Source organism: Chiloscyllium punctatum, chromosome 13, assembly GCF_047496795.1.
Source record: "Chiloscyllium punctatum isolate Juve2018m chromosome 13, sChiPun1.3, whole genome shotgun sequence".
Lineage (NCBI taxonomy): Eukaryota > Metazoa > Chordata > Chondrichthyes > Orectolobiformes > Hemiscylliidae > Chiloscyllium > Chiloscyllium punctatum.
In genome coordinates this window covers 86,727,591-86,851,352 of record NC_092751.1, presented here as the reverse complement: position 1 = coordinate 86,851,352, position 123,762 = coordinate 86,727,591, and the positions used below count along the sequence as shown (strand labels likewise).

General features: G+C 44.3%; 1 protein-coding gene across 1 annotated transcript; it reads right to left on the bottom strand.

Annotated features, from left to right (window-relative positions):
• Positions 1–49,707: 49,707 nt before the first annotated feature.
• On the bottom strand, positions 49,708–107,289 carry LOC140484607 (transmembrane protein 150A). Its single transcript, XM_072583114.1, has 7 exons — positions 106,307–107,289; positions 77,632–77,679; positions 75,372–75,443; positions 61,576–61,643; positions 57,684–57,814; positions 52,984–53,161; positions 49,708–51,771 (listed from the first exon to the last, which is right to left on the bottom strand). Exons 1-7 carry the CDS (start codon positions 106,369–106,371, stop codon positions 51,548–51,550), a joined length of 786 nt encoding a protein of 261 aa, XP_072439215.1. The 5' UTR covers positions 106,372–107,289; the 3' UTR covers positions 49,708–51,547.
• Positions 107,290–123,762: the final 16,473 nt, after the last annotated feature.

Here is a 123,762-nt window from a genome sequence, read left to right as displayed (position 1 = left end):
GAAATAACTCCACAGAGGCCAGTATCCTGCCACCAAGTCTCCCTTTATTACTCGTGGAGAATTGTAGTTGATCCAGCTCCCTCAGAGCCAGCTCTTAGACAGAACAGAATCTCTGACACTCCTGATTATTTTTTTTCCATAGCACCCAAATTGTGTGTGTGCAGGTGTGGGACAAAGTGAAAGACACAAGGTGCACGAATCTTTATTCAATTGCCACCACCAGGAAAATAGGAAAACACCCAAGTGGCCAGTGACAAGCACTGCCCTTCACATCAAAGGGCAATGTTGTGTGATTAAAACAGTGAAGAGGAGGGTAGGGACTAAATCAAAATAGAGTTGGAGGGGGAAATAATGCACTCCACTCCCTGCGGCGCCCACCTCTCCCTGAACAACTCCAGGGTGTTGGTGGACACCACGTGCTCCTTCTCCAAGGACACCCGGCCTCTAACGTAACCTTGGAAGAGGGGCAGGCAGTCGGCCCTAATGACCCCCGGACTCTTGTTTATTTTTTTTATTTTTTTCTTTCTTTTCTTTTTTTTCTTTTTTCTATTCTTTTTTCTTTTTTTTAACCCCCACACTACCGCCTAACTGCGGTAGTGCTTATTTTTTTGCCCCCCAGCACCCATGGTATGTGTGTGTAGGTGTGAGACACAGTGAAAGACACAAAGTGCACGAATCTTTATTCACACTCCCTTTTTTTTAGTGAAAGACACAAAGTGCACAAATTTTTATTCACACGCCCTTTTTTTTAGTGAAAGACACAAAGTGCATGAATCTTTATTCAATTGCCACCACCAGGAAAATAGGAAAACACCCAAGTGGCCAGTGATAAGCACTGCCCTTCACATCAAAGGGCAATGTTGTGTGATTAAAACAGTGAAGGGGAGGGTAGGGACTAAATCAAAATAGAGTTGGAGGGGGAAATAATGCACTCCACTCCCTGCGGTGCCCACCTCTCCCTGAACAACTCCAGGGTGTTGGTGGACACCACGTGCTCCTTCTCCAAGGACACCCGGGCTCTAACGTAACTGTGGAAGAGGGGCAGGCAGTCGGCCCTAACAACCCCCGGACTCTTGTTTATTTTTTTTTCGTAATCCCCTCTTTATTTTTCTTTTTTCTTTTTTTTTTCTTTACACCCCCACACTACCGCCTAAGTGTGGTAGTGCTTATTTTTTCTCCAGCACCCATGGTGTGTGTGTGCGCAGGTGTAAAACACAGTGAAGGACACAAAGTGCACGAATCTTTACTCAATTTCCACCACCAGGAAGATAGAAAAAAACACCCGAGTGGCTAGTGACAAGCACTGCCCTTCACATCAAGGGGCAATGCCGTGTGAGCAAAACAGTGGAGGGGAGGGTAGGGACTAAATCAAAATAGAATTGGAGGGAGAAATAATACACTCCACTCCCTGCGGCGCCCACCTCTCCCTGAACAACTCCAGGGTGTTGGTGGACACCACGTGCTCCTTCTCCAAGGACACCCGGGCTCTAACGTAACTGTGGAAGAGGGGCAGGCAGTCGGCCCTAACAACCCCCGGACTCTTGGTTTTTTTTATATAGAGTTGGACAGGGAGCCCAGTTTATTTTATTTAATTTTTTTTTCTTTTTATTTTCTTTTTCTTTACACCCCCACACTACCGCCTAAGTGCGGTAGTGCTTATTTTTTCCCCAGCACCCATGGTGTGTGTGTGTGCAAGTGTGAGACACAGTGAAAAGACACAAAGTGCACGAATCTTTATTCAATTGCCACCATCAGGAAGATATGAAAAATACCCGAGTGGCCAGTGACAAGCACTGCCCTTCACATCAAAGGGCAATGCCGTGTGAGCAAAACAGTGGAGGGGAGGGTAGGGACTAAATCAAAATAGAGTTGGAGGGAGAAATAATACACTCCACTCCCTGCGGCGCCCACCTCTCCCTGAACAACTCCAGGGTGTTGGTGGACACCACGTGCTCCTTCTCCAAGGACACCCGGGCTCTAACGTAACTGTGGAAGAGGGGCAGGCAGTCGGCCCTAACAACCCCCGGACTCTTGTTTTTTTTTTTTTCTTTTTTTTTTAGGGACTAAATCAAAATAGAATTGGAGGGAGAAATGATGCACTCCACTCCCTGCGGCGCCCACCTCTCCCTGAACAACTCCAGGATGTTGGTGGACACCACGTGCTCCTTCTCCAAGGACACCCGGGCTCTAACGTAACTGTGGAAGAGGGGCAGGCAGTCGGCCCTAACAACCCCCGGACTCTTGTTTATTTTTTTTTTTTCTTTTTTCTTTTTTTTTCTTTTTTTACACAGTGAAAAGACACAAAGTGCACGAATCTTTATTCAATTTTCACCACCAGGAAGATAGGAAAGACACCCGAGTGGCCAGTGACAAGCACTGCCCTTCAAACCACAGGGCAATGCTGTGTGAGCAAAACAGTGAAGGGGAGGGTAGGGATCAAATCAAAATAGAGTTGGAGGGAGAAATGATGCACTCCACTCCCTGCGGCGCCCACCTCTCCCTGAACAACTCCAGGATGTTGGTGGACACCACGTGCTCCTTCTCCAAGGACACCCGGGCTCTAACGTAACTGTGGAAGAGGGGCAGGCAGTCGGCCCTAACAACCCCCGGACTCTTGTTTATATCAGTCATTCACTGCTCACTGATTGGCCCAGGCTACCAGCCCAATCAAGGATCTCACTTGAGATCCAACTGACTCTCATTCCAATCACAACAGGGGTGCAGCCAGGAAAGTGAAGTCAAGCAACAATCAGATCAGAGCCATGATCTTATTGAATGGCAGAGTTCACTTGATGGGCCAAATGGATTACAGCTGTTCCTGTTTATTATGATCTTATGGCCGCATATGGGAAAACGTTTCGTGTTGTTTTTCAAATGATTTTAGTTCATCCTTCTACCTTGTTGGGCACATAATTCCATGCCCAACTTCAGCAGCTAACACAGTGAAGGTGGAGGAATTGGTGTGACAAGGATCTTGAATGCTGGTTTGGTAGTTGCCAAAGTGAAGGTGGTTCAACTCAATGCCTCTGTTTATCCCCATCTCCAGAATATACCGGATTTACAGCAGATTCCTTTGAGCCTGAAACATCGGTAGGGGAGGAGCCGCCTTTGAAGCGAGAAGAACAACTGCTTGGGTTCCTACCCCAGCCAAAGACCAATGATGGCATTGTGAATGTGGGTGAACTGCTTGCTAGGATGCGCCATCATGTTCTGGTTAACAGAGTCCGGGTGAGAACTGGCTCTTCTTCTTGCACTTCTAAACTCTTAAATGTTTCTCCCCATTGGATTTCCCCCTCCTCCACTCCCATGTTACCATTCCTCGAGTTGGAGGGTGAATCCCCATCCACATCATGTATTTTCCCATTGACCAGAAATTCAACTGGATTCGCCACACTGGCTCCAATAGCAGGTCAGAGGCTGAGAATCCTGCAGCAGTAACTCCCCTCCTGACTCCTCAAAGCCTGCCCACCATCTACAAAGCACAAGTCAGGAGTGTGATGGAATACTCCCCACTTTCCACAACTCCAGTAAAACTCAAGAAGGTCAACACCATCCAGCCCACTCCATTCTCCATCCTCAACATTCACTTGGTGGGGAGGGTAAGGAGGACAGTGGTGTATTCGTCCTCTCCCTGGACCTGTCATTATAAGGCGCAGGGTAATGATCTGGCCAAGTGGGTTCAGATGCCCATGCAGCAGCTGGTGAACGAGCTTAGTTTGGGAACATGGTTGGCATGCACTGGTTGGACTGAAGGGTCTGTTTCCATGCCCTATGACTCTACAGCTATGACTCTGTGAATTTAAATTTAATTCAAAAATCCTGAATTGAAATCTAGTCTCAGTAATGGTGACCAGTAAGCTGTCTTGGTTGTGATAAGTACCTATCTGGTTGACTAATGTCCTTCAGGGAAGAAAATCTGCTGTTCTTACCCGAGCGAGCAGTTGTATTCAAGGGCAATTAGAGATGGACAACAATTGCTGCCTAATCCAGTGAATCCTACATGCCATCATTAACATTCAGTAGCAGCAACATGTACCATCTGCACAATATACTGTAGACATTCACTAAGGTTCCTTTGGTAGCCCCTTCCAAATCCATGACCATTTCCACCCTGAAGGTTAGGGGGCAGCAGATACATGGGAATACCACCACCTGGAAGTTCCCCTCCAAGCCACTCACCATCCTGACTTGGAAATACATCACCATTCCATCACTATTGCTGGGTCAAAATCCTGGAACGCCCTTCCTCAGGGCATTGTGGGCCTACCTATACCAAATAGATGGGAGCAGTTGGAGAAGAGAGCCCCCCACCACCTTCTCAAGGGCAACAGAGATGGACAATTAATGCTGGCCTGGCTGTCAGCAATCCTCTCATCCAAAAACTTAGTCTAGAAAGACTCCACAGAGCAGTCCCCTTAAAACTAGTCTCTGGCGATCAGATTGTGTGTGTGTGTGTGTGTAAGGGTAAACGCACAAGGCAACATTCCCTACTTCATGCTGCATTAGCTAAAATATATTTCCCTTTCAGACGGTGGATTTCATTGAGGACTTTGACACTTTGCACAGTGGACGGATTCCCATCCCGATCTTCAGAAGGACTCTGAGTATGATCGGATTCAGCCCTGAACTAAACGATGCCCAATTCAGAGCTTTGGTGCAATGTTACGAAGATCCCAAGATGCCTGGCCATGTCATCTGGACTAACTTCACCAAGGACATTGATTCAGGTATGGAACCACTTGCTCAGTCACTAACCTGGAAAGCAGGAGTGAGAGACATAACTCGAAACACCTTATTCATGAAAGTCTCTGTTGTCTTGTCTTTGCAATATACTAGAATAGGCCTCGTCAGAAGCTTACATCTCTTGTAACCACTGACGCCGAACTGAAAAGTTGCCTCAGCCCTTTCTAAATAAATGCCACCTCTCTTTCCAGTGTTTACCATCCCTGAACTAGAGAAGAAGCCCAACATCAAGGTCCCACCATTGGAGACCTACCAGTTGCCCAAGGTTGGCACAGTGGATGCAGACATCTTGGACCCCCCAGAGAGGGCTCAATTCAAGTCATTAGTTTGTCGCTTGAACGAGCGAATCAACCACAGGCATCTCGAGACATACCCAGTTTTTCGGGATTTTGACAGGTATGTTGGTTCTCATTTTCCTTATTTGTTGAAAACGTATAAGTGTAAAGCCGTAAATTAATAAAGACCGAGGGAACATAGCAACAGGAGACCATATAGCCTTTGTCTTGTTCTTTCAATCATCGATATCATGGCTGACATAATCTGTCTTTTTGCGATATCTCTTAATCCCTTTGACTAACAAAAATCTGATGGAAAATTAACCACTGACCTCCGATCAAGTGCTGTTTACAAAGAGAATTCTACATGTCCACCATTATTTGCATCTTGAAGTGTTTCCTCGCAAAACAGGAATCAGAATACTCTTTGCTGGGTTGGAGTCATACCTGGCACATAAGAAGATGGTTGTTGTTGTTGGAAGTCAGTCATCTCAGTTCCAGGACATCTCTACAGGAGTTCCTCAGGCTCAACCGTCTTCAGCTGCTTCATCCATGACCTTCTGTCCATCATAAGGTCAGAAGTGGGGATGTTCACTGATAACTGCACAGTGGTCAGCATCATTCATAGGACATTACAGCGCAGTACAAGCCTTTAAGCCCTTGATGTTGCACCAACCTGTGGAACCAATCTGAAGCCCATCTAACTTACATTATTTCATTCTCATCCATATGTTTGTCCAATGACCTTAGAGTTGGCGAGTCTACTACTGTTGCAGGCAGGGCTTTCCACACCCCTACTACTCTCTGAGTAAAGAAACTACCTCTGACATCTGTCCTATATCTATCACCCCTCAATTTAAAGCTATGTCCCCTTGTGCTCGCCATCACCATTCTTGGAAAAAGGCTCTCCCTGTCCACCCTATCTAACCCTCTGATTATCTTATATGTCTCAATTAAGTCATCTCTCAACCCTCTTCTTTCTAACAGAAACAGCCTCAAGTCCTTCAGCCTTACCTTGTAAGACCTTCCCTCCGTGGCAGGCAACATCCTAATAAATCTCCTCTGCACCATTTCCAAAGCTTCCACATCCCTCCTATAATCCAGTGACCAGAACTCTACGCAATACTCCAAGTGCAGCCGCACCAGTGTTTTGTACAGCTGCAACATGACTTCATGGCTGCAAAACTCGACCTCTCTACCAATAAAAGCTAATACACCATATGTTTTCTTAACAACCCAATCAATCTGGGTGGCAAATTTCAGGGATCTATGCACATGGATACCGAGATCTCTCTGCTCATCTACACTGCCAAGAATGTTACCATTAGCCCATTATTACTCTTTATTCCTGTTACTCCTTCCAAAGTAATCAACTCAAACATTTCCACATTAAACTCCATTTGCCACCTCTCAGCCTAGCTCTGCAGCTTATCTAACTAACCTGCAATCCTTCGGCACTATCCACAACTCCACCGCCTTTAGTGTCATCTACAAATTTACTAACCCATCCTTCTTTGCCCTCATCCAGGTCATTTAAAAAATGACAAACAGCAGTAGCCCCAAAACAGATCCTTGCGGTACACCAGTAGTAACTGAATTCCAGGATGAACATTTACCATCTGTCCCTCTGTCTTCCTTCAGCTAGCCAATTTTTGATCCAAAAGGCTAAATCATCCTCAATTCCACATCTCCGTATTTTGTGCAATATTCTACTGTGGGGAACTTTATCAAATGCTTTATAGATATCCATATACACCACATAAACCGCTTTACCCTCACCCACCTGGTTGGTCACCTTCTCAAAGAACTCAATAAGGTTTGTGAGGCATGACTTATCCTACACAAAACCATGTTGACTATCCCTAATAAGCACATTCCTTTCTAGATGATTATAAATCCTATCTCTTATTACCCTTTCCAACACTTTACCCATAACCGAAGTAAGACTCACTGGTCTCTAATTACCAGAGTTGTCTCTACTCCCCTTCTTGAACAAGGGGACAACATTTGCTATCCTCCAGTCTTCTGGCATAATTCCTGTAGACAATGTTGACATAAAGATCAAAGCCAAAAGCTCTACAATCTCCTCCCTAGTTGCCCAGAAAATCCTAAAATAAATCCCATCCGGCCCAGGGGACTTATCTATTTTCACACTTTATGGAATCGCTAACACCTCCTCCTTGTGAACCTCAATCCCATTTGGTCTAGTTGCCTGTTCACTTCAACAACATTGTCTTTTCCCAGTGTGAATACTGACAACAAATATTCATTCAGCATTTCTCTTATCTCCTTGGACTGCACGGACATCTTCCCATTGCTATCCTTGATTGGCCCTAACCTTACTCTAGTCATTTTTTTATTTCTGATATACTGATAGAGAGCTTTAGGGTTTTCCTTGATTCCATCTGCCAACAACTTCTCATGCCCCTCCTGGCCCTCTCTTTCAGTCTTTCCTGGCTAACTTGTAACTCTCAAGCCCCCTAACTGAACCTTCACATCTCATCCTAACATAAGCCTTCTTTTTCCTCTTGACAAGATATTCAACGTCTTTGGTAAACCACAGCTTCTTCATTCGACCACTTCCTCCCTGCCTGACAGGTACATACTTATCAAGGACCCACAGAAGCTGTGCCATGAATAAGCTTCACAGTTCAGTTGTGTCCATCCCCTGCAGTTTCCTTCCCCATCCTCTGCATCCTACATCTTGCCTAATTGCATTATAATTGCCTTTCTCCCAGCTATAACTCTTGCCCTGCAGTATATACCAATCCCTTTCCATCACTAAAGTAAACCTAACTAAATTGTGGTCACGATCACCAAAGTGCTTACCTACCTCAAATCTAACACCTGGCCAGGTTCATTACCAAGTACCAAATCCAATTTGGCCTTGCCCCCTGTTGGCCTGTCTACATACTGTGTCAGGAAACCCTCCTGCACACATTGGACAAAAACTGACCCATCTAAAGTACTCGAACTGTAGTATTTCCAGTTAATATTTGGAAAGTTAAAGCCCCCATAACAACCCTGTTCCTCTTGCTTCTATCCAGAACCACATTTGCTATCTTTTCCTCTACATCTCTGGAACTATTCAGAGGCCTATAGAAAACTCCCAACAGGGTGACCTCTCCTTTCTTGTTTCTAACCTCAGCCCATACTATCTCAATAGACAAGTCCTCAAACATCCTTTCTGCCACCATACTATTGTCCTTGACAAACAATGCCACACCTCCCCCTCTTTTACCATCTTCTCTGTTCTTATTGAAACATCTATATCCCAGAACCTGCAACAACCATTCCTGTTCATACTCAATCCATGTCTCATGGCCACAACATCAAAGTCCCAGATGCTGAAACAGTCCATGTCCAAATAATTGACACCACATCCACAAGCATTCAATCCTTCCACCAGCAGCACTCAGTAGCAACATTTTTATCTACAAGATGCACTGCAGAAATCCACCAAAGATCCTTAGGCAGCACCTTCCAAACCCACAACCACTTCCATCTAGAAAGACAAGGGCAGCAGATGCATGGGAACACCACCCCCTGCAAGTTCCCCTCCAAGGCATTCATTGTCCTGCCTTGGAAATATATCGCTGTTCCTTCAGTGTCATTGGGTCAAAATCCCGGAACTCCCTCGATACCAGCACCTTGACTGCACCTGTAATAAATATTGTTCAAAGAAGCAGCTCACCATCACCTTCTCATTGGTAGTTAGAGATGGGAAATAAGAGATGTTTTTGCCAGAGATGCCAACATCCCTGAATGCTAGAACTTCTCACTGTACTCCAGTTCTGGGCTGACCAAAAGTTTATGGAGCTATAGAGTAACTTCTACCTCATTATATTATGCTCCCTAAGATAAAATGGTCAGCATTTCATTGGCATTTTTGAATACTTCCCATATTTTCTGATCATGCTGTTTGTTTACAGACTGCTAGGTCTCTTTGGACCTCCACTGCTTCCCACCTTTCTGCATTTAAATTGTTCCATACTTCCTCAGTCCAAAGTGAACTGAATTGAATTTATTGTCACGTGGTACTGTGAAAAGCTTTGTCTTACGAGCAATACAGGCAGATCACATAATTAAATTGCACAGATAGTGAATAATAGGTAAACAGCGGCAAAACAAAAACACAGGTACAAATGAATGCTAAGAGTTTGTGAGACCATTCTAACAACAGTAGGGTAGAAACTGGCTGGTGCGTATGTTCAGGCTTCTGTACCTTTTCTCCAATTGACAGCCTTTCCTTGACAGCGGGCCTAGTAGATGGGTTCTATAGATAGGAGGTTGGCTTTTGTGATTGTCCAGGCCGAGTTCACTCTCTGTAACCGTCTCCGATCTTGAATGGTACAGTTGTCATTCCAGGTAGTGATACATCCAGACAGAGGTGGATGGCTTTACATTTGCTCAGATCGAAATCTGTTTTGGACAGTTTTGCCTACTCACTTCATCTATTATTAACACTCTTGTAATTTTAAGCTTGCCCACAAAAGGTTATATTTGTGTCAGCAGCAACCTTTGCTATAAGTTTTTACCTTATAAGCTTTCCATCCCACCCTCCACATTGTTGATAAATGTGGTGAATAGTCAAATCTCTAACACAGATCCTTGTCAGATATCATTTATCCCTTATCCAGTAAATTAGAGTGCCTATTGTCTCTACATTCCCCCCCTCCTTCTTCTGTACCCCCACTCTACCGCCTAACTGCAGTAGTGCTTATATTTTCCCCAGCATCCATGTTGTGTGTGTGTGTGTGTGTGTGTGTGTGTGTGTGTGCAGGTGTGAGACACAGTGAAAGACAACACGTGTACCAATCTTTATTCAATTTCCACCACCAGGAAGAAAGGAAACACCTGAGTGGTCAGTGACAAGCATTTTCCTTCTCAGAGGGCAATGCTGCGTGATCAAACAGTGAAGGGATTAACTCAAAACTATTGTCTCAACTCTCTGTCTGTTGTCAGTCAGCCAATTACTGAAACAGATTGATAATTTGCCTTTAGTTTAATGAGCTTCTACTTTAGCTGGCAGTCACTTGGAGGGGTTCTATCCAAGGTCATCTGTTGGAATAGCATCGAGAGATATTCCACTACCTATTATTTCAGTCACTTCCTCAATCAAGCTCAGCAGCCAGGATCTTACCTTTTAGAGATCCATGCTGGCTTTCTCTGCTGAGCTGATGATCAATGATCATCTCTACCCTCACTGAAGTGAGTACTGACAACAATGTCCAAGTGGCACAAAATGGCATCGTTTGCAGATGGTAAGCTACACAATGGGAGGATTCTTGGCAAAGGGACCCCTCCACACAGATTGGGGAAATCAAATATTCCATAGACTCATGGAGAATAACAGCATGGAAAGAGACCATTCAGCCCATCGTGTGAATCAAGATCTGACAGCTCTGAGAGTCTCTATGCCTGTCATCCTTATCTCCTCTAATCCCATCACTCAGTTGTTGGTCCCTAATCTTATATGCTGTGGCATTTTCATGTAAATAAATATTAAATATTGTAATGGCTCTTGCCTTGTATCACCCTGATTCCAGATAATTTTGATGCTTCTTAGCTCATTCACTCAAGTACAAATGTTTAACAGGATGTAACTTCTGGGAGAATGCCCCTTCAGACCTTTATGCTCTCATTTCCCCTCCCACAGGACACACTGATAATGATTCTTTTTCAGTTTTCCCAGTACTTGCTGAGCACAGGTAAGTTGTACTCTCGATTCTCTTTCAGAGGCTTGCTTCCAAGGACTGGAGCCCAAAATCTTCACTGATACCTCAGTGCTGTCCTGAGGGTGTGCTGCATGGTAAGAGGCCCAGTTTGTGAAGTTAAATTGAGCCTCAATATGCTGTCTCAGGTGACATAAAGAAGCCGCAGCACACTTGAGTTCAAAGAAGTTTGGGAGTTATCCATCGCCTCTGGTCAAATATTTGGCCTCAAACCAATATCATTGAAAAAACCACTCAAATAAAAGCAAAATACTGAAAATCTGAGAATGCTGGAGAAACTCAGCAGGTCTAGCAGCATGTAGGGGAGAGAAACAGAGTTAATGTTTAGAGTCCAATATATCTCTGGACAAAAAACATTCATAGTATGAGGATGTCACTAGTTAGGCCAGCATTTATTGCTCATCCCTAATTGCCCCGAGGGTAGTTAACAGTCAACCACATTGGAGTCACATGTAAGCCAGACCAGGTCATAGAGTCAAAGAGATGTACAGCACGGAAGCAGACCCTTCAGTCCAACTTGTCCATGCCGACCAGATATTCCAACCCAATCTAGTCCCACCTGCCAGCACCTGGCCCATATCCTTCCAAACCCTTGCTATTCATATACCCATCCAAATGCCTTTTAGATGTTGCAATTGTAATAGCCTCTACCACCTCCTCTGGCAGCTCATTCCATACATGTACCACCTTCTGCATGAAAAAGTTGCCCCTTAGGTCCCTTTTATATCTTTCCCCTCGCACCCTAAACCTATGCCCTCTAGTTCTGGACTCCCCTACCCCAGGGAAAAGATTTTGTCTATTTATCCTATCCATGCCCCTCATGATTTTATAAACCTCTATAAGGTCACCTCTCAGTCTCCGATACTCCAGGGAAAATAGCCTATTCAGCCTCTCCCTGTAGCTCAAATCCTCCAACCCTGGCAACATCCTTGTAAATCTTTTCTGAACCCTTTCAAGTTTTACAACAGCTTTCCAATGCTTGCAATATGTTGCAATATTCCAACAGTGGCCTAACTAATGTCCTGTACAGCTTTTTTTAGATTAGATTAGATTACTTACAGTGTGGAAACAGGCCCTTCAGCCCAACAAGTCCACACCGACCCACCAAAGCGCAACCCATCTTACTTAACACTACGGGCAATTTAGCATGGCCAATTCACCTGACCTGCACATCTTTGGACTGTGGGAGGAAACCGGATCACCCGGAGGAAACCCACGCAGACACGGGGAGAGCATGCAAACTCCACACAGTCAGTCGCCTGAGACAGGAATTGAACCCAGGTCTCTGGTGCTGTGAGGCAGCAGTGCTAACCACTGTGCCACCATGCCGCCCATTAATATGATCTCCCAAATCCTGTACTCAATACTCTGACCAATAAAGGAAAGCATACCAAATGCCTTCATCATAAGTATAATATTCCTTCTCTAAAGGGCATTAACAAACCAGATGGGTTTTTCATGACAATTGACATACAATTATCATTAGACTCTTAATTCCAAACTTCTATTGCTTTCAAATTTCACCATTTGCCAAGGTAGGATTTGAACCATCACGCTCCCCTGTTGTTCTTCAGAACAGAACACATTTGAAACGTCAACTCTGTTTCTCTCTCTCTCTCCACAGATGCTACTCGACCTGCTGAATTTCTCCAGCATCGTGTGTTTGCTATTGCTAATACTCAGATGGCCAGGTCATTATTTCACTGCCATTTGTGGGAACTTGCTGTGAGCAAATTGGCTGCAACATTTCTTGCATTACAACAGTGATTCCACTCCAACAGCAGTGAAGGACCTTAAGAAATCCTGCGAACCTCCAAGATTGAACACCCTTTGACTGACTGCTGTCTGTGTGAATTCTATCCCCATCTCACAGGCCGAGTGTTGCCTGCTGTAAGTGGGCTCCTGATGGTGAGGCTTCTTTTCAAGCTACCCCTCTGTGGGAAATATATTTTTCCAAAGGAGACTTTGTTCTGATAGGGTTGTCTGAGACTGCAAGGGTATGGAAACTTTGCCTGAGATCTGGCCTCCTCATACAGTTATGCTCATGCCAATACCCAGCAGCAGTTGGCACTCCCACACTCTTTATATACAGAATAAAAGGCAGTCAATCCCATTTTATACACCTGCTGACAACTGGTTTCTAAACAGAAGTGTTGGACTCAAAACAATTGAAAGTTGCCCATCCTCCCAACCAAATCAAACTTGGGGTGGATTCCATATTAAGAAGCTGAGTGGGGCGGTTGTGAGATGGAAGAGTTTTTTTTTTAAACTGACATAGAAATAGGAATTGCCAGCTCAATATTTCTTTCTCTTTCCCTGAGATGTGGGTGTGATCAGTATTTATTGCCCATCCATCATTCCTATGGAGCTGAGGCAGTTAAGAGTCAAACACAATCATGTAAATCATAAGTAATGTAAATGGAAGGTGGCTTTTCCGTAGGGTGGGGGGATTTCAAGATTAGGAGAGGTATTTTTAAGGAAAGAGGAGAAAGATTTTTTTAAAAGATGCAAAGGGTATTTTCTTTTACGCAGAGGGTGGTCCATGTGTGGATGAACTTTGAGACAAACTGATGGATGTGGGTACAGTTACAACATTTAAAAAATACTGAGCTGAGTAGATGAGTAGGAAAGGTTTTAGGGACCAAATGCAGGCAGGTGGGGCTAGTTTAGTTTGGGATTATGGTCGGCGTGGACTGGTTGGACCGAAAGATCTGTTTACATGCTGTATGACTCTGACATTGCTGTGGGTCTGGAGTTACAGCTAAGCTAAACTGTGAAAGGGTGGCAGTTTCTTCCCCAAAAGAACATAAGTGAACCTGATGGATTTTTACATTAGATGGCATTTCTCATGGTCACGCAGACTAACTTTAAACTTGCCAAATTTATTAATCAAATTTAAATTCCACCAGCTGTAGAGATGGGCTATGAGCCCATGACCTTGGACCATTAGGCTGGGCCTTCTGAATTATTAGTCAATGATATTATTGTTACGCCATTATTATCCCATCATGCTCCAGCAGGGCTGGTGTAATGACTGTTTTTGGTTAATAAATCACATTCAATAAATTCACATTCTGAGCGATCCCATCTTTGGCGCACAGTGTAGACGGTTGAGTTCCACGCTGTAAGTCTCATGGTTATTAATTTTCTAGATATAACAATAACCACGTATTTCGGGCCCAGTTTCGACGATGCCTAGCGATTCTCAATCTTCCTGCAACTGAGGAGGAGATGGCCCTGCTAGAGAAAGTTTTCTCTGATGAGCTGGGCTTCGACTATGTCAGGTTCTTGGAAGCGGTAGATCCCCAGGAGAAGCCTGACAAGATGTGAGTATGGGTGTCTGTCACAGAATTGGGTAAATGTCCTCTCTCACAACTAGAGAGCTACTTTCATTCCTCCTTACCATCTTCTCAAGTTAGATTACTTTGGGTTCTACTGTGGTGGGCATCACTACAACTATGTGGATGTCCTCATTGTTTGCAAATTTTTCTCATTGTGCACTGGTGTGGGGAAGGGAATTAGAGGGGAGGGATGGTACTGTGGGTTGCATTGAGGCCATCTCCACCTCCCAATTATCTATGAGCCAACAGGAAAGCTTAGACCTCAGCAGCACCATCACAAATGGCCATTGCTTGGACTTCACCTGGAAGAAAAGATTGTTATTCCAGACAGGAAAGTGGGGTCTGGAGATGTGGGGTCTGGGGATGCAGGTTCATGGGAATGCCACAAAACGTGGGTGGGTTGATGAAAGAATGTGATAATGGCATTGCCAGTCTGGATCCCGGGTGGACTAAAGAGTACCCGAATAGGAGGTCTGCCCACTAAAGCTGCTAGGAGGCTGTCCACATTTACCTGGCGGTTTTACACATGATTGAGCACTCACATGCCTCTGGTAAAATGTCACCTGGTGAGACATCTATCCACCACTTTACCCACTGCTTAAAATGCCATGCTGGTGGATAGATGATTGGCACTCCAACCTCTCACCCCCACCCCTTCAAGCAACATCCCCTCACCACCTTAAGGGCCATCTCATCTCCTTGCATATCCCCAGAGGGATGATTAAAATTTACCCCATGTGCGGGACTCAGCAGTGCAGAGAGGCAGAGGGAAGCATTATTACTGAATCCAATGCTGGTCTTGCTTAGCAATCTCTTTGCAAAAGAGTAGTAATCAGAAGGTGGAACCCAGTTTATTTCCCATTGCCAATCTCATGGATGCTGAAGTCAAATGGGACTGAAATTGAGCCATTTCTGTATCAATCAGGAATGGTGTGGGGAACAAGGGACACAATTGCTGTTCATGTTCTGATAAGGCAACAGCATCCAATGGAGGCGTGGCATTGGAGAAGGATGGTATGGCTGAGTCTCCCTTACATTACAGTGAGATCAAGGAGGGCCTGGAAAACTCATGTGGCATGGACAGATTCTGGACAATCTCACAACAGATAATCGAAGGTGAAGATGAAGGTCCTTGATGACTCTGGTCCACACCTGGTTGATTCCCCTCCTCTACTCTTTGCAAAAAGCTATACAATCCTCTGTAGCCCATTCCCCTTCCCCATCTCCGTTACCCCAATTCTCACTGTTGAGTTGAGCTAAGTATTTTGGATGCTACGTTGTGACGTAGAGTCCGCACTGGTGGCTCCAGGAGTCGGAGGGTTGGATATTAGGCTATGTCACTCTATGACCTGATTGGACATTTTCTGCTGCCAGAGAATTGATTAGCTCAGTTGGCTGGACAGTTGTTTGCGTTGCAGAGTGATACCAACAGCCTGGGTCCAATTCCTGCGCCAGCTGAGGTTAACCCCTTCCTGTGCCCGATGTGAACCACCATCAATCGTTTCTCTTGCAGGACTTTACCCCCCACTATTGATACTTCTGCTTTTATTCTTACACAGGTATAACAAACTAATGAATGAGATTCATCGGCTGAATGAGTCAAAGAAAAATCTTGAACAGGGAGCCTTATCTGACATTCAGTCCATCTTAGGAAAGATTAAAACTAAGGTGATGTCATTTTGCATGGTCTGTCTGATGTGTTCACTTACAACACAAAATTCTGATACCTGTATCATACCACTGGCCCCATACTGGATACGTCACTCCTGACTAGCCTCTAACATTGGAGGTCATCCAAAATGTTGCTTCCTATATCCCAGTTTTCAACAAGACTCACTCAATTTGTTCTTGTTCATCTATTCTGACTCTAGTCTGGCAGTTTCTTGATTCTAAAATTCTCATTCTTGCTCTCAAATCCCTCCCCATAAGTGCTATCCTGATCAATGTGTGTCATCTCTTCCAGCCCCACAACACCACTGAGAGCTCTGGCCTGTTACACTCTCCTCTTATAGTCATCCCACATTAGTGACCTTGTTCTCAACTCTCTGGCCCAATGTTCTGTAATTCCTTCCTTTAAGGCCTTTATAACCCTCCAAACTAACAATGTTCCTTAAAATCTAGCTCCTACGCAACCTTTTGGTCCAAAATGTCACCATCAATGCTAAAGATGCCAAAGAAATGCAGTAATGTGCACCATCTGCAGCTGCTGCAACTCCCAAAGATTCCATCAATGGTACCTTTCAAACATCTGACTTCTACCATCTAGAGGACATCAGATGGCTGGGAACACTACATCCTGCAAACTCCCCATCAAGCATCACATCACCCCGACTTGGAACAATCCCTCCTTGTCTCTGGGTGGAAATCTGAACAGCTTCATGGGTGATCCTACCTGTACCACATAGACTAGAGCAGTTCAAGAAGGCTTCTCATTTTAAGGACAATTAGGGATGGGTGACATCTGGCCTAACCAGTATCCAACCCCATCCCATGAAAAAACTGAATTCTCTCCAAGAGAATTGTGCAAAGTTACGGAAACAACAGCGCAGGTGATGAAAGCAGCATCAAAGCCATTCCTACAACAATTCTGCTGAATTGGCACTCATACTTTTGCAGTAACAGCATAAAATGATGCACAATACCTCATGGAACAGGTTGTGCTTTTGGTCTGAGTACCAACCTGCTACCCACTGTCAGGCTTTGAGGATCAGTCAAGCATTAAAGTAAAAGCTGTACTGACCAATCAGCTCACTGACACTGTCCAGCCTGATCCATAAGGTATTGAGGTGTCCTTGAGCATCAAGGATATCTGCCCCAGGAAAGATGATTCCAGGAAAGCAGAACATGAATATTGACAGAATGAAGCAGTGGGCTCAAAGTCATGTCCATTTGATTTGTCCCATCTTGACCAACTATTTATTCCCACGCGAACAAGGAACAAGAGTAGGCCACTCGGCCCTTCAAACTGCTCCAACTTTCAATGAGATCATGGCTGATCTGATTTTGATCTGAACTCTATATTTCTGCAAAACCCTGATCATCCTTAATGTTTAATTGGAAGCACTAGCTTTCGGAGTGCTGCTCCTTCATCAGGTGGTTGTCACCTCAGTCCAACACCGGCATCTCCAAACCCTGATCATCTTTGGTAATCTATCTACCTCTGCCTTAAATACATTTAAAGATTGTGCATCTACTGCCTTTTGAGGAAGGGAATTCCAAAAACTCAAAGCCCTGAAAGATTTTTTTTCTCCCCATTTCTGTATTAAATTGATGCCTGATTTTTAAAATATAGCCCCTAGTTCTAGATTCTTCCATAAGAGGGAGCATCTTTTTGACATTCGATCAGTCAAGGCTCCTCAGGATCTGATATATTTCAATTATGTCACCTCTGACTCTTCTAAACTCGAGAATACAGCCCTACTTTGTGCAACACCTAAAAAAAACTCTATTCTAAAATCCAGAATAGTTAATCTCAAGACTTAATAGGCTTGGAACGTTGGTATTGAATTCAGTATGAAGAGGTGGCAGATATCATGTCGGCTTTATAATGACCTCCTCAAGTCCAAATGGACCCATCTCTATCAAAATCCACTTCAGAAGGTAAGTGGAATATGAAGAGGTTTCTAGTGAAACGATTGCATGGTTAAATGTTTGTAGTTGAGATGCGTGAGGTATAAAACAGACAGCTGTTGCTTGTTATAGGTTGCTTCTTACCCCTGTTGTATTGGTTCAGACATACAGAAAGCCGGTGAAGATTGGAGACCATATGAAGGACTTTGACAAACTGAATTGTGGGCGTATTTCGAAGAGTAACTTCAGGAGAGCCCTTGACGTGGATGGGTTTGAGCTACAACCTTCAGAGATGGAGATACTTGAGAAAGCGTGAGTTAACTCGGCAGATCTTGGTACATTTTTTGCTTAAAGTAACGAGGCTTCAACTTGACGTTGTTAAACACATCCCCCTTTGAATTCCCACCCTAAACATCCCCAGCTCTTTCTCATCTAAAGCATTCCATAAAGTCAAACTGTTGGACCGGGCTTTTAATTTAATGTCACCTTGCGTAGCAAATTTTGTGGAGTGTCTGGTGATATTTTACTCCTTTAAAGATTCGATAAATTCAACTTTATGTTCTTTATGATCCCAAATGCGATAGCTCCGGTCACGATTTTTATAACATTACATTTCTTCAGCCATTTTGAGACAGTCTCCTCTTGAGTAAAGTAAATTGAAGAGTTAATGCCTGTTTGCAAGTTCTCTATACTTTCTCCCAACTAGAACTACTGTAGACCTGAACTGGGCTGCAATCAAATATAGCACTGAAAAAGATGCCATGCTTTCAGTAGCTTTGGGAACTGTTTCCAAGGGAAACTTGAAATTGGAAGTAATTGCAGGTCGCTAAACACAAACTCATTGAAAGGGGACAGTAAGGACTGTAGATGCTGGAAATCAGAGTCCATAGATGTGAAGCTGGAAGAGCACAACAGGTCAGAGAGCATCCAACAGCAAGGAAGTCAATGTTTTGAGCCAAAACCCTTCGTCAGGACCGGGGAGGGGAAGGGAGCCCAGAAGTATATAGAGGGAGGAGGGATGGGGCTGGGGGAAGGGTAGGTGGGATGGTGATAGGTGGATGCAGGTAGGGGGTTATTGTGATTGATCAGTGGAAAGGGTGGAACGGATAGGTGAGTAGGAAGATGGACAGGTTAGGTCAGGCCAGGGAGGTGAGGAGGAGGGGTGGGGCTAGACAAGGGATAAGGCTGGGGGAGGAGGGATTTTGAAGCTAGTGAAGTCGATATTGAGGCCATTAGGCTGTAAGGGGGAGGCAACGGCCTAGTGGTATTATTGCTGGATTGTTAATCCAGAGACCCAGATAATGTTCAGGAGACCTGGGTTTGAATCCTTCCATAGCAGATGGTGAAATTTGAATTCATTAAATATCTGGAATTACGAGTCTAATGAAGATCTTCCTGCTCCTCAGATGCTCTCTGACTTGCTGTGCTGTTCCAGCTTCAAATCAATTGACACAAACCCATTGAAATGTCCATTGACTGTCTACACATTGCAACAGCAGCCCGACTGAGTTTAAAGCCAAGTCTGAACTTACAGAGTCAAAGTCAAATCTTCATTGCTACGTCTCACCCAGGGTTTGTTTGTGCAAGGTCCTGCACATCCCTGTCATAGTCACTCACTCTTTTTGGTCCACACTACATTCACAATAGTCTTCAATGCTCTCTCCATGCCAGTAGAATATGTAATTAAAGTTTGCATCAGCTATTCTGGTTTCTTGTAGAGTGACAACGTTGATACTGGACCTTGCAGCTCAGGCCTGTGGAATGTGGGCCATTGTTCATGCTTATACTAAAGGTCCTCCACTTTTAGGCTCCAAGCTGAAAGGTTACCTTCCTGTGTAGCCTTGGCTATGAGATAGAGACTTCCTTGAAACCTGTACAATTCTCTCAACCTCCTAGGCTGGCATACAGAGGTAAGTAAGTCCATCTGAGGCCCGGATGATTAGATTAGATTAGATTAGATTAGATTACTTACAGTGTGGAAACAGGCCCTTCGGCCCAACAAGTCCACACCGCCCCGCCGAAGCGCAACCCACCCATACCCCTACATCTACCCCTTACCTAACACTACGGGCAATTTGGCATGGCCAATTCACCTGACCTGCACATCTTTGGACTGTGGGAGGAAACCGGAGCAACCGGAGGAAACCCACGCAGACACGGGGAGAATGTGCAAACTCCACAGTCAGTCGCCTGAGGCGGGAATTGAACCCGGGTCTCTGGCGCTGTGAGGCAGCAGTGCTAACCACTGTGCCACCGTGCCGCCGGATGGTTTCGCAGTTTCAGGAAAATGCTAACTTGAGCGAAATTCCAACTGCCTAAAGGAAGTCTGCTCCGGATTCTGGGTTGGAATTTCTCACTCAGCTGTTAAATCATCTTGTTCATGTTAAAGGGTATTGAACAGTAGAGGGCCTTGATCACCATGGACACAGATTGGCTCTTGTTGTCTAGGTGTGTTATTCCCTGGTCCCTCTCACAGCAGCCAATCTTTAACCATCCCTCCTCTCCCTGACCCATGCCTGCCAATGAATGCCAGCCTCATCACAAATCCCCTCCTCAGCAATTCACCCACGAGCCCCACCCCCTCAGCAATATGGCAGCCTCAAAGCCATACTGCAAGGAGCACCTGAGTAAATCCCCTTGCAGAACCAAAACCCCTCTAACTTCCTCTTGTTAGCCACTTCACTGTCAATTATTGTCAGCATTGCCCTGTACTACCAAATATTAGAAACATTGCAACCTCGATGGTGATTGATTAAAATGAGGGAAACGGTTGCAGTGTTGTTTCAGCATTAATGAGATTTTTGTATCATCTTTCAATTTACACTCTGCACATTGTTTTGTTCTGCAGTTTCGAATCATGTGAGAGGCCAGGCTACATTGATTATAAGCTATTCATCGCTGAAATTGAATCTATTTTTACACTCGATCATCTTGAGAAGTTTCCTCAAGCAGAGGTATGCTCAGTGACCTTAATAAATATTGGTTTCTGTCTCTTAGAGGGGATAGAAATCTTGAAGATTGGAGCTGGAGTGGACTATTCAGCCCTTTGAGCCAGCTCCACCATTCAATGTGACCATGACTGATCATCCAACTCAGTCATTTGCTTCCACTTTTGTCCCAAACCCTTTTGTTCCTTTAGCCATAAGAACTATATCGTGAAAACATTCAATGGTTTGCCCTCAATCACTTTCTGCGGAGGAGAAATCCATAGATTAGATTACTTACAGTGTGGAAACAGGCCCTTCGGCCCAACAAGTCCACAGCGCCCCGCCGAAGCGCAACCCACCCATACCCCTACATCTACCCCTTACCTAACACTACAGGCAATTTAGCATGGCCAATTCACCTGACCTGCACATCTTTGCAGACACGGGGAGAATGTGCAAACTCCACACAGAGAGTCGCCTGAGGCGGGAATTGAACCCGGGTCTCTGGCGCTGTGAGGCAGCAGTGCTAACCACTGTGCCGCCCAGTCTCTGGGTGAAGACATTGCTTCTAATCTCAGTCCCAAACAGTCTATTCCATGTCCTTAAACTGTGACCCCTGCTTCTGGACTCCCTGGTTATCAGGAATATTTTTCCTGCATTTGCCCTGTCTAGGCCAGGACGCATTTTATGTATTTCAAAGAGCTCCCCCTTCATTCTTCTAAACTCCAGTAAAGAAAGTCCAAACCAATCTATTTTGTATTCAGAAATCAATCTGGTAAATCTTTGCTGCACTCCCTCCTTAGCCAGAACATCCCTTCTCAGGTAAGGCAATGAAAACTGTGCACAATATCCCAGATGTGGTCTCATCAAGGCCTTGTACAATTGCATCAAGACAGTCCTGCTCGTGTACTCAAATCCTTTCACCACAAAGGCCAAAATACTATTTGCTTTCTTCACCAACTGCTGCACTTACATGCTTACTTTCAGTAATTGGTGCACAAGTTGCTAGATCTCAAGAAAAATGTTAGATCTCAGACAAAACTCCACAATTTTCAAACCCACAGATTTACTCCATTCACAATTCCCATTCGAAATCTAAAACCATTTTTTATTCAATGTGTTAAGTTCTCAGAGGGTATCTTGCCACTAGATTCTTTTCTTGGAAGTTGATTGATCTGAGTTTAACTGTAGTCATGGATTCTCAGGGGCTGAGTTCATTTTGCTGAGTGCAGCATTTAACCCTTCTGTTACAGAAGGGACTATCAGCTGTGGTTCTCACTGGACTTGTGGCTGCATGTGCGTCTCTACATGTGATGATATATGTTTTGTGTGTGTGTGGTCTGTCCAATGTCCTCTTTTGGAAGGAGGTCTTAGGAGCAATCAGCTAAAACTGGTCTGAACTGTTAAGAGCTCAAACTGACTCCAGTTCAAAGGAGAATGTGACAAGCTCTTCCAGGGATCTCCCCAGCTCACTCTATTAGCTTAATGCAAGGCCGGAATCTCATTCCTATTCTGGGGTTCAGCTGCAGGTTCTGTTCGGAACACTCTCGGCTGTAAGTCAGACATTTGTGGGTACGAGCCACCTCCACCCCCTCTGGGATATGAGTGCAGTCCTGAGAGAACGCTGCCAACTTTCAGATGGGGATTTAAACCAAGCCTCTGTTGGGCTTCTTGAGTAAACGTAAAAGATCTCATGTTGCTGTTTGAAAGAAAGGCAGGGCAAATCTCTCCAGCTCCAGGCTAATAAACTAAAACAAATTATCCGGTCATTACACTGATCTTGTTTGAAGGAACGTTTTAAAACCATTTTATTCAATCACGGGATGTGGATGTTGCCGGCTAGGCCAACATTTATTGCTATCCCTGATCACCCCATAGTTGCTGTATTTCAGATTGGTTGTTGCATTTTAAGGAGCGTCTTTGATGAGAGTGAAGTGGAGAGACAGAGGTGTAACTGAAGGCATGGCCACCAAAGATAGACCAATGCTCTAGAGGCCTGAATTTGATGAGGACACATATCTCAGAGGGTTTTGGGGCTGGAGGATTTGAAAGTAACAGGGATTTTAGAGATGTCCCAGTGTAAGAGGTCAGCTGAGCAAACGTATTGGGCATATAAAAGACGCTATTGTTCATCAGGAGACAGAGGTCATGGCTAGAGCACAAAATCATGCAGAAAAGAAGTGTGAGTCAGTTGTGGGAAGAGATTTGAGAAAATACAAATGTTCTGCCTGGAAGGTTAAGGGGCAACCTGAGTCGGGAAAAGGTTTCATACAGTAAACAGTGAGAAAAAGGCCCATCTCCCTATCCCCACCATTGAGCAGATCAGTAATCAAAGGCCAAAGATTCAAGACCATTGGCAAATCTTCAGGTGAGTAAAGGAGAGATGGTAGACTGGTTAGCAAGATTAGATCACATGTAATATAGGGAGAACTAACCATTTGGATTCAGAACTGGTACGAAGGTAGAAGACAGAGGGTTGCTTTTCAGACTGGAGCATGTGACCAGTGGTGTGACACAAGGATCGATGCTAGTTCCATTGCTTCTTGTCATTTATATACGAAATTTGGATATGAACATAGGAGGTATGGTTAGTATGGCGCCAAAATTGGAGGTATAGCGGACAGGGAAGATGGTTACCTCAAATATAATGGGATCTAGATCAGATGGGTCAATGGGCGGCAGATGGAGTTTAGATAAATGTGAGGTGCTACATTTTGGAAAGGCAAATTAGGGCAGGACTTATACACTTAATGTTAAGGTCCCAGGGAGTGCTGCTGAACAAAGAGACCTTGGAGTGCAGGTTCATAGCTCCTTGAAAGTGGAGTTGCAGGTAGATAGGATAGTGAAGGTGGCGTTTGGTATGCTTGCCTTTATTGCTCAGTGCATTGAATATAGGAGTTGGGAGGTCATGTTGCAGCTGTACAGGGCATTGGTTAGGCCACTTTTGGAATGCTGCATTCAGTTCTGGTCTTCCTTCTATAGGAAAAATGTTGTGAAACTTGAAAGGGTTCAAAAATTATTTACAAGGATGTTGCCAAGATTGGAGGGTTTTAAGTATAGGGAGAAGCTGAAGAGGCTGTATTCTCTGGAGCATCAGAGGCTGAGGGGTGACCTTACAGATGTTTATAAAATCATGAGGGGCATGGATAGGGTGAATAGATAAGGTCTTTTCCCCACGATAGGGGAAACAGAGGACATAGGTTTAAGGTGAGAAAGAAAAGATTTAAAAGGGACCTAAGGGGCAATTTTTTCACACAGAGGGTGGTGCATGTATGGAATGAGCTGCCAGAGGAAGTGAAGGAGGCTGGTACAACTACAACATTTAAACGGCATCTGGATGGATATATGAATAGGAAGGATTTAGAGGGATATGGACCAAATGCTGGGAAATAGGATTAGATTAATTTGGATACCTGGTTGGCCTGGACAAGTTGGACTGAAGGGCCTAATTCCATGCTATACATCTCTATGACTCTATGTTGAAGTCTGGAATATGCCACAGTATAAGCTGAATCTATAAATGATTTTAAGAAGAAGTCATCACATATTTAAGGACGAGGAAGGTGCAGAGTTATGGACAAAAAGCAGGGGCATGTGGGACTAAGTAGAAAAGCTCTTTTAAAGATCTAGCACAAACCTGATGGAATAAATAGCCTCTCTTGTGCTGCAAGTTTTTAGTATTCTATATATTTTCTTAAAGATTCTTCTCATTAAAATCATTCAATGAAAGATAAATTATGTGCAAGAAGTTTGAGTCTGACAGTGGGAGGGCAGTTTTTTGATATATATGAATTATTAATCAACTTGTCCAAAAATGTTATTGGCACACGTCTGGGGAGCAGGTGAGACTTGAACAAAGATCTTCTAACTAGGGGATACCATTGCACCACAAGAGCCACCAATACTGTTTATATGTTTGTTATCTGACTGATTTTCCTATATTAGGGATCTATTGTCACTTGTTGGGATTTTCTTGCCATTGTCATTGTCTTGAAATGCAGGTGCTAAACTAACGTGCATTTCTGGCAAATATTTGCACTGTTTAATCACTGATGTTTCCGTCCTCTAGGTAACGCAGTACAAGCCACCACCAGATTGGACTCTGAACACTCTGACTACAGAGGAGATCACTGTTTACCAGCAAGCTCTGGCTAGACTGGCAGAAAGGGTAAACATATCATGAGAGTCTTCATAATTAAGTCATGATTCGGAGATGCCGGTGTTGGACTGGGTGAATAAAGTTAAAAATCACACAACACCAGATTATAGTCCAACAGGTTTAATTGGAAGCACACTAGCTTTCGGAGCGTTTCATCAGGTGGTAGTGGAGGGCTCAATCCTAACACACAGAATTTATAACAAAAAATTTACAGTGTGATGTAACTGAAATTATACATTGAAAAATTGATTGTCTGTTAAGCCTTTCATCTGTTAGAATACAGTGATAGTTTCACTTCTTTCATGTGTAAATCACAAGACCTTCTTTTAAAAAGTTGCATTCTCAGGTTAGCTGTTAAAAATGGTGATAGCCACACAATATGTTGAAGGTGTTGGCCCACTGTGTTCTCTGTCTATGCCATGATGTTTAGATTGATTCTAATCTAAAAAGTGAGATTACATGAATTCATGCAGCTTTTGAGCTCAGAGTTCAACATGAACGCTTGCAGTTTTTGAGCAAAGTACAATGTAACCCTGCAAGTACAAATTCACCCCACAAAATATATGTGCGCATGTGGGTCTTTATCTGTCTGTGTCTGTCTGTCTGGGTTGGGTGTTGTGAGTGTGAGCAAGCGTATATGTGTGTGTAGTGAGTGTAGAGTGTCTTAAGTCTGTGAGGGGGTGCATGTGTGAGTGTGTGTGTCTGTAAGGGTGTGTGTGTGTGTCTGTGTGCACGTCTGTGTACATGTGTGTCCATGTGTATGTGTGTATAGGAGTGCCTGTGTGTGTGAGTGAGAGTCTGTGTATAGTGCAATGGTGGTCATCTGTAGTGTGACATGAACCCAAGGTCCCAGTTGAGGCCCTCCCTATGGGTACTGAACTTAGCTATCAGCCTCTGCACGGCCACTTTTCGCTGCTGCCTGTCCCGAAGTCCACCTTGGAGGATGGTCACCCGAAGGTCCGAGGTCGAATGTCCTGGGCCACTGAAGTGTTCCCCAACTAGGAAGGAACCCTCCTGTCTGTTGATTGTTGAGCGGTGCCCATTCATCCGTTGTTGTAGCCTTTTCTCGGTTTCCCCAATGTACCATGCCTCCGGGCATCCTTGCCTGCAACGTATAAGATAGACAACGTTGGCTGAGTCACATGAGTACCTGCCATGCACAAGGTGGGAAGTATCCCCACACGTAATGGGGGTATCTATGTCCACACTCTGACAAGTCTTGCAGTGCCTACCGTGACAAAATTGTATGGAGTTGTCCTGAGAGCCGGGTAGCTTGCTACGAACAACGATCTGTTTGAGGTTGATGGACACCTGGAAGTACTTAGGGATGCCCTCTCAAGAATGGGGTACGATGCCCAACTCATTGACCGCCAGTTCCGACGTGCCACAGCAAGGAACTGTAATTACCTCCTCAAGAGACAGACACGTGCTGTAACCGACAGGGTACCCTTCATTGTTCAGTACTTCCCAGGAGCTGAAAAATTATGCCATGTTCTTCGTGACCTGCAACACATTATCAATGAGGATGAGCACCTCACCAAGACCTTCCCCACACCTCCACTACTTGCCTTTAAACAACCGCCAAACCTCAAACAGATCGTTGTTCGTAGCAAGCTACCCGGCTCTCAGGGCAACTCCATACAACCCTGTCACGGTAGGTGCTGCAAGACTTGTCAGAGTGTGGACGTAGATACCCCCATTATGCGTGGGGATACCTCCCACCTTGTACATGGCAGATACTCTTGTGACTCAGCCAACATTGTCTATCTTATACGTTGCAGGCAAGAATGCCCGGAGGCATGGTACATTGGGGAAACTGAGCAAAGGCTACGACAACGGATGAATGGGCACCGCACAACAATCAACAGAGATGAGGGTTCCTTCCCAGTTGGGGAACACTTCAGTGGCCCAGGACATTCTGCCTCAGACCTTTGGGTGACCATCCTCCAAGGTGGACTTCGGGACAGGCAGCAGCGAAAAGTGGCCAAGCAGAGGCTGATAGCCAAGTTCAGTACCCATAGGGAGGGCCTCAACCAGGACCTTGGGTTCATGTCACATTACAGGTGATCACCATTGCACTATACACATACTCTCACTCACACACACAGGCACTCCTATACACACATACAAGGGCACACATATACACAGACACGCACACACACACACACCCTTACAGACACACACACTCACACATGCACCCCTTCACAGACTTAAGACACTCTGCACTCACTACACACACACACATACGCTTTCTCACACTCACAACCTCCAACCCAGACAGACACACACAGACAGACAAAGACCCACATGCGCACATATATTTTGTGGGGTGAATCTGTACTTGCAGGGTTACATTGTACTTTGCTCAAAAACTGCAAGCATTCATGTAGAACTCTGAGCTCAATAACTGTATAAATTCATGTAAAACTCCGTTATCTCACTTTTTAGAATAGAATCAATCTAAACATCATGGCATAGACAGAGAACACAGGGGGCCAACACCTTCAACATATTGTCTGGCTATCACCATTGTTAACAGCTAACCTGAGAATGCAACCTTTTAAAAAAAGGTTTTGTGATTTGCACATGAAAGAAGTGAAACTATCATGGTAATCTAACAGATGAAAGGCTTAACAGACAATCAATTTTTCAATGTATAATTTCAGTTACATCACACTGTAAATTTTTGCTATAAATTCTGTGTGTTAGGATTAAGCCCTCCACTACCACCTGATGAAGGAGCAATGCTCCAAAAGCTAGTGTGCTTCCTGTTTAATTAACCTGTTGGACTATAATCTGGTGTTGCGTGATTTTTAACTTCATAACGAAGAGTTGCAGGAGTATTGCTGCTGATAGCGGGGCTGGGCTACCAGTGCAAAGTGGATTGGCACCAGAGGGTCATAAACTCCCTTTGGGCAGAAACTGGCCATCCCTATCGAGTTTAGGTGTCCCATGTCTTCAGTCTCACACACACTGTGGCTGGATCCCTAGACTCTCAGACTAGGAAGTAAATTGTGCTGTATACATCCCAAGAGACAGAGAGTGCAGAGATGATGGCATTCACAATCTCACAGGATGTTTCTGACCTGACCCATGATGATGGGGTGGGATGAAGTGCAAGACAAGTAGGCCTGGCTGTAAGGCATTTAGTCTAGAGGCTCCTGTGGAAGAAGGCATCAATGTTCAAAGGCCCTTTTGTTCATTGGTGAAAAGTGAAAGAAAACCCATTGTGGAGTATTCCAGTCTAAAAAGCAGGACTTCTACAATAGGGTCTTGGGTAGTGTAATAGAATAGAGAGACCCAGGGGTTCAGGTACATAATTCTGCAATTCTTTGCATCACATGTAGACTGGGTGGTTAAGAAGGCATTTAGCACACTTGCCTTCAATGCTCAGATCTTTGAGTATAGGAGTTTGGATGTTAAGATGAGGTTGTACAATAAAGAGGCCTCTTCTGAAGTACTGTGTGCAGTTCTGATCACCCTGCTATTGGAAGGATAATTATTAAGCTGGAGACCTTGCAGAAAAGATTTACCAGGATGTTGCCGGAAATGTTGAATCATAAGGAGAGGCTGAGACTTTTCACCATAGGATGTTGAGGTGACGTTGTAGAAGCTTTTAAAATCAACAGGGGCATAGGTAAGGTGAATGACAGGTGTTTTTCCCCTTGGTTGGGGGAATTTCAAATCGAGGGGGCAGATTTTTTTTCAGGTAAGAGGAGAAAAATTTAGAAAAGACATAAGGGGCAACCTTTTTACACAGAGAATGGTTTGTGTGTGGGATGAATATTCAGAGAAAGAAGTTGTTGTGGGTAGAGTTACAATGTTGAAAAGACATTTGGATAAGTACATGAATAAGAAATGTTTGAAAGGAACTGGGCAAAGTGCAGACAGGTAAGACATAGAATAATACAGCACAGAACAGACTCTTCGGCCCTCGATGTTGCGCCAACCTGTGAACTATTCTCAGCTCATCCCCCCCACATTAACCTATCATCATCCATGTGCTTATCTAAGGATTGTTTAAATCTCCCTAATGTGGCTGAGTTGACTACATTGGCAGGTAGGTCATTCCACACCCTTACCCCTCTCTGCATAAAGAACCTGCCTCTGACATCTGTCTTAAAACCATCACCCCTCAATTTGTAATTATGCCCCCTCGTACACGCTGACGTCATCATCCTAGGAAAAAGACTTTCACTGTCTACCCTATCTAAACCTCTGATCATCTTGTATGTCTGTATCAAATCCCCCCTTAGCCTTCTTCTTGCCAATGAGAACAGGTTCAAGTCCCTCAGCCTTTCCTCATAAGACCTTCCCTCCAGACCAGGCAACATCCTGGTAAATCTCCTCTGCACCTTTTCCAATGCTTCCACATCCTTCCCGAAATATGGGGACCAGAACTGTACACAATATTCCATGTGTGGCCACACCAGCATTTTGTATAGTTGCAGCATGAGATTATGATCAGCATGGACAGGTTGAATTGAAGGGTCTACTTCTGTGCTGTTGAGAGAGGGTCCTGATGAATGACCCCAATGGGAGTAAGCAGGTTATCCCATGGCACCACCTTTCCACCATTTTAAAGTATCCCCTCTCTCTCTCTCTGAATGCCCCTGTTTTCAACCAGAGGCATCCATTTCAGGAGTCGGACACTCCAGTGCAAACTTTCTTCAATTTCTGGCTTTTCCCAGCTCCTTGTGATGCAAGGTAACTCACATGAGAATACAGGGGAAAATGTCATCTTCCTGTGTTTTCATGATTTGACTGCAGATCATAGAATGCATCCAGTTCCCATCATCTCCACACCTTCTGTTCTGGATTAGACACAGCAAGGTAACATTACCCTTAGAGTCTACGAGTAGATTGATGTTGGAGGCGTGCAATGCTGATTCACCAGAATTACACCTTGCCAAAGAAAGAGCTAAATAGTTTGATGATTGTCTGTATAGGTTATTTCATCTAGTTTGGGGGTATTTTCAATCAACCTGTTCAGGCTCAAGTCTGGAGCAGGTGGGATTTGAAGCAGGCCTCCTTTTTTAAAGGTAGGGGCACTATCACTGAATGACAGGAAGCCATAAATCGTCATATCCTGACCAGCTTGTGGTGAGGTCAGTTAGCCCATCTTCACAGAGAGGCTAGTAGAAATCTGGCACTTTCTCCACCACAAAGGCTATTGACACTGAGTTGGTGGAGGGAGGGGGAGGGATTAGAAATCAATTGAAAATTTCAGAACTGAGATAGGTAGACATCTCAGACATTGTTAAGACACTGGTATTAAAAGGTGATGGAACCAAAAGGACAGATAAATAGTCTAATTATCTGACATTATAGATTTGAGGGACTGACTGGCTCCTATTACTCTGATGTAATCATTTCTGGAGAGTTACTCCTGCAGGTGAGGCAGGAAGAAAAGCATAGACTCAACTAGGCCCTGAACTGATTGTCACTCTTGAACACTTTTGTTCAGTAGAATATTGGTAAGAGGGGGGAATCTTGTGGGGCAGCGCCCAGTAATGCTCACCAACAGGATCCGGCCCTGACTGACTGCCGTGTGTGTGTGTGTTTGTGGGTTGTCAGGTGAAGAAGACGCAGCTCCAGCTCTTCCCTCTGTTTGAGGACTATGACCGCCTGAAGATCGGCAGCGTCACGCAGTCGCAGTTCCACCGTGTGGTCATGCAACTGGAGCTGGAAAAACTGCTGAGCATGCGCGACATCCGGGTGCTGTGCCACCGCTTCCGGGTCACCATTGGCAACCGCCACGACGTCAACTACATCGCTTTCTGTGACGCCGTGTACGACACCGCCTGCATGGACAAGAGGAAACCGTGAATGAAGGAGCCGGACCCGGAGCGGCAGCTCAAACCGCTCCCCACTACACACCCCCCCAGCCTCTAATCCTGACAAACTACCCACTTCCTGCAGCCTCCAACCCTGTCCATCCATCCCCCAGCCCTTTCCCCATACCACTTCCCCCACTCCCCTCCATCCATCCCCCAACCTCCTACATCCAACCCCCCCACTCCTCTCCCTGACCCCGTCCCTCCATTCACCCCCTTACTCCCCTCCATCCATCCCCCATTCCCCTCCATCTATCCCCCCACTCCCCTCCATCCACTCCCTTCCATCCACCCCAACATCCCCCATTCCCCTCCATCTATCCCCCAACCCCCGCTTCATCCATATCCCCATTCCCCACCATCCATCCCCCCACACCCCTCCATCCACCCCCCACTCCCATCCATCCCTCCCAACCCCCTCCATCCACCCCAACCCCTTCCATCCGTTCTCACCTCTTCTATCCATTCCTCCATTCCCCAACAATTTCCTCCACCCCCCCTCCATCTACCCCCACCCCTCTCAATCCACCTCCCACCCCTCTCCATCTATCCCCCCACCCACTTCATCCACACCCTCCATCTACCCCTCTCCATTCACCCCCCCATCCAAATCCCCAATCCCTTTTATTCATCCCCCAACCCTTCCCCATCGCAGTTTCCCATTCCCCCATCCCCTACATTCAACACACTCATCATCCCCTCCAATCATTCCTCATTTCCCCCAATGAACTCTGCATGCCCCCTTCATCCCTCCCTCCATCATCTCCCTCATCAGACCCCATCCCCTACCTCCACCCCTATCCTCTCCATCCATTTGCCTCATCATCTCCCCATCTCATACCCATCCCCCAATCCATCCCCTCCCATCCTTTCATCTCCATCCATCCCTCATCCTTCATCCTCCCTGGCGACTTGCCTTCCACAATTGAGGAATGACAGGCAAAGCCAAGGGCAGAGTAAAAAAGCTCAACTCTTACATTAAGCAACACAGGCAGTCCCCAGAATTTATAGAATATAGCGAAAAGATATTTTTGACTTTCTATAGTACCTTCCATAAAATTCAGCGAATCAGTTCTGCCAGTGGTGTTTCCAAGGTCTGATATCTCTCCACTTTTTAAAAAAAATTGAAATAATTGTTAGATCATTTGTAATGTACTGAGTGTTCTGCATCCTTGGGTGGTGGTGAATGACCTTGGGCGCTACTTGAATGAAAGGTTTCCCCCAGTGTTCTGGTCAATGTTCATTCTTTACCCAAAATCACTATTAAAAAAACATTGAGCTGGTCATTGACCTTGTTGCATATAAGTTGGCAGCCATGTTGTGGCAGTGTCTACACTTACTTAAGTAAGTTAATCACTCGATTGGGAAGGTAGAAGGGACATCCCAAGAATGTGAAAGGTGTTATTGATCCAGGATTCCATGGGGATCTGCTCAGACTTAATGCAAGACCAGTAAGTGGCAACTCCATACCCTCATACACAACAGCTTGGAGCCTCAATGGGAGTCTTGATCTTACCAGGACAGAAAAGGTAGCGAGGCCAGCTAGATATTCTGATTGCCCTTTATCGAACATTGCCTGCCATGTCTACCACATCTGCTGACTGGATTAAACCGCTTCATGATTTGAGAATCACCGCATAGTTCAGATTGCTTTTACCCTATACTTCAACTACAAGTGTTCGCTCAGAGTTAACAGAGCCTTGAGTAATCTCTCCTCAAGTCACTCAATGTTTGTGGCATGAAATGATGAAATATAGAGAGGTGAGGTATAGTTACACACTCAGTACCATCTGACTGTAGAATGGTTACAGTCAAGAAGGGGGGTCTTTCAGCTCATTGTATTCATGCTGGCTCTGCACAAGGAAGTCAGATAGTCCCACTCCCTTGACCTACGTGCAAACCTAACAAAGAAAATGAGTAAATGATTTGGCTCTTCGAACTTGCTCCACCATTTTTGATCATGGTTGGTGTGGCTTTAACCTCAACTCGACATTCCTGCATATCCCCGGAAATCTTTCGTTCTCCTTGGTAATCAAGAATCTGAACCCTGCAACAGTTTCTTCTAGCCAAGGGAAACACTCCTCATCCCTCAGGGGGTGACCCACGCAATTGGGTGCAGTGTAGCCTTAACTTCAAGGAGCAGAGAGTGAGGACTGCAGATGCTGGCGATCAGAGTCAAGAGTGGTGCTGGAAAAGCACAAGCAAGTCAGACAGCATCCAAGGAGCAGGAAAGTCGATGTTTCGGGCATTAGCCCTTCATCAGGAATAAATCCCAAAAGTTCCAGATGAAGGGCTTAAGCCCGAAATGTCAATTCTCCTGCTCTTCTGATGCTACCTGACTTGCTGTGCTTTTCCACCACCACACACCCATGCCTTAATTTTAGATCAGACCAGAAGGTTAGCTCTAGTCACGTCAGTTATCCTGAAGGCTCCTCAGGTTTTTACAGCGAGATTCAAAAGCCCTTCTGAACTCGGCAATGGAAATTTAACAGCAGTGGTTTACTTCCTGGGCTGTTTCCTCAGTTATAGCTGTACTTCCCCAGGGCCAGCAGGGGGAAACCCACTTCCAGACAGCAGCTGCTCTGACAGGAACTGCCAGCAGTGAATGAGCAGGACTCCCCCTTGGCCTCATCCCACCCTTGACATTCAGTCTAGAAACCTTCGGTGGATGCCTCCGTGACCTTGCTGTTGAGTGATGGCCTGAGAATTGCTCCTGGTTAGGATGAGTCATACTTGAGTTTCATGGGTTGGGCTGAGAAGGGATTGAATCTTTGGGAGGCACCACACCTGAGGCAAATTCCACAAAATCAGAATTCTCACACAATGGGGAGGCTGGGAGTAGAGGTGCTAGTGATCAGCAGCAAAAATACACTCCCGATGGGTTATTATTTGACATCGCGCCAGGGATCTATAATGGTAAGATATTAAACTACATTGAAATCAAATAATAAAGGAGACTAAAGCTGAGAACATTGGTTTTGACTGTTGATTACACTGCCAGTGGTTAAATGTTTGTTGAGAAATCAGCAATTGCTGATAAGTCAATGCAAATAGTGTTCAGCTGTAAAAACAACTTGACCGTGGTCCTTTGTGACATGGAGGTGACAATGACCATTCAGCACTTCTTGGTTCACTCCTGCTGACACAGGTCCTCAATCCCATTTTTGCTGGAGTCATTCTGTTTCTGTTTCTCAACCTGAATCTTTATCCCATTGATGATCGCCTCCTATTGGAAGTTAAGCTTCCTGCTAGTTTTCCAAAACATATTGCCAAGTCTATTTCAACAGCCCGCCTCCTGATCTATGACCCCTGCCATTGAGGAGGTCAAGAACAGTAAATGTTGTTGCTGCAGTAGTTCAAAAAGGCAGCTCACCACCACCTTCACGATGACAATTAGAGATTGGCGGTGATTGCTGGCCCATGACTCAATAAGACCATGGCTGATCTGTCTGTATTCCAAATTTAACATTACCACCCATAGCCGATAACTTGCCTAACAACAATCCATCTACCTCCACCTTAAAAATATTCAATGACTACCACTACCTTCTGAGGCAAAGAGTTTGAAAGTTCCACAGCCCTCTGAGAGAAAATAATTCATCTCATATCAGTCCTAAAAGAGTGACCCTTCATTTTAAAACTGCTGTTCGGTTCTGCACTCACCAACGAGAGGAAACATTGTTTCCATGTCTGCTTCATCAAGACCATCTTATACACTTCAAGCAAGTCACTCCCCCAAACTCCAGTGGAAACCAGCCCAGCCTGTTCAACCTCTCCTCATAAGACAACCCACTTATTTCCGGTATCAATCTGGTAAATCTTTTCTGAACTGCTTCCAACACATTTGTATGCTTGAATAAAGAGAACTAAATTGCAAACACTATTCAAGATGTGACCTCACTAGTGCCCTGTATAACTGAAGCACAACATGCTCACTTTTATGTACAAATCCTCTCTTATTAAAGGACAGCATCCCATTACCTTTCATGATTATAAACTGTACCTGGTAAATTGACAGTGTGAATCATGAACCAGAGCATCTCAATCCCTCTGCAACTGAGAATTCCACAGTTATTTTCTATTTAAATAATATTCTACATTTAGAGTCATAGAGTTATAGAGAGGTACTGTACAGAAACACCTTCGATCCAACTCGTCCATGCCGACTAAATATCCCAACCCAATCTAGTCCCACCTGCCAGCACCTGGCCCATATCCCTCCAAACCCTTCCTATTCATATACCCATCCAAATGCCTTTTAAATGTTGCAACTGTACCAGCCTCCACCACTTCCTCTGGCAGCTCATTCCATACATGTGCCACTGTCTGTGTGAAAACGTTGTCTCTTACGTCTCTTTTATATCTTTCCCCTCTCACCCTAAACCTATGCCCCTCTAGTTCTGGACTTCCTGACCCCAGGGAAAAGACTTTGCCTATTTACCCTATCCATGCCCCTCATAATTTTGTAAACCTCTATAAGGTCACCCCTCAGCTTCCAACGCTCCAGGGAAAACAGCCCCAGCCTGTTCAGCCTCTCCCTATAGCTCAGATCCTCCAACCCTGGCAACATCCTTATAAATCTTTTCTGAACCCTTTCAAGTTTCACAACATCTTTCCGAAAGAAAGGAGACCAGAATTGTACGCAGTATTCCAAAAGTGGTCTAACCAATGTCCTGTACAGCCGCAACATGAACTCCCAACTCCCAGGGACCCAGGTTCGATTCCAGCCTCGGGCGACTGTGTGGAGTTTGCACATGCACCCGTGTCTGCGTGGGTTTCCTCCCACAGTCTAAAGATGTATAGGTCAGGTGAATTGGCCATGCTAAATTGCCCTTTAGTCTGAGAGAAATGGGTCTGGATGAGTTACTCTTCGGAGGGTCGTGTGGACTTGTGGGGCCGAAGGGCCTGTTTCCACACTGTAGGGAATCTCATCTAAGTACAGAAATGAGGATCTTGGTGGAGATGATAGTAACTGAAGGCATCTTCAACATGGCTCATAATCGAGTATCCCTAATTTAGTGTGGTGATAAACAATTACCTGCCTACTTCCCCAAGTTAGAATTGTCCATAAATTAGGCCAGAACAAATGGTCAAATAGTCAGAGGGATTATGAATGACAGGGAGCAGGGTAAAATAATGTCAACAGAAAGGAAAGGTACTGATTGGTGAGTAGCAGGTGAGTTTTTGAATACTGTGCTTTAATAAATCTTGAATTTATTTCTGTTGATCTTAGTTACTTTAGTAAATCAAGATCTGGCAGGATATCTCAGTCCTGTGATATTGGACGGTATCCACACAAGGTGCACTTGGCTGATCCCACGTATGGAGGGAGTGGCTTATGAAGAGAAGTCGAGTAAGTTGGGCCTGATTTGAAACATTCAGGATTCTTAGGGGACTTGACAGGGTAGACGCTGGGAGGTTATTTCCCCTTGTGAGAGAGACTAGAGCGAGAAAGCATGAGAGGTCACCCATTTACGACAGAGGTGAAGAGGAATTTCTTCTCTCAGAGGATAGTGAATCTGTGGAATTCCTTACCCCAGAGGCCTGTCAAGGCTGGGGGATCAAGCGTATTCAAGACTGAGATAGATTTTTAATCAGAAAGGGAATCAAGGGTTATGGGGAAGAGGCAGGAAAGTAGAGTTGGTGATGACTGGATCAACCATGATCTTATTGAATGGTGGAGCAGACTTGATGAGCTGAATGGCCTAAATCTGCTCCTATGTCTTATACTGTAATGGTATTACAGTTATAGTTCTCAGCAATGAGATGGATCAAGTGTCAAAAGCATTTAAGCAACAAAAGATTTAAGGATTTAAATTTAATCAGTGAACTAAGGTTGACAGTTGACAGTTCCCGCTGCATCTCAGTGCCAGGCGTAGTCCAAGCCACCAGCACTCTCTTCATGTCACCACATAAAGCTGGTTGGTTATGATTGGACCTGTTTGTAAACTCTGTAACACTTCGTAAGCCAAGCTGGTAGAATGGGCAGATAAATGGGCGATGACAATCAAGTGTCAGTTGATGCATTTTGGTAGAAAGAAGGAGCTGGGTATATCTGGGAATAGGTCATTGAATATGGCAGGATAGGGTTGGGATATCTGGTCGGCATGGATGGGTTGGACCGAAGGGTCTGTTTCCATTCTGTACATCTCTATGGAGAAAGCAGTGAGTAAAGCATACAGCCTCCTCAGCTTTATTAGTACAAAGAACAAAGAACAAAGAAAGTTTACAGCCCAGGAACAGGCTCTTCGGCCCTCCAAGCCTGAGCCGATCCAAATGTACTTTCTAAACCTGTCGATCAATTCCTAAGCATCTGTATCCCTCTGCTCCCCACCTACTCATACATTTATCCAGACGCATCTTAAATGAATCGACCGTGCCTGCCTCTACCACCTCTGGAAGTGGTGGAAGTTGGTACAATTGCAACACTCAAGAGGCATTTGGATGGGTATATGAATAGGAAGGATTTGGAGGGATATGGGCCAGGTGCTGGCAGGTGGGACTAGATTGGGTTGGGATATCTGGTCAGCATGGATGGGTTGGACCGAAGGGTCTGTTTCCATGCTGTACATCTCTATGACTCTATGACTATGACTCTATGACTAATGAAGGATAGACCATCATACATTGGTTCAGGAAGCTAACAGCATATCTCTGGGCTAGCTCAGAAAATAGGTGGCAATAATATGTCTTGTTTTAAGAGTACTTAGAAATGCGCTTCCATATTAAACAAACACATTACCTAAACTGGGCAGCTTTTTTAAAATTCTTCTTGGGGTGTGGGCACCTCTGGGCCAGTCCAGTATTTGTTGCCCATCCCTAATTTCCCCTTGAATTGGATATCTTGCTGGGTCCATTTCATGAGCAGCTAAGTTTAAGCACATTGCTGTGAGTCTGGATTCACTTGTAGTCCAGACTGGATAAGAACAAGTTTCCCCTCCTAGGACCAGGTGGGCTTTTACAATAGTTTTCACAGTTACCAAAATGGTGAGTAGCTTTCAATTCCAGATTTTGGCAACTAAATTAGAATTCCAGCAGTTAGATTTAGGTTAGATTACTTACAGTGTGGAAACAGGCCCTTCGGCCCAACAAGTCCACACTGACCCGCCGAAGCGCAACCCACCCATTCCCCTACATTTACCCCTTCACCTAACACTACGGGCAATTTAACACGGTCAATTCACCTGACCCGCACATCTTTGGACTGTGGGAGGAAACCGGAGCACCCGGAGGAAACCCATGCAGACACGGGGAGAATGTGCAAAGTTGCCATAGAGGGATTCGATCCAACATCTTCAGCTTACTATAACCATCATGCTTCCATCTGTCTCCAAACTGCAAAGGTAAAGAATGTGTTTTCACCTGAGAGAAACTGGCGTGCCTAAATCATACTACATAACATGAAACATGACTGCTTTCCACAGTCAAACAGCTTGGGAGTGAACAAGCCCATAAGGTAAATACTGCACCCATTCCATCAGTGAAAGCATAACACTGCTCCAGGATCTAATTCCACCTCCACTTGCACAGCTGTGGTTGGCAATTACCTTCTAGGGTCATAGGACAGGGCGGAGTGAAGGCAATAGCTGCGTAAAGTAAATATTGACTTAATCAGATGCTGCCACGGAAATCTGTGCTCTCTGGGACATTCTTTCATTATAATCATGGAAGCTTGGTCAGACTATGAAGATATTCCAGTGCTTGGAAGCTAAAGGCACAGTGAGTGAGAGAGCCACTGTGCTAAGGGGCAAAGACACAGAGTGGGAGCTGCAACACAGGGTGGTGGTGATGGCGAGATAGGTAACCCAGCCCCAGAACACTCCAGTTTGGATGGAGCTGACCACACACAACAATGTTCCCAATCTGGACCACTTTCTCCAGGCCTCTCAGCTAATGCCATTGCATACACTGCTATGAGATTAGAATGAAGAGAAACTTGATGGCCGGCATGGATGTGATGGGCCGAAGAGCCTTTCTTTATGCTGTGAAAACTATGACTCCATGGCTGTCTACCAAGTGGAAACAGACAAGCTTATGGGAAAAGCACGTGGCAGAAATGTTCCAGGATTTCAATACGCCACCTCCCCGTGATTAATTTGCTCTTTTTTCGATTATGATGCCCTTGGGGATTTTAAAGAAAGCTGACGGGAATACAAGTTCCTGTTGATAGGTTCCAAAGACCAGTCACAGAGCAGGGCAGGAATGTGCCCTCATTCCTGAGAGTTTAATGTTTACCCTGTTTCCTTTGCTGCTCTCGTAAACAGCTTATTTGGGCCTGACTGCTGCCAAGAAATTTGCAAGTTAAGAGGGATCCTCCTCACACCAGCTTAGGGGGTGGAGCAGTGTTTGTTTTACTATTATTTGAGAAAAGGAAAACTCGCAACAGGTGTGGGCCACATTGACATTTGATATTTTGAATGTGTGACGTCTTGTGTTATTTCATCAACACTCCAGAGGAACCTCGATTATCCGAACGAGATGGGCGGGCACTACTTCTTTTGGATAATTGATTATTCAGATAATCGATTTTACCTTCAGCAAGGGAAGCAATGCTGATCTAACATTGTGCTCTACCGGAGAATTTATTTAAATCTATAATTTTAAGGTATTGACCACAGATTTCACATGATGAACAAAATAACGCAATGATAACAGGAGAAAACCTTGTAAAAATGCAGCATTAGTTACCATTTGGCAAGGAGTGGTGAAGACAGCATTAAACAAGGTCCGGAACAGCATTTGTCAGTCTCGCGATAGGAAGACAGAAGCACCACCTCACACATGCGTTTACGTTCTCCGCCATTTTTGTTTAATGAATAGCTGGTAAAGTGAAGGGAATACTTTTGCAAAGGGCTGTATAACCTAAAAAATATCCAGTCACTGATGCTTGAGCTGCTTGTGTTTCTTTGTTTTTGCCAGTATTTTCACATATTCTTCAGAACAGGTAAGTCAAATACACTTGCTTCTTTGGTGTAACGTTTTTGCAGGACCTTGAAATCTTCTTCGGATAATCTGAAATTCGGATAATCGATATTCAGACAATCAATGTTCCTCTGTACAGCATTGTCCCTAGCCTGCTGTTAAAGCACCTTCTAAACCCAAGACCACTACCATCTAGAAGGACAAGGGCAGCAGATGAATTGTAATATCCAACTGAAAGTTCCCCAAAAAGCCATCATGACTTACAATTATGTCTTTGTTCCTTTGTTTTTCTGGGTCGAAATCTTGGAACCCCTTCCCTAACAAGGTTTCAAGAAGACAGCCTGTCACTACCTTCTCAAAGAATGGATTGGCAACAGCCCAGCCAGTGATGCCCACATCCTGTGAAAAAATAGTTTTTCAAAGCACAAAGCTGGGCACTTCCTGGGCATTGTTGATGAGAATTGCCACTCTCAGTGACTCCTGCTGTAACATGCGTGGGGAGAAGGTGGGAGGGTGAGCAACTCTGGCGCCCATCACTTTCCAATACTTTGCCAACACCCCCCCCCCCACTTCAAGAAGGTCCTGAGAGGTGGGTTGTGCCCATGGAGACCATCAATCACAAAAAATAACACTTTCCTGACCAACCCCCTGAGAAGGGATTGGGACTTGAGTTTTGTACTCGACTGGCACTCTCCTTCTTAATCAGAAAGATAGATTGACCTTCTGTAATTTTCTTCCTTTTCTTTCTCACTTTCTAGAAGGAAATGAGCTCATTCTGGGTTGTGCATCCCAGCTGCCCTTTCATGAGGAGGTAGCACCCTTGTAGTAATGTCACTGAGCTGGTAATCTGGGGATTTGGGCCTTTTGGAAGGAGATTAGTCAACATTACTTGGTCTGGCCTACTTGTGACTCCAGCTATGTGGCTGACTCTAAATTACACTTTGAAATGACCCTGCATGTGGGTCATTTCATAATGGGCAAAAAATGCTGGCCCAGCCAATGATGCCCATGTCCTGTGAACATATTGGAAAAAATGTCAGGCAGATTGGTTCTGACCATAAGTCTTGATATGAAGAATGGACTGACTGTTTGACCAATAAGGCATCACACTTCTGACTTCTGCCCTTTGAACTTGATTAAAAACAACTTTGTTGCAACTCTTTTCAACACTATTTGGCTTGCTTTTTGTTGGAGTTGGCGACTTTGGCTTCAGCTGGACACATGAGCTCGGTGCCACAAGTCACTCTGCTCTGATTTGCTGTTCTGAATTGCTGCAATTGTTATGTTGAGTGTGCAGGTTTGCAACCACAGTAACTACCACATCTTTAGTTGGATGTCAGCAAACTGCTTCCAGGATGTAAGTTTCAACCTGTGCTTGAGGCACTCTCTATTCAATGCATGGCAGCTTCAGACGCATATCAAAATGTCATAGGAAATTAATGGCGTTTGTCAGCTTGTCATTCTGGAATTTCCATTGATTTCTCGTAGATTTACGTAGATTGCTCAGGAGATATGAAGTCCCCAGGCATTTCCTCTTCTTTCCGAGTACCTGTCTCATAGATAGAAGGGCATCATAAAGAAGGAAAGACTTTTGTCTCATTTTAAAGGCATTAAATACATTTAATTTCATGCATGAACCTTTCTGTTTATCGCACTGGGAATAATAATGTTTGGTTTTCCAGCTGAACTTTCAAGGGATAATGATCTGACTTCTCATTCCTTGAAGGTTTATTCGTCCAGTGAGGCATCATGCTTATAAGACAATAAGACATAGGAAGAAGAGAAGGCCTTTCGGCCCCTCTAGCTTGCTCCACCATTCAATAGCGTCATGGCTGGTCTGACACTCCTCACGCTAATTTTTCTGCATTTTCCATGTAACCCTTAATTTCATGACTGATAGATAATCTCTCTCAGTCTTAAATAAAAATACAGGGATTCTGTCCCCATAGCCCTCTGTGGCAAGGAATTCTAAAGGCTTTCAACCTTGTGAGAGAAACACATTCCTCCTCATCTCAGTCTTAAATTGGTACACCTTAATTCTGAGACTATGCCCTTTATTCCTAGACTCTCCCATGAGGAAAACCATCATCTGTCCTGTCTAGCCCCTTAAGAATTCTGTACGTCTCAATGAAATCATTTTGCATTCTTCCAAACTCCAGTGAGTAGAGACCCAACTTGTTTTGTCTTTGCTCATAAGACAAAACCTCGCTTACCAGTGATCACCCTAGTGAATCCTCCTTGAACGGCCTCCATTGAAATGACATCTTTCCTTCAATAAAGGGACCAAAACTGTTCACAGGACTTCAGATGTGGTCTCAGCGCCTTGTACGTTTGCAGTCAGACTTTCTTACCTTTATACAGGGTTAAAAACCACACAACACCAGGTTACAATGCAACAAGTTTATTTGGAAGCACTAGCTTTTGGAGTGCTCCTCCTTCATCAGGCAGTGCTCCGAAAGCTAGTGCTTCCAAATAAACTATTGGACTATAACCTGGTGTTGTGTCATTTTTAACTTTGTCCACCTCAGTCCAACACCGGCTCCTCACATCATCGCTTATACTGGGTGGCATGGTAGGTCAGTGGTTAGCACTGGTGTCTCATAGTGCAAGGAGCTCCAGGTTCAACTCCACCCTCAGTGAACTGTCTGTGTGAAGTTTGCACATTCTCCCTGTGTCTGTGTGGGTCCCCTCTGGGTGTTCTGGTTTCCACCCACAATCCAAAGGTGTGCCCGTTAGGTAGATTGGTCATGCTAATTTGCCCATAGAGTCCAGGGTAGGTGAGTTAGCCATGGGAAACGCAGGGTTACAGGGATAGGTTGGGGTCTTGGAGGGATGCTCTTTGAAGGGTTGATATGGGGCTCAATGGCCTGCTTCCACACTGTATGGATTCTATACTCAACTCCCTTGAAGTAAGGGCTAGAATCTATTGGCCTTCCTTGGAACATAGGAACAGAAGTAGGCCACTCAGCCTCTTGAGTCTGCTGTGCCATTCAGTAAGCTTATGGCCAATCTGTGGCCTAACTCTATATGCCTGCCCTGGATCCATACCCCTTGCTTAATAAAAATTTGTTTAACTCAGATTTAAATTTAACAATTGAATTAGCATCGACCTTTGTTTGAGGAAGAGATTTCCAATATATTGACTCCTTTTCTCATGTAGACATATTTCTAACATCTTCCCTGAATAGCCTGATGCTAATTCTTTGAACATGCCCCCGCTTCTAGATTCTTCAACAAGTGGAAATAATTTATCTTTAGAGCCCTATTTTTCCCTGTTCATATCCTGAAGACTGTGATTAAATCACCCCTTAATCTTCTAAATTCTAGAGAATAATAACTTAATTTGTCTAATTTCTCCTCATAGCATAGGGCAGCATGGTGGCTCAGTGGTTAGTGCTGCTGCCTCATAGCACCAGGGGCCTGAGTTCGATCCTTACCTCGGGTGACTGTCCGTCTGGAGTTTGCATATTCTCCCCGTGTTTGCGTGGGTTTCCACTGGGTGCTCGGATCAAAGATGTGCAGGTTAGGTTGAATTGGCAATGCTCAATTGACCATAGCATTAGGTGCATTAGTCAGGGGTAAGTATAGTGTAGGGTAATGGGTCTGGGTGGGTTACTCTTCAGAGGGTCAGTGTGGACTTGTTGGGCCAAAGGGCCTGTTTCCATACTGTAGGGAATCTAATTTAATCTGAAAACCCCTGAAGCCCAGGTATCATCTTAGTAAGCTTGCATTGACCTCCCTGCAGGGCCAAAATATCCTTCCAAAGATGTGGTGCCCAGATCAGCTCATAGTTCTCCACGTGGAGCCCATCTAGGGAGTTTTGTATAACTGTAGCAAAACATCTGTATCCCTACACTCCAGCCCTTGAGATATGAATGTCAGCATTCCATTAAGCCTTTGGCTATTTTCGGAGCCTGTTTGTGGCATTTTGAGGAGCCGTGCACCTGAACGCCTGAATCTCAATGGACATCCACTGTATTTAACTTTGTGCCTTCTGAAATGGATAACCTCACACTTGCTTGTATTAAGATCCATTTACCAGCCTGCACAATATAAGGGATTCTCCTGCTCCTCAGATGCTGCCTGGCCTGCTGTGTTTTTCCAGCACTACATTTTTCAACTCTGGTCTCCAGCATCTGCAGTCCTCACTTTCTCCTCCCTGCACAATATTAGTGCCTTTAATAGGAAAACAGAAAAAGAGACCGTGTGTTCATGTTCCTTGGCAATTAGCCTCTGGCAGATGTGACTTGCCATTTTAGTATCATTTATATTTTAAATCTGAGACTGCAGTTGTCACAAAGCTGCACCCCTTTTTCTTTGAAGATACACTTTTAAAAATGTCTAACTCGTCAGAACTGCTATAAAATGGACTCAGACAAGGCAAGCTGATCAAAAATGCAAGGCCACTTTCCAAGGGAACACAAATAAATCACCGTAAGGGGGCTGTGAAAAGGGAGATTCCCTACAACCCAGGCACCCATTGATACCTGTCATTGTACCTCAGGAATTAGGATATTAACAAATGCAATGTACTGTTTGCTATCACAATGGCTGTAGTAAACAGGCCCTCCAAAGGATCCTCTTGGAGATACACATGGAAACCAGCTTCTGACAGCATTATGGGATGTCTTTGAAGAGATGCTGCTGTCTCCATTTGAAGAAGCTGACACTGGGTTCCCACAGAAACAGCTAGAGGGAAAACTCATCGAAGATCTGAGAATTCTCATAACTGCAGTATTCAGTCTGACTGACTGCCTTCAAGCCTACATCAACAACCAACATCAATCTCAGATTCAAACTTTACACCATTCACAACCTGATGATTCCAAACTGTGGTTTTTAAGAAATAAAATCCTTTGCATTGTACACTATTTCCCTTTGACTTTGTGTGTGTAAGTGAGTGTGTATGTTGAAAAGCCTGGTGCTGGAAAAAACACAGCATCCGAGGAGCAGGACAGTCCATGTTTTCGGCATTAACCCTTCATCAGGAAGGATGAAGGGCTAATGCCTGAAACCTCGAGTCTCCTGCTCCTCGAATGTTGCCTGACCTGCTGTGTTTTTTCTAGTGCCAGGCTTTTCAACTCTTACTCTCCAATGTCTGCAGTCCTCACTTTCACCTTTGTATGGACCCAGTTGACTATGTGAAAGCTGTGTGCATAATGGCACAATTTTATTACTTTCCTCAAGCTACTTATCAGTTAATAAATATGTTATTTCTTTGATGCAAGAGGACCTCGTGGATTGGCTCTTTATTGCTCAGACCAAAATAGTTCACTACTTTTCTTAATTGCAGAGAGGTAAAGGTAAAGTTGCCACAGTCTTACTAGACCATTGGACTGCTCTGTCAATACAGAGCGATGACTGGTGGTGGTTTAACCTAAGGGTTTCCATGCCCCAGATAAGGGGAATAGTTGATAAGGAGAATGGTAACCTCAGCTGGTGTGGGAATTGAACCTGTGTTGTTGGGTTCGCTCTGTAGTGCCTGTTCAGCCAGCTGAGCTAACCAAAAACCCTACAATACAGTACAGTCTTATGCAAAAGAATTTAAACCTTTATTATGACCAGCTCAAGGTGTTTGAACAGACAGGCTACTTCTCTTTCTCTTGGGTCATAACATGGGACTTTGCAATATAAAATCACAGAGGTAATTTGCGAACAAAAAAGAGTTAATGAACAACAATACTTGGAAATGTACACACTGGTGGCACTGGAGCACTGTTCTGAGGTTTACAAAACAAATCAGACCCACAGCAGGCTAAAGAAATACTTACATGAGCATTGTGCAAACACAAGGCAGCTGGCACTGTGGAAATGTTGCTAAACACTTCCTGAGGAGATTGCCATTGACTTTGGACCGCGGCTTTGCTGAAACACACTGCTTTGCAAACAACCGAGGGCTTTTCACAACCTCGCATCTTGATTCATTGCCGTCATGTTTTTCCGAAGTCACAGATATTACCAGAAACAGACAGTGGGAGGAAATGACATGGGGCAATGAAGAGAGGTTTGCACTCGGTCTTTCTTTGTCCTGCTTCAGTCAATACTGTTTCCTTCTTGTATCTAATTTCCAAGTGAGTTGCTTGACCTTGTTTTCGAAAAACCTCATCAATTGGAGACCTCAGCTGGAGTATTATAGGAAGGATGTGAAAGGAAGGAGAGAAAGTAAAAATGATGAATGGGCTGGATAGGGTAGATAGGGAGAAGTTGTTCCTGCTTGTGAAAGGAACAAGGTGAGCATATTAAGTAAAGGTGATGGGAGAAAACCCTATCTCACTCAGCGAGTAGTCAAGGTCTGGAATGCATCGCCGGTTCAATGGCAGCATTATTGTGATGATTTGGATAGAAATAGTGTGGAAGACATGGGGTAAAGGCAGAAGATTAGCACTAGGTAATGATACTCATTTGAAGAGCCATGATGGGCCGAATGACCTCCCTATCAATTCTGGGATTCATTGTAATGGAAAAACCTTCCCGATTGTCCTGGATTTTTTTTTTATTCTTCATTCATTTGATGAGGAAATTGCTGACTAGGCTAGTATTTACTGTCCATCCCTAACTGCCACAGGGCAGTTAAGAGTGAACCACATGGTTGTGGGTATAGAATCACATGTAGGCTGGACCAGATGACGATGGCAATTTCCTTCCTTAAAGGACATTTGTGAACCAGGTGAGTTTCTCCAACAATTGGCAATGGTCATCGTTAGATTCTTAATTCCAGATTCCTATTGAATTCAAATTCCACCATTTGCTGTGGCAGGATTTGAACCTGGGTCCCCAACACATTGTCTGGGTCTCTGGATTAACAGTCCAGCAGAGGTGAGAGTGTGGCGCTAGAAAAACACAGTAGGTCAGGCAGCATCCGAGGAGCAGGAGAGTCGATGTTTCAGACATAAGCCCTTCATCATTCCTGATGAAGGGCTTATGCCTGAAACATCGAATCTCCTGCTCCTTGGATGCTGCCTGACCTGCTGCACTTCTCCAGAGCCAAACCTTTCGACTATTAATCCAGAGACCCTGGTAATGTCCTGGAATTCTGTCGTGGCAGATGGTGAAATCCCCATTCAATGGGGGACAAAGAAAGAATCGGAAATTAAGAACCTGACGACCTTGAATCAATTGTTGTCATAAACCATCTCGCACCTTCAGGGAAAGGAAACTGCCCATTCATCGCTGGTCTGGCCTACATGTGACTCCAGACCCACAGCAATAAGGTTGATGCTTAAAATGCCCTCAGGGCAATAAATGCTGGCCTAGCCAGTAATGCTCTCATCCAACGAATAATTTAAAAATGTTTTTTGAATGCATTTCCCTACAAAAGTGACCACTCTTCAAAAGAAAAATACTGTGTTGGCTGCAAAGTCCTAAAGATGTGAAGTGTATCACCTTATTCAAAGTCATGATTTGTTTTTTAAGGATATTTCCATTCATGGGGTGTGGGGTCCTCATAGCAAGAACAGCATTTATCCTCCATCCCTGAATGCCCCTGAGAAGATCCAGGACACCTCAGAGGAGACAGTGGTACAGTTATAAACTTCATGATACTGCTCATCCAAAGGTCCAGGCTAATTGTGCTGTGTGCTCAGATGTTCAGATCTCACCGACGCAACTGGGTGATATTTCAAATTCAATTTAAAGTGTTTTGGAATTGAAAGCTAGTCTCAGTAATGATGAGCAGGCAACGATGAAAGATTGCAGGAGTTTTCAGCTGGTTCATTGATGCTGTTTAGCGAAAGAAACTACCATTCTGACTTGATCTGGCCTCCACATGAGTCTGAGGCAGCTGATTCTTCACTGCCCTTCTTCACCCAGCCTGTGGAATTTTTTTGCCAGAGAAAGAAATTGAGACTAAAACATTGAATGTTTTCAAGAGGGAGTGAGATGTAGTTCTTTGAGGTAAAAGGATCAAAGGGGTTGGAGAGAACAAATTACTGAGTTGGATGTTCAGCCATGATCATATTAGATTAGATTACTTACAGTGTGGAAACAGGCCCTTCGGCCCAACAAGTCCACACCGCCCCGCCGAAGCGTAACCCACCCATACCCCTACATCTACATCTACATCTACCCCTTACCTAACACTACGGGCAATTTAGCATGGCCAATTCACCTAACCTGCACATCTTTGGACTGTGGGAGGAAACCGGAGCACCCGGAGGAAACCCACGCAAACACTGGGAGAACATGCAAACTCCACACAGTCAGTCGCCTGAGGCGGGAATTGAACCCGGGTCTCTGGTGCTGTGAGGCAGCAGTGCGAACCACTGTGCCACCGTGCCACCCACAATATTGAATGGGTAGAGCAGGCCCAAAGGGCCAAATGGTCTTTTTCTGCTCCTGTGTTCTATGAAATGGAGCAAGCCACTCAGTTCAAGGGAATCAGAGACAGGCTTTAATACTGGCCTTGCCAGGAATGCTTACAGCCCATGAGAGAGAAGGATAAAGCAACCTTTTTGGTTAGTGTTGTCATTGTGGCAAAGAGGTGACTGGGGAAAAGAGATTTTGAGGCCTTTTGTTTGGTGGAAAGGTGGGTGACAGACTCCCAGAAAAGGTGGGGTCGTGACATCTACCCCATTTCCGTTGACTACGGACCACCTTCCCATGAAGCTAGTGCCAGGTGCCCTTGCCAACTTCCTCAGAGTCAAGTGTTGGTCCCTTTTGAAATGTACAGATTGGGTTTGTATCATTTATATAGAACTCAGTGGTGATTTCGCCCTCAGCTCATGGACTGGCAATGTAGCCAGAGAGCCCAGAGGGCTGTAGGGGGAATTACTGTGCAATTACCACACTGGCCACTCCATAGGCCCACTTTCCCTTGGGTCCAGACAGTAATTCCCACGATCTCTCAATATATCTAGCATTAATTAATGCTGGCTGATCAAAGTCTGCTGTCAACATTTCTCATGAAGTTTGAAACAAACAACTTGCATTTATGTAGTGCCTGCGTGATTTTAGGTCATCCCAGAAATGCTTTGCAGCCATCTGAAGTGCAGTCACCATTTTAACTTTTATGATTAGATTAGATTAGATTCCCTACAATGTGGAAACAGGCCCTTTGGCCCAACCAGTCCACACCGACCCTCCGAAGAGTAACCCACCCAGACCCATTTCCCTCTGACTAATACACCTTACGCTATGAGCAATTTAGCATGGCCAATTCGTCTGACCTGCACATCTTTGGACTGGAAACCCACACAGACACAGAGAGGATGCGCAAATTCCACACAGACAGTTGCCCAAGGCTGGAATTGAACCTGTGACCCTGTTGCTGTGAGGCAACAGTGCTAACCACAGAGCCACTGTGGGAACTGTGATAGCCAATTTGCATACAGCAAGTTCCCATAGACATTAATGTTATAGGAATGGGAGAAACTGCATTCATGATTCATTGAGAACTGACTAGCAACCAAGACCCTGGGAATAACTATCCAGCTCTTCCTGAAGTAGTGTCACATTTACACTCACCTAAGAAGGCAGATAGAGCTTTGAGTTGACATCTCATCCAAGCAAAGGCACCTCCAATATATAGGGTGGCTCAGTGGTTAGCACTGCTGCCTCGCAGTGCTAGGCTCTTGGGTTCAATTCCACTCTCAGGCAACTGTCTTTGTGGAGTTTGCATGTTCTCCCACAGTCCATAGTGTGCAGGCTAGATGGGTTAGCCATGGGAAAGGATGAGCTGGGTCTGGGTGGCCACGCTCTTCAGCAGGTCAGTTTGACTTGATGCTTCCACAATGTCGGGATCCTATGGAGTGACTTCACCTGATGAAGGAGCAGCGCTATGAAAGCTTGTGATTTCAAATAAACCTGCTGGACTACAACCAGGCGTCATGTGACTTCTGACTTTGTCCACCCCAATCCAACACCGTTACCTCCACGTCATTGCACTGGAATGCCAGACTCAATGTTGTGCTGAAAAGAGTTGGGCTTGAACCCTTGAACCTCAGGCTCTGTGGTGAGAGTGCCTTCCCGTGAGCCCACAGCTGTATCAGTGCAAGGTGAGGACATTCTCAAACTTTCAGAATCCCAAATCTTTATTCCCAGGAGACATTTTAATTTGCATTGCTTGGGGAGTAAGAATAATGGAACAGACTAAAACAGAGAACCAAAATTCATCAACATCATTGTGAAGGACAGTAACACATTAGGTCAGTACTGCACTTAGCAATGTAACAATGAGATAAGTGATAAAAGACCAGGCTCCTTTGATTTACTGAATTTATTTCTAACAGTCTGCAGTGCTAAAAATAATATAGAACTAAATACAGTACGTTGTCCATTCTCCTGCTGAAAAGAGTAAAACACAAACAATCTGGAAAATAGGTCCAAAAACAGTGATGTCCATTTTTATTCTCCTGTGTCTGACAGGAAGGGTACAATTTTGGCACAAGGGGGTTTCATAAGGAGGTCTGTCACATCTCACCTTCGGTCGAGAGAGGGTCAGCAGAAACAGCAGCTCTGACAGAGCAGTGGGAGAGAACATGATCGATGATTTAAGTGGTTCACAAAAGAAGCATAAGTGGCATAAGGATTTTATTTGATCACGCAGTGGGGAGTTGTGATCTGCAATACAGTGCCTGATTGGAGATTCAGCTGCAAAGGGGAATCTGATAAATTCAACAAAGGATAGTGTTCTTGTGGTGCTATAGTAATAACCATATCTCTAAGCCAGGAGACCTGGGTCCCAGTCCTAACTACTCCAGAAGTCCCAACTACATAACAGTAACTCTAAAGAGATTGATTAGGAAAATATCTAACTAGTACAAGGGGAAACAAAATACAGGAGAGGTGAGGAACTAGTTGATTGAGAAAGTCAAAGAGAGGATACAGCCACGGGAGGCTCTAATGATCTCCATCTGTGCTGTGTGATTCTAAAACAACAAGTTACTGATTTTCAAAAATGCCTCAGATGAGTAACTCTGACACCCTCTTTTCTGCACTGCAGCTGGTGGCCAATCTGTACATCAGTGAGGAGGTCGGATGCCAAACTAGGTTGCTGCAGCTGTGCTACCCCCCCAAACCCCCTTCCCCTCTAAGAGACAGGTCTTCTTCCCTTCACACCCCACCCCCATAAGTTGAATTGCAACTTAATGAGATGTCAGTCTGACGATGAAGGAAGTGTTTTACAATCCATACTTCCATAAAGCCATCTCCAAACAGGAGCTCCCGTGTCATTTGGGATAAATATTCCTCTGAAACTCATGAGAAGGTCCAGAGTTCACAGTCGGGCAAGACAGGGTGCTGGGCCCCCATCATGGACCCACTGCAAGCTGCATCTGTCTGCTGAAACTTGCCTGAGAAACTGCTTTGTTTGTTAGTTACGCTGGCTATCCTCTCTCCAGAGGTACCCAGTGTAAATCCATGGCAGATAGATGGGGTCCTGATATCCCGCCCCCTCCCCCCTACCCCGCTCATACACCATAGACATCCTCGGCACGGGCTTGCCCAGTGGTAAGTTCAGTGGTAGGCCTGAAGCCTGACTTCTCTGCCTTCTGGCTGCCACTGACCACAAACAACAGTCAAGGATCCAGGAGGTGGCTGAAAAAGACAGAGAAGTCTGAGTCCCCTTCTTTAGGCCTTTCCTTCCCTGGCTGTCCTCAGATTGGCCAAAGCCAACTCTAGTTAGTGAACAAGGCTCATCGATATCTAGGCCTTGAAGCCTTGTACAGAAGTTGGAGTATAATGAGGCAGGAGGGCCTGGGATACCTCATGTGATTGGTGCTGGGAATGCCTATGGTGGACACAATAATAAGTGGAAAGTTGAAATTCAAAGCCCTTGGCCTTGTCTTGCCATATTGTAGCTGGAAACTATGTTGCCCAGTGAGAGGGATATGGGGGCCTGTGATACTCCATCTAGGGTTCACAATGTGCTAACTGGCTATTCGCTAAGAAACAAGAAAACCAACCTGTGGGGTCCAAAGAAGAAGAAACATTTTGATAGAGACAAAGAGATTTACGCAACATAAAATGTAAGTATTACAGAGAATGGTATGATTCCAACAACCCGTATTCCTGCGGCCTGTCTGCACATGGTAATCCGTATGTCATTTATCGAACGTGGCCATATTTGTACCTCTGGGTTCGGACAGAATTGCAACCTTCTCATCATCAGGTCTACTAATCAATGCATAGAGCACCGCTGAGGTTATATAGTAAAATTCAAAGGAAAATGACATGATGAAGACGTAGAAATTTGTGGCCAAGATCCATTCACAGATGGCTCCTATATGTTGCCTCTTGGTGTCTGGATGGACAAAAAAGGCCAGATCTGCAACAGAGTTAAGGATAAGTCATAACAAAGGGCTGGTTTATTGTTGAAGTGTAAGCACGAGTATCTCCCACCCTTTCTCCTCACACAATTCTTCAACCCACTCTGTTTCCACTGAAGAGATCCCCATGGTCCAGTCACCTTTCTCGTTCTCCTGACACTTGGTCATGCTGTGACATTGATATATATGCAGCTGAGCTGTATACTTGGCCTTATATCAGAGTACCTCATTCATGTGAAGATGGCTCTGATTGACTGTCCCTTGGCCCAGTGTACAGAGAAAGAGGAATTTGTTGGATCCAATTGAGTTGCTACGATCAAGAATGCACTATCTCTGTCTCTCCTTTCTCTGCCTTTCACTTCTCTTCCCCTCTGCTTCCCATTCTTCTACCTCCTCCTTTCCTATCTCCTCTCATTTTATCTCATTACCCTCCCCTTGTATCTCTTCTGTCCTCCCCTATATCCCTCTTCCCATCCTTGGTTCTCCTGTCCTCTTCCCCCCTCCTCCTTTCATCTTGTCTCTCTCTCTCTTCCCCTCCTATCTCCTTCCCCCACTCCCTGCCCTCTTGTCACTCTTTGGATCTGCCAATCGAGTATTTGTAATTCCAAATTCTCGATCATTTTGTCTTGGCATTCCCATAAGGAAGCTTGGTGGATCTGAGTGTCTACTTCCTGTCTTGGCAGCCTCCCCCAAACCCCGCTTGAATGAAGCTGGTAACTTTGCACGGGTTCTGCTGCTGCCAAACCTTCTGGGAGTTTGACCAATTCTGCTGCTGGATGCATCTGATAAATGGGACTGAGCATCAACTCTGATAGAGAGCTATTCCACCAAAGGAAGCATCACAGTTAAACATAGCCCTGTCCTGACCTGCCATTGGCCTAGCGGCACTGACAGTCTCAGATAGCTTTATCTTTCCTTCCCAGACTATGCGAGACAAATCAATTGTAGAATGGGGAATGAGTTCATGACAAGCACTGGGAGAATGTTAAAGAAAAGAAACATGAGATTTTTTGGAAGGAGCAGGGCATCTAATTGTCCAGCTCTTTCAAAGAACTAGAATGGGAAGTGGGCTGAATGGCCTTGTGATTCATGTTCATCGTCCTTCAGAAACAGGCTCTCCACAACTTCTCTCTGTTTGTTCTATGTAGCGGATGGGAGCAGTACTAGAGAGCAACCCCAAACCCAGCACAGCCACAACCAAGAAAGGATACAACAAATAGAGAAGACCACTTGGAAAATGGTCAGAACTGCACGTAGAGGCACCAAGAAGCACTCCTTCCCCGTCAAATGGAGCCTGAATGTTAAAGCTGTCTGTAAAATGGTATAAATACAACCGCTGACAAAACACAGCGTGGCTCCAAAGTAGTGTAGCACCATGAGAACTGATGGCTGGAAGAGAAGCAGCTCATGTTAGGGCAGCCAAATATGTGATTTCATTACAATACAACCCATTCAAGTCCAACGTAAGTGTCACAAATGCACAAAGGCAATTGCAACCAATCCTAGAAGAAGTCACTTCCTGTTTAGTTGTGTTGAGCTAATGGAAGAAAAGAATTTTCAAGTGCTGTTTATCTGACCAATCCCTCACATTCCATCTTGCCCATGACCCCCACCCTTTCCCATCATTCAAGCCTTTCCCTCCCATTTCCACTTTCCCATTATCCATCATGTCAATCCTCTCTACTCCCAATCCCCTACAGAATCCAGTTTGCAACATTCGCGGACCACACTTCCATCCCAAACACCACTTCCCCACCCCCAACCCCACTTCCCCACCCCCAACCCCCACAACCTGTCCTTCAAAATTTGCATTTACTTCACTTCCCACCCATTTTGTTGATGGAAGTCTTTAAATTAGGAACAACAATGCAGCTTGAGTATTTTGGAGGATTGTCCCAGGGCCTCCCTGATCAGTTCCTCTTCTACAATCAGCACTTGGTGCAGAATGAGTAATGGCTCAGTATTTGTCAAGAGAAATTTCTGACTAGTTACAGTTGAGGCAATGGTGGCACCATTTTAATCACAAAATAAACACACACAGAGACTGACACATGCACACACACGCGCGTGCACAGACACACACATGCACAGACACACGTGAGCACTCGCACACAGACAGATAGACTGAGTCTCTCACTCAGATACAAACAGGAAGAGTCACACAGATGCACACACAAAAACAGGTGGTCTCCCATGCCCACATACACAGGTATAAACACACACACACACACACACACACACTCCCTTACAGGCACACACATGCACACACAAACATGCACAGAGGCAAAATCTCTTACACACAGACACACATAAACACAGACAGACAGAAAGACAGGCAGAGTTTCACACATATAAACACACACACAGAATTACTCATTCACACACACACACAATCACACACACACAATCACTCAGTCACTCAGTCACTCACCCACACACAGACACATACAGAGTCACACGCACAAACACATGCAGAATCTCACATAGACACAGGTCTCACATACACAGGTAGAGTCATACACAAACAGGCAAATATCCTTCGCATGTCTATAATCACAAAACAAGCATCAAGGAAGAAAACCACACACAACAGAGGCGAATTGCCACAATTGCTCCAATGATGAGAGATTTTAGCGAGAGGGTTAGGTTCGAGAAGCTGGGCTTTTACTTTATAGAGCAAAGAGGGTTGTCGGACATTTGGTTGCAGTGTCCAAGACAATGGGAGATAAGGCTAGGTAAAGAAAGTTGTTCCCACCATCTGATGGGATGAGGATGAGGGGACAGAGGTTGAAAATTTTAGGTAAAAGACACAGGGAGATTTTGAGGAAGAACTTCAGGATGTACACAGCAAGTGTTATTTTTATTCTTTCATGAGATGTGTGATCAATAGGACTAGCGTCTCTTGCCAGTCATGTGGGTTAGTTTGTGCTGGTTGGTTTCAGAATCAATAAAGTGTGGTGCTGGAAAAGGCGCAGCAGGTCAGGCAGCATCTGAGCAGCAAGACAGTCGAGGTTTTTAGCATAACCACGATGAAGGGCTATGCCCGAAACTTTGACCCGCTTGTTCCTCAGATGCTGCCTGACCTGCTGTGCCTTTTCCAATGCCACACGTCATCGACTCTGATCTCCAGCATCTGCAGTCCTCACTATCTTCTAGTTGGCTTTACCCTTCTTGGAGGTTGTTTGAGCTGCACACATGCAAGCAAGTGGAGACAATATCATGAGTTATGACTTATGTATGTGGTGGGCAGGCATTGGAAGTCAAGAGATGAGGTCTCAGTTTCTGAGCTGCTTTTACAGCCAATGACGTGACTAGTTCATTTCAGATTCTGGTCAATGGTTATCCCCAGGATTGTAGGGATTCAGTGATGGTAATGCCATTGAATGTCAGAGGGTGATGGTTAAATTCTCTCTTGTTGGAGATGGTCATTGCTTGGTACTTGTGTGGCGTGAACGTTACATGCCACTCGTCAGCCTGAACTTGGATATTGTCCTGAAATCAACAAATGCTGGAGCTAACAGTGGGTCAGACAGCATCCAAGTAGAGAGAGAGAGAGAGAGAGAGAGAGAGAGAGCATGGTCTTGCTGCATTTGGACATGGGCTGCTTCAGTACCTGAGGAATCGTTAATTGTACAATCATCAGAGAACATCACCTTTTCTGAATCTATGATGAAAGGTGGATTATCAATGAACTAACTGAGTCGGGGATACTCCCCTAACTCCTGCAGTGCTATCCTATGACTGAGATCATTGGTGTCCAACAACCAAAGCCATCAAAGGTTATCTGGCGTAGGTCAGAATGTGGAGCTGAGTCCTGCTCTTATTAAATGGCTAAAGGGGCTGAGTGATCTACTCTTACTGCTATGTTTGTATGGAGCCAAGTCCATCTCCCTTTGTATTAGTATGACTTGAATCCCTGGAGAGTTTCCTCCTGACTCCCATTCAATTTTTCCAGGGCTCCTTCATGACACACTCCATCAAATGTTGATCTGATGGAAATGGCAGTCACTCTCACTTTCCCTCTACAGTTCACTTCTTTTCTCCCTATTTCAACACAGGCTGCATTGAGGTCAATAGCCAAATGGTGCTGGTGGAATCCAAATTGAGCGTCAGTGAACAGCTTACAGCTCAGCAGTTGCTGCTTGGTGGCATTGCTGATGACCCCTTCCACCACCTGATGAAAATCGAGTGGGAGACTCAACAGGGAGAGATTGGATTTGTCCTGCTTTTTGTGAACAGGACAATCTTGGGCAACATCCGACCTTGTTGGGTACATGGCAATGCTGAAGTTGTACTGGAAGACTATGGTTAATTCTGTGCATGAGTCTTCAGCACCATTATCAGGCCCCATTGCCTTCCAGCATCTTCAACCATTTCACTTTATCACTCGAAGTGAATTAACTTGGCTGAAGGGTGGCATCTGTGATGCTGGGGACCTCAGGAAGAGGCTAAGACAGAACATCCACTTAACACTTCTAACTGAAGATGTAAATGCTGATGTACTGACCTCCCCATCATTGAAGATGGAGATACCTGTGGACCCTCTTTCTCCTGTTATTTGTTTAATTGTCCACCAGCCATCACAACTGGATATGGCAGGTCTGTCAAGCTTAGATCTGATCCTTTGGTTGTTGAATCAATTACCCTTGTCTATCAAACGCTACTTCTGCTGTTTCTCATTGCTGGGCAGATGCCTCAGTTGTAGCTTCACTAGTATTAGTGGTGCTGGAAAAGCACAGCAGTTCAGGCAGCATCTGAGGAGCAGTAAACCTGATGAAGGGCTTTTGCCAGAAACGCCATTTTTACTGCTCCTCGGATGCTGCCTGAACTGCTGTACTTTTCCAGCACCACTGATCCAGAATCTGGTTTCCAGCATCTGCAGTCATTGTTTTTACCCTGTAGCTTCACCAGGTTAATGCCTCATGTTTCAGGTCTGCCTGGTATGCTGACTTGCACTCGCTATTAAACCAAGGTTGATTCCCTGCCTTGATGGCAATGGTAGCGTGGGGGGATATGCTGGCCATGAGGTTCCAAATTTATTTGCATACAATTCCACAGCTGCTGATGGCCTACAGACCTTCGTGGTAGTCAGCTTTGAGCTGCTAGTTCTGTTCCGAATCTATCCCACTGAACACATTAGTGCTGCCATGCAAAGCAATGAATCAGACTCTCAATGTGAAGACTGTATCCATAGGAAATTGTATGGTGGTCATTCCTTTATGAATAGATGTGTCCGCAACAGGTAAATTGACAAGGTCCGGTAGGTTTTTCCACTCTGACAATGGAAAAACACTCACATATTTTAGTAACTGTCACACTAAAGAGTTGAAGAAGCCATGCATACACTGTATTAAGATCGCAAGGATGGTGTCAATTATTAGTTTTTCTATTAGTTCTCCAGCATGTTTAACTTACTGGACAACAAAGTCTCCGTAAACCAATAAAAACAGATGCTGTATTCTCCCAGTGTTAAAACCCAATCACTGACTCCCCTTCATTAAAGGAAGCCAAGTGCCATGTGCAATCCACAGTCTAAAGATGTGCAGGTTAGGTGGATTGGCCTTGGGAAATGACCCATAGAGTCCATGGATATGCAAGTTAGATGGATCAGCCATGGGAAATGCAGGGTTACAGCAATAGGTTAAGGGGTGTGAGTTTGGGTGGGATTGTCTTTGGAGGGTCAGTGAGGACTCAATGGACCGAATGGCCTGCTTCCACACTTTAGGGATTCTATGAATCTATGATCTTTTGAATATATCAACCATCTGATAACCAAAATGGGAAAACAAAACATTTATTGAAAGTGGGCTCATAATCTAGATCCTTATTAGGTTGACCCCCCCGAAGAGAGCTTATCATTTTCAGCCAGCAATGAACCAAATGTGGTCCCATCACAGACACATGCACTTACATTGCAGTTTCCAGCGATGAAGCCTCCTATAGAGCCAAAGAAGCCTATAATCATAGCGGCCTTACTCAGCACAGCCTCGTCCCCTTTCCGTTCCACTATCTGAGCATGTCGGAAAATGCACACCAAAGCAACTGGAAGAAGGAGAGCATGAAGCAGATTAACAAATGGGCTACTTTCCCTAAATTCACACCATTTATCAGATGCTGCGTCGTGGACTTACTTCTTCTCGATTTGATAACAGTTGGACCCATTAAGATTTACAGCATAGAGGGAAGATATTCGACCCATTATTTTGCTTGGGCAATCTATTTGCTCTGTATTAACATCTGGGTCAAATATTTTGACATTATTCCCCTAAGTATGTCAATGACATCTGCCTTAAATGTGACAAAACGTTGAACGTTCTAACTCATTGGATCACTGGCACTGATACAAACTAATTGGAATGATTACTGGTTTCTATGTGTACTGACTCTCCAGGTAAAGGATCTCTCCCTAAATAACTTCTCATTTTGGTGCCCAATTCAAACTTGCAGGATTGAGTTTTCCTTGAATTATTTTCTCCCACTCGTTTCCCTCCTCCAGAATCCTTCAGTCATCTCAGTTGAATCATCTCTTAACTTTCCCTGCTCCAGTTGAAATAGTTCCAGCGCCTGGGAGCATCTCAATCTACTTAATTCTTCATGCTCACTATCGACGGATTCAATTCCTTTCAAAGGGACTTCTATTGGAGTAAAGCTTTGTATCTCCCTGACATGACATTATCAGACCTGGTCATACAGTGCTGATGGTGCTGGATGAAATCAAAAGCTGTTAACGATCCTGGAAATTTAGGGATCAAATCCCACCCTGCAAATTATGTGAATCACAGAAAGCCAATCAGCAGATTAAAATTAGGACAGCAAATGGTTTGCTGGCTGTTATGCTGAAAGACGTGGGACGTAAGATGAAGTCTGACTGCAGTTACAAAGGGGTTTGGTGAGGTCACATCTGATGTATTATGTACATGTCTATGCTCCTCACTTAAGGATAAACATATATGCCTTCAAATGAGTACAGTGAGGGTTCATTACCTCATTCCTGGGACGAGGGGATTGTCCCATGAGGAGATATTGAGTAGATGAAGCCTATATTCCCACTGTTCAGAAAAATGACTGATGGTCTCATTGAAAAATGAAATGCTTTGACCAACACTGGGAAGCAGTTCTCCCTGGCTGGAGGTGATCTTGAATATACAGACACCGTCTTAGAACAAGCAACTGGCCGTTAGGTCTAAGATGAGGAGAAATTTCTTCACTCAAAGAATCTTTGAAAATCTCTGCAGAGAATTGTGGTGCTTAGACAAGAATTACATTCGAGACATCGGCAGATTTTTCAAATATCAAAGGAATCAAGATGTGTGGGTACAGCACAGGAAGGTAAATTCAAGGCAGAATTGCTGTCACAATCGTATTGAGTAGTGGAGCAGACCAGACTAATACTTCCTTTACATTGAGAACTTTATTCTCTGCAATTAAGTGAGATTACCAACATGGTGCCAATAGGGGTGTCTTTGGATTTTGGGATCAGATAAATTGTGAGTAGATTGAAGCTGCCTGAAATAGTTTATTAAGTTGCCCTTTTGCCAGCAGAGAATGAAATCTTTTCTGCCATCAGTTTGTCATAGTGTTACAGAGTCAAACAGCAAAGAAATAGGCCCTTCAGCCCACTACATCTATGCTGCCCAACAAACACCAGGTAGAATTAATCCCATATCCCTGCCCTTGGTTTATGGCCAACTATATCCTTATATTTTAAACATCCAGATGCTTCTTAAACGTTTTGAGAGTATTCCATCACCCTCTCAGGCAGCACACTCCAAATTTCAACCACCCTTGGTGTGAAAATATTTTTCTCAAATCTCCTTTAAACCACTTACTCTGCACCTTAACCATGTGCGCTCTGGTCTGCCATGGGGAAAAGATTCTCATGATCTATACTGTCTACGTCTCTCATAATTTTGCATAGCTCAAAAAGCTTCCCCTCTCAGTCTCCGCCGCTCCAAGGAAACCAAACCCAGCCTATCCAGTCTCTCCTCATGATGGAGACTTATCAGCCCAGGCAACATCCTGGTGCACTTCCTTTGCACCCTCTCCAGTGTAATCACTTCCTTCTGATAGCATGCCAACCAGAACTGCACACAGTAATCCACCTGTGGCCTAACCAATGTTTTACTAAGTCGTAACAAGATGTCCTTGCTCTTACAGTCTACAGCTCAGGTGATGAAAGCAAGCATCCCATATACCTTCTTCACTGGCCTGTCTACCTGTGCTGACACCTTCAGGGATCTATGGACTTGTACACCAAGGTCCCTTTGCTCCTCAGTACTCCCTAGGAATCTATTATTTATTGCGTAAATCCTTCCTTTATTAGATGTCCAAAAATGCATCATTTTGCACTTACTAGGATTAAATTCCATCTGTCATTACTCTGTCCAATTTGCCAACTGATCAATATCAGATTGTAGCCTGAGACCATCATCTTCATTGTCAGTAAAACCACCAGTTTTCATGTCATCTGCAAACTTACTCATATACCTTCTATGTTCACATCCAAACCCTTAATGTACAAAACAAACAGCGAGGATCCCAGCACTGATCCCTTCGGTACATCGCTGGTCATTGGCTTCCAATCACAAAACAACCTTCCACCATCACCATTTGTCTCCTATTTGCAAGCCAATTTCAGATACAATTTGCTTTGGATCCCAAGGGCTAGCTTTGGACCAGTCTTTTATATGGAACCTTGTCAAAGGCGCTATGTAAATCACACCACTGCACTACCCTCATCAATATGTTTAGTCAGACAGGATCTCCCTCTAACAGATTGACAGCTGAGTTTATTCTCGATTAAGACTCTAGTCTGAAAGATAGTGCTGTAAATTGGGGCACTACAGCGGCTCAGTGGCTAGCACTGCTGCCTCACAGAGCCAGGGACCCAGGTTTGAGTCTGCCTTTGGATGATTGTCTGTGTGGAGTTTGCACATTCTCCCTATATCTGCATGGGTTTCCTCCAGGTGCTCTGGTTTCCTCCCACTGAATCCAAAGATTCACAGGCTAAGTGGATTAGCCTTAGGAAATGTGTGTGTGTGTGTGTGCATGCGGGGGGCGGGGGGTAGTGTAGGTATTGGTGGGATGCTGTTTGGAGGGTTGAAGTGGGTTACATGGCCTGCTTCCATATTATAGGGATTCTATGAAATGGTTCAAAAAGAACACGCAATGCACCACTCTGGAATGTGGCCCTTCCCTCCTTAGTGTTTACCCAGAGATTAAGAATGATTAGACCTGGAATTATCCAGCATCAATTCAGTTGTGTGTGTGAGGTGGTCCCTGGAAAAGTCCCTCCACTGCTATCTTTCACTGCGAAAGCAAGACTTTCCTATTGCAATCCATTCTAAATCAGCATACTCTAACAATGGCAATCTATTGCTTCATCAAGTCAAATCTTGAAAAAAAAGGCAACTTTGAAAAAGCCATTCAGCAGAAGCTGGATGGGTTTTATTTGCACAGTATAACCACTGTATCATTGTTGTTTCCATTAGGTGGGGAGACTAGGACCCTTGGGCACAGCCTTAGAATTAGAGGGGGTAAATTTAGAACAGAAATGAGGAGACATTTCTTCAGCCAGAGAGTGGTGGGCCTGTCGAATTCATTGCCATGGAGTGCAGTGGAGGCCGGGAAGTTAACTATCTTCAAGGCAGAGATTGATAAATTCTTGATCTTGCAAGGAATTAAGGGCTACAGGGAGTTGAAATGCCCATCAGCCATGATTAAATGGCGGAGTGAACTCGATGGGCCGAATGGCCTTACTTCCACTCCTATGTCTTATGGTCTTATGGTCTTATCATACTTACATAAAACAGAGACTGCATTAAGCACCGCGCTGTAGAGAGAGTTTTCAGGAAGGTTCATTCCACTGGTGCTGTAATGAATAGCAAAGTATGAGAAAGGAGCATTGTTTATTATTTCTCAAGAAGAGAGAACAGAGACATGAAATGCACACAAACTCTGTAGTGTCAGTGCAGCTGTGGATGAGATCACAGAATCCACTCTTGGATTGTAATTTATTTAGTGTACTGCTACTGATATATCCCAGAAAACAATCACCCAAGTCAACATATTGGCTGTTGGACAATAATCCCAGAGGGCTTGGCAGTGCAGAACTTGAAAGAGAGACAAAGCTTTCATTTTATACTCATCAGAACACATGCAAGAATGTCAAATTTCAAACAGTCACAACAGTTTATACGACTGGGGGCAAGGGAGCAGATTGGTTGGCAGATTGTCTCTGATTGGCCAAGTCGTTATCATGAAGAAAGGAACAGGGATCTATTTTGGATATTCTGCACATTTAAAGTGATGGTAGTACAAATATTTCACATATCTTTGTCACACGTTCTGTAATTCCATGTCAAACAACATATCCTATCCTGCATAAGTAAGTCAGCTCTCGTCATGGGCACACTGAGGGGGCAAGAACTGGAAATGGCAAGTGTATGGTGCAGAAGAGGGAAACTGAGGGTTGAAGAATTTGATTTGTACTGCTAACATTTCACAGAAAACTTTAATAACTGGCAAGTCCACAGATTATTGAGACCAGAACAGTACCTCAGACCTTTTTCAATGGTTGCACTCTGCACCTTGGTGGTCTGCTGGTGTCATCACTGCCGCTCAAAGAGCCATGGCTGAAATCATGTGACATCACAGAACGTCACTGAACCTCCTGACTTCTAAGTGATTGATACACTTGAATGGAGAACACAGGAGCAGGAGGAGACCATTCAGCCCCTCAAACTTGTTCTTCCATTCTAGTAACAGTCGATCATCCATCTCAGCGTTATTTCCCCTTGGTATCCCATATTCTTTGATGTCAGTGTTATCTAGAAATTAAGATCTATCTCGAACACACTGAGTCTCCACAGCACAGTGGAGCAGAGAATTCCAAAGATTCACCACCCTTCCTCATTTTACCCCAGAGAAGTATCCTCATTTCCTCTTTGGTCCTGTGTTAATCTGGTGTCCCCTTAACTCCATCTATGCACTATTTGCCTCATCTACACCATATGGCAATGAGTTCTGCCTGTCCTCTGAGTCTAGAAGCTCCTCTTGAACTCATTACTGGATTCTTACTTAAAAAGACAATAAAAACCTCTCCAGACTGGGGATCATCCTAGTGAACATTCTCTGAACTGTCTCCAATGAAATATTTATTCTGTGAGATCCCTTTGTTCCTTCTCTCAACCTGACCTGTACCTTCCAATAATGTGACCTTCTTTGACCTCCCTATTCTTTCTACATCTGGGAACACTACACATAATTCATCCCGATAATTATTTCTATGCTAAGTTGTCAACTGGTACAATATCATTATATTACATACAATATCTATAGCCTTTATATAGGGTGGATCCACACTGTATAGGGGTCAAAGCTCTACCCCTGTATGTGATCCTGATAGAAGTAAACATATAATACTTCCTAGCTCATATGCATATCAACCCCCTTCCTGACTCCCATTAGGAGAGCTCAATACTGGGCACACAGTTCCACAAAACACCACTGAAACAGGAATTATCTTGCCAGGAAAATCCCCTGTACTGTCCACCTCCTGCCCAATTGCCAATCCCTCAGAGGAAGGAATGCACTCACGACAGAGTCCTCGGGTAGAGGAATGGGTGGGAGGTGGGGGAGAGAAGTGGGGGGTGGAGAGAGAGAGAGAGAGACAGAGAGAAAGAGAGAGAGATAGACAGAGACAAACTGGTGGGATAGGGTAAAAGAGAGAAAGAGAGACAGTCTGTAAGACATAGCTCAAGATGAAGAAGATGGAAAAAGGGATGTAAAACACTTGCAGAGAAACACCTTGAAGAGATTTGGGGTGGCTTGGTGGCTCAGCAGTTAGCGCTGCTGGCTGAGAGCACCAGAGATGTGGGTTCAATTCCACCCTTGGGAACAGTCTGTCTAGAGTTTTCACATTCTCTCTGTGTGGGCTTCCTCTGGGTGCTCTGATTCACTCCCACAATCCAAGGATTGCAGGTTAGTTGGATTATCCATGTAGGGTTACAGGGAAAGTGTAGAGGGGTGGGCCTGGGTGGAATGCTCTTTGGAAGGGCCGAATGGCCTGCTTTCATATTGCAGGGATTCTATGAATAAAAAGAAAGAAAATCTCGATGTGGTGCATTCACAATATGTTGGGGTGGCAAAATGTATCAGCCATGATCAAATAGCAGAGCAGACTCAGTGGGCCGAATGTCCTAATTCTCCTCCTTTATCGTATGGGCTTATGAAAGGATGTTTACCTGCCTTCCTGCTCCTATCACAATGCCTAATGTCAGTCTTCATCAGTCAGACAGTGGGTTGTACACAAGCAGGTGGGGGAGGGGGACCCAATACGTCACTTTTAAACATTCTATGAGGCCATGTAAAGGAGGGGCTGGTGTTACTCAGCATCTTTTGATGGACCCAGAAAGTGCTTGAACAGCAAGAGGGCATTGGATGATCATTTGGACAGAGATAATGTGCAAATGTCCGGGAAAAGACAGAAGAATGGTGCTTGGTAGTGACACCCATTTGAACAGCCAGGAAGAATGGGCTGAATGGCCTCCTTCAGTGCTGTAACTCTTCTGTGAAGTGGAATGTGGTAAACACCAATGTTCCCACTCTACTACCCACAGCCACTGGGAGGCGTCGTGCACAGCGATAGCTATGGCACTGCATGGCGTCTGCTTTCTAGAAGTCTCTGTTGTGCACGGTCCCCTGAGATCCACATGGTGGGTAAGGCAATGAGAGATAATGGTGGCAAACAAAGTGGCTAACGTGTGCACAGCAAGAGCCCACAAACAGCAATGTGACAATAACCAGATAATCTGTTTTTGTGTCTTCATAGTTGAGCGAAATATTTTCGACAAGACACTCAGAAGGCTCTTCTTAACCCTGAGATAATCTGTAGGGACAGAAGTAAGCCATTCAGCCCATCAAACCCACTCCGCTACTCCAATGAAATTATGGCTCACCTGGTAATCTGCAACTCTACTTTGCTGCCTTACTGATTAAAAATCTGTCTCAGTCTTGAAAATATAACATGAATGGTCACTCATGTTCATCTGAAAAGGATGAATTGATGTCTCAGTACTCAGAAAGTAGGCTAGATTCAATGTGACTTGAACCCACAATCTTTTTAAGATGAAAGCCTGCTTAGCACTGAGCCATAGCCAAAAGCCTTTTAAAACGGATTCTTTTAAGGTAGAGACAACAAATGTGCACAAATGCGACATTAGAAAGAAAAAGTGATAAAAGAAAAGATAAAAATTCGAGGCTTAAAAGTGGCTAGTTTGGACCAAACAGATGTAAGACAATTGGAGAAGGGAGGGGGGGGGAGCGGCAGCAGGGTGGGCTGTAGGGGTGAGGAGGCAGGGAAAGTTTCAAGAATGATCTTTTATTTTAGAAGTTACATGAAATCACTGAGATTTGCTGAGGTCTGTTGAACATTGTTGCACGTCAAACTCCAAACAGGCCTTGTTTCAAGGCAGCCTGATTAAATTAGTGATATAATTTCATGTCCAGAACTCAAAACAAGCCTCTGAGCCTGAAGGCCATGGGTTTATGCAACACTGTTGGATATTACCACAAAACCCAGATTAACACTTCAGTGGAGAACAGAAAGCATACCAAACTGTGGGAGCTAACAACTTGCAGATGAATCCGCAGCCACAAGTGATTATATTAAATATTTGGTTTGATTTATTTACAGTTGATTCTGCTATAATGTGTTTCCTCAATGTGAATTGGCTTTAACGTGATTGAAGAACTTAGACCATTATTTGTAGAACATGAACTCTCCTGACTTGTATTATTTGTAGAACGCAAACTCTCCTCAGCTGTATTGGCTATAATGTGATTCCAGCCCCGTGGCACAGCTGTTGCGCCATGTTCTTTATAACGCGAGATCGCAACTATCGTGGTTATATCGGAACCGACAGTACTTGATTTGATTTATTTATTGTCACATATATTTTGTTCCAAAATACATTGATAAGTGTTGTGTAGTGTCGTCAGTCCCTGGCGCCATTTTAAAACAGAGAAAAATAAACCAAAACATAGAATATAAGAGCATAAAAATGAAGAAATAAAGAAATAGTCTTTAACTTTACAGTCTTTCTTGATGAGTGCTCATCTATGGGCCTGTTGGCCAGACATGAGTCCCCTTTGCCACCCAGCTGCCAGTGGAACAAGAGTCGCCATTCTTTGGTGCCACTTTGTCTCCACCAATGCCCTCGCCGTTACGAGTCTAGGCTGGGCCTTGTCAATGTAACCGTCACAGATTCTGCTGAGTACTGCAGGAACTGCACTATGCCGTTGCCATGAGTCCACTGCAGGCCCACCTTGCCGATGCTGCCAATGCCACCCAGTGCCATACTGGGTCCAAGCTCACCTTGCTCAGGGGATCCCATGGTGTGATTTTCAGTAAAGACCAGCAGAGGAGCTCTTTTAATGCAATAGCCAACATCTAACCTTCAATCAACACCACTAAAGATAGATCAATGCTTATCTCTTGTTGCTGCTTGTTGGGCCTTGATATTTCAAAGATGGTTGCTGCCTTTCCTTCTCTATAACAGAAGCTATTCAATGGCTTTCAAACAGTTCAGGGGAGCCTGAGAATAGAGAATCTACAGGAACATACAGCATGTAGTAATACTGTAGTATGGAGGCAATGGTGTTGGCCTAGTAATCTAACACCTGTGGCTCACACTTTAGGGGGGTGTGTTCACATCCCACCAAGCCAGGTGGTGAAAATTTGAATTCAGTCAAAATGCTGTGGAATTAAAAAGCCAGCCAGTGGTGAATGTCTGCTGCATCTTAATTTTCTTTTGCCCTAAGTATGAGTTTTATCGGGGTTTTTGGTTGGTTTCTCACTGTGACACCTAATGAGTTTACTCATGTTATTTTACCAAACCTATCTCATTAACTGCCCACCCCTTCCCTACAGTGCTCCAGTCTCCCAATTTTAGACCCCATCTTACCACGTGTCATTCCCCGAATAAGTTGCCTCTGCCAGGAATTCCTGAAATTTTTGGCATCTTCACCTGGATAAGTATTGTCAATCTGGGGTTGTCCTGCACAATTCCTAACATTTGCTCCAGACGTGCCAGGCAGGTGGTGGGTATCAGAGTTGACAGTGTGGCGCTGGAAAAGCACAGCAGGTCAAGCAGCATCTGAGGAGCAGGAGAATCAACATTTCGGGCATGAGCCTTTCAACAGGAATAGCTCAAGATGAAAAAGATGGAAAAAGGGAAGTAAAATACTGACAGAGAAATGTCTTTCAGAGGATTTGAGGTGGCATGGTGGCTCAGTGGTTAGCACTGCTGCCTCAGTGCACTAGGGATCTGGGTTCAATTTCATCCTTGGGTAACTGACTGTCTGGAGTTTTCACATTCTCTCTGTGTGGGTTTTCTCCGGGTGCTCCGATTCCCTCCCACAATCCAAAGATGTGCAGATTAGTTGGATTATCCATGCGGGGTTACAGAGAAAGTGTAGAGGGGTAGGCCTGGGGGGGGATGCTCTTTGGAAGGGCCGAATGGCCTGCTTTCATACTGTAGAGATTCTATGAGTAAAAAGAAAGAAAATCTCGATGTGGTACATTCATAATATTTTTGGGGGGACAAAATGTATAAACCAAGATCAAATGGCAGAGCAGACTCAATGGGCTGAATGTCCTAATTCTCCTCCTTTATCATATGGTCTTATGAAAGGATGTTCACCTACCTTCCTGATCCTATCATAATACCCAACGTCAGTCAGTCAGATAGTGAGTTGTACACAAGCAGACTGGGGAGGAGCACAATACATCACTTTTAAACATTCTATTAGGCTGTGGGTTTGGGTATCAGAGCCAACAGGCTGGGTCCCAGAGGTTCTTCCCCAGGACCAGCAGTGGAGGCCATGACAGTAGGCCATGCCAGCCCTGTCTGGGATTGGCACCTGTGCCAGTGCAGACTCAGCTGTCTGGAGGAACGCCCAACACTAGCAAGTGACCTTCTCCACTCTGCCAGTGCAAGTGTCACCATCTTCTCTCAATAACTCTCATTCTTCAATGCCCTAGACAACACCGGTTCAGTTTGCCCAACCTCTCTTTGAAGGCCAGCCCTGCAATCCTTTGTTTAAAACACACTGTTCTCTCCTGATTGTTTTGTCAATTCCTTCACAAAAATAATTGAATATTTATTATTTTCTTCCGGCTCATCACACACAATCTCATTTGGTTAATCAGCCCTGCCTCAAGCTCACTCCCAGTCTCTGCCTCGGGTTAAATGCCCTCACAAATCGGTGTTCATTTTAAGCCAAAGATGACCTTCTTTTTTTAATCCCATGCCAATATTTTCCAACTCCACGTCATTCCTTTTGTGCATGCCTCTGCCGAAATGCTTGTCCATACCATTATCATCTGCATAGAGCATGGCAGCAAACCCTTCAGTCTAACTCATCCATGCTGACCTAGTTTCCCAAACTAAACCAGTACCATCTGCCAGCATTTGGCCCAAACTCCTCTATGCCTTTCCTACTCATGTACCTGTCCAGGTGTCTTTTAACTGTTGCAACTGTACCTGCATCCATCACTTCCTCTAATAGTTTATTCGCCACACGAACCACTCTCTCTGTGAAAAAGTTGTCCCTCAGGTCCCTTTCTCTTCTCACCTTAAAAATACACCCTCTAGTTTTGAACTCCCCCACCATATAAAAAAGACCTTTGTTATTCACCTTATCTCAGCCCGTCATGATTTTATAAACTTCTACAGAGTCACCCAGAGACAAAATGAATGAATGAAGGAATAATTTTATTGTCATGTGTATTTTAGTGTGTTTGATAACCACTAGCCAAACACTGTTCCATCCTCCACTCTCCCAATCTCATTTGTCTTCCTAGCCCTATATGGCATGGCAAGACAGATATACTGTGAGTCTGGCAATTCTGGCTGAGAAGTCAAAGTGCTTAAAGGCAAGGCAGAGGTGCAGTGAGGATCCTATAAGCTCTGAATGAGTGACTAAGAGAGCAAGCGAGAGCTACCTGGAGATGCAGCCTGGTCAACCCTGAGCTGTCCATTTGTGTCTCTGAGCACACAATGTCCTTGCTGCAGTGTTGCAATGAGAGCTGCCAGTGCAGCCTGAGGTGCAGCACTGCTGTAAATGGATCAGCAACGTGCCACGATGCTGCACGTATCAGATGTTGCTGTTCAGAGTCCATTATGGAGATCCTTCAGAACAAACAGCGAGCTGAATCTGCCAGGTCTCCATTTGATTACCACGTCGAGAATTCTGGATGTTCAGATTGATTGGAATATTTGGTAAGGTAGGATCCTGAATATTAGTGAGGCGAGAAGTAGTACTCAGAAGGTCTCAGGCCTCCAGCTAGGCCTCACCACACATCTCCCCCAATTCTATAGGTAATCTCAGCATGGCACTCAGATCCCTATCCTCACTCTGAATAACCACAGTCAGTTCAACAAGAGTCTGGCTTACTCTGTCCTTCAGTGAGCAAAGTGGAAGAGAAGGGAAAGTTAGACGGTGAGTGAGGATAGGAATCACAGGTGTGTCAGAACTACAGGTGAAGGAAGTGGTGATGTCTGTAGAGAAGATAGGTCCAAACCAGCATTAACACCAGAATTACATTCCACATTCCAGTGCCCACAGTACCTTACATATGAACAAGGAGAGAAATAGGCCATTCACCCCTATACTGCTGTATGAGAATACAACCGAACACAAGTATGGAGAACACAGTTATAGGAGAACACAGATCAGGAGAATAGTTACAGGCGAATGCAGTGACAGGACAAACACAGTTACAAGAGGATACTGTTACAGGAAAGTCTGTTCTTCTATTTAATACAACCATTGCTGATTTGATTGTAACTTTAAATCCACATTCCTGTCCACTCTTTCACCCATTAGATTAACAAAAAGCTATTCATCTCTGTCTTAAAAATAGTCAGAAGAAAAATACTCTACTAGCTTGTCTGATTCCTTCCTATAATTTTGCCTTTGTTTCAGTCTCCCAGCACATTAATCTGGCCTTCTGTATTACAAGTCCTATGCCAGATTTTCCTTGTGCATATACATTGTTTTGTGCCTTGCATCTACCCAAAGGAGGCTATTTCAGCCCATTGTGCCTACCCTGCACTTTGAAGGGACTAAACAGAAGGCAGGAATGTGCAAGGACAAGAGAATTTGAGGAATGCAGAATTCCCGAATGGGATAAGCAGTGAGGAGATTTCAGATATGGGAGGATAATGTTGTTGAATTTGAGATAAGCACAGAGATTGCTGGAATTACTGTTATAGGAAATTGCAGTTAGAGAAAAATGCAGAAGTAGGAGAATGCAGTTATAGGAGAATGAAATATCAGAGGATGCTGTTTACAGAACGCACTTATAGGGGAAGGCAGCTACTTTAGAAACCAATTATAGGGAAATATTAGAATGTAGGTACGGGGAACATAGCAGTAGGAGAATGTATTTTCAGGAGCATGCAGTGTAGAAGAACAGAATTATAAAAAGAGAGAACATAGTTACATGAGAACGCAGGTTCAGGATAATTCCATTATAGCTGTTAAAAGAGAATGCTGTTAGAGGACACTGTGTTTAATTAGACTGCAGTAAGAGAAGAACACTGCTGTATAAGAATGCAACCGAACACAAATATGCAGCACACAGTTATAGGAGACCACAGATCAGGAGAACATAGTTATTGGCAGATGCAGTGACAGGAGATCGCAGTGACAGGAGATCACATTTACAAGAGGGACAACAGTTACAGGAAAACGGAGTTCTGAGTGAATGCAGTTACAGGAAAATGCAGATATAGAAGAATACAGATATAGGATCAAGCTGTTATTGGAGAGCATTCTTTTACCAGAGAGCAGATCGTTGAGAGTGCTATTTTAGGAGAAAACACTGATAGGAGAATGCGGGTACAGGAGGACACATTTTGAAAACTGTGCAGTTTTATTGTAATGCAGTTGGAGAATAATGCTGTTATTAGAGTGAAAGGAGAACACTTATGGAAGAATGCAGCAGCAGAACACAGGAAGGGGACAGTGCAGTTTTATTAAACTGTATTTGGAGGAGGATGCATTTATGTGAGAACACAGTCACCAGAAAAATCAGAAAAAGAGAGCATAGATATAGAAAAACACAGTTATGAGAAATTCAGTTACAGGAGAGTGGAGATATAGGAGAACAGAGCTCTGGAGGAATGCTGGAAAATAATAAAAGCAGTTTAAAATCAAGCATTTAGAGGGGAGCAGGGAGTAGTTATATAATAATGCAGTTATAGGAGAACATGGTTACAGGAAAATGCAGCTACAGAACATAAAGAGCAGGACTATGTTGTTAGATTGTAATTAGCTGAAAGCACTATTGTAAGAGAACACAGTTATAGAGAACACGGTTATGGGGGAGAGCTATGGAACAAGAATTTAATTGTAGAAGAACACATTTAAAGGAGAAAGTGGTTGTAAGCAACGCAGTTAAAGCAGCACACAGTTATAGGAGACCACAGTAATAGGAGAACATGGTCACAGGAAAATAATTATCAGTAGATGGGATAAGAGAAGAACATAGTAATTGGAGAATGCACTTACCAGTCGTCACAGTTAGAGGAGAAGATAGTTAAAGTGAAAGTGGTCACAGGGGACCACAGGAGACTATAGTTGCAGAAGGTCACAGAGTTGGGAAAATCATGTTACAAGAGAGTGCAGTTTCAGACAGTTATCAAGGAACACACTTATAGGAGAACACAGGACAGTGCAGTTTTGTCACAATGCAGTTATGGGAGAATGCAGATAAAACAGAATACAATTATAGGGAACAGAATTGAAGGAGAGTACAGTTACAAGAAAAGACAGTAGTAGGAAAATGCAATTATTGGAATTACAGGAAAATGCAGCTATAGCAGAACACAGTTACAGGAAAGAGAGTTGGAGGCTAGTGCAATTACAGGAAAACTCTTTCAGGAGAACACTGTATCAAAAGAATACAATAACAGGACAGTTCAGTTATAGGAGAACATAGTTACAAGTGCAAAATAAAGAAATACAGATGATGGAAAGTTGTGCTTTCTCTTCACAGATGCTGCCAGACCATTTGAGTTTCTTCAGCAATTTCTGTTCTTGTTTTAGTTACAAGCGAACACAGGCTTAGGAGATTTTAGAAAGATGATCAAAATCCCAGGACAGATGTTAGAGATTGAGAGTCTTTTGAATGTTTGCAGAGATGCAGTTCCATGCAAGTCATTTCCAGGGCATGTTGGGCAGGATTGGGTGGAATACACAGAGGGAGGGGTTGATATACAGGACTCCAGACTCAGATGAAGGGGCACAGACTGGGAATTACATAATCAGACAGTAATTTTTAGGATCACATTTGGAGGATCATTGACCACAAATCTCTCCTACGACCCACTTGCTATCATCAGGGTGAAGGCTCCAGCAAAGTCATTATTTTAATAAATAGTTTAAAGGCGTTTTTTTGTGTTGTTAGCTGAACTAAGTGTGGTTGATGAATGAAAGAAGGTCGGCAACTGACAGAGAACATCGAGGTGTCCATGGATACGGCAAACAGCAGATTACATAGTAACCTGGAATTTATCTGTTTCAAGTTAAATCTGTCTGGCCTCATTTGTCAGAATGCCAAGCACAGAGCGCTGAGAGGCAACAGTCTGTCCCACGATGTCTGGGTGCAGCTGACTGCAGACACATTCTGTTCACTGCATTCAGCAAAGTGCAGGAACAGGTCTGTTTCCATGCTGTACGACTCAATGACTCCAAGATCATGGCCGAACAGAATATAACTTCAAATCTCACCTGTCTCTTTCCCCCCTTTCACCCACTTGCTCAGTAAGAATTTATCCACCCAGTCTCTGAATAATATTCAAGCACTAGACTGCCACCACCTTTTCAGGAAGAGAGTTCCAAAGACACTCAACACTGAGAAAAAAGAAAATCACCTCATCTCTGTTTTACTGAGGCAACTCAAGAGTTTTAAACAGCGGCTATTTGTTCTAGATTCTTCTATAAGAGGAAAGATCCTCTCCACATAGATCTGGTCAAGACCCCTCAGGATTTTATATGTTTCAGTTAAATCAAACCCCCAGGAGATACAAAGCCCAATCTTTCTTCATACGATAGTCCATTCATTCCAAGTCACAGCCTGGAAACTTTTTCTTATATGTATCTTTCCTTAAATACTCCATAAATGGTTTCATAAATGCCTACTCTAAGTGAAGTGGAACCTTCCTACCTTTATATTCAAAACCCCTCACAATAAAATGTAATATTTTATGAGCTTCCCTAATTACTTGCTGTACTTGCATATTAAACCTCTGACAATCAAAACTGTCATTCATCATTAACTGGTGCCTTTCTATGGCAATGCTTCTACAAATCAGAGCCCACTTGTCAACTAATCAATATTCTCTTTTCATACAGTACAAATGTTGGTGTTCCCCCATAATTGATATTCTTGCAAATTGTCCTGATGAGTGGAAGACAAAAGTCTTGGATGAAATGGGTATCTTTTTTCAGTAACATTCAAGGTTTGCACTACCAAATGATGACCCAGCAAGCTGTGGTGAGATTTGACCTGACACCCCAGAGAATGTCCCTAACCCCCTGAGTCAACAATTTAGCAACATTATTACCAGCTTCCCATCAGGGATTAGCGTGTCGAATTGATACTTAACAATCTGAGTTCTCCAGTGCCTTAGAACCACTTTGAGGTAGATGGTGACATAAAGAGGCAAGCCAATGTGATTTTGTAACATTCACACGAAACCAGAATCATCCTAAGATTTATGATACGTTCTTTGTGACACATGAACAAACTATTTTTTGAGATGGGCGTCTCCACTGCTAAAGGCACTGGCCCCACCTTGTTCCTATTCATGCTGTAAGGCAGTGTAGGGCTCTTCCAGCTTCACAGGAAAGGCACAATCCTACTGGAGGTTGCTCTATTTGCCCAAAGGTGAGTGATCTGCGAGATACAGTGCTCTCTATCACATCGCCAGTGGTCTGTCAGTCTGGTAACTCACCGATATAAAACCTCACATGCTGCTCCAAAGAAATGTGACCCTAAAGCATTGACGGTTAGATCTTAATTGGCAAATCCCACCCCAGGAATTCGAAATACATCTGGTGGACACTTCCACCAGGCGAGAAAAGTCAGAGAGGTTTTAACTTTCATTTTCCTCCATTTTGCTTTCAATGTTATGACTTGAAAAAATATTGGCCATGTGGCAGGAGGTCATCTGATAAAATCTCCAGGAACATGTCCACCCAAAATTGGCAACCTTAATTTTATTCAATGCTACGCAAGTCCAGCACTGATGGATCTTAGTAACAATTCCAACACTGAATTAGTGGTGCTGGAAGAGCACAGCAGTTCAGGCAGCATCCAAGTAGCTTTGAAATCGACGTTTCGGGCAAAAGCCATCCAGAATCTGGTTTCCAGCATCTGCAGTCATCATTGTTTTTACCGAACAATTCCAACACCCCCATTAGTAGAATGCACTTCACTTTGAAGGTAAGGTACAGCAACACTGCAGAGGGTCAATGTGGAGAACAATCAGAGTCAGGCTAACTTGGCCTCCTGTTGTGACTTTACCAAGGAAAGGTGGTTTATCCTGCCAATCTGTATACCCAGCACTCCAGCCTCATCCCACTCCTTGGTTTTTTTTTGCAGGTGGCACTGGGGAAGGGGCATAGTCCTCTTTCAAAAGGGTTGAGGCCAATTCATTTAGAGACCAACTGAGGCCTGTTAAGATTGTTCAGTCGACCTCCAGGATCCCACGGTGATGGGCACCCAGCAGCCCTTCGAGGTCCCCTCTGCCAGGGTGCAGATGCCATCCCACAGCTGGGTGGCTGTGTGGTTCGCACAGCTGCCTCACAGTGCTAGGGACTTGGGTTCGATTCCAGCCTCGGAAGACTGTCTGTGTGGAGTTTGCACATCCTCCCTGTGTCTGTGTGGGTTTCCAGTCCAAAGATGTGCAAGGTAAGGTGAATTGGCCATGCTAAATTGTCCATAGTGTTCAGGGATGCATTAGTCAGGGGTAAATGTAAAGTAATAGGGTAGGGAAATGGGTCTGGGTGGGTTACTCTTCAAAGGGTCGGTGTGGACTTGTTGGGCCGAAGGGCCTGTTTCCACACTGTAGGGATTTGATGTTAGTGAGTAGCGAACTGAGCAACTCAACTTGAGAAGGGTTCCAACTCAGAGGGGAAGTGAGGTGGCATTTTAATCTTCCCCACACCATGAATGTTGGGAACGGAGGTTAAATTTGAGAGCTTAGCTCATGACAAACTTCTTTGTAACTGGCCGTTGCAGATGGCAGTGTTATAAAACTACGTGCTGCAAGCTCTCAAAAGGATTTGAGTCAAGCACAAAAACACAACAACTGAGGTCACAGTGATATCACAACTCACCTCAGAGGCCCATCTACATATTCATTAAGCCCTTTCTCATCACATTCCATCATAAAGTTTTAAACCACCCCTTCCTCCGTCAAGTCAATCCGCATTATCTTCTGCCACAGTGCAGTTCCTGAGAGTGTCTCTCCCTGTTGTTTGAAGTCTATACACTGAGTCACCACTCAGACTGTCAGCTTACCTTACAAAGGGCATGTTACGAACAGAGCAACATCTCACCGAGGTGTCAGGAGAACAGGAACGATTGTACACCCTGCAGGACAAAGACCAGGCATTGACTCAAACAACGAGTTCCAAATCAACCACTCTCAGTTGACCGTGACAAGCATTCAAACTAGTCAAAAAGTAAAACGAATTACTGAGGATGTTGTTCAATTGAAATAAAAAAAACTGGAAATGGTGGAGAAACTCAGCATCTCTACTGTCCTGCCTTGTCCTTCTCCACAGCCATTACTACCCCCTTTGTCTTCTGTCTGCTGACATTATTGATCCATATCCCTCTCACCCTCAAACCTTCTCGCCCCCTCACTTGCTTCTCCCAAACAGCTTAAACACACACCATCTCCAATTCTTTTTAGTTTTGAGCAAGAGTCATTGAACTTGAGGTGTTAACTCGGTTTCTCTCTCCACAGATGCTGCCACACTTGCTGAGTTTCTCCAGCATTCTCTGTTTTACTTCCAGTTTTCAAGCCATTCAGAGCTAACCAGAACTGCTGCACGTTTAGTTCTGAAATCGGTTTAAAGAACAACATATTCACCTTCAATCTAATCTTACATTCAAGGAACATTGGGAGCAGGAGTAGGTCATTCAGTTCATTAAACCTCTTCTACCATTCATAAAGATCATGCTGGCCTTCATTCCATCTCATTCATCAATTGATCAATATCCTTTGATTCCCTTCCCCAGCAAACCCATATCTATCTGAACATTACAAACTATCAATGTTCCCAGTGTCTTTGGCAGATAGAGTCATAGAAATGTACAGCACGGAAACAGACCCTTCAGTCCAACTCGTCCAGGTATCCCAACCCAATCTAGCCCCACCTGCCAGCACCCGGCCCATATCCCTCCAAACCCTTCCTATTCATATACCCATCCATATGCCTTTTAAATGTTGCAATTGTACCCGCCTCCACCACCGAAGGGCATGGGAACAGGCCCTTCGGTCCACACCGACCCGCCGAAGCGCAACCCACCCAGACCCATTCGCCTACATTTACCCCTTCACCTAACACTACGGGCAATTTAGCATGGCCAATTCACCTAACCTGCACATTTTTGGATTGTGGGAGGAAACCTGGAGTACCCGGAGGAAACCCACACAGACACGGGGAGAATGTGCAAACTCCACACAGAGAGTCGCCTGAGGCGGGAATTGAACCCGGGTCTCAGGCGTTGTGAAGCAGCAGTGCTAACCACTGTGCCACCGTGCCGCCCACCTCTGACAGCTCATTCCATACACATACCACCCTCTGCATGAAAAAGTTGCCTCTTTTATAATCTTTCCCCTCTCACCCTAAACCTATGCCCTCTAGTTCTGGATTCCCCCACCCCAGGGAAAAGACTTTGTCCATTTATCCCATCCATGATTTTATAAGCCTCTATAAGGTCACCCCTCAGCCTCTGACACTTCAGGGAAAACATCCCTAACCTTTTGAACCTCTCCCAATAACTCAAACCCTCCAACCTTGGCAACATCTTTGTAAATCTTTTCTGAACCCTTTCAGATTTCAATGATCCTTTGAGCGAAATGCATCCTTCCGGAACCATCTATCTCTACCTTTAAGTTCGTGCCCTCTCTGTGCAGGAATCCCGATCAGAGAAAGTGGTTTTTCCAATCTAACGTTGGCAATTTAAATAGCTACATTTAAATCACCCTTCAAATTTCTATACTCAGGAATGCAAGCCAAATTTCTACAGCAGCCCACAGAACTTAAATCTGCCTTGCGTCCCTTTCTCAAATCCAATATATCCTTCCTAAGGGTGGAACCTCAAAACAGAAAACAGCACTCAAGAGGGGTCTGTACTGCATATCATTTTGAAAAGTTCATTTTGTTCACTTGAAGTTACCGTAGGTATTTGTACCAACAGAGGGAGTCTGCATAAGCTGGTTAATAAAAGTAAGCCATGTTCACTCGAGTGATTTTAATTCTGGATCACCCTGGCTGTTTTTGTCCCAATGGGTGGGACCAAGGCTATGTGAAAGTATCACGTTTGCCCCTTTCCAACACCTTCCCTCCCACCCAAGATCTTGACGTGGAGCAATCGAGCAGCTCACTGTGTGTGTTATGATCAGTAACTGGAGTTCTCAGGATTCAGTGAACACTGTGGTGCCTGAGGTCTGCATTACTCTACAGGCAGTTGTAGCATCTGTAGACTAGCTGGTCATTGATATAAATTACTCTGCCCTCATTATAACATTTAAAAAATGACAACCTACCAGTTGTACAATGGGCACACATGGCCATTTCTCAGGGCTAGACCATACCTGTCAAGAGAAACAGAAATTATTCAATGCACACGCAGTAACAACCAATCTGCCCACACACCTCAGATAATTTTACACAGACTCCAGCGCCGGTTCATTTTTTCATTCTACCTCTCCCTTATTAGAACTGTTTTGGAAACTGAGTTGCATGATTTGGGTCGTACTGACAGTCAGCTGAAAATGTACAGATTGTTCTGTTGCATTTTGAATCCAGTTTTACTGAGATAACGCAGGTCCACCCTCATTGTTCACTCCGTAAGATGTGGAGCAGAGTAGGCCATTTAGCCCATCGAGGGTGCTCTGCTATTCAATGAGATCATGACTGGTAGGCAGGGTCGAGGGGGATATGGGCCAAGTGCTGGCAAATGGGACTAGATTAATTTAGGATATCTGGTTGGCATGGATGAGTTGGACCTGTTTATCACTATGACTCTATGACCACTTTCCTCCTTTATTCCCTAAGCCTTGATTCCCTGACTTATTAAAAATGTATCTCTCTCAGCTTTGAATATAATAAGTGACTCAGTTTTGACAGCTCTCTGTGGTAAATAATTCCACCCTCCAACACCTCCACCCATCGAAAAGTAAGGTGAGAATTACTCCTGGCGAGCAGATACCTTTCCTTGTCAGTCATTCTGATCTCTAGCCCATGTCTGAATAAACTCACTTCAGCTCAGCATTGCTGCCTTATAAGGGCCACCCCTGGGTCTTGGGACTATTTCTGGGTCACAATATCGAATAAGGTCTTTATTTTCTCCTTCTCCTTCCTTCCTCTCCCTCCTTGCGATAGGATTTACCCTGTGGGTTTCTTCAGCCTCAGATGGAAGTCTGAACTGAGTGGAAAGGAGTCGCTCATTGTGATTTTCCTGGAATTAGTCAACTCACAGTTAGGCCTCCCAAAGCCCTGAGGCCATTCAGAGTCCTTGCAGATTGAGTAGGGTACAGCTGAGGGTAGGCAAGAGAGAGGGCACTTTCTTCACTGGGTAGCCATGCCATAGCAAGGCGGGCAGGAAGTGGGCTTTTATACCTGCCTGGGGCATCATCTCACACCCACTTCCAGCTTGTCCCAGCCATTTGCCAAATGGCCACCTCCTGATACCCAAATTGATCTTTGTGCTAATGTGACTGCAAAACTACAGCAACGTTGTTGCCTCTGAACCAACCTCTGAAATGGTACTGAGGTGAGGATATTGAGGTGAGGGCAACATACACTGGCCTCACCTGCAAAACCACATCCCATTAGAGAATCAAGGAAAACAAAATTAGATAAATTACTCCTGGGACAATTTTAACTTTATTCAATATTTGTAAATCTATAGTTTAATTGGTACTAAAATTACTGAGAGATTGTAAGATCGGGGGAATTGTTACTCTGGTTTCCAAAGTTGAAGTTAGGCCATATATCAGTGTTTGCTCTGCACTTTAACTAAATTAATATGTTTGGCAGGACACCAACTCTCGAAATATATGAAACGCATTCTGTCATGAGATCAGCTGAAAGCACAGAGGGGTACTGAGTAAATGGACACGATCTCCTTGCAAAAGCTCACACATTGAGTGCTTTAACATATAAAACAACCCAGAATCTTTCAGAGAGAATGGGGAATAATGTGCTACAACCTGAACAATAACAGATTGGAGAAGGAGGAGCTAAAAGATGGTTATGCAGAGAATTTCAGAGAATGGAAACTTACTGTGAAGCTGCCAAAGATAGGGGTAAATGAAGGGGAATGAGTTGACCTGGGAGTGGTGTAGGGCAAAGGGAGGAGACAGGGAAGCTCAGTGTGATACTGCGGGCCCTCATCGTGGGTTCAGCTTAACCACATGAAGCTCCACTCAGTCTGCTTCTGTGTGTGTCACTGATTTTGATTTTGATTTATTGTTGTCACATGTACCTAAGTACTGTGAAAAGTTTTGTTTTGCGTGCACTACAGGCTTATCATAACATACAAGGACATGCAGATCATAGACTGTTTTGACAGAGTGAGGTATATAAGATTACATATGCACAGGAGGTATACAAAAGCAGGATCAACATGAGGTTTGAAGTTAGAGAGGTCCATTCATCAGCCTAATAACAGCGGGGAAGAAGCTGTTCTTTAACCTGTTGGTACGTGTGTTTAAGTTTTTGTATCTTCTGTCTGACAGAAGGGATTGGAAGAGATTATAACTGGGTGGGAGGGGTCTTTGATGATGTTGGCTGCCTCTCCGGGGCAATGAGAAGTGTAGATGGAGTCAATGGAAGGTTGGCTTGGGTGATGGTCTGGGCTATGTTCACAACTTTCTGTAGTTCCTTACAGTCCTGGGCAGAGCAGATACCGTACCAAGCCTTGATGCCCCCAAATAGAACACTTTCTGTAAAGTTTGGTGAGGGTCCTTGTGAACATGCTGAATTTCCTAAGCCTCCTGAGGAAGCAGAGGTGTTGTTGTGCCTTCTTGACTGTTGCATCTACGTGGGAGGACCAAGGCAAATTATTGGTCATCGTCACTCCTAGGAACATGACGCTCTCAACCCTCTCCACCTCAGCTCCAGTGAAGTAGTTGATGAATAGTTCATAGAGTCATAGAGTTGTAGAGAGGTATAGCATGGAAACAGATCCTTCGGTCTAACCCATCCATGTCGACCAGATATCCCAACCCAATCTAGTCCCAACTGCCAGCACCCAGCCCATATCCCTCCAAACCCTTCCTATTCATATACCCACCCAAATGCCTTTTAAATATTGCAATTGTACCAGCCTCCACCACTTCCTCTGGCAGCTCATTCCATACATGTACCACCCTTTGTGTGAAAACCCTTAGGTCTCTTTTATATCTATCCCCTCGCACCCTAAATCTATGCCCTCTAGTTCTGGACTCCCTGACTCCAGGGCAAAGGTTTTGTCGATTTATCCTATCCATGCCTCTCATAATTCTGTAAACTTCTATAAGGTCACCCCTCAGCCTCCGATGCTCCAGGGAAAACAGCCCCAGCCTGTTCAGCCTCTCCTGTAGCTCAGATCCTCCAACCCTGGCAACATCCTTGTTAATCGTTTCTGAACCCTTTCAAGTTTCACACATCCTTCTGATAGGAAGGAGACCAGAATTGCACGCAATATTCCAACAGTGGCCTAACCAATGTCCTGTACAGCTGCAACATGACCTCACAACTCCTGTACTCAACACTCTGGCCAATAAAGGAAAGCATACCAAATGCCATCCTGACTATCCTATCTATCTACGACTCCATTTTCAATGAGCTATGAACCTGCACTCCAAGGTCTCTTTGTTCAGCAACACTCTCAAGGACCTTACCATTAAGTGTATAAGTCCTGCTAAGATTTGCTTTCCCAAAACACAGTACCTCGCATTTATCAGAATTAAATTCCATCTGCAATATCCCAGCCCATTGGCCCATCTGGTCCAGATCCTGTTGTAATCTGGGGTAACCCTCTGCGCTATCCGCTACACTTCCAATTTTGGTGTCATCTGCAAACTTACTAACTGTACCTCTTATGCTTGCATCCAAATCATTTATGTAAATTACAAAAAGTAGAGGACCCAGCACCAATCCTTGTAGCACTCCACGGAACACAGGCCTCCAGTCTGAAAAACGACCATCCACCACCACCCTCTGTCTTCCACCTTTGAGCCAATTCTGTATCCAAATGGCTAGTTCTCTCTTTATTCCGTGAAATCTAACCTTGCTAATCAGTCTCCCATGGGGAACCTTGTCGAACGCCTTACTGAAGTCCATATTAATCACATCCACCGCTCTGCCCTCATCAATCCTCTTTGTTACTTTCTCAAAAAACTCAATTAAGTTTGTGAGACATGATTTCCAACGCACAAAATCATGTTGACTATCCCTAATCAGACCTTGCCTTTCCAAATACATGTACATCCTGTCCCTCAGGATTCCCTCCAACAACTTGCCCATCACCGAGGTCAGACTCACTGGTCTATAGTTCCCTGGCTTGTCTTTACCGCCCTTCTTAAACAGTGGCACCACGTTTGCCAACCTCCAGTCTTCCGGCACCTCACCTGTGACTATTGATGATACAAATATCTCAGCAAGAGGCCCAGAAATCACTTCTCTAGCTTCCCACAGAGCTCTCGGGTACACCTGATCAGGTCCTGGGGACTTATCCACCTTTACCTATTTCAAGACATCCAGCACTTCCTCCTCAGTAATATGGACATTTTGCAAGATGTCACCATCTATTTCCCTACAGTCTATACCTTCCATATCGTTTTCCACAATAAATACTGATGTAAAATACTCATTTAGTATCTCCCCCATCTCCAATGGGTCCACACAAAGGCTGCCTTGCTGATCTTTGAGGGGCCCTATTCTCTCCCTAGTTACCCTTTTGCCCTTTATGTATTTGTAAAAACTCTTTGGATTCTCCTTAATTCTATTTGCCAAAGCTATCTCATGTCTCCTTTTTGCCCTCCTGATTTCCCTCTCAAGTATACTCCTTCTTCCTTTATTCTCTTCTAAGGATTTACTTGATCTATTCTGTCTATACCTTCCATATGCTTCCTTCTTTTTCTTAACCAAACCCTCAATTTCTTTAGTCATCCAACATTCCCTATACCTACCAGCCTTCCCTTTCACCCTGATAGGAATATACCTTCTCTGGATTCTTGTTATCTCATTTCTGAAGGGTTCCCATTTTCTAGCCATCCCTTTACCTACGAACATCTGCCCCCAATCAGCTTTCGAAAGTTCTTGCCTAATACCGTCAAAATTGGCCTTTCTCCAATTTAGAACTTCAACTTTTAGATCTGGTCTATCCTTTTCCATCATTATTTTAAATCGAATAGAGTTATGGTTGCTGGCCCCAAAGTGCTCCTCCACTGACAACTCAGTCACCTGCCCTGCCTTATTTCCCAAGAGTAGGTCAAGTTTTGCACCTTCTCTAGCAGGTACATCCACATACTGAATCAGAAAATTTTCTTGTACACACTTAACAAATTCCTCTCCATCTAAACCCTTAACACTATGGCAGTGCCAGTCTATGTTTGGAAAGTTAAAGTCCCCTACCATAACCACCCTATTATTCTTACAAATAGCTGAGATCTCCTTACAAGTTTGTTTCTCAATTTCCCTCTGACTATTAGAGGGTCTATAATACAATCCCAATAAGGTTATCATTCCTTTCATATTTCTCAGTTCCACCCAAATAATTTCCCTGGATGTATTTCTGGGAATATCCTCCCTCAGCACAGATGTAATGCTATCCCTTATCAGAAATGCCACTCCCCCTCCTCTCTTGCCTCCCTTTCTATCCTTCCTGTAGCATTTGCATCCTGGAACATTAAGCTGCCAGTCCTGCCCATCCTTGAGCAATGTTTCTGTAATTGCTATGATACACCAGTCCCATGTTCCTAACCATGCCCTGAGTTCATCTGCCTTCCCTGTTAGGCCCCTTGCATTGAAATAAATGCAATTTAATTCATTAGTCCTACCTTGTCCCTGCTTGCCCTGATTGTTTGACTCACTTCTGTTCTCAACTGTTTCAGTCTCAGATTGATCTCTTTCCTCACTATCTCCCTGCTCCCCCCGCCTCCCGCACCCCCCCCCCCACCCCCAACCCCACCACCCACCTAACTAGTTTAAATCCTCCCGAGCAGCTCTAGCAAATTTCCCTGCCAGTATATTAGTCCCCTTCCAATTTAGGTGCAATCCGTCTTCTTCAGTTTTGCTGACATTGAGGGAGGGATTGTTATCTTTGCACCATTACACCAAGCACTCTATATGTAATGCATTAATTGTACCCAATTGCTGCTGCTGAGGCACAGGTAAAAGTACGGGCTGCTGAACAAGAATGCAGAGACCCTCAGGAGGAACTCTTTCAGCTTCTTGAGTCTGTTTGCAGCATTCAGTTAGGTCAGGACAAATTTGGTGTAGAGGTAACATGGTGACAGTTAACTGAGCCCTCTCTCAGTTTATTCTCCTGGGGATGTGGGTGTTGGAAATAAAGTTAACAATTCTGCCCCAACGCATCTGACCTGAGTTGCTTGCTCATACATTTCAGAGAGCAGTTAAGAGTCAGCCATCTTGTTGCCTGTATGGATTAAATTGTTGACTGGACGGGAGAAGGATGACACGTTTCCCTCTTCAAAGGGTATTAGTGAGCCAGATGGGTTTTCATGTCAGCCAGTGAGAGTTGTCATGGTCACCAGTAACAATACTAACATCCAGATTTAGGAACTGAATTTAAACTCCATCAGCTGCCCAGGTGGGACTTGAACCTGTGATCCCAGGAGTATTTGTTTACCACCACTGTCATTCTTAGTGATTACTTCACAAGGAGAGTATGAGATTCAAGCTTTAGGGCCAAGAATGAAGATTTGTGAGAATGATCTTACAGACGGTTAACAAAATACAGAAGCTAAACTTGAAAAATGCTTCCTAATAAATTCTCCCAGATGGGCAAGGAAGCTGTAAGACAACCTAGTAAAAGACAAATTTCACACTGAGTTCTTCTTTACACAGAGAGGTGAATAGGTTCTGATGTTAGCTTTGGTTTACAGTCGCATTTTGTTCCTCTGAGTCAAAGGATTGTAGATCCCAGCCCAGCCCAGTTCCAGGACTTAAGTCCCTATGGGCTCAGCTGAGAGCCTGCAGATACACTGAGGGAATGCTGCATGTTCGGAGGTGTGGTTTTCAGTTGTTTGTTAAATTCAGGTTCTGCCTGTTCTCTCAGTGGGATACAATGATTTCTTGCACAGAATTTAAAGATAATCAGGAGTCATCATAGAGTCCTGCCCAATATCTTTCACTTAATCAAATTCGCAAAAGGTAGTTTATTCATGATTCATTCCATCGTGGTCAGTAGGATTTTGCACCATGCAAATTTTCTGTCTTTTTGCCACTACACTGACTACACTTCAAAGATATTTACTTTAGTGTAGAGTGTGTTGAATCATGAAAGGTGCTGTATCAATGTAGATTCTAACATCACACCCTCTCCATCACCATGACAACAGATGTCCACTTTCCATAACCCTGTCTTGTTTCCATCCCTACCTCAGATCAGCTGCTGTGAAAACTCTCATCCATTCTCTGATTCAATGTCAATTCTGATCTCCCATCCTCTATAACCTTGATCTTTCCTCAAAACCCTGCTGTCCCTTTCCAAGCTCACACAATTACAGCAGTGTTACAGAGCAGAAGGAAGCCGTTGGCCCATCATGTCTGCACTAGCTCGACAAATGACCTTCTCCCACCTTTTCCCCATAGCTCTGCACATAGTTCCTATTTAAATAACCATCCAATGCCCTTTCGTATGCTTCAATTAAACCTGCCTCCACCATACTTTCAGGGAGTGAATTATGGACTCAACCCATTCACTATTTGAAAAGGTCTTTTTCTCACCTTGTACTTGCTTTTTGTTTGAAAATTACTTCAAGTCTGCGCCTTCACATTCTTGATCTCATTATGTACAGGAACAGTCTCTCCCATTGACTCCAACTGGTCCTCTTACAATTTTGAAAATTTCAAACAGGTTTCCTTCTTCTCCAGTCATCCTTATAACTGGAGTTTCTCATCCCTGGAACCATTCTTGTAAATCTCGTTGGCACTGTCTCTCCAATGCATTCATATCCTTCCTGTAAAGTGGCATGGGGAACTGTGCACAATGCTTCAGCTGAGCTCTAATATGAGTCATTTACAAGTTCAGCATGACCTGTCTGCTCTTGTGCTCTGTGCCCCTGTTAATAAAGTTCAGGATATTAAGTGCTTTATCAACTGCTCTCTCCGTCAGTTCTTCAATGAACTATGTACATATACACAGATTCTTTTGATCCTATAATCCCTTTACATGTATGTTGCCTATTTTGCATTGACCATCCATATTCTTCCTACCAAAAAGCATCATCTCAAAATTCTCTGCACTGGACCCCATCTGTCATCTATCTATTCACCCCACTAGCCTGTCTATGTCTTACACTGTCCTCCTCACTGATCACAATGATTCCAAGTTTTCTAACTTTGTAAAACTTTATAAAGATTTCCTACGCATCAAGATCTTGATTGTTAATATACAGCAGAACACTATGATCCATCCTGCCTCCTCTGTTCACACTGACCCACACTCGGCCCTGAAAGCTAAGATCCAGAGACATTAATGAGGTAAGCACGTTGCTGAGTTTTACCATTTTCTCAAAGCTGGGGCACATTCAAACCATGGAGATTGAATCAAGGGTTATGGAGATAAAGCAGGAAGAGGATACTGATTAGGAATGATCAGCCATGATCATATTGAATGGCGGTGCAGGCTCGAAGGGCTGAATGGCCTACTCCTGCACCTATTGTCTATTGTCTATTGCCTAAATGCTGTGCTGAATTTAGTGCTCAATTAGTTAAGCTATTCAATAAAACTACAAATAATCAATGAGTGACAGTTTAAAGTTTGAAAGCTTAATAAATTAAACAAAATAAATTAGCGATGGCAGGGAGACGATGTGTGGTAGCTGAAGCATATGGGGAATGGTGGAAACCTGCCTGATCCACAACAACTACCTCTGTAATAAATGTGGCTGCTGCTTCAGGAACTTCAGTTTAGGATGATGGGTTGGAATCTGAGATGCTAAGATACCTCAGAAAGGAACTTTGTTCAGAGGTTGACCCTAAGTCAGGGTCATTTCAAATACAGTGTGCAGTTGGGTTTGCTCATTTAAGGCAGGATGTAAATGCATTGGGGTAGTTCAAAAGAGATTTACTAGATTGATATATGCAATGTCTTACGAGGACAGTTTGGGCAGGCTAGGCTTGTTTCCATTGGAGTTGATTGAAGCGTACAAAATCCTGAATGGTCTGGATACAGCAAAGATGTTGCTCCTTTGGGGTTAATCCAGAATAAAGGGCACATTTGAAAATTAGGGGATCACTCTCCTCACAAGGCAGTGAAAGCTGGGTCATTGAATATTTTTAAGATGGAGGTCAGCAGATTCTTATTAGGAACAGCAATCAGAGATTACCAGGGTTGATAGGAATGGGGAATTTGGGACACATACAGATTAGCCACAAATCTGATCGAAGAGTGGTGCAGGTTCGAGGCCGGATTGTCTCGTGTTGTGTGTCAGTAGGAGGCTGTGACCCCACAGCAATGTGGTTGGCCTATCTTCCCTCTGGAATGGTAACCCAAGCTATTTAGTCCACAGATAATTTGGGAAAGGGGACAAATATTGGCCTTGCCAGTGATGCGTACATCACTGTGAGGAATACTAACCCTATCTCATTACCACTACACCACCAGGGCGCAATTTGTATTTGGCTTAGAGCAGAGAATCTTAAAGCCACAACTCTGAGCCTACATCCCACAAGGTGCTGTCATTCAGATAGATTGTTAAACTGAAGCCCTATCTACCTGCCCAGGGAGTGCTGAACATTTCTGTAATGTTGTCTTGTTTAACATTAATCACTTCAAACCAGTTACTGTCACACTGCTGTTTGTGGAATCTCACCGTGCTTCCCTACAAATGTGTACACTTCCTAAGGTTTTAAGTTTGTGGGGGAAGAAGTCTTTGCTTTCCTTGTTATTGAGCTACAGCAGAAAGCTTCAGCAGCTGTTAAACATCTACAGAACTGTTAAGTGTCTCAATGTTCACTTTTTTTCCCTCTGATAATGATCCTGTGAAACATATGGGGATATCGTTTATAGTCACTGTCTAAATGCAAGTAGTTGTTGTTTGTCCTGGAGATAGCACTGGAATGAATTGGAGACTTTCAGATCCTACAAAGGGAGCTGTGCAGGGTGGATGAGTTGATATGGTCTGGATGACCTTTCTTGTGCATTATTATCTCATGATATAAAATGTCGCAATTTCCTGCTTGCCTGTGGCTATCTATTCAAGCTGCTGTTCTCTCTAATGTTTAACTAGCTGTGGGATCATTCAGTCATTAATGCACTGCAAATATATCTTGTTCTAGCCATTGATGCATTGACCATGAACTTCCTTATTAAAACAGACAGTGAGTAAAGTAACACACAAAGCTCCCTTATTCACTTTGATACAGCACAACTTGCAAGTGTCTTTCATTCCCAATTGAATGCATGTTTCATTCTCTTTTTGAACTAATGCTTATTCTATCCTTGATACACATTTATAACTCTTTGTACATTTACTGAATAATCAATGCTTTGTGGTACTGTAAATTCCCTTCCAAGTTATTGGGATGTTAAAGGTGCTCTAGGAAAATAAGTTGAATGACCAATACCAGTTGTAACTACCCAGATACTGTTGCAGCTCATGCCCAATTGCAGTACAATTTGGGTACCATCAGGCTTGGGCAGTCAAGTGGCAAGAAACATTTGAACGAGCTCAAGCGCCCACTACACCATCACCAACAAGCCAAGAGATGGCATAATGGGATTCTCTGCGGAGCAATAATATGGTGATACAGATAAATTTTCTGGGGATTCAGTTCAAATTCCAACACAGCAGACAAACCTGGAATTATAGCTGATTGTCTGGTTCACTGATGGGGAAGGAAATCTGCTGTCTTGACTCACTCTGGTCTAAATGTGACTCCAGACCCACTGCAATTTGACCTAACAAGCCACTAGGCCCAATCTAATTCCTGAAGTGTTTCATGAACGGGAATGAAGGGAAACTGGACAGATCAATGCTTTGTGGTACTGTAAATTCTCTTCCAAGTTATTGGGATGTTAAAGGTGCTCTAGCAAAATAAGTTGAATGACCAATACCAGTCGTAACTACCCAGATACTGTTGCAGCTCATGTCCATGCAAAACGATTTGGATACCGTCAGGCTTAGACTGCCAAGTGGCAAGAAACATTCGAACCATCTCAACTGCCAGCAAATGATCATCTCCAACAAGCTGAGTGGTGATGGTGTAGTGGCATTCTCAGTGGGCCAGTAATCTGGTGATACAGATACTTTTTCTAGCATCTAAACATCTCTCTAGGCACCAGACACGACATCAACAACCTCATACTGTCAATCCTCCACATCAACATCTAGGGTCAGTGCCAACACTGAGAGAAATACCATACAGATTCGTCAAGCAATAGCCTGATATAATCATACTCCACGGAATCATACCTTCCTGACAATTCAACCACCATCCTGCGGTATGTCCTGTCCCACCAGCAGGACAAATCCAGCAGAGGTGGAACACTGCTGGATTTATTCTGGAGGAAGATACCCCCCAGATGTCTCATGGCATTAATTCAAACAGGGCAAGTACAGGGAGAACTAGCCATTTGGATACAGAACTGGTAGAAGACAGAGGGTGGTGGTGGAGGGTTGTTTTTCAGACTGTAGGCCTGTGACCAGTGGAGTGCCACTAGGATCGGTGCTGGGCCCTATACTTTATGTCATTTACATAAATGATTTGGATGTAAGCATAAGAGGTACAGTTAATAACTTTGCAGATGACACCAAAATTGGAGGTGTAGTGGACAACGAAGAGGATTACCTCAGGTTACAACAGGATCTGGACCAGATGGGCCAATGGGCTGAGAAGTGGCAGATGGAGTTTAATTCCGATAAATGCGAGGTGCTGCATTTTGGGAAAGCAAATCTTAGCAGGACTTATACGCTTAATGGTAAAGTCCTTGGGAGTGTTGCTGAACAAAGAGACCTTGGAGTGCAGGTTCATAGCTCCTTGAAAGTGGAGTTGCAGGTAGATAGGATAGTGAAGGAGGCATTTGGTATGCTTTCCTTTATTGGTCAGAGTATTGAGTACAGGAGTTGGGAGGTCATGTTGCGGCTGTACAGGACATTGGTTAGACCACTGTTGAAATATTGTGTGCAATTCTGGTCTCCTCCCTATTGGAAAGATGTTGTGAAACTTGAAAGGGTTCAGAAAAGATTTACAAGGATGTTACCAGGGTTGGAAGGTCTGAGCTATAGGGAGAGGCTGAACAGGCTGGGGCTGTTTTCCCTGGAAAACAGCCTCAGTTGGAGGCTGAGGGGTGACCTTATAGAGGTTTACAAAATTATGAAGGGCATGGATAGGATAAATAGGCAAAGTCTTTTCCCTGGGGTCAGGGAGTCCAGAACTAGACGGCATCGGTTTAGGGTGAGAGGGGAAAGATATAAAAGAGACCTAAGGGGCAGAGGGTGGTACGTGTATGGTATGAGCTGCCAGAGGATGTGGTGGAGGCTGGTACAATTGCAACATTTAAGAGGCATTTGGATGGGTATATGAATAGGAAGGGTTTGGAGGGATATGGGCCAGGCGCTAGCAGGTGGAACTAGATTGGGTTGGGATATCTGGCCGGCATGGATGGGTTGGACCGAAGGGTCTGTTTCCATGCTGTACATCTCTATGACTCTATGACTAAGTACATTTCCTGGCAATTATTATACACCACCCCTCGGCTGATGAGTTGCTACTGCTCTGTGTTGAGAAATCCTGAGGGTGCCAAGAGTGCAGAATGTACTCTGGCTGGGGCTTCAATGTCCTGAGCTGGTCAGGTCCAAAAGGACACAGCTGCTCACTTGTGGCAGTTGGTGAGGGAACCGATAAGAGGGAAAAACATACCTGACCTCATCCTCACCTGTAAATGTCTCTATCCATGACAGTATCAGTAAGAATGACCACCGCACAGTCCTTGTGGAAGCCCCACTTCCATACTGAAAATACTTTACACTGTCTACAATGTACAAACAATCTACAACCTCATGGCCTGGTATATCCCCCACTCCACAAATACCATCAAACCAAGGGGTCAACTCTGGTTCAATGAAGAGTGCAGGAGGACATACCAGGAGCAGCAGCAGGCATACCTGGAAATGAGGTGTCAACCTGGTGAAGCTACCAAACAGGACTACTTGCATGCCAAATGGCATAAACAGCAAGTGATAGACAGAACTAAGTGATTTCACAAACAACCGATCAGATCTGAGCTCAGCAGTCCTGTCACATTGATGAATGACTGAAGAACTAACTGGAGGCTCCATAAAACGCCATCGCCAATAATGAGGAGCCCAGCACATTTGCAACAATTTTTATCCAGAACTGCCGAGTAGGTGATCTATTGCAGCCCCCTCCATTGATCACCAACATCACAGATACCAGTCGTTAGCCAGTTTGATTCACTCCGTATAACCTCAAGAAATGGCTGAAGGTGCTGGATAATGCAAGGGCTATGGGCCTTGACAACATTCCGGCAATAGTACTAAAGACTTGTGCTTCCGAGCTTGCCACTCTGCTAGACAAGATGTTCTAGTACTGATTCAACACTGGGATCTACTTGACAATGTGGAATGTTGTCCAGATATGTCCCATATACAAAACAAAACAGAACAAATTCAATTCAGCTAATTACCGCTCCATCAGTCTACTCTCCATCATCAGTAAAGTGATGGAAGGGGTCAGCAATAGCGCTATCAAGCAGCATCTGCTCAGCAACAAACTGCTCAGTGATGCCCAGTTGGGTTTCGCCAGGGTCACTCAGCTCCTGACCTCATTACAACCTTGATTCAAACATGGATAAAAGAGCTGAATTCCAGAGGTGAGGTGAGAGTGACAGCCCTTGACATCAAGGCCACATTTGACTGAGTAAGTATCAAGAAGCCCTGACAAAACTGGAATCATTTGACTGAATGTGGCCTCAAGCGGCTCTAGCAAAACTGGAATCAATGGGCATTAGTGGACAAACTCTCCACTGGTTGGAATCATTTTTATTTCAGAGGAAGATGGCTGTCATTGTTGGAGGTCAGTCATCTCAGTTCTTCAGGATAATGTCCTGGGCCCAACCATCTTTAGACGCTTCATCGATAGTCTTCCTTCCATCATTAGGTCAGAATTGGGGATGTTCACTGATGATTGGACGATGTTCAGCAAAATTTGGGACTCCTCAGATCCTGAACCAGTCCATGTCTAAATGCAGCAAGACTTGGACAATATCCAGATTTGGGCTGACAACTGGCAAGTAACATTTACACCGCTCAAGTGTCAGAAAATGACAATCTCCAAAAAGAGAGAGAGTCTCGTCATCCCCACCCTTTGACATGCAATCGCATTGTCATCACTGAAAGGCTTTGGGCCTTTGACCTTTGACCAGACACTGATGAAAGGCTCTTTCCTGAAATGTTGATTCTCCTGCTCCTCGAATGCTGCCTGACCTGCTGTGCTTTTCCAGCACCACACTCTTGACTCTGATCTCCAGTATCTGCAGTCTTCGCTTTCTCCCAGAAACTGAAATGGACTAGCCATATACAAATAATGTGGCTATAACAGTAGTCAGGGGAATCTTGTAGCAAATAACTCGCCTCCTGACTCCTGAAGTCCATCCACCATCTAAAAGGCACAAGTGAAGACTATGATGGAACACTCCCGACTTGCCTCGATGGATGCAGCTCTAACAACACTGGAGAAGTTTGACACCATCCAGAACAAACCAGATCACTTGATTGGCATCACATCCACCAACACCCACTCTCTCCACCACTGATGCTCTGTAATAAGTGTGAACCATCCACAAAATGTACTGTAGGAATTTATCAAGGCACCTTTCAAAACCAGAGCCACTACCGTGGACAAGAACAAGGACAAGGGCAGCAGATGCATAGAAACGCTATTACCTGCAAGGTCTCCTCCAAGCCACACACCATCCTGACTTGGAAATATATCGGTGTTCCTTCACTCACATTGGGTCAAAACCCTGGAACTCCAGATGGCAAATAACTCACCTTCTGACTCCTGAAGTCCGTCTACCATCTACAAGGCCTAACAGTATGCACTACCAGCAGTTTAAAAAGGCTGCTCACCACCACCATTTCAAAGGCAATTAGTGATGGACAGTAAACGCTGGACAACCAGTGACAGCTACATCCCAATAATTATTTTTTCTTTTCAATTGTTGCTTTTTATGGGGCCCAGAACTTGCAGTGCTATTATTCCGTGGCTGGATCACAATATGATTGAATTTGACATTATTTGAGAGAAGAGGGACGAGATGCAATGCTAGTATTTTAAACTTAAATAAAAACAATTATGAGGGCTTGAAAGTAGAGCTAGCTAAAATAAATGAACGAATTAACTTACAGGATTAGTCAATAATGATACAGTGACAGATATTTAAAGGGATTCTCCAGAATATACAGAAGAGATACATTCCAATGAGAAAGAAAATATTCTAAGGGAGGAACTAATATCATGGGTAACAGAGAAAGGTTAAAGATTGTTAGAACCCCTACAAGGTCCATGGGAAACAACAATTAATCTCCTCGTGAAGCTGGTTGACTATGAGTTCATGTGGTAATGAGCACTAGACTGGAACCCATCACCTGAGCCCTTTAGAAAACAGACTCGGAGATGGGTCTGCAGAACTGTCGATCCCAGGCTGGTGCTAGCCTATGGGTGTAGTGGCTCTATTTTGATGTCAACAAGAAACAATGTTCCTTTCCAGTCGGGTTTCCTGAGTTATTACAAAAATAATATCAAAATTAAAGGAAAGGTGCAAAGTTGAGCAGCAAGGATAGCACACAAAAAAAACACAGATTAACTAAAGTATTAATAAGGAGGGGAAAATTCAAATATGAGAGAAAGACAGCTAGAAATATAAATATGGATAGCAAGAGTTTCTATAAACTTTTAAGAAAGAATGGGATTAGTAAAATGAACAATGGTCTTACAGAAAGTGAGCTTGTGGAATCACAATGGAAAACAGCAAAAAAAATCACAAAACAGAAACCTCAGCAGGTTCAGCTGTTCTGAGGAACGGTCACTGAACCTGAAATGTTAACTCTGATTTCTCTTCACAGATACTGCCAGACCTGCCGAACCTTTTCAGCAACTTCTGTTTCTGTTTCTGATTTCCAGCATTTGCACTTCTTTTGGTTTAATACAGACATAAGGAGGAGCAGATGAATTGAATATGTATTTGGCATCGGTATTCACTGTGGACAATACAAGGAACATTTCAAAAATAGCTATAAACCAGGAAATGGTAGGGAGTGAGAAACTCAAGGAAGTTACAATCACCAGAGAAGTGGAACTGAGCAAATTGTTGGAGCTACAGGTTGACAAATCACTGAGTTCTGATGTACTTCATTCTAAAGTTAATAGGATCTAAAAAGAGGCTAATGTGATAGTTGATGTATTGGTTTGATTCTTTAAAATTCCCTAGAATTGGGGAATGTTCTATAAGAAGGGCAATCAGTGAATTTATCTGAAACCAAAAGAGAAAATGCTGGAAAATCTCAGCAGGTCTGGCAGCATCTGTAAGGAGAGAAAAGACCTGACGTTTCGAGTCTAACTGACCCTTTGTCAAAGCTGAATCCAGTGAATTTATCTGTTTAATTCAAAAAAGGAAGAAGACCGAAAATAGGATATTACATGTCAGTTAGTTTAACATCTGAAATGGGAAAGGTTATTAACCTGCTGTTAGACCTATAACTGGGGACTGAGGAAAAGTCAAGGATAACACAGCCCACAGTTTTGTGAAAAGGCTGTATGTTTAAATTATATTTATTTAATTATTTCTGGATGAAACATATGATGCTGAGCTGATGGATGTACTGTATTGGATTTCCAGAAGGGATTTGATAAGATGCCACATCACAGGCTATTGCAGGAAATAAAAAGAAGCAATGTATTCCTGTGGCTAGCCCATAGCAAACACAGAGTAGTCACATATGGATCAATTTCTGATTGGCAAGTCACAATGAGTAGTGTGCCATTGGGTTTAGTGCTGGGATGCCATCTTTTTTATACATTTTATAAATGTCTTTGGCGGTGGAACCAAAGAAGTGGTTGTTAAGTTAGCTGATGACACAATGATAGGGAAGAAAACAAGTTGTGAAGACAACATAAGGAAGTTACAAAGTGATAGAGAAAGGTAAAGGGAATGGGCAAAGATCTAGCAAATGACATGGGAAAATGTGAAACTGTGCATTTTGGCAGAACCAATTTAAGAAAAAAAGCATACTATCTTAAAGGAGAGAGACTGCAGAGTGCTGAGCTGCAGAGGGTGTGTCCTAGTGCGTTAGTCTCAAAGAGTAGTATGGAGGGGCAGCAAGTATTTAAGAAAACTAATAGAATGTTATTATTCAATATGAGAAGAACTTAATTCCACCTTAGGGAGGTTATGCTTCATTTATACAGGCCATTGGTGTGAACACATCGAGAGTACTGCGCACAGTATTGGTCACCTTATTTAAGGAAGGATTTAAATACATTGGAAGCAGTTCAGAGAAAGTTTACGAGATGAAGACCTGGAATGGGCAAGTTATCTTATGAGGAAAGGTTCAGCAGGTTAGACTTATATTGACTCCTTTGTAGAAGGGTAAGAGGTGATTTTATTGAAACATATGAAATCCTAAGGTATCTTGGTAGAGTAGATTTGGAACGGATGATTCTGCTGATTGGGAAATCTAGAATTCGGAGTTGCTGTTTAAAAAAAAAGTTTTAAAAAATGGAAGATATAGACTGTAGGGAAATAGATGGTGACATTTTACAAAATGTCCAGATTACAGAGGGGGAAGTGTTGGATGTCTTGAACACATAAAAGTGGATAGATCCCCAGGGCCTTATAAGGTGTACCCTAGAACTCTATGGGAAGCTAGAGAAGTGATTGCTGGGCCTCTTGATGAGAGATTTGTATCAACAATAGTCACAGGTGAGGTACCGGACGACTGGAGGTTGGCAAACATGGTGCCACTGTTTAAGAAGGGAGGTAAGGACAAGCCAGGGAACTATAGACCGGTGAGCCTGACCTCGGTGGTGGGCAAGGTGTTGGAGGGAATCCTGAGGGACAGGATGTACATGTATTTGGAAAGGCATGGACTGATTCTGGATAGTGAGCATGGCTTTGTGCATGGGAAATCATGTCTCACAAACTTGATTGAGTTTTTTGAGGAAGTAACAAAAAGGATTGATGAGGGCAGAGCAATAGATGTGATCTATATGGACTTCAGTAAGGTGTTCAACAAGCTTTCCCATGGGAGACTGATTAGCAAGGTTAGATCTCACGGAATACAGGAAGAACTAACAATTTGGATACAGAACTGGCTCAAAGGTAGAATTCAGAGGGTGGTGGTGGAGGGATGTTTTTAAGACTGGAGGCCTGTGACCAGTGGAGTGCCACAAGGATCGGTGCTGGGTCCTCTACTTTTTGTCATTTACATAAATGATTTGGATGTGAGCATCAGAGGTACAGTTAGTAAGTTTGCAGATGACACCAAAATTGGAGGTGTAGTGGACAGCGAAGAGGGTTATCTCAGATTACAAAAGGATCTGGACCAGATGGGCCAATGGGCTGAGAAGTGGCAGATGGAGTTTAATTCAGATAAATGCGAGGTGCTGCATTTTGGGAAAGCAAATCTTAGCAGGACTTATACATTTAATGGTAAGGTCCTAGGGAGTGTTGCTGAACAAAGAGACCTTGGATGCAGGCATTTGGTATGCTTTCCTTTATTGGTGAGAATATTGAATACAGGAGTTGGGAGGTCATGTTGCTGCTGTACAGGACATTGGTTAGGCCACTGTTTGAATATTGCGTGCAATTCTGGTCTCCTTCCTATCAGAAAGGTTGTGAAACTTGAAAGGGTTCAGAAAAGATTTGCAAGGATGTTGCCAGGGTTGGAGGATTTGAGTTATAGGGAGAGGCTGAACAGGTTGGGGCTGTTTTCCCTGGAGCATCGGAGGCTGAGGAGTGACCTTATAGAGGTTTATAAAATTATGAGGGACATGGATAGGGTAAATAGGCAAAGTCTTTTCCCTGGGGTCGGAGAGTCCAGAACTAGAGGGCATAGGTTTTGGGTGAGAGGGGAAAGATATAAAAGAGTCCTAAGGGGCAACTTTTTCACGCAGAGGGTGGTACATGTATGCAATGAGCTGCCAGAGGATGTGGTGGACGCTGGTAAAATTGCAACATTTAAGAGGAATTTGGATGGGTATATGAATAGGAAGGGTTTGGAGTGATATGGGTCAGGTGCTGGCAGGTGGGACTAGATTTGGTTGGGATATCTGGTCGGCATGGACGGGTTGGACCGAAGGGTTTGTTACCGTGCTGTACATCTCTATGACTCTATGACTCTTGAAGAAGGGTTACACCTGAAACATTGACTTCTCCAACTCCCAAATGCTGCCTGGCTTGCTGTGTGCTTCCAGCATCCTGCCTGTCTAGTTTAAAAATAATGAACAGAGATGAGAACTCTTTCCTCATAGAAGGTGGGTGTCATTTTGGACTATCTTCGTCAAAAGACTGTGGATGCAAAGGTTTTGAAGATTCTTGAGGGAGAGGTAGATAGATTCTTGGCAAAGAAGGTGATAAGGTCAGTGGGAATGTGGATCAGAACAATCTCATTGGATAGTAGAGCAAGCTTGAGGGGCCAAGTGGCCTACTCTTGTTTCTAGTTTGGATGTCTTCATCAGTCAACAGTGATCAGTGAAGGCACAAGGAAGTACTTCAAATCAAACAGCAAAAGAAAACACCCAGGAAATGCGAGCTCCAGTGAAAATTTACATTTTGGGAGAGTCTACCTATCTCCCTCCAAGAAGGTAAATCTGACCATCTTTACAGCTTTCTTACCCCACCTTCCTCCCACTGGTTTTATTTCTCACTCCCTTCTCAGCATTTTCTGTGGTGGTGAACTCAGAGACAGGGTAGGCTTCTAATTAGGGGAGAAAGTGAGGACTGCAGATGCTGGAGATCAGAGCTGAAAATGTGTTGCTGGAAAAGCACAGCAGGTCAGGCAGCATCCAAGGAACAGGAGAATCGACGTTTCGGGCATGAGCCCTTCTTCAGGAATTCCTGCTGCGCTTTTCCAGCAACACATTTTCAGCTCTAGGCTTCTAATTAGGCAGGATGGTAATGTCCTCAATCCCTGTGGTCTTCCTTACCCCACCTCCCACCTCCCACCAATAGAATTAAGTCTCAGCACGATGGCCCTCCCCGTTGCCAGTTTCAGCCTATATCCCCACTCTGGTGGCCTTGTCACTGCCTGATTGGTACGAGCTACCCATCGTCATACGCATGTTTCCCCTGGTATGTACGTGACAGGTAATGAGCAGCTTCTCACCCCTGGAGAAGGTGGACCCTCAGTCACTGCCTGGTCATTGAGCAACAGATAGAGGTGTGCCCACAGTGTGCCATGTCCCTACCCTGGCTTCTGATGCTCCTCCCACTGCAATTCATTAAGGGAGATGATGGCATAATGGCAAGGTCACATGGCTGGTAACCTACAGCCCCAGGTTAACTCCTGAGGGCATGGGTTCAAATCTCACCATGGCAAATGGTGAATGTCAGAGTCCGTAAAAAGTCAAATGGTAAATATTGTTGATTTTTTTTTTAAAAGCCATCTGTTTCACTAATATCCTTTAGGGAAAGAACTCTTCTCTCCTTACCTGGTCTGGTCTACATGTAACTCCAGACCCACAGCCATGTGGTTGACTCTTTGACTGGGCATGAAATGCTGGCCCAGCCAACGTTGTCTGTATTCCAAGTATCAATAAAAATAAAATGAATTCTTGGCCTGACCAGATCATTTTCATGATTTGGAGGTGCTGGTGTTGGACTGGGGTGGACAAAGTTAAAAATGACACAACACCAGGTTATAGTCAAACAGGTTTGTTTCGAGGCACTAGCAGATGAAGCAGTGCCTCCAAATAAACCTGTTAAATTATAACCTGGTGTTGTGTCATTTTAACCACATCATTTTCTGTTATCTGGGGTCCTCATGATCCTGAATCTCTGAGTTCTGCTTCCAGAAGCAGCCACAACCTCTTTCTTGGTGCTACTGAATGCAAGAGCTGCCATTCTTTGATTGTCTAGAGCTCTCACTGTCCGTCTCCTTTTCCCTCCCTCCTAGGCTAGTCTTGATGCCAAGGGAAGGTCCCCACTCTGGTGGCCTTGTCACTGCCTGATTGGTACGAGCTACCCATCGTCAAGTGAGAGCCCTCATGCCTCAAGAAAATTCCACACTATATTTTGTCAACATCCACCCACCTTCCTACTGGATGGAGAATCTAATATTTTTTCAAACTCTCAACTCCCTACATTTTTATTTCTCTCTTCCTGACCCTCTCTTTTGCTTAATCTTGCAATCTCCTGGATTTTATTTCTCTCTCTCTTTCTCCTTCTCTCTCTTTCTCCGTCCCTCTATTTTTGTTCTTTATTACTGCTGGTCACTCTCTGCTTTCTTCACTCGTGTCAGCTTTTTACTCATTTGTTGTCCTTCTATCTCCCCTTCTCTCTTCTTTCTTTTCTCATAAATATGCATTAGTTACTAGGTTTTCTATTAAAAGTCCTAGTCATCAGACAAACCCGAATGCTGTTTCCAAACTCCCAGCAAATTCTGGACAGCACTTTAATGAATACACCCAAGATGGCTGTCTCCTTCCTGGCAACCACATTACTTCAACACCTTAGTTCTCCCCCTTGTCCAAATATCCCACAATACAAGCACTGACAAGTTCTAATTAACTTTGTTACATTTGCCACAGGTTGTGTCAGGTAGGATTTGGGTGTGACAACTTCTGATGCTGGCTGTTGTTGCAAATTAATTGGTAACAAATAATTAAACCGAGTAAGGTGACTCATGTTAATGGAGTGATGCAGCTCTCCTTCAGATAAGAGGCAGTTCAGAACTTAACTAAAACTGATGACGACGCACCAGGTCACGATTAGATTAGATTCCCTACAGTATGGAAACAGGCCCTTCAGCCCAACAAGTCCACACTGGCCCTATGAAGAGTAACCCACCCAGACCCATTCCCCTACCCTCTTTTCACCCCTCACTAATGCACCTAATACAATGGGCAATTTAGCATGGCCAATTCACCTGACCTGCACATCTTTGGATTGTGGGAGGAAACCAGAGCACCTGGAGGAAACGCACACAAACACAGACAGAATATGCAAACTCCACACAGGAAGTCGCCCAAGACGGGAATCAAACCCAAGTCCCTGGCATTGTGAGCCACCATGCCAACCACTGAGCCACAGGTAGTGTAACTGTGGTGGATTCAGGTGGCCAATCTTTATAAAACTCTTGATTCAGCCAATCTTGCATCCACTTGTGATCTCCATCTTTTAGGAAGGAGGAGAGGGTCTTTGAGATGGCGCTGAGGAGATGTACCACAATAGTGCCAGGGATGAGAGATTTTAGCTGCAGGGTTAGGTTGGAGAAGCTGGGGGTTATATTCCTCAGAGTGAAGGAAGTTGAGAGGAGATTTAATGGAGATCCCTGTGATTATGATGGTCTTAAGGTAGACATAGATAAGCTGCTCACGGCGTGTCATGATACAAAGACTAAGGGTCACAGATTGAATGATAGTGTTGGCAAGAGGTGCCAAGCAATGGGGTATGGTGTGAGGAATAACTTTTTAAAGCAGTACGAAGGAATGGTCTGGAACTCATTGCCTATGAGGGCGGAGGTGCTGGTGTTGGACTAGGGTGGACAAAGATAAAAATCACACAACACTAGGTTATAGTCCAACAGGTTTATTTGGAAGTACTAACTTTCGGAGCACTGCTCCTTCAGGTAGCTATGAGGGTACTGGAAGAGGAGACGATCAATGATTTTGAAAGAATGAACACTTGAGGGAAAGAAAAGCTGCAGGATAACAGAAATCAAATGAGGGTGTGGGACTGGACTGCTCCTCAGAGAGCCGGCAAATTACCTCCTCCTGTGTCATAAATGACTCTTGATTAACTCTGGGGATAACATCACATAACCACCAGCCTCCAAATGCCCCATGCCCATACTCTGCCGCCATTGGGTGCCAAACGCATCCACCTTGTCTCTCTGTGAGTTGACTTTTCATTAACAGATTGGATTATAGTTAATCATCAGTTCAATTGCCTTTCCCCCATGTCTGATACTTCTGAAACTCGGAAACTAAAGTATTCAAAGAAAACGAGAAAACACATTTTGTTTATTACTTCAATGATTATCACCCCTCAGCAATGGCCTGCTGTTTCGTATTTGGAGCCTCACTGTTGGTATGGTGTAGAAGGAAGCGATTCAGCCAATCACATCAGTGCAGGCTTTCTCTCAGTGCCATTCTCCTCCCCCCACCCCCCACCTTGTAACCCTGCACAATCCTTTTGATTTAAATATACTTTTCAGTAAACTGTCTAGTTCCCTGATGGATGTTTCCAAGGCAATCCTCGAGAGTTGGGATACTGCCCCCTCAGCTCAGGCTTTAGGTTGTTAACATGATAGAGCCAAGCTGAGGCCTACTCAATTTGAGCCATCAACAGGCCTCACTTGCACGTATAAAGAGATCAAATAGGCATCTGTTATGAAGTGCCAGCGCAAAGAATTGGACAACCCAGTTGTGAGCTTGTCCTTATGCAGCAGATACAAGGCTGATGTTTTCATAACACAAACAATCACCACACTGACACTTTTCACAAACCAAGTCACTGCATTCTGATTAGAGAGGGATTCACAGAAATAAACATCGGCATCAAGAAGGTGCAAGAACAAAAGCAGCAACGTAGAATGTAAACAAAATTAATGTTACAATCATTTCAACTCAGGCCTCGACAAAAACAAGGTAGTGTTTCATAAAAAAACGAATTTTAGAACCGTGTTTTTTAATGGCCTATACATCTCCCACAGCAGGAAATACAGTTCAAACTGCCACAAGATTTCTTATTGTGTCAAATCTCAGATCTTCTGTCAATATTTACCCCGGTGTTACTCACTGACTTATATGGTTCGATCCAAGAACCAGAAATGAAGTACAAGAGCACTGCAACCAAACTGAGCCTTATGTCTCCACACAGTCAGTCCTTTGACTCCACTGTGCCCAAGGCAGCTGTGAACTGTCAATCAATGTGTACCCCCACAATGAATGGGCTCTGTTTGGGTAACACTCGGCAAATTGGACAAGTTCAGTTCAGGAAACCTGGTCAGCATGAACAAGTTGAACCGGGGGTCTGTTCCTATGCTGTAGGACTCTCGACTTTCGTGTCAGAGTCAGAACACTGAGAGTTCAATCCTGGTCCAGATATTTTGAACTGAATTGAATGATTTATTGTCACTTGTAATTAACAAACGAATACAGGGAAAAATATACCATGTCAGTACGCTCTGCATTTTGACTTAGAGAAGATTTGAAGGTCTCATACTGAAATTAAGATATAAGCCTTAAATATAAGTAAAAACAGAGTTCATCTTCTTCCATTCTTGTGCTCTGCTCGATATCGAGGGAAGGGGGTGTGTCTCCACGATGGTCCCCGGGCCCACCAACACCCCAACATCACAGTCCATTCCAGGCGGATTACTTTGGGATAAAGTGGGGAAAAGGGGCAGGAAGAGAGGGGAAAAGTGACTATCAGCTTTGCTGAGGAGTAGGTTTTAAAAAAGCCTCTTATATGAGGGAGTGAATTCCAGAGTCTGAGGCCTAGGCAAGGCCTTCAAGTAGCACAAAAAGGATTGTACAAAAGGACCCAGGAGTGAGGAGGAGTCAAGGCCACAGAGTTAAACACAGAGTGGAAAAATATTCACACGCTGCTTGCAGGCTGGTATTTGCTTAAACTGATGAAAAACCCCTCAAAATAGCAGTGGGAGAGAGTGGCACAGTGGTTATGTCACTGGCCTCTAGTGGCTTGGGCTCGAAACCTACCAAAGTCTAATAAATGTGAAAGTGGTATCAAAACCAGGGAAGGACTCTTCCATCCTTATATGAAAGTGGAAAATGATAGATTGAGTTTGGTCCCAAAAGACAGCTTGAACACAAGACCAGTGCTGTAGCATGTTATTTGGGATTCTATGGGGTGGGCCATTAGTGACACCTCTCAGCACTGTTGCTAATTTATTGTATTATACTTTAAATCTATAGACATGTTTGAATTATGCATCCACTGAAATGTTGAGATTCAGGTTTAGTCAGGCCTGTTTATAGATCCTTTGCAGAATCTCATAGGGCATGCTAGCCAGTCTACTGTTTCCCCATGACGCAGCAGGTTTGCTGACATATCACAGGCAAGAAAGAGAGAGAGAGATTACAGCTGTCACACTTTCATTATCTAACCATGTCAGCAATAGCAGCTACACCCTTCTATAATGTAGAATGACACAGCACAGAAGGATATCATTCGCGCCATGATCAACTTGCCAGCGGTTAGAAAGAGCAATCCAATTAGTCGCACTCCCTTGCTCTTTCTCCATCACCCTGAAAACTTTTTCTCTTTGAATATTTATCCAATTCCCTTTCTGAAAGTTGTTATTGAATTTGCTTCCAATCCCTTAAGTCAACGCATTCCTGATCTCAATACGTAGGCCGCCACTCAAATATAGTCTCCATCTCTGCTCCATTTTGCTGCCTTGGGTTGTTGTTAGATGATCCAAGCACAGATTGGAAGTTGATGCTTTATATTTTCCAGTTTGTTTATACCCTCACTGTTACAACTTGCGAGTGGAAGAAAATTCCCACCTTTTTTCTGGTTTCTTTGCCTTTAGATTTATGTTAACAATATGACACCGCTGCATTAATCGAGCCGCAGAAAGTCTGTGACTCTGATCGAATTGTTGACCCTTTTGATGCTTCTGAACGTAAAGGTTTGTACACTGCTATCAATTTTGCTTTGTTCTCAGGAGTACAGTCCCTGACCTAATGTCCCCCTGACATGGTTACCATGGCAATATGTGCACATCCTGTTTCCCCAGGCCTCATCTTCCCTGTCACTGTACAATCACCAAGAGATCTAAATGTACCCAACCCGAAGTGAGCATTTTGAACCTATCTCCCTCCACTGAAGTGCAGCTCACTGTGGCTGGCCTCTATAGGTTCAGTCCAGTTTATTTTTTTAATATTTCTGAGGTACATCTGATTTCATCATCACTCAGCCTTCCTCAGTCTCTTCCCCAGCAGTTTTCTGCCTCCCTTTCTGATGACACTGGCTTACGTTGGGGTACAGATCTGTGGTGACAGGTGCCTCCTCTATCTCATTTCTTCATCAGTGTTGATGGGTTTTCCAACTTATGGGCACATTGCAGCCAAACTCTGCCTTCATCCTTTAAAAGAACTGCATTCATACAGCGCCTTCTGCCAACCTTAGGCCACCTAAAGCATCTTAAGGCCCAATCATTGCTTTATTTGAAGTCACTGCAGTGATGTAGGGAATGCAGCTGCCAGGGTGTGCTCCTTTAGCCAATGATCAGATAATCTAGTTTCAGGGATGGTCATAGAGGGACAAAGATTGACCAGGAAACCAGAGATAACTTTCCAGCTCTTCTCCAACACAGCATCATTGGGATCATTGGTATTCATTTGCAAGCACAGGCAGGATTCAGTTCAGTGTCTGAAAGACAGCACTTCCAATAGAGCAGCACCCTCTCTCCTGCACTACATTCAAATCTAAAGGAGTGACTTTCAGATACTTATGTGTGTACACTACCAGCTGAGACCCCCTCCCTCAGCCGATTCCAATTCCCTCTCCATCCTCACTATATTCAGGAAGAGGACTTCATATAGAATCCCTTCAGTGTGGAAAACAGGCCCTTTGGCCCAACAAGTCGACACCAACCCTCCGGAGAGTAACCCACCCAGACCCATTCCCCTACATTTCCCCTGACTAATGCACCCTGAATAGTATGGGCAATTTAGCATGGCCAATCCACCCTAACCTGCACATCTTTGGACTGTGGGAGGAAACCGGAACACCCAGAGGAAACCCACGCAGACACAGGGAGAACGTGCAAACTCCACACAGACAGTCGCCCAAGGCTGGAATCGAACCCAGGTCCCTGGTGCTGTGAGGCAGCAGTGTTAACCACTGAGCCACCTGCCTAGCTTTACCGATCACAACCATTGGGTACTGAACTCAACCATAACACCCTTCCTATTACCATAGTGATAATCAGTTAACATGGCACAGGCTTATATTCCAACACACAGCCTTCAGATTCCCTGTGACTGAACCCACTCTGAGGCCTGGGGTGAAGAAAAGAGACTGACAGTATCGGTGAGTGTAAACCCAGATCAAGCAACTAAATGGATTAATTTTTGCTTCAGTACATTCCAAGTGGCAGGGATTACATCAAAGGGTCATTGCTCACAAGATCTGAAGTGATTCATTAAACTTGTTTTTTCATTCTCTCGTGGGTGAGGGTGCCGTTGGTAGGCCCAGCATTTATTGCCCGTCCCTAGTCACTCTGGAGAAGGTGGTATCGAGCTGCCTTCTTGAACTGCTGCAGTCGGTGTGGTGCAGAGAGACCCACAATGCCCTCAGGGAGGGAATTCTACCATTTGAACCTAGTTACACTGAGAGAAAGGCAATATATTTCCAAGTCAGGATGGTTTGGAGGGACCCTTGCAAGGGTTGGTGTTCCCGTTTGTCTGCTGCCCTTGTCCCTCTAGCTGGTACTGGTTGTGGCTTTGGGAGGTTCACTTTATCAAGTCATCGCTTTATCTTTGCCAATAACATTCAAGCATCATGTCTATAAATCCAAACCAGTTAAATGTAGGGCTCCCAGCACAGTTTGCTGCAATGATCTTACTGCAGTCTTTGAAAGATGGAAGACAGTGAGATGTGCAGGGATGCAAGGATATGGGGAAAAGGCAGGAGGTTGGCACTGGGGTGATAGAATTATTGCAAGCACGATGGGCCAAATGTCCGCCCTCTGCGTTGATTCTGGATCTAAACTATGAGGCACACTGGAAGCCATTAGCTACGACCATTGTACACTAACACAGCAAACCTGACTATACAAACAGCAGAGATCCTGTCGATACAGACCGTCCAAATGAACCAAGCAAGTGAACAATTTCCTCATTCCAACTCGCGGCACTTTCTAACCGACCGGAGCCAAGTTTCCAAAGCTAGCTTCGAATAGTTACAACACAAGCGACTCAGAAACAAATGGGAGTTTCTTTTCTGTAAGAAAGCAGGGCAGAAAGAGTCAGATGCTTCGAATTGAATAGGATGGCTTGCCTCTTTCCCTCACCACCCCCCCCACCCCCTCCCTTCAGAGCACACAGATTGATGTGTGGGATTCCCTAACCCAGAGACACTGGCTACAATCAAGGCTTTGCTACACAACACTATTCTGGGATCAATGCCATGTGTAGGAGCCAATGTTAACCCATTGCAACCCTGAATCAGCAAAAGAATGAGCCTTAGAGAGCATTTGACATTCCCACTCATGTTAGATTGGTGTGAGAGATAGAAAGGATTAACCACATAGTGTCAGCAATGGTCTCTGTCTTTACATTGCTGGGGATTAAACACAATTTTGATTTTAGTTTCAATGGGACGGCGTGCTTTTAAGAGATAAGGATGAAGGCAAAAGAAAAATCTAGAAATGAATTGCAGAAATCAATGTCAGCATTTAAACAGTCCTCCAAAGAAGGGTTAGTCAATCCGTCCAGTCACCGTACAAGGATTGACAGACGGTTCTCGACAACACTGAACAGGTATGACTGAATCTGTCACCAAACTGAATTACTTCTCATATGAAGTCGCTAAAGTCATTGAGAAGGACGGGAAAGACGGGTCCTGAGCTGAGGGATCTCAGAACTGTGCCCCTCTCTGAGGACTGAGATTCTAGTTTGGAGATGAACGCTAGTTGGGTGACTGCAGCTGGAGGAAAACAGCGACAGAAAGTTTGCTTTCAATCCGAAAAGAGAGAGAGAGATGGGGTGGAGGGAGCAGGATGTGAGAGGGAGTGGGGCTCAGGAATGAGAGGAATTGGCGCTTACACTGTCCAGGTTCCTGCGATAGACACCACGCTGGTGAGCAAGGGTAGCAACAGCCAACAGCTCATGGTGGTCCCGGGCTCCACAGGCGGCACACAGCTCCCACAGCCCTCTCGACCACCCCCTCCTCAGGTACAGGCTTCGGAGGGGGGACTCACTGTTCGGCAAGGAATCCTTCGGCAGCCGCGGTCTGCCACAGTTGGGACACACACACACACAGAGAAACGATCCACTCTTTCAAAGCAAGCACACACCCAACAGTGCAACTAGCTCGGAGTCAGGAGGAAGTTGCATCTGTCGGCAACTCTCACTCCCTCTCTCTCTTTTTAAATGCAATATTGCTTTGCAGACACTGAGTTCCAAGGTTGTAAATCGTCCTCGCTATATCTAAACCCCTCGCATTGCCACTGATACTCTGGCTCTTACAAAACTGAGATTTTTTTAAAGGGACATTGCTGCCGGAATTCACGTCTCGACAGGGTTGTTCTGTTTAAGTGGGGTACCATCATATCCATGGTCCGCACACACACATACACACACTCACACACAACTTACACACACTCACACACAACACAACACACACTCACTCACACACAACACAACATACACACACACTCAATTTACACACACACCCTCACACATACACACTCACTTACACACGCACATAGACACACCCTCTCACACAATCACACACTCTCACTCACACACACCCTCACACACACACTCACCCTCATACACACACTCACATTCACGCACACAACCATTCACACACATACATACACACACTCACACAAACTCACATATACACTCAAACTTACACACATACCCTCACACACACCCATATTCTCTCACACACACACACACACTCACACACACTTCGCGCACACCCTCAAGCACTCGCACATACACACACAGTCACACACACATCCTCACATCCTCACATACTCTCACATACTCACACTCACTCACACACCCTCACATACACACACCTGCTCACACACACATACTCACACTCACAAACACACACACACTCACACTCACAGAGCTTGTTTGACATCACTGTTGGGAAGTTTTCTCTGTTAACTGGCTGTCCCATCAGCCTCCCCACTCCACCACCAGGGTCAATGCGACTGGAAACAACAGAAATTGCTGGAGAAACTCAGCAGATCTGGCAGCATCTGTGGAGAGAGAGAGAGAGAGATAGCAGAGACAACGTTTTGGGTCCAGTCTTTATCAACATACCCACAGCCTCCTGCTCCCCCATTCCTTCTCTGTGGGTGTGAGAGCCTGGAATATGGACCCAAACAAACAGTCTAATGGACTGAAATCCTAAACCCATTTCCATAGGGGCACTCCAGACTTGCAGACTCTCAGCATCACAGGAGGAACCTGCATTTCCATAGCACCTGTTACAGCCCATGTCCCATACTTTGTGCTTCATAGTGAAGGACTTTTTGTTAGGAAAGAAGGCATCGCCATCATTATAATGGAATCCAGCAGCGGACTGGTGCACCACAAGCTATAATGTCAACATGGCCGAAGGATAGGCATTAACCACTCATCAATTCCATGGATCCATTTATGAATGGTTTTAAAAATTAAAATGTGTGTGTGTGTGTGTATGTTGGGGGTGGGCGATTGTCCTTTCTATCAGAGGACTGAAAGAACCTTGGCTTGATATCTTATCCAAAGCTAACCTCACTCTGTCCACAGTGACTGACCTCAGTCCTCTCCAAGACAACAGTCTAAGATGAAGCCATTCTGTTCTAAAACTTTCACACACCAACTCTAAGACCACATTCTACACCTCACTAAGTTCAGCCAACTTTGTCTCCATCTCAGCGGAGACACTGTCTTTGTTCCCTTGAGACTGGACTATCCCAACACTCCTGGGGTGGCACGGTGGCTCAGTGGTTAACACTGCTGCTTCCCAGTGTCAGGGACCCATCTTGGATTCCAGCCTCAGGCAACTGTGGAGTTTGCACATTCTCTTCAGGTCTGCATTTTCTCTGGGTGCTCCAGTTTCCTCCCACAGTCCAGAGATGTGCAGGTTAGGTAGATTGGTCATGCTAAGTTGCCTAGTGTCCATGGGTGTGCAGGCTAGGTAGATTAACCATGGTCAATGTAGGGTTACAGGGATAAGGGATAGGTATAGTTGGTATGTTCTTCGGAGGGTTGTTGTGGACTCAATGGGCTGAATGGCGTGTTTCCACACTGTAGGGATTCTATCATTCCAGAATGGCCTTCCAGTGCTGACTGTCCATAAATATGAAATCATCCAATGCTCTACTGCCCATGTTACAACTACAGTTAGTCCTGTTTATCTATCTCTGTGCTCACTGATCTACATTATCATAGAAGAGTAACCCATCCAGTCCCATTCCCCAAATAATATCTCTTTCTTGAAACTTTTACCTTTGCTTTCAAAGTCCATTGTCTTTGCCCTTCCCTGTAATCCCAATCCAGCTCCACAATCCTCTGGAATATCTCATCTCTTGGAATCCTGGTGACCCTAAGCTCTGGAATTCCCTCTCTACACCTCTCTGTTGTGACTAAGCCTGAAGAACAGCTACATCAAATGGGAAACATTAACACTGTTTCTTCCTCCACCGATGCTGCCAGATCTGCAAACATTTCCCAGCACTTTCTGTTTTGATTTCATCATCTGCAGCATTTTGCTTCCATTTCAGAATGTCCTTATGTGGCTCCATGTTCCTTAATGCTTCTATAAACAGCCTTCAGATAGGTGCTATACAAATGAAGTAGTTGTTAAGCAGTCACTAAGTTCCTGGCATTTTTTTTCTAAAGCATTCACTCATAGGATGTAGGCATCTCTGGCTACGCCAACATTTACTCCCCATTTGGGTCTGCAGTCACATGGAGTTTAGATGTGTAAGGACGGCAGATTTCCTTTCCTAAAGGGCATTATTGGACTAGATAGGAGCCCCCCCCCGCCCTCCACACTCCCCCCCAAACAATTAGCAATGGTTGATTAAGTCTGGATTCTTTATTCAGTTCAAATTCCACCATCTGTCATGGCAGGATTTGAACCCAAGTCCCCAGAATATTAACTGAGTTTCTGGATTAATAGTCTAGCAACTGTGTCTGCGTGGGTTTCCTCCGGGTTCTCCGGTTTCCTCCCACAGTCCAAAAATGTGCAGGTTAGGTGAATTGGCCATGCTAAATTGCCCATAGTGTTAGGTGAAGGGGTAAACTGTAGGGGTTATGGGTCGGTGTGGACTTGTTGGGCCGAAGGGCCTGTTTCCAAACTATAAGTAATCTAATCTAATACCCACTCGGCCATCACCTCTCCAGTGATTCACAGCACCTCAGGAAACCTTCTCCCTCTCCTGTCTGCATTTTACCAAAATCTACACGTCTTGTTTATTTTGAATGTGTTTTTCACAGCAAAAGAGAAGAAATAAATTAGCCTTAAGCTGCTTGTATTTTAAAAGCAAATTTGTTCTCGCACAAATTAAAGAATAAACAGAGACTGAAGTACAGACATTTAGCAGAGTCTTAACAGATTGTTATGGGGTAATCAAAGTCTGCCAGAAGGTGAGAACACTGGAAAATTGTTATAAGCCAGTTCTGTTTTCATTAACCAAGGCACGGCAAATGTATTGTCTCATTCTGTAGACAAGGTAGACTGATTGAATCTGATCCTGATTGTAGCTTCCTACTTACACTGCCTGTGAATTCAAATAATGGATCAGACCTTTCCCAGCCTCAGCTCACCAAGTTCATATCTCAGACTGCCTACAAAGAGTGAGAAGCACAAACACTCAAATTGCTTGCAGGATCTGACCACCTGATTTGTTCTAAAGCCACCCCTTTTAATCACCACAGTCTGATGTATTTCCAATATTGACCAGGTTGTATAAAACCAGTTTTGAGAGCTTGAGCTGTTGCCCACAAGGAGGGTACTCAAACCTTTCACCCAGCTATTCTTCCCTTGTGTGACAAGACAAGAGGCAAGAACCCACATACAATTTAATTAAACAAACCCTTCATTATTTAACCCTGATACGTTCATTGTAAAATTTACTTCTTACTTCATCTAACTTCAACTTTAATTCACTTCAGTTAACTTCACTTCACCTGACCTTTAACGTAACCCACATTTAACCCTAACTCTAACTTTAACTCTGTAAGTTTAGCTTGAATCAAATACTACCCCGATTTGAGTGAAGCCAACTTTGTTCTCCATGTAGGTCTCGCCTCAGGGCTCTTTGGCTTCTTTTGATTTGATTTATTATTATTGTCACATGTACCAAAGTACAGTGAGTGAAAAGTTTTGTTTTACGAACAGGTATAGGCAGATCATAACATACAAGGATATCCAGATCATACGGCAATTAAAGAGAGCGAGCCATACAAAGTTATATCTGCACAGGAGGTGTATAAAAGCGAGGTCAACATGAGATGTGAAATTTGAGAGGTCTACTCAGCAGCTAATAACAACGGAGAAGAAGCTCTTGAACCTGTGTGTTTAAGCTTTTGTACCTTCTACCTGACAGAAGAGATTGGAAGAGATCATAACCAGGATAGGAGGGATCTTTGATGATGTTGCCTGCCTTTCTATGACAATAGGTGGAGTCTATGGATGGGAGGTTGACTTCCATGATGGTCTGGGCTGTGTTCATACCTTTCCGTAGTTTCTTACGGTCCTGGGAAAGCTGTGATACATTCCAATTGAATGTTTTCTATGGCGCATCTATAAAGGTTGGTGAAGGTCCCGATGGACATGCTGAATTTCCTTAGCATCCTGAGGAAGCTGAGGTCATGTTGTGCCTTCTTTACCATCGCATCTACGTGGGAGGGCCAAGGCTGATTGTTGGTGATTGTCACTCCTAGGAACTTACCTCTCTCGATCCTCTCCACCACAGCTCCACTGATGTAGGTCAGGGCATGTGCTCCTCCTTCCTTTCTGAAGTCGATGATCAGCTCTTTAGTTTTGCAGATGTTGAGGGAGATGTGCTTTTTCAATGTGGTCTAGAAGGCTTCTGTGGGGAAAATTCCTCAGGTCTGCTAACTTGTGTGAAAACCTGCTCCATTTCCAGAATTGGTCAAAACCTGATCTCATTGTTTGATCCCAACGAATAGAGTTTACTGGTAAACAATTGAGTCTAGTCTCTGAATGTAGCATGTAGCATGAAAGATTCACACTCAATCAAATGCAGCCTGATACATGCTGGGTCCTTCAAAAAGATCAGATGAGACCAAGAGATACTCTCTCTTTCTAATTTGCACTAACCGCTGGGCACTGGCTGCAACGGTTCACATCAATGACCAAACCATGGAGCACAATTTACAAGAGGGAGGGAAACAAAACCCCTTCATGAAGGCATTCGTGAATTCATAAAATCCCCAAAGTGTGGAAGCAGACCATTCAGTCCTCACTGACCTTCTTAAGAGCATCCCACCCAGAGCCAATCTCCTACCTTATCCCTGTAGTCCTGCACTTTCCACGGCTAATCCACCTAACCTACACATCCCTGAGCACTGTGGGCAATTTAGCATGGCCAATCCACCTAACCTACACATCCCTGAGCACTGTGGGCAATTTAGCATGGCCAATCCACCTAACCTACACATCCCTGAGCACTGTGGGCAATTTAGCATGGCCAATCCACCTAACCTACACATCCCTGAGCACTGTGGGCAATTTAGCATGGCCAATCCACCTAACCTACACATCCCTGAGCACTGTGGGCAATTTAGCATGGCCAATCCACCTAACCTACACATCCCTGAGCACTGTGGGCAATTTAGCATGGCCAATCCACCTAACCTACACATCCCTGAGCACTATGGGCAATTTAGCATAGCCAATTCACTTAACCTACACATCCCCGAGCACTATGGGCAATTTAGCATGGCCAATTCACCTAACCTACACATCCCCGAGCACTATGGGCAATTTAGCATGGCCAATCCACCTAACCTACACACCCCTGAGCACTATGGGCAAATTAGCATGGTCAATTCACCTAACCTACACATCCCTGAGCACTATGGGCAATTTAGCATGGCCAATCCACCTAAACTACACATCCCTGAGCACTATGGGCAAATTAGCATGGTCAATTCACTTAACCTACACATCCCTGAGCACTATGGGCAAATTAGCATGGTCAATTCACCTAACCTACACATCCCTGAGCACTATGGGCAATTTAGCATGGTGAAACCACCCTAACCTGCATATCTTTGGACTGTGGGAGTAAACCAGGGCATCTGGAGGAAGCCCACGCAGACACAGGGAGAATGTGCAAACTCCACACAGACAGTCACCTGAGGCTGGAATTGAACCCAGGCCCCTAGCGCTGTGAGGCACCGTGCTGCCCTAATTATTTGCAATATTAAAGTAGTCTGGTGCACATGAATATTCTCTATCTATAAAACCCAAGGTGGCCTCTTGTTCTTTCTCATGTACCCTTGTGACATTACCCAGGAATGTGCTGCAGATGGCAAGAGTGAGTCCATGGCAGGGTAATTGCTGAAGATGGAAATAATCCCTAAGGATTGGGAATTGACACATGTCTGAAGGAGAACTGGCATTAGTCATTGAGGATTTGGAAGATGGATGACCTGAACTGTGTGGGACAGGGTAGGGATTATATGATTTTGGACTGGAGAAGCCTGGCTACTCAAACTACTCAAACAAAGCTTTTGGGTGTGATGGAGGAATTGGGGAAGGGTTCTGGGGTAGAGTTGAGTGTTCAGGAAGATGGTGGCCATGATGCACAGAAAGGAAGAACTTCATTTATATAGTGCCTTAAGTGGGTTCAGGACCTCCCAACATACTTTCCAGCCAGTTCGGTGTCTTCAAAGCAGAGTCACAGTCAAAATAGGAAACGGGGTGAAACTAATTTCTGCTTGAACACCAGCCCATCTCCTTCATTCATCCATCCATCACTGATGTACAGTAGCAGCAGGGTGCATGGTCCACAAGGTATACTGTGGCAAGTCACCAAGGCTCCTTCCACACCCACAACCTGTACCATCTAGAAAGGACAGGAGCAGTGTACAGATGGAAGTCCACCACAGGCAAGTTTCCCTCCAAGGTGTTCACTCAGACATGACCACTCCTTCATTGTAATAGGATCAAATTTTTGATTTGGCTCTTCCATTTGGACAGCTTGAGAAGCAGGGCCAACTTCTCAAAGGCAATTAAATGTGAGAAACAAACCCTGTGCTTCCTGGGGAAGGTAGCACATGGACTGCTGTAGATCTTAAAGGTGCATACCTCTTAAAGGGGAAATGTGCTGCTTTTGGGCGTGAGGTTAACTTGGGCTTCAGAAGAGGGAACCAAAACAAAGATAGGAAGGGAACCACGGGTGCAGCTCAAAATGAGTCAAGATTAGTGTGGTGCTGGAAAAGCACAGCAGGTCAGGCAGCATCCGAGGAGGAGGAAAATCGACATTTTGGGCAAAAGCCCTTCAGCAGGAAACTTGACTCTGATCTCCAGCATCTGCAGTCCTTACTTTGGTCTGCAGCTCAAAATGGCCTCCCTGTTCCCCTCGAAACAGTGGACAGTTCAGCCAAAAGATAATGCTAGACTTGGCTGGATGTGGTCAATCAAGACGATGTAGGCAGATAAGTATCAAATGTTGTATAAGGTAGTTGTTCTGAAAGAGTTAGTTTCGGAGTTTGTATGAGGTTCCACTGAGTTTGAAGATGTCACACAATCTAGGATGGGAAAAGGAAGAGTCATAGAATCCCTATCGTGTGGAAGCAGGCCATTCAGCACACTGAATCCACGTCATCCCTCGAAAGACCATCCCACCCACACCCCCTACTGTTTCCCTGTAACCTTGCATTTCCCATGGCTAATTTATCTAACCTACACATCCCTGGACGTTATAGGCAATCCACTTAACCTGCACATCTTTGGACTATGAGAGGAAACCAGAGCACGGGGAGGAAATCCACGCACACACGGGGAGAATGTACAAACTCCACACTGAAGGCAGAATTGAACCTGGGTCCCTGGTACTGTGAGGCTGCAGAGCTAACCACTAAGCCACCGTGAGTACCTGACGAAGACAGACATGTCATCTCTGGTGCCTGACAAGTCTTTGTAAATATGACTAATCAGTCAATGTAAACTGTTACTATCATGCAATAAACTACACCTTGTGTAAGACAAGTGTCTCTTTGTATTAAAACCCAAGAGTGACTTATCACCGCTAATTTTCTCAATCCTTACACTGGAATGGAGAAATGGTGGCAGTACCCTATTCCAATCACAAGCAACCAATTGTTGGTACCACACAATGTGACAGAAAGAATTTGGATTCCAGTATGAAAAGCTTGAATGTCCTCAGCACCTCCTCTGACAACTTGCTGGCTTTCCCATTAAGCCACAAACTGGACCTCCTATTACCACCTTTCTGTAGTGGAAAAACAGAGCTCCTTCATTGCATAACACATCAATACTCAAACATGTGCTGCTTACTGATATTAACGTGTTTTCAAAAATGTATCCTTTCATGGGATATGAGTGACACTGGCACAGCCAGCATTTATTGCCCACCCCTAATTACCCTTGACCTGAGCAGCTTGCTATTTCCGAGGGCAACCACACTTGCTTTGGATCTGGAGTCACATGCAGGCCAGACCAAGGATCACAGATTTCCTTCCCTAAAAGATATTGGTGGAGCAGATGGATTTTGATGAGAATCAATGAGGTGTCCATGACTGAGATGGGTTTTCAAAAACCAGATGGTTTATTCATTTGATTTTAAAATTGAGCCAGTGCCTCAGAGCATTAAGTTGAACATTTGGATCGCTTGGCTCGTGATATTCCCACTGCAACACCTTAGCCCTGCTTCTGTGGGTATACTCTTGCCACTTGTGTACATCCTGGGGTTCTTCAGTGACAGCTTCCTGGTGACAGACTGCTTCACCTGGGCAGCACGCTGAAGAATGAAGTTATCGACCAAACGATCCACAAAACGGCAGCCAAAGTGCATTGCCTTCCGATGTCAGTGGCACCCAGCGATTTGGATCCATTGGTGAGCCCTGAATGTTAACACCGCAGAGTTACAGGATGAGCTGTTGCTGTTGTGGGAAATATGGTGTTCAATTTGCACGCAACAAGATCTCACATCCAGCAGTGTGATAATGGGCAGATAAACGGTGATGTTGGTTGAGGGATAAGTATTGGCCAGTACACTTGGGAGATCTGCCCTGATCCTTTAGAGCCACAGGATGTTTTACATCCACAGGACGATGGGGCCTTGGTTTAACATTTAATCTGAAACTCTGACAATGTGGCCCCACCCACAGTAATGTACTGCCTGAAGTGCTCATGTCTGAATGAAGTTTAAATCCAACACAGTTCAAACCAACACTCAGGTGCAGTACTGAAGGAGTGCCGCATTGTCAGATGTACCATCTTCTGGAAAAGATGTCACACCAGAGCTCTGTCTTCCCTCTGAGGTGGATGTTCGTGATACTGAGATACAATTTGAAAAAAAAGACCAGAGAAGACTTCGTACTAATAATTTATCCCTCAACCGACTCCACTTAAACAGATTAACTGGCTGCTTATCTCAAACTTGGTATAAATTAGTTGCTACACAATGACTGTGGTCACACTTGGTAAGTCCTAGATTGGCTACAAGGTGCCTTAGAATGTTCCAAAGCTGTGCAAGTTGCTTTATAAATACAAGTTCTGTCATTTTGACCAGTGACTTATTTTTTTTCAGGTATGTGACATTTATATTTTCTTGAACACTTCCTTGTTTTTCAAAGATTTATTTTTTGACCCCTATTCATGAAAGAAGATTTGGTGCCTGAAAATACAACCTTATTTTTGTTCCAGGTTCCCAATGCTAGCTTCCCAAGACAGTTTCAGCAGTGAAACACAGTCTCAGGGTCTCTGTCTTCCCTAGCCCAACACTTCCTGGGACGTTATAAACTGTCTGGCTTTTCCAGGGAGATTTCTGATTAAGCAATCACTGTCTCTTTTACGTTCGGGAGTTCACCCATTTTGTCATCTTTATTGTATAACATAACTCTGGAGAAAAGATTGTAATAAGGTCAGCCTCATAGAATGTGAGTCCCCTGGTTGAGGCTGTTAACCTGGTCCAATCAGGGAGCCCTGGCTGACAGATTAGAACAGGAGTGTCAGCCATCCTGCCTCTCTGAGAGCAGCCGGACCAGTGTCAAGGCCACGTGTAAACAAGGGTTGGCTTGGTGATGGGATACTGGCCTCTGTGGAGTTATTTCAGTCATCAAGCTGCTACATTTTACAGACAGAAAGTCACGTAAGGAGTAACCATTCCGGTAAAAATCAACTCAATGACTGTCCTTCGATGAAGTAAATAATGATACAAGTTGGACGGACTATGTGCACTGATATTTTCTAACTGTTAGCATTTTCTTGATTCAGACATATGCTTGCTTGAACTCTCTTCTTCAGCTGATCTGGTCTTCCAACTCTATCTTGAAAAAGTTCTCATCTGAGCATGACCTGCGCCATGACTGGATCTCGGACAGGAAGTTAAAAGTTTGACCTCTGATCCTTTCCATGTTTGGCATTTAGCCATGCACAACTGGCATTCAGTCCAGCTTCTGTCTCCAGCTCCACCCCCTCCCGTAGCAACCTAGGAATCACTACACTCTGCTTTTCAGATGGTTAAGCTTTTCTGAATGCTAGTGGGGAGCTTCTGTCACATGATCTGGGGAAAGGCAGCATTCCATAGTTTGACTGATTTGCAACTGACTTGAACGCACATTCCACCCCATCTCAGCTCTGACTGGAAAAGGAAATATAAATAGGCAGGCTTTATTCTCCTGGATGACATGGGCTTTGGTGGGAAAGCTGGGAGATATTGTGAGAAATTGGGTGAGCCCTTTCTTGATGTCAGGGGGAAAGAGTCACATCTTCAAACTAAACTCCAGAATTCTTGTCAGTGGCTGGTGAGAGGCTAATTAGTGGGCTTAATGCTCATTATCATTCTCATTATTACTTAATCTGACCTCATTAATACGCACTCTCCTTCACTCTCACTTGCTGGATCTACCCAGAAATTCCCAACATCAGATTGACTATCTGGCTACTCAGCCCAATGTAGCTTAAATCTAACATGCCAGCACTAATCCTAGCCAAACCCTTGGTCAACCATCCCATAATAACTGTGCATCAGACACAGAGGAGTATCTTGCATTGGTGTAATCTTTTGCTGCCATCTTTATGGTCTCCCTCAATAAGATGACCAATTGAGGGCCCGCTAATGACCATCTTCTCTGCTACAGGCCTGCACCCAAACATGACCTGGCTGAGACTATCCAAGTTCATCCCATATCTGGCTGTCGATAAGCAACAGCACCACATCTGTTTTCACACACAATATCCCGAAGGAAAAGCCAGTAAACCTTGAGAATGAACATAGAACATAGAACACAGAACAGTACAGCACAGTGCAGTCCCTTCGGCCCACGATGTTGCGCCAACTTTTATCCTACTCTAAGATCAAACTAACCTATATACTTTACATTTTAGTATCGTCCATGTGCCTATCCAAGAGTCCCTTAAATGTTCCTAATGTATCTAACTACTACCACCACTGGCAGTACATTCCACACACCCACCACTCTCTGCGTAAAGAACCTACCTCTGACTTCTCCTCAAACTTTCCTCCAATCACCTTAACGTTATGCCCCCTTGTGATAGCCATTTCCACCCTGGACGAAAGTACAAAGAGTTGAGGGTATATTGGAAAAAGTGACAAAACTCCATGACGGACAATCAGGTTGCAGAATTTATCAAGCAATCACCACATATTCATGATATTAAGGAGGTATTGTTGCTACAAATTCCAATATTCAATGCTTCCATTAGATTACTGTGTAAGGACATCTCAGAGTTTCAAAGTGATCAAACTCTCCCGTATGGATAACTGTGGTTTTTCTCAAGACATTTAGAACTAAATGCAACTTTTTTGTTTGATATGGAAACTAATAGATAAAAGTTTCTACTTAAGCTAACTGTTCATACAACATCTTATGGATGTCTGATATATATTGTCAATAAATGAAATCGAAGTCTCTGAGATCAATGTTTAATGCTGACCATCATATTTTACATAATGAAGTGCACGTTGGCTACAACAATGTGCATTTGACACAATTTTTACAGTCAGTTGAAACCAGGTCTTCTTGTCTGAAAACTACCATTACCTCTGAACCCTCAATTGTCGGATTCTTCATTGGCCTTGCTGCAAGCAGGGAAACATTCAGCTTCCGCTGTTTTGTTTGTTCTTCAGTCGATAACCAACTCGATTTGTGAAGATGGCAGATAAAGCTTCTATGTTCTGGAATCCTTGTACCATCTTCTGATGATATGATGCAAGTGTACTCTCAGCACAGAAACATCATTTGGTCTAAATGGTGACATGTTTTTTGCTGTAATGATCTTCCTTCCACTTCTCATTGCTTAACTCTGACTACCTAACCTTCAATTCCTTCCTTGACACATTTGTTTGTCTAGCTTCCCTTAAATGTGCCCGTGCTGTTTGCCTCTGCTTGAATAATAGCATATAGGGAGAGGCTGAACGGACTGAGGCTGTTTTTACCTGGAGCATCAGAGGCTCCTTATAGAAGTTTATAAAATCATGAGGGGCATGGATAGGATAAATAGACGAGGTCTTTTCCCAGGGATGGGGGAATCCAGAACTAGAGGGCATAGGTTTAGGGTGAGAGGGGAAAGACATAAAAGGGACCTAAGGGGCACCTTTTCACACAGAGGGTGGTGTGTGCATGGAATGAGCTGCCAGAGGAAGTGGTGGAGGCTGGTACAATTAGAACATTTAAAAGGCATCTGGATGGGTATATGAATGAGGGATATGGGCCAAGTGCTGACAAATGGGACTAGATTAGATTAGGATATCTGGTCAGCAGGACAAGTTGGACCAAAGGGTCTGTTTCCGCGCTGTACCTCTCTATGACTCTATGACTCTATCTGGCTATCCACTCTATTGATGCCTCTCATCATCTTGTACACCTCTATCAAGTCACCTCTCATCCTTCTTCGCTCCAATGAGAAAGGCCCTAGCTCCCTCAACCTTTCTTCATAAGACATGCCCTCCAGTCCATGCAGCATCCTGGTAAATCTCCTCTGCACCCTCTCTAAAACTTCCAGTTCCTTCCTATAATGAGGCAACCAGAACTGAACACAATATTCCAAGTGTGGTCTAACCAGGGCTCTACAGAGATGCAGCATAATCTCGCAGCTCTTAAGCTCAATCCCCCTGCTAATGAAAGCCAACACACCATATGTCTTCTTAACAACCCTCTCAATTTAGGTGGCAACTTGAGGGATCTATGCATGTGGACCCCAAGATCCCTCTGTTCCTCCATACTGCCAAGAATCCTGCCTTTAACCCTGTAATCTGCACTCAAGTTTGACCTTCCAAAATGGATCATTTCACACTTTTCCAGGCTGAACTCTATCTGCAACTTCTCAGCCTAGTTCTGCATCCTGCCAATGTCCTGTTGCAACCTGCAACAGCCCTCCACATTATGCACAACTCCGCCAACCTTTGTGTCATCGGCAAACTTACTAACTCACCCTTCCACTTCCTCATCTCCCAAGTAATTTATAAAAATCACAAAGAGCAGTGGTCCCAGAACAGATCCCTGCAGAACACCATTGGTCACTGAGCTCCAGGATGGACACTTCCCATCTACTACCACCCTCTGTCTTCTATTGGCCAGCCAATTCTGTATCCAGACAGCCAGATTTCCCTGTATCCCATGCCTCCTTACTTTCTGAATGAGCCTACCATGGGGTACCTTATCAAACACCTTGCTAAAATCCATGTACACCACATCCACTGCACAGCAATGTATTTTGTCACATCCTCAAAGAATTCAATAAGGCTTGTGAGGCATGACCTGCCGCTGACAAAGCCATGCTGACTATCTCTAATCAAGCTATGCTTTTTCAAACAATCATAAATCCTATCTCTCAGAATCCTCTCTAATAATTTGTCCACAATCCATGGTAAGACTGACTGGTCTGTAATTCCCAGGGTTATCCCTATTCCCTTTCTTGAACAAGGGAATAACATTTGCCACCCTCCAATCATCTGGTACCACTCCAGTGGACAGTGAGGATGCAAACATCATCACCAAAGGCACAGCAATCTCTTCCCTCGCTTCTGGTATAAATCTTGGGTATTTCCCTCTGGCCCAGGAAACTTATCCATCCTCATGTTTTTCAAAATTTTTCAGCACATCCACCTTCTTAACATCAATCTTCTCGAGTATGTCAGCCTGTTTCACACTGTCCTCACAAATGACAAGGTCCCCCTCACTAGAGAATACTGAAGTAAAATATTCATTAAGGACCTTCCCTACCTCCTCCAACTCCAGGCACAAGTTCCCTTCACTTTGCCTAATTGGCCCTACCTTCACTTTGGCCATTCTCTTAAGTGTAGAACACCTTAGGGTTTGCCTTAATCGTACTCGCCAAGGCTTTTTCATGCCCCCTTTCTAGCTCTCCTAAGTCCATTCTTCAGTTCCTTCCTGGCTACCTTGTAATCCTCTAAAGCCCTGTCTGATCTTTGCCTCCTCAACCTGAAGTAAGCTTCCTTCTTCCTCCCCATTAAATGTTCCACATCTCTTGTCACCCAAGGTTCCTTCACCCTACCATCCCTTCCTTGCCTCAGTGGGACAAACCTATCCAGTACTCACAGCAAGTGCTCCCTAAATAACCTTTACGTTTCTGTCATGCATTTCCCTGAGAATATCGGCTCCCAATTTACGTCCCTGCCTAATAGCATCGCAATTTCCCCTCCCGTGATACTGGTCTGACTTTTTTGTATCCCTCAGAGCAGTGCTCCAGTAAGTTATTTTCCCTATATTACTGTCCTTTTAGAAAATGGTTTTTTCCATCAGGGATGTGTGGCTAGCCAGGCAACGTGGGGGTGTTGGTGGTGGTGGGGCAGAATCAATTCATTCCGTGCCACAAATGTTTTTCCCCCACAATTTGGGTAACAGCTGCAAAAGGTGTTTAGGCCCAGTTAAAATGAAAATCAAGGTTGAGATGCCTGTTTGAGGGCTCATTTGTCAAACTGACCTGTCCTAATGAGCCAAATTCTATCCATTTCTGGCCTCTGCTCAGTCCCCCTGCTCTGATTGTCGCCATCCCTCTTCCAACTGCTTCCCCTCACCCTCTATCAATCACTGACCCACTATTCAAATCATTCCCTTCCTCAAGGTAGCTCCTACATCCTTCCCTCACCTACCTGAGGAACACTGCGATATAAACATATGGAAAACACATAAACATATGGATGTGAACGGAATAGTGTAGGATAGAGAGGCTTCAGATTGGTTCCACAGGTCGGCGCAACTTCGAGGACCGAAGGGCCTGTTCTGCGCTGTAAGGTTCTATTTTCGAAAGGTGATATTCTCTGTACAGGTGGGCTCACTAGTGACACCCAGAGGATCTCTGCTTCAATGCCTGCTCATTCTGGCATTAACTAATTTATAGATTGACGTTCCCATACACAGAAAGGTCAATCTTATCAATATAAACTGGCTTTGCAGTTTGAGCTCAGAGGTGAGAGGACAGTATTCTAAACCCCCAACGCACTTTCTCCTTTCCCACTTTTAGCCTTTACTTTATACTTTTACTAAAAGATTTCTCAATCAGAGCGCGCTAGGGATGGTTGGTCTGTATAGAGTGCTGCATTTGGAGATCATGGACACCTAATCCCAGATTGTTTTGTGCTTTGTGTTGAGTGAGGGAGATCTTTCAATAAAGGTATGTAGAATATTATAGCCCAGAAGGAGACCATTCAGCTCATCATTCCTGTACTATCGCTTTGGAAACACTTACTCAATTTACCCCACTCTCTCACTCTTTCTCCACAAGCATGTGCTAGTTAAGGACATTATGTGTTAAGTAATCAGGGTAAATCAATAGAACTATGTTACAGATCTGTCATGATTTGAACGGAGTTGTGGAAGACTAGAGGGTCTGAACCACCTCCTTGTGAGCACTACACTCACTGAAAATCTTTCCTTTTCAAATACACACTGAAATAACTCCACAGAGGCCAATATCCCATCACCGAGCCATCCTTTATTTACATGTGGGGAGTCCTTGACACAGATCCAGCTCCCGCAGAACCAGACCTCAGGGTGAACAGGTTGACTGACGCTCCTCTTTATCGGGGCTCCCTGAGTGGACCAGATGAACCGCCTCAATCAGGGAACTCATATTCTATGAGGTCCACTTGACTGACCTCATTACTGCTTAAAAATGTGTTGCTGGAAAAGCGCAGCAGGTCAGGCCGCATCAAAGGAGAAGAAGAATCAACGTTTTGGGCATAAGCCCTTCTTCAGGATTCTCCTTCTCGTTTGATGGTGCCTGACCTGCTGCGCTTTTCCAGCAACACATTTTTAAGCTCTGATCCCCAGCATCTGCAGTCCTCACTTTCTCCTGACCTCGTTACTGGCACTACACACACTTACTGTATCTAAACCAGCTCTAATTATTGAACCATCTAATTAATCCCAAATTATTCTTTTATTTCATGAATATTCAATTGAAGTATTCAATATTATGACAGGTATATACAATATATAGTAGCTAGTAAGAAACAATGTCCACTGGCAGGAGGGATGATAAGCAGAGGATACAAATGTGGATCATTAATGACTCTCTAATGGATGTGGATCATTAGTGACTCTCTAATGGATACAGTCTCTAGACTTTGGTTGTCTCACAATTGAAAACATTTTCTCTACATCTACCCAATCAGAGCTTCTCCACACATTGAAGATTTTTATTAAAAGACATCTCACCCCTTGTCTGTTCCTGGCTTGTTCAGCCATTCTAATGTTTCGGCCTTTTACACTTGCTAATCTTTAGGTATTTTCATGGACAGCATATTTGGTAAGACCATAACAATGGCAAATGGAAATAATGGAAGCCATCCAGCTCAGGCCTGTTTAACCTGGCCCTTTTCCAACAGGGTCACCAGTTTCTGCTGATTCCTGAGAAGAAATTTTTATTTTATTACCTAACACATTAATACTTTTGCCACTCATTGAGGCACAGCATTCTTTGCAACTTTCTGTGTGAACCTTGTTCACGTCACCATGACTTCAGCCACTCCACTGATTCCAGTGGCCACACTCCTCTCTGCACAAGAGGCTTAACTCTGCACATTGAAGCATTGAATGTTTATTGAAGCATTCGCCTGGCTGAGTCAGCAGATTGAGGCTTCATGCTGCCCCTTTGATACAGTACTGGAAGAAAAATTGGTTGCTTGTGGGATCTTGCTGTGCACACGTTGCCTGCTCACTTTCCCACATTGGAACAGTAATATACTTCAAAAAAATTCGTTGACTGTAACGTTTTGTATGACTTGCTAAATTCAAGGTGCGATGATATAAAATTCTAATCTTTCTTTTTCACCTGTCCTAAG

Bases quoted from the DNA above. Each gene is read 5' to 3' on its own strand.
- LOC140484607 (XM_072583114.1), bottom strand. From the start codon at position 106,371: ATGAGCTGTTGGCTGTTGCTACCCTTGCTCACCAGCGTGGTGTCTATC. The intron at 61,644-75,371 runs GTAAGCTGACAG...TATTCATTACAG, and splicing joins CGTAACATGCCCTTTGTAAG to CACCAGTGGAATGAACCTTC. The intron at 57,815-61,575 runs GTAAGTATGATA...TCCTTCTTCCAG, and splicing joins TAATGCAGTCTCTGTTTTAT to TTGCTTTGGTGTGCATTTTC.